Here is a 144,179-nt window from a genome sequence, read left to right as displayed (position 1 = left end):
GCTCTGAGGGAGTGGCATTTGGACATACCATTATCAGTGCCGCCCTCTCATAAAAATAAATAAAAAAAGAACGGGGGAACCCTCCCAATTTGTCTGTTGCTCCTTGCTAGGTCCCCAGTTGTGCTGCTGGTTAGGACATAAGGGAAGCGTTCATTTTAATGTAAATTTGTTTTCCCTTGGTCCTAACAGCAGCACACAAATTTCCCACCCTATTTTTGTTTGTGTACTTGCTGATGAAGCACTGGTTTAAGGGCGGGTGTCCCTTTATAGGGGGTGGGTTAATTGTTTAATTGTCTTGGTAGTAATTGTAATCAATAAAAATTCCACCTGTCCTACCAGTTTCATAGGGGGGAACTCCCCACTTGTGCTGCTGTTAGGACTAAGGGAAAACAAATTTACGTTAAAATTAACGCTTCCTCCACTGCTGCTAGTGCCTGGCTTCAGCGGTGATGTGTCTCTTGTGGACACATCACAGCTGAATCCAATCATTGGCTGCAGAGGGGATCATGCCTATGCCGGAAGTAAACAATCCACAGACTAGAAGATAGACACACAGGAGCCAGTGCACAGGACTAGAGCTGCGGATAGCAGATCAGTATGAATCTTTCCATAGCAGAGGCTGGCTGCGGACACCTGTGAAACATTATATTTGTCTTATATTTTAATTTGTTTGATCATCTGAAACATTTAAGTGCGACAAAAGTGCAGAAACAAAAGAAATCTTTAAGGTGGCAAATACTTTTTCACAGCACTGTACATGATGGTGAGAAAAAGACCAACGTTACCATTTTACTACAGTCAATTTTTATTACTGAATTATTGGCCATTTATAGAGGAGTCTAAGCTGGAGTTGGAGTGTGATAAAATGCAGGAGTCAAAACTTTAACTTACCAATTCCACAGCCCTGCTACTAAGTTTATTCAATTTCTTTAATCTAGGATTCCTCCAGAGGGGAACAAGTAACATAGTTTGTAAGGCTGAAAAAAGACATCTGTCCATCCAGTTCGGCCTGTTATCCTGCAAGTTGATCCAGAGGAAGGCAAAAAAAAAACTGTGAGGTAGAAGCCAATTTTCCTCATTGTGAGGGTCCATTCAGACGTCCATGTGTGTTTTGCGGATCCGCAAAACACGAACACCGGCAATGTGCGTTCCGCATTTTGCGGACCGCACATCGCCGGCACTAAAAAATATGCCTATTCTTATCCGCAATGGCGGACAAGAAAAGGGCATGTTCTATTTTTTTCGGGAATGGAAATGTGGACCCGGAAGTGCGGATCTGCATAGAAATGAATGGGTCTGCAATTCCGTTCCCAAAATGCGGAACAGAATTGTGGACGTGTGAATAGACCCTAAGGGGAAAAAATTCCTTCCCGACTCCAATCAGGCAATCAGATAACTCCATGGATCAACAACCCCTCTCTAGTAGCTATAGCCTGTAACATTATTACACTCCAGAAATACATCCAGGCTTCTCTTGAATTCCTTTATTGTACTCCCCATCACCACCTCCTCAGGCAGAGAGTCCCATAGTCTCACTACTCTTACCGTAAAGTATCCTCTTCTATGTTTGTGTACAAACCTTCTTTCCTCCATACGCAGAGGATTTCCCCTCGTCACAGTCCTGGGGATAAATAGATGATGGAAGAGATCTCTGTACTGACTCCTGATATACAGTCCTGATCAAAAGTTTAAGGCTGGGTTTACACGGGCGTTGTGGAAAAAGGTGCGGGTGCGTTGCAGGAACATGCGCGATTTTTCCGCGCGAGTGCAAAATATTGTAATGCATTTTGCACACGCGTGAGAAAAATCGGCATGTTTGGTACCCAAACCCGAACTTCTTCACAGAAGTTCGGGTTTGGGTTAGGTGTTCTGTAGATTGTATTATTTCCCCTTATAACATGGTTATAAGGGAAAATAATAGCATTCTTAATACAGAATGCATAGTACAATAGGGCTGGAGGGGTTAAAAAATAATTTAAAATAATTGAACTCACCTTAATCCACTTGATCGCGCAGTCGGCATCTCTTCTGTCTTCTACTTTGCTGTGCACAGGAATAGGACCTTTGATGACTGCCACTGTGCTCATCACATGGTCCAATCACATGGTTCATCACCATGGTGAGGGACCATGTGATTGGATCATGTGATGTGACGTCACCACAGGTCCTTAGCCGTCAGCTCAACATTACAGAAGAAGAAAGAGATCCGCAACTACGAGATCAAGTGGACTCGGTGAGTAAATTTTTATTTTTTTAACCCCTCCATCACTATTTTACTTTGCATTCTGTATCCAGAATGATATTATTTTCCCTTATAACCATGTTATAAGGGAAAATAATACAGATCAGCTCCCCAGCCCGAATGTCACCTAGCAACCATACATGAAAATCTAACCACATCCGCACTTGCTTGCGATTTTCACGCGGCCCCATTCACTTCTATGGGGCCTGCATTGCGTGAAAAACGCAGAATATAGAGCATGCTACGATTTTCACGCGACGCACAAGTGATGCATGAAAATCACTGCTCATGTGCACAGCCCCATAGAAATGAATGGGTCAGGATTCAGTGCGAGTGCAATGCGTTCACCTCACGCATTGCACCCGCGCGGAATACTCGCCGGTGTGAAAGGGGCCTAAGACCACTTTAAAAATCATATTTAGCATGGCTGGATATTAACAAGGTTCCAAGTAGAGCTTCAACATGCAACATGAAGAAATGGGAGTGAGACAAAACATTTTTTGAGCATTCAATTTAATGAAAACAACGAATAAACTGAAACAGGCTGGTTTTCAGCTGATCAAAAGTTTAGGACCACATGCCTTTAAAAGGCCAAATCTGTGCAAAGATGTGGATTCATTGTCATTTTCTGTCAGCTAGTCACACGTTGTGATGGCAAAGGCAAAAAACTCAACCCTTTTTAAATGTGGTTGGGTTGTTGAACTGCATAAGCAGGGTCTCTCACAGCGCGCCATCGCTGCTGAGGTGGGACGCAGTAAGACAGTCATTTGGAATTTCTTAAATGAGGGTTATGGAACAAAAAAGTAAAGTGAAAGACCCAAAAAAATTTCACCAGCACTGAGCCGGAGGATCCAATTGGCTGTCCGTCAAGACACTGGACGATCCTCGACCCAAATTAAGGCCCTTACTGGTGCTGACTGCAGCCCCATAACCATTAGACGGCATCTGAGACTGAAGGACTTCAAAAACAAAAAACGTCTTCAAAGACCTTGTCTCCTTGAACATCACAGAACTGCTCGTTTGGACTTTGCAAGAGAGCACCAAACACGGGACATTCAAAGGTGGAAGATAGTTTTATTCTCTGATGAGAAAAAATTTAACCTTAATGGTCCTGATGGTTTCCAACGTTACTGGCATGACAAGCAGATCCCACCTGAGATGTTTTCTACGCGACACAGTGGAGGGGGCACCATAATGGTCTGGGTCTTTTTCCTTCAGTGGAACAATGGAGCTTCAGGAAGTGCAGGGGCGTCAAACGGCCGCTAGCTACGTCCAGATGTTGCAGAGATCATTCCTCATGACTGAGGGCCCTCGTCTGTGTGGTAACGACTGGGTTTTTCAACAAGATAACCCTACAGTACACAATGCTCGCAGGACAAGGGACTTCTTCCAGGAGAATAACATCACTCTTTTGGCCCATCCTGTGTGTTCCCCTGATCTAAATCCAATTGAGAACCTTTGGGGAGGATGGCAAGGGAAGTTTACAAAAATGGACAACAGTTCCAGACAGTAGATGGCCTTCGTGCGGCCTGTCTTCACCATTTGGAGAAATGTTCCCACTCACCTCATGGAAATGCTTGCATCAAGCATGCCGAAACGAATTTTTGAAGTGATCAACAATACCGGTGGAGCTACTCATTACTGAGTTCATGTTTGGAAGTTGGATTTCTGTTTTGGGGGGGGTTTCGTTTTTTTTTTAGGTGTGGTCCTAAACTTTTGATCAGCTGAAAAACAGCCTGTGTCAGTTTATTTATTGTTTTCATTAAATTGAATGCTCAAAAAATGTTTTGTCTCACTCCCATTTCTTCTTGTTGCATGTTGAAGCTCTACTTGGAACCTTAATAAGATCCAGCCATGCTAAATATGATTTTTTGCCATTTTTCAAGTGGTCTTAAACTTTTGATCAGAACTGTATTTATACATAGTTATTAGATTTCCCCTCAGTCGTCTTTTTTTCTAAACTGAATAACCCTAATTTTGATAATCTTCCCAGTTATTACTTTAGTTGCCCTCCTCTGAACCCTCTCCAGCCCTGCTATGTTTTCTTGTTCACAGGAGCCCAGAAATGTACACAGTACTCCATGAGGGACATTTATCAATGCTTTGACGCCACTATTGTGGCATTAAAAAGTCGCACATTATGGCATACGGCATCTGTGCACCATAATTTGCGACTTTTTGAGCTTCTCTGCACTTTTCTGAAGTGCGGAGATGAAAAAGTGGTGTGGCTTAACACCGCTGCTGCATTTACTATAACTTTCCCCAGAAAGTTATAGCTGAAGTCTATGATTGCCTGTAGCTGATATAGACTTCAGTTTCTGGCGCACAGTAGAGCAGAGACGCACCTGATTTGTTAAGGGTACTTTCACACTTGCGTTGCGAACTGATGGATCCGGCAATCTGTATGCAAACGGATACCATTTGTACACGGATCCGGATGCGGATCCGTCTCACAAATGCATTGCAATACTGGATCCGTCTCTCCAGTTTTATCTGGAAAAACAGATCAGGTATTTATCTTTTTCACATTTTTAATGCGCAAACCGGATCCATTTTTCCGGAACACTTGGGGCCGGATCCGGCATTAATGCATTTCAATAGAAAATAATCATAATAAGTGTTCCGGAATTTTGGACTGAGAAAATACTGCAGCATGCTGCAGTATTTTCTCCGTGCAAAAACCTTACAGTGACTGAACTGAAGAAATCCTGACGCATACTGAACAGATTGCTCTCCATTCAGAATGCATTAGGATAAAACTGATCCGTTTTTTCCGGTATTTAGGGCTCTTTCACACTTGCATATTTCTTTTCCGGCATAGAGTTCCGTTTTTGGGGCTCTATGCCGGAAAAATCCTGATCAGGATTATCCCAATGCATTCTGAATGGAGAGAAATCCGTTCAGGATGCATCAGGATGTCTTCACTTCAGGACCGGAACGTTTTTTGGCCAGAGAAAATACCGCAGCATGCTGCGCTTTTTGCTCCGGCCAAAAATCCTGAACACTTGCCGCAAGGCCGGATCCGGAATTAATGCCCATTGAAAGGCATTAATCCGGATCTGGCCTTAAGCTAAACGTTGTTTTGGCACATTACCGGATCTGACGTTTAGCTTTTTCTGAATGGTTACCATGGCTGCCAGGACGCTAAAGTCCTGTTTGCCATGGTAAAGTGTAGTGGGGAGCGGGGGAGCAGTATACTTACCGTCCGTGCGGCTCCCGGGGCGCTTCAGAGTGACGTCAGGGCGCCCCACGCGCATGGATGATGTGATCGCATGGATCACTTCATCCATGAGCATGGGGCACTCTGACGTCATTGTGGAGCGCCCCGGGAGCCACGCGGACTGTAAGTATACTGCTCCCCAGCTCCCCACTACTACTATGGCAACTAGGACATTCATAGCGTCCTGGCTGCCATAGTAACACTGAACGCATTTTGAAGACTGATCAGTCTTCAAATGCTTTCAGTTCACTTGCAGTATTACGGATCCGGCGGCACTTCCGCCAACGGAAGTGCACGCCGGATCCTAACAACGCAAGTGTGAAAGAGGCCTTTGCCCCTAAGACGGAACTCAATACCGGAAAAGTTTAATGCAAGTGTGAAAGTACCCTAAGAGGCATCTGCCTCTTAATAAATTAGGCACATCTCACGCCAGTGCAAGGATATCAAGACTGGCAGATGGATCCGCCAGGCTTGATATATCTTCTCCCATGTGTGGTCTGACTCGTGGCTTGTAAAGTGGCAGAACTACAGTATCTCACAAAAGTGAGTAGTACACCTCTCGCATTTTTGTAAATATTTTTACAGCATATTCCGAGTATTGCTAGAGAAGCATTCAGTATATATATATATATATATATATATATATATTTTTTTTTTTATAAATGTTTTTATTAGAATTGTGGACAATGTCACAGAAAAATACAATTGTTTCTTTGTGGTCTCACCTCCAAAGTACGGGTAGAGGATTGGGAGAGTAGAGGAATCTTTGAGTCCCCATGTGTCTTATGGACCTGGGTCCACAGGTCTCCCGCATGTGCTACTGTTAGTAATTTGGCTTTTGTTAAGGCTACTTTTACACTTGCATTTGGTGCGGATCCGTCATGTATCTGCACAGACGGATCCATTTAGCTAATATAGCCGTCTGCATCCGTTCATAATGGATCCGTTTGTATTATCTTTAACATAGCCAAGACGGATCCGTTTGGGTTATTCTGGGTCTAGACGAACCCCAAATGTAGGCGTTTAAGATAGTGTGGGCTCTTTTGAAAAAAGCCTTTGGGACAGGAATAGGGAGAGCCTGGAAAATGTATATAAGTTTAGGGAGAGTCATCATCTGGAATGATGTGACTCTGCCCACCCAAGATATTGCCTTCATTGCAAAGTTGGAGAAATCATTAGTCATGGTAGATAGGAGGGGCTCATAATTGTGTTTATATAGAAGGGAGCATGGAGATGTGAGTTTGACTCCCAGGTAAGGTAATTCAGTAGATTGCCAGTCTAGGTCGTATAGATGAAGTATCTGCCTCCAGGGTCGGCTTTGCTGTTGATAAAGTTGAAGGCTACTGTATTCTTAATAGCTATGAGGACCCCCTGGACTTCTTGCTGAAATGGGAATGCAAGATATTAGAAAAAAGGTGGTGACGTACTCTAGCAGCATCAGTTTGCAATAAGTGAGTTTCTTGAATGCAAAGGATGTCTGCATTAGAGGATATTGTTTACTTCCATATATAGGACCTTTTCTGAAGGCAATTGAGCCCCTTAGCTTTCAATGACATAATTTTAAGCCCCATATTGTTGGAAAGAGGACCGCTTAATAGGTGCTACAGTATCTGTGGAAGCAAGCAAGTTGCCTATGGTACATGAACATTGAAACAGAATAACTAAGAGTAAACCGTAACTAAAAATCAAAAGTAAAGAAAACCTGAACGGCTCTAGACTGCTAATGGAAACATAGGGCACAAGTCCATTATTGAGGCCGAAAGTGAACGGCATAAAGGTGGTATTCTGTAGAAGAGGTTCTGCACTATAGGGAACGATGGTGTTATCCTCCCCTGATGGGGGTTTGATGCAGATCTTCCACACATAAGTCTGAGTACTTTGGTGGTAGGACAAGGTGGCAGTTCTTATATCTATGTAGCATTGGCGGTGGGCAGAAGGATCCCCAATTTATTTCACTGTCTGCCATTTGATGTGGCAGGTTGTAACAGATGCCTTTTGTCAGGGTCCCAAGAGGGCAAAGGGATTTGCCAGGATTGTAGTAGATCTTTTCCACTTTCAAAGGACTTGATGGCGTAAGTCTGGCCATTTCTTTGGACGAACAATTTTAACCTCTTAAGGACATAGGGCGTACAGGTACGCCCTTGTGCCCTGGTACTTAAGGACACAGGGCGTACATGTACGCCCTGTGTATTTCTGATCACTGCCGTGCGGCTGGCAGTGATCGGAACCCGGTGCCTGCTCAAATCATTGAGCAGGCACCTAGGCTAAATGCGCCGGGGGGTCCCGTGACCCCCCATGTCGGCGATCGCGGCAAACCGCAGGTCAATTCAGACCTGCGGTTTGCTGCGATTTCTGCAGTTTCTGATCCCCGCGGTCCCTGACCGCGGGGATCAGAAACTTTAGTATTCCTAAAATGCATCTGTATCCCCCCCCCCTGCACCCCTTAGTGATTTTTGCCGGGTGGGAGGTGCAGGGGGAGGGTTGCGGGCGGTGCGGGAGGCGGGCGGTGCGGCAGGCGGGATCGCGATCCCCCGCCCGCCTCCCATTGCGTAATCGTTGGCGTCTAGTGGGTATACCAGGGTGCCAGCACATTGCTGGCACCCTGGTATAAACGGCTGACATCGGTGATGCGATGTCAGCCGTTTAACCCTTTCCATACAGCGGTCCGTACGGACCGCTGTATGGAAAAGGTTAACAGCGCAGGGAGCTCCCTCCCTCTCCCATCGGGGGGCTGCTGTGCCTTTGCAGCCCCTCCGAATGGAGAGGGAGAGAGCTCCCAGGCAGCCCCCCAAGCCCCGTCCTTACCCTTCCCCGTCTGCGCAGTTCTGACCATAACTGAGCAGACGGGGAAGGTTCCCATGGCAACAGGACGCCTTCTCAGGCGTCCTGCTGTCCATGGTGCTGAACAGATCTGTGCTGAAAGGCATAGATCTGTTCAGACAAAGTGTAAAATACAGTACAGTACTATATATTGTACTGTACTGTATTATACAGACATCAGACCCACTGGATCTTCAAGAACCAAGTGGGTCTGGGTCAAAAAGAAAGTGAAAAAAAGTGAAAATAAAGTAAAAATCAAAAAACACATTTATCACTGATTAAAATAAAAAATGTTTGGTATCGCCGCGTCCGTAACGACCTGATCTATAAAACGGTCATGTTACTTTACCCAAACGGTGAACGCCATAAAAATAAAAAATTAAAAACTATGATGAAATTGAAATTTTGCCCACCTTACTTCCCCAAAAAGTTAATAAAAGTGATCAAAAATAGTTGTATGTACTCCAAAATTGTAACAATCAAACCGTCATCTCATCCTGCAAAAATCATACCCTACCCAAGATAATCGCCCCAAAACTGAAAAAACTATGGCTCTTAGACTATGGAAACACTAAAACATGATTTTTTTTGTTTCAAAAATGAAATCATTGTGTAAAACTTAAATAAATAAAAAAAAGTATACATATTGGGTATCGCCGTGTCCGTATCGACCGGCTCTATAAAAATATCACATGACCTAACCCCTCAGGTGACCACCGTAAAAAAAAAAAAAAAAGAAACTGTGTAAAAAAAGCAATTTTTTGTCATCTTACTTCACAAAAAGTGTAACAGCAAGCGATCAAAAAGTCATATGCACCCCAAAATAGTGCCAATAAAACCGTAATCTCATCCCGCAAAAAATGAGACCCTACTTGAGATAATTTCCCAAAAACTAAAAAAAACTATGGCTCTTAGACTATGGAGACACTAAAACTTTTTTTTGTTTTAAAAATTAATTCATTGTGTAAAACTTACATAAATAAAAAAAATTGTATACATATTAGGTATCGCCGCGTCCGTGACAACCTGCTCTATAAAATTACCACATGATCTAACCTGTCAGATGAATGTTGTAAATAACAAAAAAAAAACGGTGCCAAAAAAGCTATTTCTTGTTACCTTGCCGCACAAAAAGTGTAATATAGAGCAACCAAAAATCATATGTACCCTAAACTAGTACCAACAAAACTGCCACCTTATCCCGTAGTTTCTAAAATGGGGTCACTTTTTTGGAGTTTCTACTCTAGGGGTGCATCAGGGGGGCTTCAAATGGGACATGGTGTCAATAAAACCAGTCCAGCAAAATCTGCCTTTCAAAAACCGTATGGCATTCCTTTCCTTCTGCGCCCTGTCGTGTGCCCGTACAGCAGTTTACGACCACATATGGGGTGTTTCTGTAAACTACAGAATCAGGGCCATAAATAATGAGTTTTGTTTGGCTGTTAACCCTTGCTTTGTAACTGGAAAAAAAATATTAAAATGGAAAATCTGCCAAAAAAGTGAAATTTTGAAATTGTATCTCTATTTTCCATTAAATCTTGTGCAACACCTAAAGGGTTAACAAACTTTGTAAAATCAGTTTTGAATACCTTGAGGGGTGTAGTTTCTTAGATGGGGTCACTTTTTTGGAGTTTCTACTCTAGGGGTGCATCAGGGGGGCTTCAAATGGGACATGGTGTCAAAAAAACTGTCCAGCAAAACCTGCCTTCCAAAAACCATACGGCGCACCTTTCACTCTACGCCCCGCTGTGTGGCCGTACAGTAGTTTACGGCCACATATGGGGTGTTTCTGTAAACGGCAGTCAGGGCAATAAAGATACAGTCTTGTTTGGCTGTTAACCCTTGCTTTGTTAGTGGAAAAAATGGGTTAAAATGGAAAATTAGCCAAAAAAATGAAATTCTCAAATTTCATCCCCATTTGCCAATAACTCTTGTGCAACACCTAAAGGGTTAACGAAGTTTGTAAAATCAGTTTTGAATACCTTGAGGGGTGTAGTTTATAGAATGGGGTCATTTTTGGGTGGTTTCTATTATGTAAGCCTCGCAAAGTGACTTCAGAGCTGTAGTGGTCCCTAAAAATTGGGTTTTTGTAAATTTCATGAAAAATTTCAAGATTTGCTTCTAAACTTCTAAGCCTTGTAACATCCCCAAAAAATAAAATATCATTCCCAAAATAATTCAAACATGAAGTAGACATATGGGGAATGTAAAGGCATCACAATTTTTAGGGGTATTACTATGTATTACAGAAGTAGAGAAACTGAAACTTTGAAATTTGCAAATTTTTCCAAATTTTTGTTAAATTAGGTATTTTTTGGTGCAAAAAAAATATTTTTTTTAACTTCATTTTACCAGTGTCATGAAGTACAATATGTGACGAAAAAACAGTCTCAGAACGGCCTGGATAAGTCAAAGCGTTTTAAAGTTATCAGCACTTATAGTGACACTGGTCAGATTTGCAAAAAATGGCCTGGTCCTAAGGTTTAAAAAGGCTGTGTCCTTAAGGGGTTAAGGGGTACCCCCATTTGTATACAGTTCTGTGGTCCCGAAGGGCTACTGTGATTGGTAGTAGTGCTCTGCGTTGTTGGAGGGTCGCCACAGACAAATCAGCAAACAGCTTAACTGTATGGTATGGTGAGGGGAAAGTTCCTTGTTTTCTGGCAGCTGCCATCAGTGCATCTTTGATATGAAAGAAATGGATGCGTGCAAGAGTGTCACAAAGGACGTTGGAACCCAGATGTTGGGGCTTTGGAACTCTATGGGCTCTGTCAATTATCATGTCCTGGGGGGACAGGTGTGGGAGAAGTGCTGACATCAGACCTTTCAGGTAGATTGTAGGTCTTGCGGTGTAATATCTTCTGGTATGCCCCTGAATTTTATATTATTTCGCTGTGAGCAATCCTCCACGTCCGCCATTTTCAGCTTTATGGCTTCCAATTCGTCTGCTACATCATTGTGGGCATCAATAATGGAGTTTTGCGAGGTGGCAAATTCATCCATTTTGGTTTCAATAGGGAGTATTTTGTCCTCCGCCTCTTGTACTCTGGCAGAGATAGGGTTAATCAGACCCGCTATATATGAAGGGAGGGAGGTTTTTAAAGCTATAAGCATGTTTTTTAAAGTGTCCTCCGATAGTGGTTTGTTAGTAGTAGGGTAGTTATGAAAAGGGTTGATGACGGCAGTGTCTCGTGGAGAAGTACAGGAGGGTGCACCAACCTTTAGACGCTTCAAGGCCTCTAGACGTGGCCTTTGTTTCTGCGGACTGCCAGAGGGAGATTCCAGCAACATGTGGAGCCGAGCGCCATCTTGAATTTCAGGCCTCTCCGGGGCCGAGGATCAGACGTCCTCCGGCGTCGGTAGTAAGGTAGTTGTTGCAGCTTTAGGCGGCATCGTTGTGTCTGAGGCTGTCAGCGGTGATGAGGACCACGGAGTCTGCGGAGGGGGGACGGTGACGCCGGCTTGCTGCTTGACTCGGCGCCATCTTTAGTTCTCTCTCATTCAAAGTAATTCTCCAGGTTATTGCTATTCAGCTTGGGAAGTTGTCTCTTCGGCTTTCCCATAATCTACAGGAGGTAGTCTGGCATTCGTGGAAGTGGAAGAATCCGTGCTAGCGGGGGATTAGCCGAGTGTAGAATCGCTCAGGTGCAGGAGCTTTTCTCTCAAGCAGCCATCACTCTCGGCAGCCAAGCCACCCCCCCCCCCCCCCCATTCAGTATATTTTACAATTAATGCCAGGATATAGACAGGATAGGGACAGTGTAAAATGAGAGCCCTACTGCTCTGTGAGTACACCCCTCACATTGTTAATAATATTTTATATCTTTTCATGGGACAACACTGAAGATATGACACTTTGATACAATGTAAAGTAGTGTACAGCTTGTATATATTGACCAGTTAGCCATTTTACCTCCCCGGTGTCATGTGACTCATTAGTGTTACAAGGTCTCAGGTGTGAATGGGGAGCAGGATTGTTAAATTTGGGGTTATCACTCTCACACTCTCTCATACTGGTGACTGGAAGTTCAACATGGCACCTTATGGCAAAGCACTCTCTAAGGATCTGGAAAAAAAAATAAAGAATTGTTGCTCTACATAAAGATGGCCTAGACCAGTGATGGCTAACCTTGACACTACAGCTATGGTAAAACTACAACTCCCAAGATGCCCCCCTTTCTTGGTTGCTCTCAGAACACTATAGAAATAAATGGAGCATGCTGGGAGTCGTAGTTTCACCACAGCTGGAGTGCCAAGGTTAGCCATCACTGGCCCTAGGCTATAAGAAGATTGCCCACACCCTGAGACTGAGCTGCAGCACGGTGGCCAAGATCATACAGCGGTTTAACAAGACAGGTTCCACTCAAAACAGGCCGTGCCATGGTCGACATGACATGGTCTGAGTCCAGATGCTCAGCATAATATCCAGAGGTTGTATGAGTGCTGCCAGCGATGCTGCAGAGGTTAAAGAGGTGGGGGTCAGCCTGTGAGTGCTCACACCATACGCCGCACACTGCATCAAATTGGTTTCGACATGGCTGTCGTCCGAGAAGAAAGCATCTTCTACAGATGATGCACCAGAAAGCCTGCAAACAGTTTTCTGAAGACAAGCAGACTAAGGACATGTAATACTGGAACCATGTCCTGTGGGCTGATGAGACCTAGATAAACTTATTTGGTTCAGATGGTGTAAAGCGTGTGTGGTAGCACCCATGTGAGGAGTACAAAGCCAAGTGTGTCTTGCCTAAAGTCAAGCATGGTGGTGGGGGTGTCATGGATTGAGGCTGCTTGGGTGCTGCTGGCTGTGGGGAGCTACAGTTCATTGAGGGAACCATGAATGCTAACATGTACTGTGACATACAGAAACAGAGCATGATCCCCTACCTTTGGACACTGGGCCGCAGGGCAGTATTCCAACATGATAATGACCCCAAACGCACCTCCATGACAACCACTGTCTTGCTAAAGAAACTGAGGGTAAAGATGCTGGACTGGCCGAGCATGTCTCCAGACCTAAACCCTATTGAGCATCTGTGTGGCATCCTCAAAAGGAAGATGGAGGAGCACAAGGTCTCTAACATCCACCAGCTCCGTGATGTCGTTATGGAGGAGTAGAAGAGGATTCCAGTGGCAACCTGTGAAGCTCTAGTGAACTCTATGCCCAAGAAGAGTTAAGGCAGTGCGGCCACACAACCATCTGTTGAGTTATTTTGAGGGCACAGCAAATTTCACCGTTTTTTTTTGTTTTTTTTTTGGGAGAAGGAAGGCCAAATTGTTTATTTAAAATAGAAAAAAATGGCAAACCCCCGACTCACGGAGAGTCACCCTCCAGCACTCAGGAGAGGAAAAACCCCTGTGGAGGAAACCTCTAGGGAACCATGGCTGGAGGGCTGCCCTTCCCTTGGGCTTAGAGGGTAATGCCACTATGTGGCTGCCACATACATCGTAAGGGGGGAGGGGGTGTGCAGCAGCCGGGCGGATCTGGTTGGCTAGGTGGATGTCCCTTTTCTCCTGTTGGGTGATGGGCTTCCTGATAGAACCTCCAAATATCATCAAGGTGCGGTGGGGGGGTAGTCAAGCTCAAGGTCTTTAGGCCATCAAGTACGGCACCCGCAAATTTACACTGTTATAGAAGCTGTACACTCACTACTTTACATTGTATCAAAGTGTCATATCTTCAGTGTTATCCCATAAAAAGATATAAAATATTTGCAAAAATGTGAGATACTGTACATGCTCCTCTGGAATTCTGGGAAGAAAGGGATGCAAAAGAGCGCTTAACATGCTGTCTCTAATGCCACCTGATGTAAGGCAGCTATCCTACAAGTCAATGTTCAACCCATTACATAGCCTTTGAGACATGACTCGGATATTAAATAGGCTAGCACCTCATTTGCAGACAGCTGTTTCGGGGCAAACATGCCAAAAGACGGCCGGAATAAAACGACAACATGCTACTAAGGTGAAAGTAATCTTAGGCCTCATGCACACAACCGTTGTTGTGGTCCGCATCAGAGCCGCATTTTTTGCGGCTCGGGTGTGGATCCATTCACTTCAATGGGGCCGCAAAAGATGCGGACAGCACTCTGTGTGCTGTCCGCATCCGTTGCTCCGTTCCGTGGCCGCGCAAAAAAAAATATAGCATGTCCTATTCTTGTCCGTTTTGTGGACAAGAAAAGACATTTCTACAATGGGCCGCCCGTTCCGTTCTGCAAATTGCAGAACGGTCGTGTGCACGAGGTTTGCTGTTCACTAAAATTCCTTAGTCCTTTTCCATGTCAGTGTTACCATTTAGTATGTACGGGTGACTTGTATTATTCCTTCCCATGTACCTAACCTTACATTTGTCAGTGTTAAACATCATCTGACCAAGCCTCCAATCTATAAAGATCTCTCTATAGCAGTATACTGTCCTCTTCTGTGATAATTACTTTACACAGTTTAGTGTCATCTAAATTCATCTGATCCAGAGGCATTCCTACACACCCTCCAGCATTTCAGCATCATATGAAGGCTTGAGAGTTCAGTTCCTTCCAATCCATCCCTCAATAGGTGTAAGATATACTGTTCTTTATTTAATAGCTGACACAGAAGATGATTACTGTCACAAGGTCTAGGGGAAGCCCAGTCCCTCATGATTCATTTGTACAGCCAAAAAATATCTGAAGGGGGAAGGGATATATAACCAAGCCTAGTTCTTGCTGTTTGTCATGACTTGGAGGCTGATTCTAGTGGGGGTTTTATTGTTTGTTTTTTTTACTCCAAACCAAATCTCTGAATATACCTTCTATGGCTTTAAATATGGATTTATTGCAGTATTAATGCATTTGTCAACAAATACTGTTAATTAAATAAAAATATACTGGGCACTCTGGTTCATGGACTACCATATGTTTATTAAGATATCTTAAATCACTAAAAAATATATATATAATTTCTATAAAATGATTAATATAAAATATTAATGTAAAACAGTACACAATTCTAAAGTAAGACGATCCAATAATATAACATCATGATAATGTCTTAACTAAGATCACTAAATCCCATAAAGAATAAAAGTCTTTGGAAATCACATATAATATGGGGATAAAATAATAAAAGTGCTTAATATCTGTCCGTTCCTGTAAAAATAATCCCTGTAAACAGGAACAGTTCCGTTGAGTCTTAGGTGAGCATTGGTTGCGGCGTCCCGCTTTACTCTCTTTTATCAGCGCTGTCTTTGTTAGGTCCTAAAGAGGTCAGCTTGTTCGTAGCTGGTTGTCGGTGCCGTGTGTTGGTGCTGCTGCACATGCACAGGAAAAAGGACTTTACCTTTCGGAGTGATCGCTCTAGACACCGCTCCGCTGGGTATTAGAGCCGGTATCCTGCGAGCTCAGCGTACCTTCTTCCACGCTCCTACAGCCAGACGCTTGTCTGATCTCAGCTGTATTCCTATTTGTTAGTTAGGGTCAGCGTGTCAGGTCATGTATCTCCGGCGTAATCGTTAATAAAGTCCTTTTCCATCAGTAAGTTGGCATATCTTTGGGGGGGTCTTGAGCCAAACCAGACGCGTTTCGGGGGATAATATCGCCCCTTCCTCAGTGGTACTCCAACCCCCATAAGTTCCCCCTTTATATAGCACTTCCAGGTCCAAATTCGTGGATCAGGTGTGGGCTGTTATTTTTCCCACAAAACCCGAAATGGATTTCCTTGTTCCCCGATATGTCAGCAATGAAAACCATTATTCTTTATAGTGGACATATGTGTTTCAATCTATTAGTTAAACTGTCATTCAATTCTTGAATAGGATTTATTCGTTTCGTTCCGGACGGCAACATGCCGCATACATCCACTCTGCGGTATCCGTGCGGTTTTTTCTGAAATGTCATTATTCCTTTAGAAACGTATATTATATTTTAAGTTCGTCCGAAATGAAACGAAATCGGTTAACTTAACATCCATTCAAGTTGAGACACAGCTTATTATAATTAATTCAAGTTAAAACATAATATATCATATAAAAAACCTGCAATCCTCCATGCTATCTTCCATATCCCACTACTATCTAGTCCCTATTCATACATTGTTTTCGTAATTATTTGTGTTTTTTCACATTCTAGTTTATTTATATAAATCCTAAAATCCATTCCTTATTCTTTGTATGTATTGATATTTGTCCTTCATTCTATGTGGTGGATATATAGTCCCAAAAATTGAACACAAAAGAGAGGGGACGTGGATGAGATGGTTTGAGGGAGGCCCTCCACAAAGGGCCGAACCCCGCCAGTAATAAATAATCTGGACGGGGTTTTGCCATCTGTGGGGGGCGCCCCCCTACTTATAGGAATCCGAAAAGTTCGAATTCCGCGTTCAATCCACCGGGAACCAATGTATTTAATTCGTAAATCCTTTGAGTCTCCAACCTTGACATTTTCCCTATGTGGTTCCCCCCCCTCCATTCTTTATTTACTTTGTCAATTGCCGCAAATACCATACCAACTGGGTTTTTGTCATGTACTGTTTTGAAGTGTTTAGAGAGAACGTGTGTATCTAAACCTTTTTTAATATTCGCCACATGTTCAGAAATGCGTTTTTTCAGGGTCCTCTTCGTTCTCCCTACATATTGTTTGCCGCATGGGCACTCTATTATGTATATCACATTTTCTGAGTTACATGATAAAAAATCCCTAATCTTATGTTTGTGTTGGTTTGTTTTTGATATTATTTCTACTGTCTTGCGTGGGAATTTTGTGATCTTACAGTTCCCACATTGTCCACATCTGTGGAATCCCTCCATACTCATCCACTTCTGTAGAGAATGGATGTCTTTTGTCTTCCTTTTAATTGTTGGGGCCACTATATTTCCCAAATTCGGTGCTTTAGTAAACGTAATGCGAGGCATTGTTGGTATCAGAGGGCCTATAATTTTGTCTTTTTTTAGGAGATGCCAATGGGTACGTATTATTTTTTGGATCTTCCTATATTCGTTATTAAACGGCAATATAATTCTTATCTCCTCTTTATCTCCTTCTCTGTCCTTTATTTGATCTATAAAAATTCCTCCCTTTTCATCCTTCTCACTTTATTGAGCGATTCTTCTATTAATTCCCTGGGGTAGTTTTTTTCTAAAAAAGCCTCCTTCATCTTACTCGCTTCTTGTTCAAATTGCTCCTCAATTGTGCAGTTACGTTTTAATCTTTGGAATTGACCTTGCGGGATATTTATCAGCCAACTTGGTAAGTGGCAACTATTATATAAAATGTAACTATTTCTTGTAGTGGGTTTAATATATGTTCGGCTCTTTATTGTGTGTTCTTCCACATAAATTTGTAAATCTAAAAATTCTACATGTTCTTTACTAATATTGTGGGTAAAATTAAGGTTAAAATTGTTAAAATTGATGTCTCGTAAAAAGGTGTCCAAATTACCCCTACCGGATTTCCAAATAAAAAACACATCATCTATATATCTCTTCCAGAGCACCAGGTCCTCCCCCAGTCGGGGGGCAATGATTTGTTCTTCCCAGTTAGCCATAAATAAATTAGCATAACTGGGGGCGAACCTGGTGCCCATCGCCGTACCCTGAGTCTGTACGTAAAATTCCCCTTCAAAATTAAAATAGTTGTGTGTTAATATAAAATCTATGCTTTTGATTAAAAATTCTATCTGTTCATTTGTTAAGACGCCTTCTTGTTTTAATTGTACCTCCACTGCCTGTTTGCCTTGCTCGTGATTGATAATAGTGTATAAAGATTGGACGTCTACCGTACCCATCCACCAGTCTTCCTCAAATTTCATATTTTCTATGTTCTTTATTATCTGTGTGGAGTCCTTTATGTATGATTTTGTTTCTTTTACTCTTGGCTGTAATAATAAATCTATATATTTCGAAAGGTTACAGGTCAATGAGTCAATCCCAGACACAATAGGTCTTCCTTTTCCAAAACTTCACCATTCCGGTGCGTCACACATCTAATTACAATACTGTTAATTACCTGAGGGAACCATACCATTTTTATTAATGCTATTTGATCGGCCATATTAAAGTTCAAATTCAAAACTTCACATTTATCTCATAATTTCCCAGTAAGGGCAAAATATTTAATTCTCCAAAGTCCCTAGGATTTGATACATTTAAACCAAAGTATTTGAGATTTAAAGTTGAAGGGCATCTGTCAGCAGATTTGTACCTATGAAACTGGCTGACCTGTTGTATGTGCCCTTGGCAGCTGAAGACGTCTGTGTTGGTCTTCCATTGATTGTGCCGTCGGAAACACTTGCGGCTCACGACAGGACCTGCGCATCCGGTGAGCAGCAAGTGTTCCTCACGGCGTGATCAAATGGATGAGGTGAGTGTTTTTTTAGTTTTTGCACAGTTTTGGGGAAGGGGACATTAATATTACTGGGAGCTACTAATGGAAAAATAATACTAAGGGGCACTAATGGGGATTTCTTAATACTGGGGGCCACTAATGGGAGCCTTATTAATACTAGGGGGTGCCAATGGGGGGCATTCATTTTACTGGGGCGTGTGTTAAGCCTCGCCCCCACAGCTTAATTTGGCCGTTATTTTTCAGTATTCGGGTTAAATTGCTGTGTTGGCACTTTGCGATAAAAAAAAAAAAAGAGGGTTTCTGGTTGCAGTTTGGGCACTCTGTCTCTAAAAGGTTCGCCATCACTGGTCTACGGGTAAGTAGAGCCATACCTTTCAATACGTTTTTTGTGTTTACAAATGTATCTGCTTCATGTACAGCAAAAACGAGATGTGAACAGCACCTTAGTGTAAAAAAAAAAAAAAATGTTGATGTTGTTATATCTTTTCAAAAGTATAAAGTATGCATTTATCAGTAAATCAAGAGATATAGGAACTTTTTGGTCTTTTTGTAGTGGCCATTTTTGCAAAAGTGACAGACTGTTCAATCACCCTGAGCGAATAAAACTAAATAAACTAATCTTTTTTTTCTAATAGCTGTCCATTATTACATTTTGCTTAAAATCTCTTTAATGTTGAGCTCTTTTAACCTGTGCTGCAGAACAGCTGTCTTTTGGCTTATCGGATATTACGAGTAGTCATTATTACTGCATGCTCCACACAGATCTGCCTTGATCCCTTGTCCACTTTACAATTCCCTATAAACATAAATTGCTAGAATGCATGGTTTCAGTAGAACAGTAGGTCATTCCGGACACAGTATAGATGTTAGATTTCATACTAAGTCAGATTGTATCTATTCCGGCATATGGTAGACGTCTTATCATCGGGAACTCAGGCAAGACATGAAACCTGGAGAGATGAGATGTCTGATGTAACATGCTGATGAAGCCTTGGTCTTGTTTCACTCCCACCCAGAGTCAAGTCAACCGGTCATGTAATCTATTACAGTCCCAAATTACCTGGCACCCATGTTATTGGGGTATAGGCAAAGATCCAAGCGCTGTCACCAAATGAGCAGTGACATTTAGACATATTCTGACTCGCAAGTGTGATGCGTAAACCCTGCTGCTTACATTATGGAGTCTTAGAAAGCAATGTACCAAACATAACTGCTCTATAAAACTACATGCAGAGGATCAGGACAGTGATCGGGTAACTGTTCTGAGTAACAGGTGCCACCAGTCACCTGACGTATGGCGCTCGTTCATTGGGTGATGACATCTATAAACCAGCACCTACAATTGATTGAGGGCAGCCCATGGCCATGGGCATTGACCTGTGTAAAAAGCTTCTTACAAAAGGTGGATATAGGGCAGTAAATGAGCTCTGAAAGGGCATCTGTCAGCAGATTTGTACCTATGACACTGGCTGACCTGTTACATGTGCGCTCGGCAGCTAAAGGCGTCTGTGTTGGAACCATGTTAATAGGAGCAACGGGGACTTTGTCATTACTCCTAGAAGCTCTGCTCTCTCTGCAACTGCCGTGCCCTCTGCACTTTGACAGGGATCACGTTTACACTGCCAGGACCTGTCAAAGTGCAGAGGGCGCTGCCGTTGCAGCGAGCTGAGCCTCTATGTGTAACAGCACTACCTCCATTGCTCCTAGAGGCTCAATTGCATATATTAAAATATAATTTTTCTGAGCAATGCGGGCACATATGAACATGGGACCAACACAGACGTCTTCAGCTGCCAAGCACACATGGAACAGGTCAGCCAGCTTCATAGGTACAAATCTGCTGACAGATGCCCTTTAAAAGGGGGTTGTCTCACCTCATTAATAGTCGTTCTGTCGGACATATTCATGCACATGCGCAGTGACTCCCGGCCACCTCGTCTGTGCTCTGTCACATTCTCCCACAGCTTGCAGCTTCTAGAACATGGGTGCGTGCACGCACGGGCAGGGGGTGGGATTGCATCATGATCACTTGTGCCTTCAATCAAATGTATCAGCACCAACCTAGGAATCAAGGCCTTGAGAGGAGTGTGGCAGCCAGCAAACACCGAGGTGAGACAACCCCTTTAAGGAGTGGGCCCATCTTCATTTTTCCTCCCCGCCTTCCAAGGGACGTAACTTTTAAATTTTCTGTTCACATTGACAAATTTTTTTGCAGGACAAGTATTTTTTTTTTTTATGTCCCCATTTACACCATAACTTGTACTAGAATGGTTTTTTTTTTTTTTTTATTGAGGGGGCAAAATTGTGGAATTTATAAAAAAAAATTCCATGTATTTTTTGTTTTTGTTTATAGCATTGACTGTAAGCAAAAAGTGACATGAACACAATACCGTATATTGATATAAGGGGGAGATTTATCAAAACTTATGTAAAGGAAAACTAGCTTAGTTGCTTATTTGATAAATCTCCCCAATAGTTTCTATTACGTTTTACTACTTTTTTAAAAAAAATAAAAAAGTATTCTATTTGTAAATTCTTTTTTTCTTTACATCACCATATTCCGACACCCAACCTTTTTATATTTCCATCTACAGAGCTATGCGAGGGCTCATTTTTTGTGTGGGGTGAGTGGTAATTTTTTGTTGGGGAACACATGACTTTTTGAACACATTACATATTTTTTTTCAGGGACAACGTAAAACACTAATTGTCTCCTCCCTCCCCCCATTATAGTGTCCATCACGCATGATAAATCTATTTTAATAGTTCGGACATTTTCAGACTAATTGTTAGTCCGCTTCACAAGGCCCCAGGCTGCCATAGCAACTGTTCAGAGCCCTGCGATTTCTCTGTGGGGGCTCTGATCGGAGGACAGAGGGCGCTTCCATCTTCTAACACCTCAGATGCTGCAGTCGCTGACAGTGGCATCTGAGGGGTTAAATCACTGGGATTGGTGTAATCTCGGTTCCTGGTCACTGCTGGCAGGTATCAGCTGTATTACCTGCCGTGTACAGCATGGGCTCAGCTTGTGATATAATCCCTTAACACGTGATGTACATATATGTGATATGGGCCAAGAGGCGAAGCCTCATTCACACGTCAGTGTTCCATGTACGTGTGCTGTTCAGGCTCTCTACAGACAGCACACCTACCCATTCATTTTAATGTGTACCCACACACCAGTTATTTACCACGGTCTGTGGGTCCGTGTTTCTATGCCCTATTTTTGTCCGTGTTCACGGATCCATCACACCCATTATAGCCTATGGATCTGTGAAGAACACGGATGCCATCCTTGTTTCATGGATCATCAGGAAGAGATACTTTGAAAATTTATTTTTGAGCTGCAGTTTCCATGAAACACGAATGACACATGGATCCTTCAGACATCTTCACGGATGCATCACTGACCACCTTTTCACAGATTAAGGCCTCATGCACACGACAGTTTTTTTTCACGGTCCGCAAAAACGGGTCCGTGGGTCCGTGATCCGTGACCGTTTTTTCGTCCGTGGGTCTTCCTTGATTTTTTTTTTCATGTCCGTGGATCCTCCAAAAGTCGTTTTGGTGTCCGCCTGGCCGTGCGGAGCCAAACGGATCCGTCCTGAATTACAATGCAAGTCAATGGGGACGGATCCGTTTGATGTTGACACAATATGGTGCCATTTCAAACGGATCCGTCCCCATTGACTTTCAATGTAAAGTCTGGAGTTCTTTTATACCATCGGATTGGAGTTTTCTCCAATCCGATGGTATATTTTAACTTGAAGCGTCCCCATCACCATGGGAACGCCTCTATGTTAGAATATACTGTCGGATATGAGCTACTTCGTGAACCTCAGATCCGACAGTATATTCTAACACAGAGGCGTTCCCACGGTGATGTACAAGACTGCCCCCTGCTGCCTGGCAGCACTCGATCTCTTACAGGGGGATATGATAGCACAATTAACCCCTTCAGGTGCGGCACCTAAAGGGGTTAATTGTACTATCATATTCCCCTGTAAGAGATCAGGGCTGCCAGGCAGCAGGGGGCAGACCCCCCCCCCCTCCCCAGTTTGAATATCGTTGGTGGCACAGTGTGCGCCCACCATCGCCCCCCCTCCCTCCCTCTATTGTAATAAATCGTTGGTGGCACAGTGTGCGCCCACCATCGCCCCCCCTCCCTCCCTCTATTGTATTAAATCGTTGGTGGCACAGTGTGCCAACCACCATCGCCCCCCCCCCCCTACCTCTATAGCAGTAACATTGGTGGCAGTGTGCGGTCTCCCATTCCCCCCCCCCCCCTCTTCATTGGTGGCAGCGGAGTTCCGATCGGAGTCCCAGTTTAATCGCTGGGGCTCCGATCGGTAACCATGGCAACCAGGACGCTACTGCAGCCCTGGTTGCCATGGTTACTTAGCAATAGTACAATTGTAGAAGATTCATAGTTACCTGCTTGCTGCTGCGATGTCTGTGAACGGCCGGGAGCTCCTCCTACTGGTAAGTGAAAGGTCTGTGCGGCGCATTGCTAAAGAACTGTCACTTACCAGTAGGAGGAGCTCCCGGCCGTTCACAGACATCGCAGCAGCAAGCAGGTAAGTATGAATCTTCTACTGTTGTACTATTGCTAAGTAACCATGGCAACCAGGGCTGCAGTAGCTTCCTGGTTGCCATGGTTACCGATCGGAGCCCCAGCGATTAAACTGGGACTCCGATCGGAACTCCGCTGCCACCAATGATGGTTGGGGGGGGGGGGGGGGGGAATGGGGGGAGACCGCACACTGCCACCAATGTTACTGCTATAGAGGGAGGGGGGGCGATGGTGGTTGGCACACTGTGCCACCAACAATTTAATACAATAGAGGGAGGGAGGGGGGGGGGGGCGATGGTGAGCGCCAGGGGCGGACTGGGCCGGGGGGCAGGGGGGCAATTGCCCCCCGGGCTTCTCTGTCAGCTCATTTTCCCGGCCGGCTGGGCCGGAATTATATGTGACTGCAGCCTGCCCTGCGGAGGGAGACGGGGAGCTGGGGAGGCGTGCGGCCGGCAGCCTATCAGAGAGGCCACCGGACCGGCGCAGGCGACGTCATCGCGCCGCCTGACTGAGCCGCTGCGCGGCCGTAAAGATAAGACATCGACAGCAGCGCTGGAGGTGGGACGGGAGTATTTCAGTGAAGGTGCTGGAGGTAGGAGGTAAGTATACAGTCATGTGAAAAAATTAGGACACCCTTTGAAAGCATGTGGTTTTTTGTAACATTTTTAATAAAAGGTTATTTCATCTCCGTTTCAACAATACAGAGAGATTAAAGTAATCCGACTAAACAAAGAAAACTGAAGAAAAGTCTTTTCAAGATCTTCTGTAAATGTCATTCTACAAAAATGCCTATTCTAACTGAGGAAAAAGATAGGACACCCTTGCCCCTAATAGCGAGTGTTACCTCCTTTGGCTGAAATAACTGCAGTGAGACGGTTCTTGTAGCCATCTACCAGTCTTCGACATCGGTCTGAGGAAATTTTACCCCACTCCTCAATGCAGAACTTTTTCAGCTGTGAGATGTTTGAGGGGTTTCTTGCACGTACAGCCCTTTTCAAGTCACCCCACAGCATCTCAATGGGATTCAAATCTGGACTTTGACTTGGCCATTCCAGGACTCTCCATTTCTTCTTTTTCAGCCAATCTTTGGTTGATTTACTAGTATGTTTTGGGTCATTGTCATGTTGCATGGTCCAGTTCCGCTTCAGCTTTAATTTTCTAACTGATGGTCTCACATGTTCTTCAAGCACCTTCTGATACACAGTAGAATTCATCGTGGATTCTATGATGGTGAGCTGACCAGGTCCTGCTGCAGCAAAGCAGCCCCAAACCATGACACTTCCACCTCCATGCTTCACAGTTGGTATGAGGTTCTTTTCTTGGAATGCTGTGTTTGGTTTACGCCAAACATGTCCTCTGCTGTTGTGTCCAAATAATTCAATTTTGGACTCATCTGTCCAAAGAACATTATTCCAGAAGTCCTGGTCTTTGTCAACTTTATCTCTGGCAAATGTCAGTCTGGCCTCGATGTTTCTCTTGGAAAGCAAAGGTTTCCTCCTTGCACACCTCCCATGCAAGTTAAACTTGTACAGTCTCTTTCTGATTGTAGAGGCATGTACTTCTACATCAACAGTAGCCAGAGCCTGCTGTAGTTCTCGAGATGACACTTTAGGGTTTTTGGAGACCTCTTTTAGCATCTTGCGGTCTGCTCTTGGGGTGAACTTGCTGGGGCGACCAGTCCTGGGCATGTTGGCAGTGGTTTTGAAAGCCCTCCACTTGTAGACTATCTTCCGGACAGTGGAATGGCTGATTTCAAAATCTTTTGAGATCTTTTTAAATCCCTTCCCAGACTCATAGGCTGCTACAATCTTTTTTCTGAAGTCCTCTGACAGCTCTTTTGCTCTCACCATGGTGCTCACTCTCACTTCAACAGTCAGGAGCACACCAAACTAAATGTCTGAGGTTTAAATAGGGCAAGCCTCATTCAACATGCAGAGTAACGATCTACTAATTATGTGCACCTGGTGTGATATACCTGTGTGAGATCTGAGCCAATTTAAGAGGGAATACATGTGAGGGTGTCCTATCTTTTTCCTCAGTTAGAATAGGCATTTTTGTAGAATGACATTTACAGAAGATCTTGAAAAGACTTTTCTTCAGTTTTCTTTGTTTAGTTGGATTACTTTAATCTCTCTGTATTGTTGAAACGGAGATGAAATAACCTTTTATTAAAAATGTTACAAAAAACCACATGCTTTCAAAGGGTGTCCTAATTTTTTCACATGACTAAGTCTGACTGGCTTTTTTTCCTTCTTATTTCTGTCACTGATAGGGGGGCCTATCTGGCTACTGGCTAATTATAGGGGGGGGCCCTATCTGGATACTTGCACATTATAGGGGGGCCCTATCTGGCTACTGGCACATTATAGGGGGGCCCTCTCTGGCTACTGGAACATTATAGTAGGGGGCCTATGGGCTACTGCCACATTATAGGGGGCCCTCTCTGGCTACTGGCACATTATAGGGGGGCTATGGCTACTGGCACATTATAGGGGGGGTATGGCTACTGGCACATTATAGGGGGGGTATGGCTACTGGCACATTATAGGGGAGGGTATGGCTACTGGCACATTATAGGGGAGGGTATGGCTACTGGCACATTATAGGGGAGGGTATGGCTACTGGCACATTTAGGGGCCCATATGGCTACTGGCACATTATAGGGGGGCCCTATCTGGCTACTGGCACATTATAGGGGGGCCCTATCTGGCTACTGGCACATTATAGGGGGGCCCTATCTGGCTACTGGCACATTATCGGGGGGGCCCTATCTGGCTACTGGCACATTATCGGGGGCCCTATCTGGCTACTGGCACATTATCGGGGGGCCCTATCTGGCTATTGGCACATTATAGGGGGGCCCTATCTGGCTACTGGCACATTATAGGGGGGCTATGGCTACTGGCACATTATGGGGGGGGTATGGCTACTGGCACATTATTAGGGGGGCCTATGGCTACTGGCACATTATATGAGGGCTATAGGTACTGGCACATTATAGGGGGGCCTATTGGCTACTGGCACATTATAGGGGGGCCTATTGGCTACTGGCACATTATAGGGGGGCCTATTGGCTACTGGCACATTATAGGGGGGCCGGGCCTATTGGCTACTGGCACATTATAGGGGGGCCTATTGGCTACTGGCACATTATAGGGGGGCCTATTGGCTACTGGCACATTATAGGGGGGCCTATTGGCTACTGGCACATTATAGGGGGGCCTATTGGCTACTGGCACATTATAGGGGGGCCTATTGGCTACTGGCACATTATAGGGGGGCCTATTGGCTACTGGCACATTATAGGGGGGCCTATTGGCTACTGGCACATTATAGGGGGGCCTATTGGCTACTGGCACATTATAGGGGGGCCTATTGGCTACTGGCACATTATAGGGGGGCCTATTGGCTACTGGCACATTATAGGGGGGCCTATTGGCTACTGGCACATTATAGGGGGGCCTATTGGCTACTGGCACATTATAGGGGGGCCTATTGGCTACTGGCACATTATAGGGGGGCCTATTGGCTACTGGCACATTATAGGGGGGCCTATTGGCTACTGGCACATTATAGGGGGGCCTATTGGCTACTGGCACATTATAGGGGGGCCTATTGGCTACTGGCACATTATAGGGGGGCCTATTGGCTACTGGCACATTATAGGGGGGCCTATTGGCTACTGGCACATTATAGGGGGGCCTATTGGGTACTGGCACATTATAGGGGGGCCTATTGGCTACTGGCACATTATAGGGGGGCCTATTGGCTACTGGCACATTATAGGGGGGCCTATTGGCTACTGGCACATTATAGGGGGCACTATGGGGACATTAGCTCAACTGGGGACATTACAAGGGTGTATTTTTGGCACTGTCTATTATAAGGAGAATTATTACAACTGGGAAGGGGGCATTATGGTGGGCTTTATTACTCCCCCATGGTATGAGCCCCTAGTAGCAGCACCAGCCTCTCCCTGCTCTGCTATCCCTCTGCCCCTTCTCCAAATCCTTATTATGATATTTTTCTCATTAGGATAAAACACATCAGCTCCGCCGAGCCCCCGGACAAAGTGTGGAGGTGTCCGAGATCCCCAAGAGCCAAGCCAAGTAATTGTAAGTTTTCATATGAAATATGTTTATGTTATACACACATAGCATATACCGTGCCCCACAATATACAGTTTCTTCTGCAAAAGTCATCAGGTGTCATTGGGGGGGGGGGGGGGGGGGGGGGGGAGACACAGAGCAGCGCCCAGCGGGGAGGAGAGAATACACGGATGCAACACTATCAGCCAGAAAATGACACTTTCGGCATTATACCAAAAATGCCATTTTCGGCTGATATGTTTCGGCGGCTGATATATCGGAGCATCCTTAGTTTATTTTGTTTTCCTGTGTTGTAATTTACATGGCTGACGAAAGTGTCAAGGGGGGGGGGGGGTCAGGAGGAGGCAGGGGAAATGGGTAAGCAGGAGGGGGGCTCAGTGGGCCTCTGCGTGTTACTTGCCCCATGGGCCAAAAGTTGCCAGTCAGCCCCTGGTGAGCGCACACTGTGCCACCAACGATATTCAAACTGGGGAGGGGGGGGGTCTGCCCCCTGCTGCCTGGCAGCCCTGATCTCTTACAGGGGAATATGATAGTACAATTAACCCCTTTAGGTGCCGCACCTGAAGGGGTTAATTGTGCTATCATATCCCTCTGTAAGAGATCGGGTGCTGCCAGGCAGCAGGGGGCAGTCTTGTACAAAGTTTGCAGTGTATTCTAACTAGAAGCGTCCCCATCACCAAGGGAACGCTTCTGTGTTAGAATATACTGTCGGAAATGAGTTTTCACGAAGTGAAAACTTAGATCAGAAAAAGCTTTTATGCAGACGGATCTTCGGATCCGTCTGTATGAAAGCAACCTACGGCCATGGATCACGGACACGGATGCCAATCTTGTGTGCATCCGTGTTCTTTCACGGACCCATTGACTTGAATGGGTCCGTGAACCGTTGTCCGTCAAAAAAATAGGACAGGTCATATTTTTTTGACGGACAGGATACACGGATCACGGCTGCAAAACGGTGCATTTTCTGATTTTTCCACGGACCCATTGAAAGTCAATGGGTCTGCGAAAAAAAAACGGAAAACGGCACAACGGCCACGGATGCACACAATGGTCGTGTGCATGAGGCCTAAGGCTATATTCACACTAAAAGGTATATTATTTCCATGTCCGTTCCGTTTTTTGTGGATTGGATGAGGACCCATTCATTTCAACAGGTCCGCAAAAAATGCGGACAGCAGACCATGTGCCGGCCGTTGCGTAGCCCCGCAAAAAATATAGAGCATAGTTACAAATGGATCCGTAAAAAAAAAAAAACGATGCCACATAGATGTCATCCGAATTTTTTGCAGATCAGCATTTTGCAGACCGCAAAATTCATACGGTCATGTGAATGTATCCTAAAGCACGAACACGGATGACACACGGATCCTTCACAGATGCATGACTGACTACCTTTTCACACATTATGGCCTCATGCACACGGCCGTTGTTTTGGTCCGCATACGAGCCGCAGTTTTGGCAGCTCGGATGCGGACCCATTCACTTCAATGGGGCCACAAAAGATGCGGATAGCACTCCGTGTGCTGTCCGCATCCATTGCTCCGTTCCGTGGCCCCGCAAAAAAATATATAACATGTCCTATTAGGCAGTTACATTAAAGGCTGTCCATGCCGTTCCGCAAATTGCGAAACGCGCACGGTTGCCATCCATGTTTTGCGGATCCGTGATTTGCGAACCGCAAAAAAAAACGGAACGGTCGTGTGCATGTAGCCTAAGGCTACATTTACACTAATGCATTTTGTTTCTGTGTTGTCCGTTCAGTTTTGTTTTGCAGATTGGATGAGGACCCATTCATGCGGACAGCACACCGTGTGCCGGCCGTTCCGTAGCCCTGCAAAAAATAGAGCATGTACTATACTTGTCCGTTTTACGGACAAAGATAGGCATCGTTACAAATGGATCCGGAAAAAAACAAAACAGATGCATCACAGATGTCATCTGTATTTTTTTACGGATCCGCATTTTGCAGACCGCAAAATACATACGGTTGTGTGAATGTATCCTAAAGCGCGAACACGGATGACACACAGATCCTTCACAGACATCTTCATGGATGCATCACTGACCACCTTTTCACAGATTAAAGCACGAACGTGTGAATGAGGATTCAGTGTCTTTCACACGAACCAATGCAAAGTGAAAGGGGGACAAGCAATAATCATTCCGACTGCTCATCTCCCATTCACTTCGCATATTGTCGGCAGTACATCCAATAAGGATTTTTGGGCACTGGATTAAAGAGTCCGACAAACGAATGACCGTTTGTAGGAACGTCCATTCCCAATAATTGACCTGATCTTCAGCCAGTGAGAACTTTGTACTTGGTGGCCATACCTGATGAATTACTGTGAACATTAAAAGGGACCCCAAACCCCCCTTCACCGTTTTGTCTCTACGCTAATAGACTATAAACAAGAGATCATAATGTCATCTTCTAGACCGGTATGGGCGATTGTACTGGACACACAGGTATTCTAACCAGCTCATTGACCTTCCATAAACTAAGCAGACCGCATTGCTGAACCCACCCTCTGAACACATTACCAAAGCTCCCAGAAAGGTACAACTTGTTTCCCGGCCTAGGAACCAAACAGTAGATATAGTCATCAAAGGCCGCTACCAGGGTAGTCTGGGCAAAACAAAGATTAGCATAGTCAGAGAGTCTGTACTTAAGTGCAAGCTAGGATTTCACGTCTGCCAGGTCAAACCGTGCACAAGAGACTGTGCGCTTCACCACTGCACCAAGAGTTAAAGGAAATGTCACCATTTTTTTTTCTGGCAGTTAAAACTAGTTAGCAACATATATACTTTTTTTGTAATCAGTTTTTATTTTACTGATTGCAGAGATTTTTTTGATTCTACTTCCTGAACATGATTATGGGAGCAGCCATCTTGCCTGAGCTGTTAACAGCATTTAGAGGTATGCTTTACAGCAGCCACCATGGGCCATAGACACAATGGACAGGAGGGGACCTCTAACTTTTAAGGCCTTTTGCACAGAAACATTTTTTTTTCCTGTGTACAGTCAGTTTTTTGCATTCCGTATACAGAAACATTAATTTCAATAGGTCTGGAAGAAAAAAAAAAAAAAAAAAAAAAAAAGGTACTCCGTATGCCTTTCGTTTCCCCATTTCCACTCAAAGATGGAACATGTCCTATTATTGTCTGCATAACGGACAAGGATAGGACTGTTCCATCAGGGACTAGCTGTTCCGTTCCACAAAAAACTGAATCCACACGGACGTCATCCGTATATTTTGCGGACCGCAAAATACTGAAAAAGCCATACGGTCGTGTGCAAGAGGCCTAAGGGAGAGTTTTCTAGACATGCTCTGTGTAGATCAGGAGATGTGATATCACCAATTGTGAATGGTGGATCCTGTGTTATCTATGTAAGTATAGGTGATATCAGCTTATGATTGTAATCCTGCCTAAGTAGATAACTGCAGTAAAGTGATCTGTACAGAGCAGTAAGTGGAGCCAATTATTAAAGGGGTTACCTCACCAGCAAATGGCGTTTATCATGTAGACAAAGTTAATACAAGGCACTTACTAATGTGTTATTATCCATATTGCCTCCATTGCTGGCGGGATTCATTTTTCCATCACATTATACACTGTTCGTTTCCATGGTTACAACCACCCTGCAATCCAGCAGCGGTGGCCGTGCTTGCACATTATAGGAAAAAGGTCCAACCTACGTGCACCCTTACAGTCCTGGCCACCAGAGCGGTCAGTGCTTTTCCCTATAGTGTGCAAGCATGACCACAGCTGCTGGTTTGCAGGTTGGCCATAACCCCCAGATACAAGGAGTGTATAATGTGATGGAAAAATGAATCTAGCCAGCAAAGGAAGCAATATGGATAATCACAATACATTAGTAAGTGGCTTGTATTAACTGACTCTGCATGATAAATGCCATTTGCTGAAGCGACACAACCTCTTTAAGGCCTCTTGCACACAAACGTTTTTTTTTCCCCTCCCTTCTGTTTTTTGTGTTCCGTATACGGAACCATTCATTTCAATGGATCTGCAAAAGAAACTGAAGGTACTCCGTATGCCTTCCGTTTCCATATTTCCATTCAAAGATAGAACATGTCCTAATATTGTCTGCATAACGGAAAAGGATAGTACTGTTCTATCAGGGGCCAGCTGTTCCATTCCACAAAAAACGGAACACAGACATCATTCGTATTTTTTGCGGATCCGTTTTTTGCAGACCGCAAAAAAATGAAAAAGCCATACGGTCGTGTGCAAGGTGTATTATTTTTTTAAAGGGATTTGTCTGGTTTGAAACACATTTAAAAGGTCCCTTGATGACCTGACTGATCGTACACACTAAAAGGTGCCTTCACACACACACAACAGAATTTGTTGCCGTGTACGGCATTGACTTGGATGTGTCTGCATATGTCACAAACGACCGAAGATAGGACTTTGCCCATCTTTTTGAGGTGTGGAGTTACGGATTGAAAACGCTTCCTTGGCATGTTCAATTTCTTTTGCGGTGCAGACCATATAATGCAGATCACGGACCCATTCAGGTCTATGGGTCCGCATCTGCTAACGAAGTGCACCTGGCCGGTGCATTGCAGACCACCATTTCTGGTTTGTAGCACGGGGTACACATGCTCGTGTGTAGGAGCCGTAAGGCTGTGTTAAGTAACCAATACTGGGCATGGATCCAAAAACTGCAACTAAACCTTTCATTTTTACCACTCACCGCTTTAGTCTGCAGTTTTGGTGCTGCCAAAGTACCAACAAAAGGGCAAGGATTGTTGGTCAGAGGTGAAACTGGGAACAATACCTACTATACAGGCTTATTCTTAATGGGGTTTTCCGAGCGTTTATAACTGATGTGCAATCCTCTGGATGGGTCATCAGTATCTGACCAGTAGGGGTTGACACCCGGGACCACGGCCAATCAGCTGTGTGAGCTGGCAGCAGCGCTCGCATCAGCTCACAGCTTTTCCTAAGCCAGTGATAACATGTTCATCGGTCACGTGGTCTATACGCATCTCAGCCCCATAGAAGTGAATGGGGCTGAGCCTGATACCAAGCACAGCCGCTATACAATGTATGGCACTGTGCTTGGCAAGCTGTCCTTCTCAAACAGCTAACTGGCAGGGTTCACAGGCGTCGGACCCCACCAATCAGATACTGACTACCTATACAGAGATTATAAAATGTTGGAAAACTCTTTTAATTCAGTGCCTCCCACCAGTTAAACTAACATGAATTGATGAGAGCGCCATAGATTATAAATTGCAAGATACACAGTGTATCTTCCCATTTAGCAAGAGGGATAAGCCTTATGTTTAGGATTGGATAGGTCATCAACAATATTTCTCAGATAACCCCTTTAATCACTTAGTCCAGGGAATGATACATCCTGAAATTATACAGACTGTAAGGAGCAATACTTACCTATACAGATTCTGTATTAGACAGTTTCCCGTCCACATCTTTTTTTTTGCAGACATAGTCTATCTTTTTGCGGAACCAGACACAGATGAAGAAAGCCCACTGATGATCCGTGTGCTTTCCGCATCCAAGTCTGCTCTGCAGAAAAATAGAACAGGTCTTAGCCACAAAATGCAGACCATGCACCCATTGAAGTCAACGGGTCCGTCAAAAAGATGTTTCCAAACGAATGGTATTTGTATTTTGAGAATCTGTAAAAATACATACGGTCGTGTGCAGGAGTCCTTAATAAAAGATCCAAAACAATAATTAGCAGACAACAGAATTATTGTGGATGCCAAGTAAACCAGAGGAAGATGAGGGCACCGCAGACAGAGAGCAGCACTCCAGTCCTGTATTGTTACAGTGATGAAGCTTTCTGACTACACAGACATTAATGGGGACATCACCACCAAACAGTCCATTCATTCCAAAGTCTACAGTAATGGAGATAAGTCATACAAGCTGCTGAAGTGTCAGCTCTTCACCAAACTGCTCACCTGGAAAAAAATAAAATAAAATTGCCAGACGCTCATATCTGGTCGGTCTATTAATCCTTAGCTGAGCAATGTTACTCGCCCATTACATCACCAGCAGAGAGCACTCATGAACAATTCATTACAGAACATGATTAAAAATGCATCAGACTGAAGGCAGACTGCGAAACTCAGATACATATATTATCCTCATAATCAGATTATTTGTCCTCCCCTATGACAAATACCAGTCCTTAATAATAGCAATTGTCTTGATATACAGGTATCCTGATGGAGCGGCAGACCGAGCATGCACCCTGCAGCTCCATTCTCTATGGCTGGAAATAGCCTGCCGCCCCATCTCATCGGGAGTAGGGACCCTCTTTCTTGAGATCAGTGTGGGCCCCAGCTGTCGGACTATACATTTTCGGTTTAATGGCTATTCCAGTTGTAGGGGCTAGAAAACCCTGAGCAGTTTTCCTTGACTGTGCTCAGACTGAATTCTTGAAAACCTTAAACTTTTGAGAATGTAGTACACAAAACAATCTGTAATCTTGGGAGTATTTATACAGTTTGAACTATAAATCAATCGTTCGTACATCGTGTGATCTAGACTCTATTGCATATTTTCTCACAACAGATGAAAAATAATCCTGCTGCATGCATCATGAACACAACGGATACCTCGACAGGAACTTACAGGCCCCAAAATAAGTCAATGTGGTCCACTGGGTGCTGTGAGGGGCCACTGTGTAACGGATCTGGCACTGCTTTGGAACAGACCATGACATGAACAGAGCCTAAAGCTACACATCATTGTCAGACAGGCAATAGTTTAGCCAACAGCCATCTCCAGCTGAGCATGCACGTCCCGTGAATGAGCAGAACGCAGCAGCCACACTCCTCTGGCAGCAGCTTATCTCCTGAGAACAAAAGGGTCGGGCAGTAAGGTTGAACGAACTTGTGCTTTAAGTTCGGCGTATCGAAGAATCCCGTTATGGATTCCGCTACCACGGACCATAACGGAATTTAGAATGCATAACGGGATTCTTCGATAACCTGAACGTATAACACAAGTTCGCTCAACACTATCGGGCAGTAAAAATCCAACATGCCTGAACCTTGCTTCTCCTGACACCAGCTGGAGAGTTAGGAGGTCCCATAAGCATGAGATGGTCAATCAAACCCACGGAAATCGATGGATTCAGCTGACACAGTACTGTGCAAAAGTTTTAGGCAAAATGCTTTCAAAAATAAAAGTATGAATAGCTTAAATTTATTCTGCGGCAGGAAAACCCCAAACCTACAGCTAATGTAATTAGGAACAAGAAATCTTGGAAGTGATAATATGGCCCCCTACAGATCTCATCATCATCAAGTCTGTCTGGGATTACATGAAGAGACTTAAGGATCTGAACAAGCCTACGTCCACAGAAGATCTGTGGTCAGTTCTACAAAAACTGTGTACAAGAGTACCTAGAAGAACTGATGTAGTTTTAAAAGCACAAGGGTGGGTGGTGATTTGATTTAGATTTCTCTTCTTCATTCGCTTGCAATTTTGTTAAATTGATAAAAAAAAAATAAACTATTAAACACTTCTATTTTTTTTAAGCATTCTTAGTCTGCAACATTTTCCCCACGCTTGCACAGTACTATACATCTAATGTGTATTGTCAGCCTTAGACAAATTTATACACACATAGCTAAAAATGCTTAAGTAGAAATATAGATCTTGTCTGCACGAAAAATGCACGCTGCCATAACAAAACCAAGTATACAACAAATCACCTTGGAAACTGCTTAAAATAGCTGAAAAATCATCATTTAGATCTTTTTAACCACATCCTGAGCAGGCAGAAAAAAATAACTGGATTGCACAGGATTTGGAGAAGGCAGCCAGCCAAATATAGTAAACGACACTGAAAGGAAAGGTATGGAAAACATTCCTCAGAAATGGCTGAAGATCACACATAATATGGCTGTTGTAATCGCCCTTAACATCTCATGCCAATATGCTCTCAGGATTTGTAAAACCACGCAACATTTTCCATGTCATCTTCTTGTGCCTGCGGGCTGTTTGCATGGGAAACCCTTCATGGCTCGGTTTTGGGAAGAGGGGGAGGGGTTGTTGCTAAGCAAAGCCGTCTCTCCTAATAAATCTACCAAGATCAGCTGCAACTCCCTGCGTTCTGGAATATGCCAGCGCAGCGCATTCTCCAAGGAAAGTCCCCCTTGTCCGAGCATTAAATTACAAAGATCTGGGTGCAGGTCCCTAGAGACTGAGCGGCTGCAGCGGCCAGGGCGCCTTCGGTGTCACCTTGCCGGGCCAGTCATTTAAAGCGGAGGCTGAAGTACGCCGACTCCTCTTTACCAACAATGTATGCTTTATTGAAAGTTGACAAGTGCAACAGTTAAATACAATGACGTGTTACAACTGTTTAGAGAACATGCACAACGTAGGCATACTACCTTACAGCTCAAATATCCCATTAGGTTAGCAGAAAGTGGTCAGTATCTGGAGTGATTCAACAAAAAAAAACAAAAACAAAAAAACCTTCAGTGAACTGGGTCTGACTTTAGGGGATATTCACCAAACAGGGCAAAGTTCAAGAAAAGAATGCGCAAAACGCGGCATGAATCTGCCATGTCCTTACCCAGACTGTACCAACCTATGACTCCACGGCTTTTGCAGAACCACAAAACCCTGCGCGCTCCTGCCAATCGGTATTGGACAGTGTACGCTGTGAGACTTGTACTTCGACAGAACCATAGGTCGCCTATCTCTACCCTGAACAATTGTGCGGGTGTGCTCTTAGCTAACGCCTTTCGTGCCAGGGGAACCTGCATGTCCAGTTCCTCTAGCCACGTAAAGGGTAGCTGCTTTAAAAATAAACAAAAATGTTTTTTCAGTTCAGCCAATGAAACCACTAAATTTCTAATCTGTACAACCTAAGTAGTACTTACAAGGTTTTTTTTTTTCCTATTTTACAGAGTACTTACACTACATACACAAATATACAGTAGGCAAACTTCATTGAAATAATAATATTCCTTATTTCCAACAGCATCTTCTCATAACGGATCAGTGCATCCAATCCCATCAATAAGAGATATTGCAATTGAAGGGCTCAGCTGACCAAAGGGAGATAACCCGGGAGAACACTTCAGTATACCTTTACCCGCTAGGAATGTGTCTGTGACATAAAATTGTCCTTCTCGCTGCAGGAGAACGGAAACCTCCCGTTACTTCCAAGTCCAGCTTTCCCACCCTTACGCCCGAACAGATTTGCATTGTGCAGAATACAATAAAATAATTAAAAAGAAAAAAATAATAATGAAAACCCTATCTGTAGGTATCACAGCTCTCTTACAATGCAGTGTCCGTGCATTTACATTTGTAGTCCACAGACCATTCCCAATGCAACGCGCTTCAGAGGAGGTGGATTGAGACAGCTCTTTAATACTGAAAACTGGATGCAAGCGGATAGCTGTAGCAGAGCAGGAGGCACGGGTTCTGCCTTATAAATAAGTGGAGATCAGAGGCACATCCAAAGGTGAAGAATCTTGTGAATTCTGCAGTCACTGAAATTATTAGGACACTTCATAGCTATAAAAGAAGGCTGTGATTCTGGCCACCTCCTCGATAAATGTCAAACTCCAAGCTTTTAAAGCACTCAACGCCATGTCACCATCAGATGGTATTATATGCGGGCTCTTCTGAATAATAAGACCTGATGGTAACGGGACTCTTCCGCACTTGTCAGGATGGTGTCAATGTACTAGATATGTCAACTGGAATCGAGCCCCATCTGCAAGGTACTCTGGAGAGCTAAAGCCGCTACGCAGAGGGGCCCGAGCTCTGTGAAGCCGATTGTGCCGGTGTGGAGGTGCTTGCTGGAGGCTGTGAGGATGAAGATGATGAGGAGGAGGGTGGAGAGCCGCTCTGCAGCTGAGCCTGGAACTGGGCAAGCTGCTCGGGGCTCGCCAGTGTCTTTAGCAGGCTGTTCTCCTGTTCCAGCTGGGAGTTCTTCTCAATCAGCTCCTTGATTTGCTCTTTGAGGACTTCGACTTCTTCCCTAACGGCGTACATCAGGTGGCTCTTCACCAAGTCCTGCAACAGAAAAGAGTGGTCAGTAGTCCACCCCAGGCAATCAGGACATGACTAGGGGGTAGTGGATACAAAACACAAGTATCTGGCTTTCCTTTGTGCCCCTTTTTGGATCCATTCCTGGCTAAAAATTAAATGCATCAAAAACTGCATGTGTGATCAGAGCAGGGGTGAGCAACACAAAGGTCCATGTTAGAGGGGCTTTCCACGATTTATTTTTATATTGCCAGAGACCATGTTATAAAATACATATTTTACCAAACCCTCTGTTCCAGCACCCTCGTTGCATCAGTGATGTAATGTTTTGGCTGCACTGACAATGTGCTATATACTGCACATAACCACTGCAGCCAAACACCTGCCTCAGTGGTATAGAGCACAGGACTGCCGAGGAGACATCGGCAGGTAACGAAGGGGGTTCCGAACAACATCTTGGACAACCCCTTTAACCCCGTGTTCCTCAACTCCAGTCCTGAGGGCCACCTGCTGGTATGTTTTCAGGATTTCCTTAGTATTCAGCAGGTGATATAAATAGTGTCAGTGCATCAGGACTCATCACAGGTCTTCATTCTGTGGGATATTCTCAAATCATGACCAGTAGGCGGTCCCTGAGGACTGGAGTTGAGAAGCACTGCTTTAACAAATCATGGATTGACAGAAGATAACAACCCTAGAAAAAACACCAGCGGCACTTTTCTTGGCAGCTAGCACATTGATTACTTGGCTCTTAGGATTTATCTGGTCCTACAATACAGGATTGGCTGGCTAGAATCAAATCTCCAAAGTGTCACTGATGGCAAGGGGGTCAATATATTAGGGATCCACTGATATTGATTTTTTTAGAGCAGATACTTATAACCTGTGAACTTTCAAGCCGATAGCTTATACAGATATTCTGGGCATTTTCCTTTTTGAAAAATAAAAATTAAATTCCATTACAGCGTTCACCACAGGAGCGCAGGGCGTCATTGGTTGCTATGACGCATGCACTTCTTGCTTCCACCGCAGTACAGTAATACACTGGTACAGATCATACCAGTGTATCACTGTACTGCGGCGGCAGCAGGAAGCGCACGGCGTCATAGCAACCAATGACGCCATGCGCTCCTGCACTCAGAAGAAATCCAGGCTGGTATCACACAGGTCCGTGTTCCACGGACGTGTGCATGAGGGTTAATAGAGCACACTTTCTCTGCTGCCCTGTGCTCTGTGCACACAGCAGCAGGGAGAAGACTATGGCAGCCAGGGCTTCGGTAGCGTCCTGGCTGCCATGGTAACCGATCAGAGCCACGGGATTACACTGCTGGAGCTCTGATCAGAAGCTACTACTGCCACCAATGAGGAGCAGGGGAGGGGACCCTGTGGCCACTGCCACCAATGTTTTTAATACTGGGGAGGGCGCACTGCGTCACCAATGATAATTAACGTTTAATACAGGAGGCGGGTGTGTCAGCGCAGAATCACAAAGCCAGCCCCCTGCCTCTGACAGGGAACTGCGATCAGCGGCATCAGTTAACCCCAGTTAACAGTACCTGAGGGGTTAACTGCCGCTGATCGCAGCTTCCCGTCATATAGGCTGGGCACGCCTCCTGTATTTGTATTAGACATTAACCTTCATTGGTGGCGCAGTGCGCCCGCCCTTCCTCCTCCAGTCTCTCCTCATTGGTGGCAGTGCGGCACAGGGGGGAGGGAGAGAGCGACTCCTCTTCCCTTGTGCTGCTGAGGGAACATGAGCGCGCTGACAGCAGCGCGCTGAAAGCATTATTGCCAAGGTTAGATGTATATACACTAATAAATATATATATATATATATATATATATATATATATATATATATATATAATAATCGAAAAAATAGGACTGCACTCCGGATATTGATGAAAAAATCAAGTGGTTTTATTCACCCATATTATGGCAAATCTTGCGACGTTTCAGCTCTTGCGAGCCTTTCTCAAGCCTAGAGCTGAAACGTCGCAAGATTTGCCATAATATGGGTGAATAAAACCACTTGATTTTTTCATCAATATCCGGAGTGCAGTCCTATTTTTTCGATTATACTATCAGGGACTGCCGTCATCCCCCTTGGATTTTGCACCCACTCTTCAGGCTGGTGCTCCCGCTGGACTTTCTTTTTCTATATTATATATATATATATATATATATATATATATATATATATATATATATATATATATATATATACACACACATATACACACACACACACACTCTGGTCCTCTGTGCTGCCTCAGCCTTTCGGTCCCTGCATTGTTTACACCCGGTCATGGTCACATGCACTGCTCCAGCCAATGACTGGCTTCAGTGGCGACATGATGCTTGTGACATCACTGCTGAATCCAGCGGGGGGCCCAGATGTGGACAGCTGTTATCAGCAATTGCCGGAGCCGGAAATATCACAGTGGCCACAGCCAGATGCAGGAAGCTCCATCCACTGTGTAGTGGCTGTGCCCATTCACTTGGATGCCAGCTGAGCTGCAGTGACCTGGCACGGCTATCCGACATTGGAAGGAGCTTTCTGCTTCTGGCTCCATCCAGTGTTATTCTCGGCTGCTGCAGTGAACAGCTGATCGGCGTTCCCTTAGGGTAGGAAAAAACTATTTTTAGGAGGAGGTTTTGAAGTAGATTTTCCAGCCAAAGCCAGAAGTGGGTTGAGCAGGAAGGTGAAGTATAAATCCTTTATGATTTCCAATTCTTTTTGAATCCACTTCAGCTGAGAAAACTGCAGGAAAATCTGTGTCAAATCTTCCTCCAAAAACTCCAAGGACAGATCTTCTATATCTAGAGCGCGGACAACCCCATTAATGTGACCTAAGAGAGTCCGACATCTGACCAGCTTTGTTCATAACCTGAACTGAAAGGTTCAGACGTTCAGCCTTTGAGCTTCAGCGCAGCCGCAGGTGACCCAACTAGTGCCAGGCAATAGTTCTGGATGAGACCATGGAAACACAGTGTGGTTGGTACCATTAAAGGGAACCTGTCAGCGGCAAAAGCCATCCCAAACAGTCAGCAGTACCTTCAAGTAGCTGGCAGTGAGTTTCGAATTATGATTTTCTTACTGCATTCTGATGAGGCAGAAGTATGAAAAACGTTCCAGCCTGACTGGAAAATAGCGCAGGCGGAGGATAAAAGAACCTTTTTTTTTTATACTTCTGCCTCATCAGAATGCAGTAAGAAAATCATCATTCGAAACTCACTGCCGGCTCCTTGAAGGTACTACTGGTGGTTAGGAATGGCTTTTGCCGCTGACAACCAGGATTTTGTGTATAGAGCTGAGGACATGGGTTGCTAGATAGCCGCTAGCACATCCGCAATACCCAGTCCCCATAGCTCTGTGTGCTTTTATTGTGTAAATGTAAAAAAAAAAATTGATAGATATGCAAATTAACGCAAGACGAGTCCTGTCCCTGAGATGAGTCCAGCATGAAGAAGCCCAGCAGCACATCGCAAGATCAGTGCTCTGATGTTGGGTAGCAAGGAGGAGATTCTGAGGATGCGGGGCGGTGCTGGGCTCCTTCACGCTGGACTCATCTCAGGTTAATTTGCATATGTATCAAATAGTATTTTTTACACACAATAAAAGCACACAGAGCTATGGGGACTAGATATTGTGGATGGGCTAGCGGCCATCTAGCAACCCATATCCTCAGCTATATACCCAAAATCCAGGTGACAGGTTCCCTTTAACCACATTCTGGTAAAGGGAATTATTTTATGATCTAATGTGGCGACAAGCATTTTATAGGGGCCCCTTCATACAGGTCTGGTGATCCTGCCCAGCTTCCCTCTGGCTTGGTACAGAAACGCCGGATCTTCGGACATATGTGCAGGGGCCGTTACAAGATGCTTGAGAAGTTTCCTATTTATCAGAGCTGCTGTCATTTTTTATGGGATCGTTCATAATCATCTGCTGCATGATGGTGGGCAAAGAGTGCTGGACAGATATACAATGCATGCACTAGACTGCACATACATCAGGTGTGACAGACATATGTGCACCAGGAGCAGGTCAGGCCGGGCTACCAACTCTAGACCGGGGGCAACTGGATGTAAAGAGCATGACAGGTCAGGCTGGGCTACCATCGATGAGCTTTACAGTATGAGCCAGTGCGAAACCTATAGAAAATATGGATCACCTCACACATGGCCCTCTGTATGGGATGCATACAATCAGCTGGCTGCAGCCCTATGACTGACTCATGGATTGTTCCTAAAATATTCCTAATGTGTGAAGAGTTGTACAATACACGACTATATCATATATGTGTACAGGTATATTACAGAAGAAGCAGGGGGTGAAGCTAATGTACATGTGAACACCGTGCCCTCTGAGTGGGAGCGACATGGAGATGCGAGGACAACAATAGCCGGAGCTCGGCCGCCGCACACCGGCTGCAGCCGGTCTGAGCAAAGCAGGTTGCCGCATAGTGTTTTCCTCTCCGTCAGTGACGTCACGAAAAACCATCCCCGCCCACCGCACTGACTGCGTCCTGGCCAATCAGCGAGCGAGATATTTATAGCCGGGAGTTAAAGCTTCTCCTCCTGCCTAGTAACAGCGAGCAGGGAATCGTGAGGAGCAGCAGCGGCGGCGGCGGAGCCCCGGGCAGCGCTCCAGTAACAAAGAGGAAATGTCCGCACACACTGCACTTACCATGGCTTGCTCGATTTTGTTGTCGATAGCTACCACGCTGGCCCCGGAGGCGCTGTAACACAAACAGAAGAGAGCCGTGTTATTACACATGACACATACTGACAGAGGACAGTGAGACAGCGACCCCCGGCCGTGCAGGTGGCGGCCGCGGTATGGGGCAGGTGCGCCCGCCGTTACCTGCTGTCTAGTGCGGCCGCGGAGGTGTCTGCGCCCAGCAGAGAGGACAGGAAGGAGATGGAGAAGTGCCGCAGCTGGTAGACCCCTAGATCCATAGCGGCCGCCGCTCTACATCGCTAGCATTAGAGCGGGGAGCGGGCACGGAGCGGCGCCGTGTGATGCTGAGGATGCTGCGGGAAGAAATGTCCCAGCTCAGCTCCCCGGGCTCACTCCAGCGCCGGCCTGATTACATAATCCATGCACTGAGCGCTCATTGGCTGACGCCTGCTCGGAACCGCCCACGCCATTCCCAAGCCAGCCCTTCCCGGGCAGGAGAGCACTGAAGGATGCGTGATGGCTGCGGAGGAGATCATCTGCTGAGCCGGCCCTATACAGACTTTCTACAGCACGTCTGGCGAGAACCCGGGGCACAGAGCACCATGCACACCGTGCGGGGTCTCAGCGGCTGTCACATGCGGAGGTGAACCCGGGAAATCTCCAAAAGACGCCGGTCAGAGGCTGCAGGAGGGAAATACGCAGCGCAACAGCGGCCCCTGGCGGACAGAGGGGGCACTATACAGCATAGTATATACTAGATCTGCCCCCAATACATAGAATTCAAATACAAAACCATATATCCCGCACCCCTGCCTGCCTACAGTATACCGCATATGTATATATATAGTTCCCCCCTATAGGCCCCTTAGTTCCAGTGAAGAGTTAATGGTATAAGTGGTGCCAAGTCCGGTTGTGTGATTTTTTATCTTCATACTCGCTTTCTGACAAACCAGCAGTAAGATGCATTAAGAGGACTCCTGGGCTCACGCACATAATGGAGAGGACTCCATGCATCTTCCTGCTGGTTTGTGGGAGCACAGCGTCAGAATCCGAGTGAGTACGAAGATACAAATGACCTAATCGGAGCCGGCATCACTTACACTATACACCGCCTACTCTATAGATTCCCTTTCAGCACAAGTCATTTCGGAGTACAGCAGGACTGTGCCCCAGTGCAGAAAGCAAGGTCCATAAAGGCCTGGTTGGCGAGTTTGATGTGGAGGAACTTGGCTGGCGGCACAGAGCCCTGACCTCAACCCCATCCAACACCTTGGGGATGAACTGGACCGGAGATTGTGATCCAGGCCCTCTCCTCCAACATCAGGGTCTGACCTCACAAATGTTCTTCTGGATGAGTGGGCAAAAATCCCCCCACACAGTCCAGGATCTTGTAGAAGCCTTCCCAGAAGAGTGACGCTGGGACCGGCTCCATATTAGTACCTTGGATTTAGAATGGGATGCCAGAAAAGCTCCCGTCGGTGTAATGTGCGGGCGTCCCAGTGCTTTTATCCATACAGTGTGACACCTGCCAACAGTATATATGCAACTTCTTCCATACATATATTTTACATCTGTCTAGAACTGCTGTGCGCACGGCCAATAGAAACCCTCATTGGGGCAGAGACTGGGGAACGGATCAGTCTAGGGTACTTTCACAGCCCCTAGAGTTCCGTCTTGGGGTACTTTCACACTTGCGGCAGGACGGATCCGACAGGCTGTTCACCATGTCTGATCCGTCCTGCGGCTATTTCGCCGTGCCGCCGCTCCGTTCCCATTACTATAATGGGGGCGGAGCTGCGGTGCACGGCTAAAGTCGCTGGACTAAAAAGCCTGACATGCAGTAATTTTAGTCCGGCGGCCTTTCGCCGTGCTGCGTCGGAGCTCCGCCCCCGTCCCCATTATAGTCAATGGGGATGGAGCGGCGACACGGCGAAATAACCGCAGGACGGATCCGACATGGTGAACAGCCTGTCGGATCCGTCCTGCTGCAAGTGTGAAAGTAGCTTTAGGGGCTCTATACCAGAAAAGAACTGATCAGTTTTATCCCCATGCATTCTGAATGGAGAGCAATCCGATCAGGAGGTCTTCAGTTCAGTCTTTTTGACTGATCAGAGATAAAACCGCAGCATGCTACGGTTTATCTCTGGCCCAAAAAAAACGAAAGACTTGCCTGAATGTCGGATCCGGCATTTTTTTAAATCTAGCAGTGTATTCGTGCCGGATCCATCCTTCCGGTCTGCACATGCGCAGCCCGGTAAAAATATGAAAATAATAATATCTAATCTGATCCGTTTGTCCGTATGACAAACAGACAGACGCATCCGTTCTTGCAATGCATCTGTAAGACGGATCAGGATCCTGAAAAGTCTTAAAATGCAATCAGTTGGCATACGTTTTGCCGGATCAGACAGGCAGTTATGGCGACGGAACTGCCTGCCGGATCCCTCTGCCGCAAGTTTGAAAGTAGCCTTGGGTCCATTCACACGCCCGCAATTCATTTCTATGGACTTTAGGGTCCGCATTTCTGTTGCGTAACGCATATTGCTGGTCTCGGTGTTTTGCTGACGTGAATGGCCCCTTAGGATGCATTTACACTGCTCTGATGAGTGGACAATGGGAAGGAACTGTTTACAGGCAGGGATCCCCTCCACTGTAAGAGGATGAGCGATGGCTGCTGCTATCATGCGTCCTTGTACAAATTCGTTGTTTCTGGCCATGATCTGCTGCCCAGAAACAATGACTGAGGTGTCCGCACTAAAGATACATTCATCCGATGAACAAGAGTTTCGCTCACTCACTGGGTGATCTGCGGTGCTTTTACACGGGCACGTTATCCAGAATGAGCGTTTGTAGGAAAGCTAGTTTCTGACCATCTCTCCGTGTAAGTCAGCCATAAAGGCTGTATAAGGAACCACACACTATGGGGCCATCCACAGACTGCACATTTGGTTATTAGATACACCATTCTGTACTGGATAATTACACCAAGTGGATCTTAGATACAGATTTAACTATAAGTATACATCCTCACATGGAACAAGTGGGGTCATTTATCAAACTGGTGTAAAGTAGAACTGTCTTGGTTGCCCATAGCAACTAATCAGATGCCACCTTATATTTTTCACAGCTCCTTTGGAAAATGAAAGGTGGAATCTGATTGGCTGCTATGGGCAACTAAGCCAGTTTAAAAAGGTACACAAATTGCAGATCCGCAAAAAAATAAATAAAAAAGTTTTTTTTGCAGATCCATTGTAACAATGCCCAAAACAGACAAGAATAGGACATGTTCTATTTTCTTTGCGGGCCTACAGAACAAACATACTTATGCGGACTGCACTGAAATGAATGGTTCCGCATCCTATCCGCCAAAAAAACAGAATGGACACTGAAACAAGCAACGTTCGTGTGCATGTAGCCTAATAAATAACCGCAAATGTTTACGTTGCATATATGTTATCCAAACCCACCAATTCCATTGGGACCGGCCGATCATCTAATGTGTATGAGAGCCTCCCAACTCGTCCATGTTGTATTTCGACAAGTAGCTTCCGCCTCTTTCTACTAAAGGTGGTGAAATACCCTCATCTCTCCCAGCTCCCCCATACATCTACACTGGTCAGAGGGCAGAACAGAGAAAGCCCCTGCCAGATAACACCAGCAGTGGTTTATCTCCCTGGTAAATAAAAGGATCGGGTGAAAAAAATATTGAATTCTCTCGATGCTCCTCTCCCCCGACATCATCCGAGTCAGGAGCTGTTTGCTGGCAAACAATGAATCTGTATGGGGACAAGCGATCACAGTACTGGCCGGCATTAAAATGGCCTTAAAACTGGTCCAAACAAGACCGTGCCTTGAAGGCTGGGTTGGCGCACGCACACATTTCTGACCAATTTCAGCATTTGTAAGACAGGTCTGAGCTGCCTTTATCCACATTGATCTTTGGTTCTGATAGAACTGGTTTGGTCTCACTTATTCCCTAGGATGGAGGGGTCCTTCAGATGTTGTTTACAAGCTACAACCACAGTTAGGCCTCATGCACACGGCCGTTGTTTCGGTCCGCATCCGAGCCGCAGTTTTGGCAGCTTGGGTGCGGACCCATTCACTTCAATGGGGCCGCAAAAGATGTGGACAGCTCTCCATGTGCTGTCCGTATCCGTTGCTTCGTTCTGTGGTCCGCAAGAAAAATATAACCTGTCCTATTTTTGTCCGTTTTGCAGACAAGAATAGGCAGTTATCAATGGCTGTCCGTGCTGTTCCGCAAATTGCGTGATGCACACGGACGCTATCCGTGTTTTTGCGGACCGCAAAACACACAACGGCCTAATAATGGTGATCATCTATCCAATACCCAGGCATCCTCAGATATCACATCCAATAGGGGGACCCCTGTAGGTGGTCCTCAAAGCACCTTTAATTTGTGCATGGATTCTCTAAAGTGGAAAACCCCTTTAATAAAAAGACAGTTTTTTTTTTTTTTACAAAGGAATTTTAGATATAACCATTGTTATGTAACATCACATTCATCCCTGATTCAGACCATGACAACACTGGGGACATGCAGTACAACTCCCATCTGCCACCAGGGCAGGTACAGTGCCTTCCTTTCTCATGGACAGGAGATCCTGTTTTCTTTACATCTGACAACCACTGTGCCTGCAGCAGACTACATACCATAAACTACTCATGTCAGTAAATTACAGAGGATAGTAATATGTTTGGCATGTGACGACGCTGGATCACTTAGGACTGGAATATACTGTACATTTATTGAGAGATTTTAGGGTTCAGAATAGAAAATTGCAGCTCATTTCTCAAATGATTACTATATTTTTCATCCCATAAGACACACTTTTTCCCCCAAAGTGGGGGGAAAATGTCACTGCATTTTATGGGTTGAATACTAATGGGCGGTTCCCAGACGTGGTGAATGCCGTGCTCCTTGGCTGTGCTGTGGGTGCGCAGTGTGAGGGTACTCTGTGACCTTACGCTGTGAGCATCGGGTCACAGCACAGTTGACAGCAGGAACAAGAAGAGAGCGCTGGAGGTGAGGAACAGCGGCGTCCAAAGCAGGAGAGGTAAGTGGATTTTTTATTTTACGTGATCTGAGGCTGGGGGCTGATATGAGGCAGGTCGGGCTCATCTGAGGTCTGAATTGGGGGGGGGGGGGGGTGTCTTATTTATATTGGGGGTCATTCACATTGGGGTCCGATTGTAGCTGTGAGCTGAGGTCTAATAAAACCTAGGTGCGTCTTATAGGACGAAAAATACGGTTTAAAGGGAACCTGTCACCATGAAAATGCCATCCTGATAGAGCAGGAGGACCTGAGCAGATTGTTATATACATGGACTTGTAATTCATTCATTGAATCCCTGCTCCGCCCATAGGAGTCCAGTGGGTGGAGTGACTCAATGACTGACAGTCTTCCCTCTATGAGCATCCATATAAGACAGCTGTTAGGACCACCCACAGGACTCCTAAGCATAGAAAGAACAGAGATTTAACGTTTAAATTACACGTTTTTTTTAATCTTTTCCCCAAAAAACTAAATCTGATTCTGCTCAGCTCCTCCTGTTCTATATACAACATGCTCCCTGTAGATTGCACTGCATTTTCTTGGCGACAGGCTTCTTGAGGCAAGAGAATGGGAGAAGTAGTTACTAGGGCACAATGGCTGTTACTGTAATTGATATGTCCCTCTTTTTACATGGATGTCCCCCATGGCCTGTTTGAGAGGCCCTGATCTATAAGATGCACCCACTAACTTGACATCTAACAGACTGTTTCCATTAAATGCTATGTCAGGTAGGAGATCCCATTTGTCTACTTTCACACTCGCGTTTTGGCTTTCCGTTTGCGAGATCCGTTCAGGGCTCTCACAAGCGGTCCAAAACGGATCAGTTTGCATTCTGAATGTAAGCAGCGTTTTGGTGTCCGTCTGATGAAACTGAGCCAAACGGATCCGTCCTGACACACCATGCAAGTCAATGGGGACGGGTCAGTTTTCACTGACAATAGAAAACGGATCCGTCCTCCATTTACTTTCAATGGTGTTCAAGACGGATCCGTCTTGGCTATGTTACAGATAATACAAACGGATCCGTTCTGAACGGATGCAGACGGTTGTATTATCTGTCCATGATGGATCCACACAAAACGAGAGTAGCCTAAAGTAGAACTCCAACTAAATGATATTCTTATTCAAACAAATGGCCAACATGGAATTTTGGCTGAACACACATGTTGTTATTGATGCAGTTTTTAATACTTTTTTTTTTTAACTAGAAGTGGCTCACAAACTGCATTAAAAACTACAACAGCTGCCAGCCCCCTTGGTGATCAGCCAACGAAGTGGCCACACCTTGTTATGGCTGTGCCTGGCACTGCAGCTCAGTGGCATTCACATGAATGGAAGTGAAGAATCGGGCAAATTCTTGGAAAAGCTCTTTAAGGACAGAGAAGGTCACGCCTAGAAGATAACACACTGAAATAAGGACAAGTAATCTTAGACTGCGCGATATGGATGTGGTGCCCTGACAACGCTGCTGGAACTAATTTGGTTGCTTGTCACTGTTTTTCTGGCCGCTGCTTTGTTTAATGTGACTCAGCAGTTCAGCTGGAAGCCGGCAAGTCCCCATCATTCTTCATTCCAGCTTTGCCATTAGATTTTTCTTAAAATTTACATCAAGTTACAATGCGTCTAATGGACTGGCAGCCGTATAGTTTCAATTGCTGGGTCAGTCATTAGTTTGGTAATTGTTTCCTCTGGTTGTGCGATCTGAGGATCTGCCGGCATTTATCCAGTTTGTACGAGCAGTTTAAGGATCAATTCGCACGTCCGTAGTGTACTGCGGATCCGCAATACACCCGGCCGGCACCCCTATAGAAATGCCTATTTTTGTCCGCTATTGCGAACAAGAATAAGACATGTTCTATTTTTTTTCGGGAGACACGGACCGGAAGTACGGAGCCGCGGACCGGAAATGCGGATGCAGACAGCACAATGAGTATGAATTCAGAATGAATGGGTCCGCACCCGTTCCGCAGAATTGCGGAACAGATGCGGACCCATTCTACTGACGTGTGAATGGACCCTAAGGATATTCACGCGGCAGTGAAAAATGGCAGTTTACGATAGAATATGTTCTATTTTTACTTTTCACGGCGAGGACAGTTCTCATTGAAATCAATGGGACAGTTTTTAATGGCCGTTAGACAGGAGTGCACCCGTCTAACAGCCGTTAAAAATGGGTACAATAATGCAAAATGGGCTTTTAGGAGTTGATAAAAATTTCTCTCCTCATCCACTTGCACACACTGAGGCAGCCCCTCCTCTTCTGCTCAGGCAGGATGACATCACCACGCTCTCCCATGCAATCATGATATCATCACACTTGAGCACAGGTTGTATGGCAGGTCCTTCAGCATCAAAAGGAGTAACTGCTTCTGCTCACGTGCAAGTGGATGAGGTAACAAAACATTATTACAGCTGAGGGTGACTATGAGGGGCATTATACTGTATACTACAGGGGTTGGGATTTTATTAAAGAAAAAAAAAAGCCAATGAAAATAATCTTTTTATATTTAACATTTTTTAATTTTGGGTGATGTTATTTTTAATTTTCTATGTTGCCATCTATATTTAAACAAAAAAAAAACTAAATCCTGCAGTTTTCCCACTGGCCACTAAGCCTAATAATAGACGTCACGTCCTGGTCTGTACAGATCCCTTTACTACAGAGAACCACCACCTCCTAGACTCCAGCATGATGGGAACCTCAATGGTCCGGGCACATATGGTCCTGACTAGAGATGAGCGAACTTCTGTTTTAAGTTCGGCGTCTAAAGTTCGGGGGCGGGTTAGCGGAGAATCCCGATCTGGAACCGGATATGGATTCCGACTTCCGTTGTGGTACCTGACTGGCAGCACATGCAGGGCTCTGAGGAAGGCTCAAATGCTTATTGTTTGGTGCCTCATCTGCTTTTATATATATGACAGATAGGATAGGAACCCCAGCATCTCATTTCCAAATAGAAGAAGTCAACGGGGTAATGTGTTTCCAAGTGGTAATGATTGCACCTGTTTAGTGATGAGCGAATCGGTTCATCCCGATTTGGACGAACCAGTTCGTTCATCTACATAACACCTATTCTTTCCGATCCCTTGCTTTGTACATGCATTAAAATGTACTGCCTCAAATGAATACTCTTTCAATATGGCCGCTGTTAATGTGAGATTTCTGTAGTCTCGTGCGTGCACGCTTACTTTAAGAGCTACATTGTACAGGGCTGTTTCTACAGGCGGGCAAGGGGTGCAGACACACGGGGCGCATCACTCAGGACAGAAGAGGGGGGCGCCTTCAGCAGGGGCCAGCGCCGGGCCCTTTCTGTCCGGAGGTAGCAGGAGTGGAGATGAGCACCTCCATATTCATCTGTATCGCCGTCCTCAGGACAGCTATACAGATGACTGGTGCGGTGGAGCAGGGGAGAGGCATCTCCCTTGCCCGTTCCACTGAGGCTACAGGCACTAGGCCTGTAGCCTATCAATGGCCGGTGCAAGCGTGCGATGACATCATCGCGCCACCTGAGCCAAACAGAGCGGGACACAGGCCGGAAGAGGCCTGCAATCGCATCACTGACAGCAGCATAAGGTACGTATATGAGTTTATTGTTTTTATTATTTATAGTATACTGTGGCAAAAAGGGGGTAGGGGCCCTAAATACTGGCACAATATGGAGAACAGTGGAAGCACTATTGGGGCCCTATATACTGCCAAAATATGGGGGGGGGGGCACTATGGAGAAGAGGGGGAATCACTATGGAGAAGAGGGGAAGCAATATGGGGACCCTATATACTGGCACAATATGGGGGGCACTATGGAGAAGAGGGGAATTACTATGGGGCCCTATATACTGGCACATTATGGGGGGCCCTATACACTGGCACATTATGGGGGGCACTATGGAGAAGAGGGGAAGGAGCACTATGGGGGCATTTACTGGGGGCCCTATTTACTGGCACGCATTATGGGGGGCACTATAGAAAAGTGGGGGAGAAGAGCACTATGGGGGCATTATATAGGGGCATTTAATACTGGCACCCATTTTGGTGCCACTATGGGGAAGGGGGAGAAGTGCATTATGGGGGCATTTTATACTGGCACATTATGAGGACACTATGGGGGAGGAGCACTATATAGGAGTATTTTATACTAGCACAAATTATAGGGGCACTATGGGCACCTAAGCTCAACTGGGGGCACTAAGTGTTTTTCTAGTGGCACACAGTATGGGTCATTGGAACACATGAGGGCACTCTGGGGACAATGGCTCTACTGGGGGCACCAAGTTTTTTTTTTTTTTACTGACACACAACGGGGCACTTTTTGCACTAGCGCACATTATAAAGAGAATTATTACTATTGCTGGGATTTTGGGGAGCACTATTACTGTGGGGGCACCCTGGCACAGTATCAACTTAGCAGTTATTTTTGGGGGACATTATGGTTACACTATTAGTGTCAGGGACACTATTGTCTGGGTGCAGTTATTTTTTTAGAGCATTGTGTTCCAATAATTATTGAAGGGGGCACTATCTGTGTGTAACTAGTATTTTCAGGGGGTTTATCAGTTTATGCAGTATAGTTTTGGGGGTGCATGATGGGATGTTGAGAAGGTGGAAGGATGATGGAAAAGTAGGAAACTAAGATGTCTGTCAAATTCTGCAGAGAGAAGAGATGGCTGAAAGAAATCATCATGGCAGTCTGGTCTGAATGGAGAAGATAAAGAAAGAACATTTACATCAAAGGAGACGTCACTGGATGTAAGAGGTATTTGGCGCTGTATTAGGCTACTTTCACAACTGCGTTAGTGATTCTAGCAGGCTGTCCCAGCAGAGAACAGCCTGCCGGAATTCACAGAATGCCCGGCGCTTTTTTGATGTTCGCCCTATTAGTAAATTTCCCTAGAAACTGCCCTGTACATAGACATTTGTTCAGAACTGTATACGAGGCTTTGTCCAATGCCTCTGCCTGGGGGCATACCCAGATCGCCTGCAAGCAGCAGAATGTACTGGCACTGTGGTTATCTCAAATCTATTGCTTCAATTTCCACCACAATGTTTGGCCAGTTAGTGGCGGCCCCATAGGGGCAATATAACATACTATTTTCCAGAACTAGAAGACCACATAGTTCAAGCAAATACCATTGTAATCCTCAGAAGAATGTCAAAACCATTCTAAACATTTCTCAAAGCGACTGAAGAGACAGTGTATTCATGGTGTCCGCTGAGAGAAACGCGCAGATGTCATTACTTTCTATCAGCTCTACTGACCTTGGGACACGCTGGGCTACAATAAGACGATCACTTACAATCATTACCCACGTGAATGCATTGACTCCATCTCTTGAAAACCTTTCTGGTCAAGCAACTTGTCAATCATTTCATAGTCTGATTCACAGAAAAACATGAAAACTGCTGATAAACTGTATGACCAAAAACGTCTGGTTACAAAAGTCTAGCCCATACATATTGGATAGCTGTCAGCTACTGCACCCTCCCAGTCTCCGAGACCCCCTCAGACATGCACTCTGTAAAGTGCGAAGGTGTTTTTAATAGGGGGAAGTGAATACACTGCGGCCAGATATCCCCGAAAGCGGTTTATTTAAAGTAAACAAAAGTATCATTCTCCCCCGACAGCCCATGTTGGGGGAGAGTCGGGACACCTCACATATGCCGGGTGGCTGATTCTCATTTAAGCAGCACCTTAGATAAAATGGGGTAGGCTTAATAATCCTGTCTAATATACAGACAGAGTAAACTTAGTGTAACGATGAGTCAGATTTATTTCAGTAGCTTTTGGAAGTTGCTAAATTTTGCGCATTTTACACACTTTTGAACTCTACATCCCCTAATTTTGTTCCAACCTTGTGGCACAATTTTAGCGCCTGCTTGTTGAGCTAGACCCATTCTTTACTTTACAAGCTGGACTAAATCTTGATGCAACATTACGCGCCAAAAATGCACCAAATGTTGGCTTATTGTCCATCAAGGTCTAAGAAAACGTGTCCCAATATCTTCAAGAATAGAAACTGAAGAAATCATTTGTATTGGTGAAGAAAGCAACAAAGACTGTACAAATGGCTCAGTATTAAAAAAAGGGATGCACCGCCAGCATGGGCACAATCTTACGGCTCCTGCAGAAGATAATGGCAAACTATCGGGAGTCAAGGATCTGCACAAGATGTCTTCCTGCCCGTCCCGAGGGAACCATTCATAAAAACAAGCAGTCATCTCAGGTAATAGGAAGCAGAAACCACAGGAAAGACAAGACTACCCTTCACACAGCAGAAAATCCCGCAATTAATCCTTTACTACAACCTCGTTTTATTGTGCAAGGCGGAGAGATGAAAGACTTCCTGAGAACAATCACTCCTAGCAGCCCATAAACACACAAGTCACCATTGTATCAAACAGACCATCACTTGTTTCTAGAGATGGGTCCAGCTCATAATCTGGGCACAGTCCGTGAATATGCTGCATTGTGCTGGCATCCTCTCGGATCATAAAAAAAACATTGCAGACAACAGACAGTTCTCGGAAAAACTATACCTCTTGAGATGCTGCTCCAGCTCCAAGACAAGCACCTTCATGGTTCCTGTGCTAGAACCTCTGCTATGGAGAATGTCCCATTGCACTGAGAAGTCTGGTGGAAACCTTCTGACTAGCTGCCAAGTGCGCCCTTCATGCCGTATCATTTCACAAATCGTCCAGCACAGCCCGGGCTCATCTCCCTATTCTGTGATTTCTATGTAAAAAAGGGGGGGGGGGGGGGGTACTTTTCGGCAGCAGGATACACAGGTCTCTTGTATGTTTAGCGGAGATGTTGGTGCCTGGCTTGGCTTCTAGATCAAGAAGAGGAAAGGGCAGATGATGACAGCACAAGCCTCGCATCACGTGACGCTGTTACATAAAGCATCAAGAGAGATTAAAATCTTTACGACTGGGAGATTTTACATCTCGCCAAACACATGAGCTCGCCTCTGCCCACAGTAGGCTAATCCAGTTATGAAATCGCCGTTCTATCCCCAAGCAGCCTGGTAACTAATTGGTGCAGATTTTCCTGTTGCCTAATCCACTTTACAAGGAGTCTGTTACTACACTTCAGCACTGAATGTTAACACCCCCTCAACTCCCAGATAACAATCTAGTATTAGGAGCTGCGTTCAATGAGCAGGTGTTTCCACGACTAGAAAAACGTATAGGCCAGCCAACACAGGGTTAAAGAAATCCACTCATTCGAGTCACAACTAATTATCACTGGGGCAGAGAGCGCCTGTCTTGAGGAATTAGTCATGTTCAACACAACCTGGAAACAAGTCACGTTAAAAAAATCATACATGAAGGAAAGCACACGGGGGAAAAATAAATAAAAAATGATATACACATATACTGTATATATATATATATATATATATATATATATATATATATATATATATATATATACATACATACATACATACACACACAGAGCGCTAGACTTAGCAACTACCTAAGGCTTGGTTCACATCTCCCTTAGGAGACCAGGCAGACTGTTCCAGCACAGAGCAGTCTGCGGATCATCTACTTCACCACCAGATTCCCATTGGCTGCAATGAGGTCCGGCCGTGATCTGCCAGATTTCCGGCATAAATACTGGGTTTTGGCCTGACAAAAAAAACTATCGCATGCAACGTTATTCTTTTTGTGCTGCCAACGAGCCGCCATTTGCACTGGATCATGACCTCCGAAACGGATACATGAACGCAGCCTAAAATGTCATCAGCAGATAAGGAGTTAAATTTACCCACATTTTTGTCAGGTACGATTAGGCCGTCTGATTCTATCCGCTCCACATAAACTCATCCCAACTCGAAGAAGCCTCAATTCCCCCGGAAAGTCATGCACAACACGCCGAGGTCTCCTAGGGTCCTGAATCCAACCCTGTGACGGTGACCTGTATGGCTATGAGTAAATGTATGGCAACTACAGGTAATAAACAGCCCATTTTATAACACCCGCACTCTCGGAATTTATTTTTAACCACTTCGTTACCGGGCAGTTTTCAGTTTTTGCACCTTCATTTTTCAATCCCTGCGTTTATTGAGCCATGTTTTTTACTTTCCGTTTACATATCTGCGTGAGGGTCTGTTTTTTTGCAGGATAAGCTGTTTGTAATGGCACCATTTAATATTGCATACAATGTGGTGGGAAGCTGGAAAAAAAAATTAAAATGTGATGGAATTGGAAAAAAAAATAATGCAATTCTGACACAATTTTATGGGTTTGTTTTTGCAGTGTAAAACTGACCAGCCCCCTTTATTCTCTAGGTCCGTACGATTACAGCAATACCGCATTTACATATGGTAGTTTTTCTTGTGTTTTAGTTTTAAATAAAATAAAAAATAAAAACGTATGAAATTTTTATCTTTTCATCTCCATATTTTGATCTGAAAACCTTTTTATAGTTCCAGTACATCTGCAGAGCTGTGGGAGGGCTAAATTTTTGCATGACAGTCAGTTTTTTTTTATGCCATTTTGGGGTGTGTATGACTTTTTGATTACGGTACTTTATATTCAACTTTTTGGGGAAGCTAGCAACAAAAATGTGCAATCAGCGATTAAAATGTATTTCTTTACACTATTGCTGTATGGAATAAATGTTTATATATTTTGATAATACAGGCATTTTCTGACACGGCAATGCCTGTGTTTATTTTGTTTATTGTTTACTTTATTTTTGAATTTTGGGGAAAAGGGGGTGATTTGCATTTCTCTAGTTTTGTATGTTTTTCTTTTATACTTTTGAGTTTTTTCCTTTGTACAGGCTCTAGCCTATTACTGCTATGGAATGCCTTCCCAGATCTCAGCGAGGGGAAGACATTCCTGCCCAGGAAGCATGGGCTTCTGGGTTTTTTAACCTCTCAGGTGCCGTGGTCACATTTGACCACCGCATTTGAGAGGTTAAATGTCTGCAATCAGCATCATCTCTGATCACAGACATTAGCCCCTCTGGAACAGGCGCCATCTTTAAAGACTACCACTGACATATATAGTCATATGATGGTAGGGAAGTATTTAAATAAAATAAAAAAGGTCTAAAAAAAGAAAAAAAGGTCTTTTTGGGATGACTTCTTCTCGGTCTTTTGATCTGTAAAATGGTGGCCGCCATTGTGAGCGATTCATGCAGGGTGAACTACAAATATTTTGAATTTGGTGAAATTAGAGTCTTTTGGGAAATTGTTAAGGAATTTGACTCATCTCTAATTGGATGCCTACATTTTGCTACCAGATTTTAAGAGGGGGAATTTAAGATTTATTTCATACACATGCTACTTTTAATCCCCAATATTGTCTTGTACATTAAGATATTCTTACAGGACAGCATCATAAATCTACCAGTACAAGGTTTCCCAGTGATAAGTTCTGCACAGAACACAGAGAATGCGGTCATATTCCCTAGACTGAGATAAAATCACATAGGACCTATCCTCACTTGACCCAAAAGTTTCCCAGATACAACAATGGAAAACACCTACTTACTAAAAGGTTGTCGTACACATTCACTAACTGTCTACAGCTCTCTCTCCTGGCACCCCGTACATGTTCGGCCAAATGTATATTTAATGGGGAGAAGGGAGAAAGCTGCTGTCAGACACCACTGCAGCAGAGTCTTATCTCCCAGGAGAACAAAAGGATCGGGCAAAATAATTTGCTTTGTCCTATCCTTCTCTCCCCTGACGTCATCTGGTGGGTGAGGGGGAGTCGGAGTCAGGAGCTCCCAACACACATATGACTGTCAGCCAAACCCACCTCTTTGTGGATTCTGCTGACAATGCGCTAATGTGTATAGAGACCTTAAAGGCTATGTACACCTCCGGAGGCATTTTGTTTTTATGATTGCATTTTACTCATTTTTGGCTAAAAATAATTTTCAATTGGTCTTAATTAAAAATATTGAGCCATTCTGTCACAAAGGGTTTGTCTAGCGGTGTAAATCCTACTTTCACTTCCACTTTGTCAGTCATCTAAAAACCCTTATCTCTAACTTAGGCTACATGCACACGACCGTGACTTTTTTTGCGGTCCGCAAAAAACTGAAGCCGTCCGTGTGCCTTCCGCAATTTGCAGAACGGAACGGGCGGCCCATTGTAGACATGCCTATTCTTGTCCGCGGGGAACGGATGCGGACAGCACATTGAGTGCGGTCCGCATCTTTTGCAGCCCCATTGAAGTGAATGGGGCTCGGATGCGCACCCAAACAGCGGCCGTGTGCATGAGGCCTTACTGAGAGGTCATAAACCCTTATTTAAGCCACATTCCTATCAGTAAGATAAAAACGGAGCTATAATGAGTGTTTATAAGGGCAGAGAGCAAAGATAAGGAGCCCCTTAGGTGACCTGGCTGACAGAGCAGAGATTCTGCTAATAGAGCATCTCCGCTCTGTACAGGGAAAAGGGCTCCATGTTTTTAAAGGGGTTATCAGGTATCTAAAATATCCCCCCCAATGCCCGGGCCCGTTGCATGGATTGTAGTCTCCTGCTCCCTGGCACTCGAGTCGTTCTGGATCTCTGTACCTCCCTATCGCTCGGATCAAAACATGTAGGGGTCTGGAGGTGGTTTATTCCCCTCCTTGAGAACAACAGGGTTGGACATGTTAAAATCCAACAGCCTGACCCTTCTCTCCCCCCAACATCTGCTGTCTCTATGGAATCAGGAGGCCCCCATACACATTAGCGGGTTTGGCTGACTTCTGTGTAAAGTGTATGGCCGCCTTTAGCGCACGTCTACAGATGTGATGTGCTCAACATGAATACTTGGATCAAATCGTAATAAATAAAAAAAAGAATACACATGCAAGTGTTTCTGGGTTGAGTTCTGATGAGTATGACCCAGTTACAGCAGAAGAATTTAGTAATCTAACCTTAAGGGCTCATGCACACGACAGTATTGCTTTTTCAGTGTTTTGCGGTCTGTTTTTAACAGATCCGTTGTTCCGTTTTTTGTTTCCGTTGTGTTTCCGTTTCCTTTCCGTTTTTCCTTTCCGTTTTTCCGTATGCCATATACAGTATACAGTAATTACATAGAAAAAATTGGGCTGGGCAAAACATTTTCAATAGATGGTTCAGCAAAAACGGAACAGATACGGAAGACATACGGATGCATTTCCGTATGTGTTCCGTTTTTTTTGCGGACCCATTGACTTGAATGGAGCCAAGCACCGTGATTTGCGGACAAGAATAGGACATGTTCTATCTTTTTACGGCACGGAAATACTGAAATACTGAAACGGAATGCACACGGAGACACTTCAGTATTTTTTACTGAACCATTGAAATGAATGGTTCAGTATATGTTCCGCATACTGAACTACAAAAACGTCCAGTATACTGAACGCAAAATACTGTCGTGTGCATGAGCCCTAAGGCCCCATGCACACAGCCGTGTTTCACAGCTGTGTGCGGGCCGTGGAACCGCGGCCTGGATCCCTCCTGAGAGCAGGAGCGCACGGCGTCACTGGTTGCTATGACGCCGTGCGCTCCCTGCTGCCGGCACAGTACAGTAATACACTGGTATAGATCATACCAGTGTATCACTGTATTGCGGCGGCAGCAGGGAGCGCACGGCGTCATAGCAACCAGTGACGCCGTGCGCTCCTGCTCTCAGGAGGGATCCAGGCCGCGGTTTCACGGCCGTGTGCATATGGGGCCTAAAAGGGATTCGGTCCCTTTTTTTCCCCTATAGAGAAGCAGACATGCACGGCTAGATCGCCGCTAGCATGTCTGCAATATACTTGTCCCATATCCCAAATGATTTACATATAATATATATATATATATATCAGCCTGGTAAGGAGCCCAAGGGGCTGCACTAACAGTTCTGGAGCCCAGCACCACCTGTATCCACAAATCTCATCCTTGCTCACGAAGTCAGATCGCTGTAATCTCACGGTGCGCAAGCTGAGGCTGATGCCAGCACAGGGAAGGAACACTATGCCGGCACTGGGCACGCGTGAGCTTGCGCATCGCGAGATTACGGCGATCTGACTTCATGAGCAAGGAGGAGATTCCTGGATACAGGCGGTGCTGGGCTCCTTCACAGGGGGCGTGGTTGGGCTCCAGAACGGTTAGTGCAGCCCTATGGGCACCTTACCAGGCTGATTTACATATATATAAAATCATTTTTTACACTCAATAAAACCACATGCCACAAGCGGACATGCTAGGGGCGATCCAGCCGTGCATGTCCGCATCTCTATAGGGGAAAAAGAGGTGACAGAATCCCTTTAAAGTAATAAGACCTCAAACTTAGCCAATCAGCTAGTGATGGCCTATTCTGAGGAAATAAAACCCCTTTAAATAAGTAGCACTGACCGCATGACAATAAAACGTCAGTAAATACAACAAATGTACCCAATGTAATGTGAGGGCAGAACGTAGGCCATTGCCCAGTTGTGTGAATCCAGCCTTAGCAGATATTAAAACTAATTCAATTATTAAACCAACCGGATTAGTCAGAGCGCAGAGACCTGCGAAGTCTACGGAAAACAGCCTCCAGCTACAACCGAACACAACTCAAGTGCACAGATCTTCTGCTGTCAGATTGAAGAATTCAGCAGCAGCCCATGTCTGGTCCCCTCAGATTCTGATGTATGGTGACAGGGTGTGCTCGGAAACATCACCATACCGGTAAATCGAGACCTTCCCCATGTTGATAAGTTTCGGTAAAGGAGATACCACTTTCAGTTATGGGGATGTTGTAAAACACAGTCCAGTCATCATCACTACAAAATACATGAATTTACAAGTCTTGCTGCTGGTAATCTTTTCCTATATACAGCAATTGCTTTGGGCATCTTACGTGATTTTAAAAAGAAAAAATAATGGAAAATTCAATAAAAATACTCAAACTCTTCCTCCCCTAATCTATTTTTCCTTTACCCCATATTATCTCATATTATAATTAAAATTGAGAAATATAAAAAGAAATCTACATGCGTCTCGAGATCGGACATGCCCTCCTCGCTGTCCAGTGCCTGGCTGTAAGTCAGCTGGCTGCAGCAGGAGACTCCTCCCATCTGGAGCAGAACAAAATCATTGTTAAAGGGGGTGTCGGGCCGTTGGGACATTAGCAAGCAAAGTGTTTAAAAAAAATCATCACTCGCCTGCTCCCTCTGATCCGTTCCAGTTCCCTTCAGCAATTTTCAGTCCCCAGCCTAAAATATGATAGATGGCTGATATGCGCTGCTGCAGCCAATGATTGGCCTCAACAGTGATGTATCCTCAAGCAGCATGCAACCTTGTAGTGACGTGCCACTTGGGGACAAGTGAACACTGTGGCCAGTCATTAGCTGAAGCAGCGGGTGTGACCCCATGTCAATCTAGAATAGGGCTGAAACGATTATTCAAATAACTCGATTAAATAGAGTCAAAAAATTCATCGATGCAGTTTCCCTGCATCAAGTAATCGTTACATCACATGACCACGGAGCGGGAGTGAAATTAAGCGCCTCACTCACCGCTTCAGTGTCCTCCGGAGGCCAGAGAGGCAGGACTTTGCGTAATGCGCAGTTGCGCTCATACATCATCATCAAGCCGGCTAACGATGTGTGTCTGACGTCACGTAAGGTCCCAGTGCATGCTGGGATGAAGACGGTCTCGGACCCCATGTGTCTGCGCTGCGCCCTCCTCACTAGTGCCAGTGCCATTAGGTAATTTAAGTTAACAGCACTTGAGGCACGCCAGGGGGGAATCGGGGGCACTGAGTCACTGTAAATTGTTATTGAAATGAAAGGCAGATGGAGAGAGAGAGTGGTTAATGGAGGCTGCAGGCACCACCTTGGCATGTATAAAGTTATTGGTTTAGAGAGGGGTTAATGAAAGCACCTCCAAGGTGCTTTCATTAACCCCCTACAAACCAATAACTTTATACATGCCTAATGCCAAGGTGCTTCCATTAACCCCTTCCAAACCCAATGGGCATGTATAAAGTTATTGGTTTGAAGGGGTTAATGGAAGCACCTTGGCATTAGGCATGTATAAAGTTATTAACCCCTTCAAACCAATAACGTTATACATGCCTAATGCCAAGGTGCTTCCATTAACCCCTTCAAACCAATAACTTTATACATACCTAATGCCAAGGTGCTTCCATTAACCCCTTCAAACCAATAACTTTATACATACCTAATGCCATGGTGTTTCCATTAACCCCTTCAAACCAATAACTTTATACGTGCCTAATTACGTATGTTATTTTAAGTAGGTTTTTCTTATTAGATTACTCGATGAATCGAGAAATATAAAATCGATAGAATACTCGATTACTAAAATATTCGTTTACTGCAGCCCTAATCTAGAAATTTACAAACTGCACACAGCAAGAGCATTGAATGGAGCCAAGCTGGTGGTTATGATCTTTTCAACAGGTACAACATGCTTCTGGGGACAGTTAAAGTCCTAAAGGCTGGACAACCCCTTTAAACCTGCCTTCAGTCATTACCCTTGTCAAACTTAGCAGGACGTTAACCTGTTTTCTTGGCAAGACGTCTCAGGAACAAGCAGAAAAAGCTGCAGACTGATAGTGGAGGCCAGATAATCTGCCGTCTGCGTGACTCATTCATTTTCAGGCTTACTGGTCCTTTAAGATTGCTTGGTGTGCCAAAACCTCACAAACAACCCCCTAGACAGAACGTACTACCCATCAAGTTAATGTACGGGGAGTCGGCTTGAGTAATAAAAGGTGCCCAAACATCTTCAAAGTATCATCGGGGTGAACTGCAATAAATTCATTAAAAAGGCGCACACCTCTAGAAATTTGGAGATTTGCATACAATTTTGCACCATTTTGTGACTTTACTATTAATAAATCCAGCTAACACATATTAAAGGGGTTATCCGAGACTATAAAAAGCTCCCCCATATGCCCGGGCCCCTCACACTGAATATACTTACCTGGATCCCGACACCGCTGCTTCTCCCTGTTCTCCCCCCGACACTGGATATTTTCATCCGCGCATTTGGAGAAGCAGCAGCGGCGGTGCAGGGAGCAGGGATCCAGGTAGGTATATTCAGTGTGAAGGACCCGGCATATGGCACAGCTTTTTTTTTTTATTATAGTCTCGGATAACCTCTTTAAGGTCACACTCCTCCTGCCAAACCATGACCCTTGTTTTCAAGCATGCATGGTGTAAATAGTGGCATTTTTATTTTTTTTTTGCAATTTGCAACCTTCTGCAAATTTTTGCACAACTCTGATAAATAGAGTGAATTCAGTATTATTAAAGATGACCTGCTACGTCCTACAACACCACTGCGCCTTTACCGGACTGTAGCCTGCGCGTCACAGACTGACATCACCTCCCTGGGTCCATAGTTAAATATGAGATTCCAATTCTACCCCAATGTGATGCAAGATGAAAACGCCCAAAATAAATCCCTGCCTGGTCTCCTGCAGAAACATATTGGCGCAAATATGTCAACCAATAGGTGGTGTAAAGTTAGAAAGTCTAAAGATGAACCAGATTTATCATCCAGACTGAGCCACTTAAGACTTCCTAAAGGTGCGCCAAATCTATTAGGGTATGTTCCCACAACGCATTAAAAAAAATCTGGGGGAAAACGCAGTTTTTCTACATATATTTTTTTAACCAAAGGGTGTTTGCGTCAAAACAAAACTGCACTTTCAGCAGAAATTATGCAAAATAAAATGCTCGGACATGTACTGAGGGTTCTTTTTATGCTTTCCATTCATTTCAGTGGAAGATTTGGTGCGGATTCCGCCCCACGATAGGGCATGCTGCTCCTTTTTTACTCGTGGAAAAATAAAGCTTCTCATTGAAATAAATGTAAGGCTTTTTTGGAGCCGATTTTGAGACAGGATCTTCGACAGGATTATTAAATCTGTACTTGCCTATCTGCTCCCTGATGATGGGTCAGAGCGTGACGCAGACATCACTGACCGCCCATCTTTCCACCCCTACCTTGCCTCATTAGCATGCAACTGGTCCCAACATAGCCGTCTACAGTGTAAAACAAGGACATATTATTAGGAAGTATTGTTTGATGAGCAGAATCCAGACAACTGTTCCTGTAACACTATGAAGTGTCCTTATAAAACACTAATGTGGTCTTAGACCCCAGGTGTGACAGCTACATTCGAAGATTTACAGCACTGTATTTGCGCAGTAGTGGAAATGTCTACAGGGACAGTGTTTAGATGAGAAGCTGCAGCGCCACCTGGTGGAAAAATGATGCCTTGACATGGCAGGAACTAAACGTATGCTGACATCATTATTACTAGTCCGTGCCCAGGCTTATGCATAACATTTATGGAATGCCGATGTATGCAAAAAGAATGTCATTTTGGAATACGTCGGGGAGGTCACCAACACTATGGCCCCAGAAGGAGGGAGGGAGAAAGAAAGGAAAGGAAAGAAACAATTCGACCCTATGGGTGATGTATGTAAGCCTATACTGTGGAATATGACAGAGGTGTATGTTGGGAAATAGTGAAATACTCCTAACATTTACCTCTGATGAAAGGTTTAAAAGTCATGTGTATAGGGCACAAAACTACTGAACCTGGGCCCAGGGGTGCACCCAGCCTTACTGCTGCGTGAGGCAAAGACTGAAACAGTGCCCCAAACACCCAATGCCAATTTCTGGGCTTCCTAATACTATACTGCAAAAACAGATAAACCCCCTTCTGCTGCCCCCTCTTGCCCCCAGCTGGTGCTGCCTGAGGCAATCACCTCATTGGTGGTGCACTTAACCCTCCTATGGAGATCTGGTGGGATCACTTTATAGACTGCTCCCTGACAACACAGAAGGCAAAATTAGATGATTTTTATTTTATTTTTTTAAGGTATTCCATCACGACTCTTGGATTTAAGGAAGGGAGGAAGGGGGGGTGGGGGTCAGGTGAAGAAGTCAGGTTTCTTTTTTCCCAATCTACAGGCACCAAGTCAGTCAACATGTACAGCATTTTATGCCATAGACTTAAAGGGGTTGTCTCATTGCAGCAAATGGCATGTATCATGTAGACCAAGTTCATACAAGGCACTTCCTAATGTATCGTGATTGTCCATATAGGAAAAAATGCAGGGCTATAAATGCTTCCATCATCCCGGCCACCAGAGAAGCTGGCGGCTTTTCCTGTAGTGTACAAGCACGACCACTGTTGATGAATTGCAGGGTGGTCGTAACCCCTGGATATTAGCAGTGTATAATGCAACTAAAAAATGAATCCAGCCAGCAAAGGAAGCAATATGGACAATCACAGTACATTAGTAAGTGGCTTGTATTACCTTTCTCTACATGATAATCACTTCAGTGAGATAGCCCCTGGAAGGCTGGGATCACAGTGCGTTTCTGCACTCTGCTGAGCTTTCCGCCGGATGTATACATCAGAATACCTGAAAACAGTATGTCATTTAAACGTATACCGAGATGGATCCACTCATATCGGTGAGGAAAAGTTTAGTCCAAAGGATTAATCTTAGGACGCCGATTCACCTACTGTATGTTCGCTTGTTGTCATTACTGAACAGAATAGTATTGTGACCAGAAAGCAGGTCCTTGAGGACTTCGTGTGCCCCATTGAAGTGGACAGATCTGCTGTGGTCTCTCTCAGCTACCCACATATACCCCTCATGGAGAGCCCAGTGGGGGGCTAAAACGCAGTGTGATCCCAAGCCGTACACACATGGTTACACACAGCAAAATATCATTTAAAGCACGTAAGCAGTAACTTCTTACCTGAAGTTGTCCAAGAAATGAGCCATTTCCATCAAGCGAGAGAAAAGGGAAAAAGAAAGGAAAGAAACAATTAGCATCTTAATACATTTATCCAAGAATTCTTTAACTAGAAAAACGAACATCCTGTGCAAATACCTATAAAAGCTAGACGGACACAAACCGTAAACTTGGGTCTAAAATGCCAGCAACCTCCCAGTGTTAGGCTACTTTCACACTCGCGTTTTCTGCGGATCCGTCATGGACGGATCCGTTCAGATAATACAACCGTCTGCATCCGTTCAGAACGGATTCGTTTGTATTATCTTTAACATAGCCAAGAAGGATCAGTCTTGAACACCATTGAAAGTCAATAGAGGACGGATCAGTTTTCTATTGTGCCAGAGAAAACGGATCCGTCCCCACTGACTTACATGCGTGTCAGAACGGATCAGTTTGGCCTAGTTTCGTCAGAGTTTTGCTGTTCGCCTCGAAAGAGGAATGAAGACGGAACAGAGGCAAATTGATGCATTCTGAGCGGATCCTTTTCCATTCAGAATGCATTGGGGCAAAACGGATCCGTTCTGGACCGCTTCTGAGAGCCCTGAACGGATCTCAAACAGAAAGCCAAAACGCCAGTGTGAAAGTAGCCTTACCTGGACAAGCAGCACTATGCCAGGTGCATTCAGTAGGATCATGTACACTCCACAGATACTTTTTTTTTGCAAGTTACACTTACACAGATCAATGCTGCCACCCAGTGGTGGGATGAGATTACTGCATGTTATGAGCAAAAGCAGCTAAACACCAGCCAATAAACACACTGAATTGGGGGAAGTCTTGACAATGAGAGTTGCTTTATTTTCAGAATGCATTGCTGGTCATAATGCAGTGGTAAATGTCCATATTCACACTGGATTAGCAAACGTATAGACCCTGTCTGATGCCACAGGACAGCACCATAACAATAAGGCTAGGTCTACACGACGACATTTGTAGGCACAACTACACTGCAACATTTGTCGCACCAATGTCACGCGACAATTTTTATAATGGCAGTCTATGGTGTCGCACTGCAACATGCGACTGTGACGCAACAGTCGCAGAAAAATCCATCTCAAATGGATTTTCTGAGACTGTCGCGTCGCAGCATGTTGCAGTGCGACACCATAGACTGCCATTATAAAAATTGTCGCGTGACATTGGTGCGACAAATGTCGTCGTGTAGACCTAGCCTAATGCCCCATATGAGAATATCTCAGACAGTACCTCACACCTAAGACCAGAAAAAAAGAAAATGACATGCCAAAATCGATGCACACCGCATAATAACAAAATAAAGCTTTTATTGGACAACCATAAAATCTATTAAAAACACACAGTAGACCAAGGGGGTCTCAAACGCAATATATGCGAGACCACCCCTACACATTGCACAAATAATGTGCAGGTCTGAAATATAGGCCAATGGATCAGATAACTACACTATAGCGGAGAATAAAAACATAATAATAAATAATAATAATAATACAAAGAAAAAAATAATTTTGCAATATTAAACAAAATATAAATCAGAATAATTAGATAAATAGAATATCACACGATTCAAAAGTTGTAAAGTGTTGTCACATTTATAATTAAATATTTTTTTGCACCGGCACATTATACCTTTTCAATCATGTGATATTCTGTTTAGAAGGAATTATTCTGATTATATTTAGTTTTATAATGCTTCATTTTTTTCCCCCTGTGTATTGGATAGGGATGGTCCTTCAGTTATTATGGATTTTATTTCCTGCTGTAGTGTAGTTATCTGATCTATCGGCCTATATTTCAGACCTCCACATTATTTGTACAATGTGTGGGGGGTGGTCTCATATATTGCATTTCAGACCCCCTGTTCTATGTGTTTTATATGGTTGTCCAATAAAGCTTCATTTTGTTGTCCTTCGGTGTGCATCGGTTTTGGCATGTACTTTTCTCTGATCTTGCAATATCACATGAAGATGGCATCCGTAGTAACTGCATGGTCAGTGGCGCCCGGCCACTTTCTTATATATGGTATCTCACACCTCAATACATCATATGACAGCATACCACAATGTTTTTGGAGGATGGTCAGCTCTAACAAGTTAGGCTACTTTCACACTTGCGGCAGGACGGATCCGACCTTCCGCTATTTCGCCGTGCCGCCGCTCCGTCCCCATTGACTATAATGGGCACGGGGTGGAGCTCCGGCGTAGCATGGCGGTGCACAGCGAAAGCCGCCGGACTAAAAAGTCTGACATGCAGGACTTTTTAGTCAGGCGGCTTTCGCCGTGCACCGCCGGAGCTCCGCCCCCGTCCCCATTATAGTCAATGGGGACGGAGCAGCGGTCCGGCGAAAAATAGCGGCAGGACTGATCCGATATGGTGAACAGCCCGTCAGATCCGTCCTGCCGCAAGTGTGAAAGTAGCCTAAAGTTGTTCTATTGCTAGATAAGGGTACGCTTTGCTTGAGAAAGGTCCCAGTAAGCGGACTGAAACGTCGCATGGGTGAATAAAGATCCACTATTTTTCACCAACGGATGTGCTGCAGTGTTTTCATTTTTTTTGTATTGTACACCTTGGTCAGGTGTTTTCATCGCTGGCCCCCGATTATTTATCACTAGGAGTGCTGCCCTGGACTTCCGTTATTAGATAAGGGTACTTTCACACTAGCGTTTCCGGCACCAAGTTCGGACACAAGGGCTCTATACCGGAAAAGAACTGATCAGGCATATCCCCATGCATTCTGAATAGAGAGCAATCGGTTCAGGATGCATCAGGATTGTCTTCAGTTCAGTCTTTTTGACTGATCAGGCAAAAGATAAAACCGTAGCATGTGAAAAAAAAACTGAAGACTTGCCTGAGTGCTTGATCCGGCATTTTACCCCATAGGAATGTATCAGTGGCCAAAATACCAGAATGTGAAAAAAAGGTACAAGACGGATCAGTCTGTCCGCATGACAACCGGAGAGAAGGATCCGTTCTTGCAATGCATTTGTGAGACGGATCCGCATCTTGATCTGTCTCACAAATGCTTTCAGTCACAGCCAGATCGGCGGATCCGGCGGGCAATTCCGATGATGGAACTGCCTGCCAGATCACACTGCCACAAGTGTTAAAGTAGCCTAACACACATGTAAAAAAGTAAAAAAATAAATAAAATTCTTTACAGAAGAGGGCAGCAAATATCTATTCTTAAATTGTCAAGACTGTCGCACCAAGACACATGCACTACACAAATGCTAATTATTTACTGCAGAAACCCAAAGTAATGTCATCCGACTACAGACCATGTTGCCCAAAAGCATTTAGCATCCTAAATATACATTAACCATAGACTGCATTAAAATGGGAGCCTAAAAAATTATAGTACAGTACACTGCCAGAAAACACTGCCACAAGCAAGACGCTGGCAATAAAAGAAGAGGCATCAAAACTGTGGAAAAAAGTTCAGATTCTAGTTCACAAGTGAAGTCTCCCAGAAGGTGGCAGTATAAGCCCGTTTATCCTCTGCACTAACAGTGATGTATAGTGACATCTAGTGGCTCTCAGGAGAATGCAGCCAGATGACTATTTCAATCATTAATTATAGATTACACTGTTTCCTCAACCTCAAAATGAAAACATTAATAAAAACAAACCAGGACACACAACATTTGTAACATCCCGCCTGATAAATGGTGTCTTGTGTGGTGCACAATGGAATAGGCACCTATGTTCGCACAGTATCGACGATATGCGATTTACATCATTAATGCAGAATTATAAATTTATTTATTGGAGAGTGCCATTAATTCCATGGTGCTGTACATCTAAGAGGAAGTATACATAATATAAATCAGCACAGATACAGTGAGCAGACTGTTAGAGGGGGAGAGGACCCTGCCCGCGAGAGCTTACAGTCTACAGTGGAAGGTATAGGAGGGTAAAAGCTGCTCACATGGCTGTGTGGCGGCAGCATGCTTATTGCAGGTGGTAGGCTTTCCTGAAGAGGGGGACGTTCAGGTTACTCTCGAAGGTTTGGATGTTGGGGTGAATAAAAAGTTGCACAAAAAGATACACGAGATAGATCTAGTAGTCGATTGTGTGAAGAACAGATGAGAGGGGAACAGAGGAGAAAGACCTGTAAGGATCAGAGATTACGTGTGGGGAGGTACCTGGAAAGTAGGTCAGAGATGTAAGGTGAGGACAGATTGTGGACTGTGCATTTTAGTTGACTCGGGGTTGAGAGAGGAGCCAACACGATAGATGTTCATGAGTTGAAAGTGGCAGGTGGAGGTGAGGGTTTGGATGTGCGGCCTGAAGAACAGGGTAGAATCAAATGTTATCCCAAGGCAGTGTAGAAAAAAAAAGGAAGATGCACTCCGCTGGGGGGAGGTGCAGTGGTATAAGGGTAAAGGCCCACTTATAGTCAATATGCATGAAACCACGCACTCTCAAAGTAATATGCAAGAGTAGGTTCAATGTAATGCTCCTTTATAACCAAAATAGGTATATATCTCAGGAATGCAATGAAGAAAAAAAGTTTTTTTGAAATAAGAATAAAAAAAAGAAAAAATTAAAAAATTATAAGCAAATCTCCATATGTGATATAGATGAAGCACTTTATATTGCAATTGCTGTGGGAGACGAACCGTTAAACCTTTATCAAATCATCGCTTAAAAGTGGAGTAGTATGTATGGTCGCGGTGGCGTCCCATGTGGAGGACGTTAGACCGGGAGTAGAATCTACTCCTGGGTCTAAAGTCCTCCACCGCACCCATACATACTACTCCACTTTTAAGCGATGATTTTATTTTTTTTTTTTAACTAAAAAAACTTTTTCTTTATTTCATTCCAGAATTTTTTGTGCAACTATTTGTGACCATTTAGGATTTTTAGCCATTGACACTTTTTTGTATTTTTTTTTAAATGGGCAGGGCTCAGCTAATGGGCCTACTTGGCCCAACATATTAATGGGTGCGAATTACAGCTGACCTTTATGCCAGCCAGTAGCTGGTGTAGATTTCAGGATGTTGCATACAGACAGCCCAAGATGCCACAAATTTATTAAAGAGGTTGTCCCATTACAAAAAATTACCTCCTATACCGTGGATAGAGGATATACGCGTTTAAATCGACAGGAGTCGACCACTGCCCCCCCCCCCCCCCATATTCCCCCACTTGAATGGAGCCGAGGACAAGCATGTGTACTGCTGCTCCATGGGGCTGTTGGAGATAGCAGCCCTCTCCAGCAGTCCTATTTAGTTGAATGGAGCAGTGGACATGCATGCGCATTTGCTGCTCCATTCATACGCTGGAACACTAGCCTCCGTTGTCATGATCAGCAGGGGCCCCTGGAGTCAGGCCCCTGCCAATCACACCTATCTTATGGATAATGAGACAACCCTTTAAGAAGCATGAATTGTACCCCAACAGGCTTTTGACTAAGGGCTGATGCACATAACATCATCAGCCTGGGAAACACGGTCCATGTGTCCACCGCATCTCCTGGGCTGACTGTGGCTCCCATGACCTGAACTGACTACACCAGTTTTGATAAATCTCCCCCCACAGATAAAGGAAAACTGGCTTAGTTGCAAATAGCAACGAATCAGAATTCACCTTTCATTTTTCAAAGCTCCTTTGGAAAATGAAAGGTGGCATCTGATTGGTTGCAACCAAGTCAACTTTACACCAGTTTTGGGAAATCTCCCCCATAGCGTTTTAGGATACAGTCAGTTCATGTGTGATCACAGATCTCTTGTACTGTACTCATCATCATCATCCGTGAATCAGCCGCATAGGAAACGTCAGTCATAGGAAATGTGCCCTAAGGGGTCTAGACGTCAATTACATCAAGCCATAGACGTAAGGCCTATTGTACACAACGGTATGTATTTTTGTGGTCCGCAAAAAATACGGATGACATCCAAGTGCATTCCGTATTTTTGCAGAACGGAACACTGGCCCCTAATAGAACAGTTCTATCCTTGTCCGTGATGCGGACAATAATAGGACAGTCTATTTTTTTGCAGAACGGAAATACGGACATACGGAAATGGAATGCACACGGAGTAACTTTTTTTTTTTTTTGCGGACCCACTGAAGTTAACCGTTCCGCATACGGTCCAAAAAAAAAAGAGAATGGACACGGAAAGAAAATATGTTTGTGTGCAAGAGGCCTAACTGGACTATCTGGCATTTGATGATTATCGGAGGCTGTATAATTATTTAGTGTCCAATTATAAATCACAGCACCGGTTCTAGTAAGGAGCTTCCTGATGTCATCTCATTATACAGGGAATTTTTTCCTTACATAAATTAAATATTAAAGGCACTTATATAACGCTGACATATTCCACAGCGCTTTCCAGGCATTAGCATCACACTGTCCCCCAATGGGGCTCACAATGTAAGGTCCCTATCAGTATGTCTTTGGAGTGTGGGAGGAAACCGGAGTTCCCGGGGAGGACATACAAACTCCATGCAGATGCCGTCCTTGGTCGGACTGTGCTGCCCAAGTAGTAAATAGGGTTTCGGGATCAAGTGAAGATTATGTCCCCCTGGATTATTTATTTTTCATTTATTTCAGGGAATTTTTTAATGAAATATAAAACCAGCAATAAACCATGTACATCAATCATTAATTATCACTAAAAATATTAGCAGGGGTTTAGGGAAATAAGTTAAATAATACTGGGGAACATGATCTTTACTTGATCCGAGTTTTGTTATTAACAGCTCCAGTTCTGGCTCATGTACAATCATTTGTAATAATGGTGATATCAGGCTTTTCCTTTAAACTGATGATCTATCCTCTGGATAGATTATCAGCATCTGATCGGCAGGAGTCCGACACAGAGTGACGTCATGACTAGCATCAACTGCCCTGGGCGGGGCTAAGCTTGGTTCATTTAAATGGAGCTTAGGCGCTCCCAGGCCAGTTGATACTAGTCGTGACGTCACTGGGCCTGTGAAAAACAGTGAGAAGGCCGCGGCGCTCCCGGAGTGCCACTGCCTTCTCAAACAGCTGATCGGTGGGGGTCCCGGGTGTCGGACCCCATCGATCAGAAGCTGATGATCTATCCAGAGGATAGATCATCAGTTTAAACAAACTGCAGAACCCCTTTAAGGGACTGTCCACTCCTTTAGGGCAGTGTTTCCTAACCAGTGTGCCTCCAGCTGTTGCAAAACTACAACTCCCAGCATGCCCGGACAGCATTTGGAAGTGTTTCCCAACCAGTAACAGCTGGAGGCACACTGGTTGGGAAACACTGCTTTAGGCCATCATTAACCCCTCTGATGAGCTGGTCTGCAGGAGCTCCTGCACAGGAACACCACAGATCTGTCCATGACAGTAAATATGCATCAAGCCTTAATAAATTAAATACACAATATTAATAGTACCGAGTCGGTACAGTTCTACTGACTCCACCCAAAACCCAAATGAAGCGTTAACTCCCCTCCGTCCCTAGACTGTCCTGTAACATGGTACACAGTCACAAAACCCTACACACCCTTTTATCTAGCTTCCATGGATGCAGGATAAAACCTGTATAAAGAGATCTGGACTACGTAACGCCCATATCTGCATAACTTTGGTCTCCTGCCTTTGATCTTCTCCGAAGTCTAATCTGCGTGACAGCTCAAGATAAATGGTGCCTTTGTTTCTGGAGACTTCAAGCAAGTTGTATGCAAAAGGGACATGCTGGCCTCAGCATCCCCTTCTACAGCACAGGATGCCTCCTGAGGGTTAAACTTTTAAAGATAAAGTAAACCTCAAGTCAGTGGATTCTACTATTATTTATATATATCATGGTGTAACAAGTAACCATGGGGCCCCATAGCGAAAACTGAAATGGGGCCCCATTCCACCAGTGCTGCTTCCTCTTCAAGATTACACTGCGCGTCGTATTGCTTGCAGTGGTGGCGCAGTATAATTACAAGTGCTCGTCCCTTTCAAGTGACTGGAACAAGCACTTGTAATTACAATGCACCGCTGAGACTTCCAGGACGATGCACAGTGTAATCTTGGAAGAGGAAGCGGCGCTCGTACGAGTGATACCTCCACTGCTGATCGGTGCGGTGCCGGGTGTCGGACCCCCGCTGATCAGATATTTAAGACCTAGCCTGAGGATAAGCAATCAAAATAGGTCATGGCTGCACAACCACTGCTGCAACTGCAACGCAACAATCGCAAAAAATCAATTCGAGATGGATTTTTCTGCGGCTGTCGCTTCGCAGTCGCAGCATGGCACGAAGACTGCTATTATCAAAATTGTTGTTGTGCCCTATCTGTTGCGTGACAAATGTCGTTGTGCAGACCTAGCCTTAATGTCACAATACCCACAGTGACATCACAGAACAGGAACAATCTACTGAGAGACATTGCAACACTGAAAATATGCAGTGACGTTTAATGCGAAGATGTTGCAGTGTAGAAACAAAGTGATGTCTCAGGATTAAAAAACATAATAAATGGCGCATAGAAGGAAAAATGCAAAACAGCAAAAGTAACCATAAGGCTCCATAGTAAAATTGAAAATGGGGGGTTAGGGATCGACCGATATAAATTTTTTAGAGCAGATACCAATAATCTTTGAACTTTCAGACCGATTGACGATAATTTATACCGATATTCTGTGAATTTTTTATTTTTATTTTTATTTACTATTAGCCCCCTTAGGGACTAGAACCCTTGTCCTATTCACCCTGATAGATCTCCATCAGGGTGAATAGGACTTCACACTGTCCCTGCTGCCCTGTGCTTTGTGCACACAGCAGCAAGGGAGCCGACTATGGCAGCCAGGGCTTCAATAGCGTCCTGGCTGCCATGGTAACCGAACGGAGCCCCAGGATTACACTGCTGGGGCTCCGATCTGAACTGCCACTGAGGACTGGAGAGGGGACCCTATGGCCACTGCCACCAATAATTAATACTGGGGGGCTTAGGTGGGGAGGGGGGGGGGGGCGCACTGCGCCACCAATGTCTTCAATACTGGGGTAGTGGGAGGGGGGGCGCACTGCGCCACCAATGAAGATAAATCTCTCATTCATTCATATACAGGAGGCGGGAGACGGCTCCCGACCTCTATGAGCGGTAGCTGCAATCCGCGGCAGGGGTTAACTACCGCAGATCTCAGCTACTTGTCATAGAGGTCGGGAACCGGCTATGCGATTCTGCAGACAGCTCCCGCCTCCTGTATATGAATTAATGAGAGACTTATCTTCATTGGTGGCGCAGTGGCCATAGCCCCGCCCCTCCTCTTGTCCCCTCTCCTCTCATTGGTGGCAGCGGCAGCAGCACAAGGGGAAGGGATACACTGCTTCCTTCTCCCATGTGCTGCTGAGGGAAGGCGCTGTCAGCAGCGCGATCCGTGTTCCTCATACGTTATCGGAATATCAGCAAAATACATGCAGAGATACCGATAACATTCAAAATCCTGAATATCAGCCGATAATATCGGTAAAAACGATAATCGGTCGATCCCTAATGGGGGTCACATAAAATTTTCCATGGCACCAAGCAGGAACTGAAGACAGTTGCAGTAGAGGCCTAGCAGAGCATAACCAGGGATGAAACCCAGCGTCTGGTTCCAGACTTCAGGCTGTAATTGACTGCAAAGGATTTGCAACCAAGTATCAAAAAGTGAAAGTTTGAGTTATTATTATTATTATGTCCCATTACTTTTGGTCCCCTAACAAGTGGGAGGCACATATGCAAACTGTTGTAATTCCTACACCGTTCACCTGATTTGGATGTAAATACCTTGTTCGTTTTATTTCAAATCCATTATGGTGGTGTATAGAGCCTAAAATGTTAGAATTGTGTCGCTGTCCCAATATTTATGGACCTGACTGTATACACAACCACTAACTGCATCTTATGTCTGAATGAATAGGGCCCCTTTAGTTGTAGGGCCCCATGTCTGCTACCCTGGTGGGTATGCCAATGACACGTATGTATATAAAAGGGTATAAGAAATAGAGACATCTAGCAATCACAAAGGTAGACAGACCCCTACTCAAGAATTCTCCCCAGCCTCAAATGCCTGCTTAGTTGTGACGCTAACAGCCTGTACAGTGCATGTTGGTGAGAGACTGTCAGACATGGCACATTCCTGGACCATGATCCTAATCCAGTACACCGATGGGGACAGGGACTTTTCTTCACTACCAGCACAGGCAATAGAAAGACACTCAATAAGTAAAAGCACAATGAGGTCATCGCCACTGCTTGGTACAGAGCCCTCTACTACGGCACTGTCTGATGGCAGACTCTGCTTGCTTTCTGTCGGGACATGGGTACATTAGCATATTTGCTTACTGCGAGGGATTAGCGCGGAGTCTGGAATCTCATTTTCTAGGCCTTTGTAGTGACAGTATGAATACAGTAACCATGCCAGACAGCAAGATCCCAGCTAGGCAGACGCAGCTTTTAGCATAAAATATTCAGGGCCCATTATATTACAAAAACACGGGTTAAGACGCATCATAAAAAAAGAAACAGTAACATTTACCGTAGAAGTCATTAAAGGACACCTGTCAGCAGATTTGTACCTATGAAACTGGCTGACCTGACATGTGCGCTTGGTAGCTGAAAGTTTCTGTGTTGGTCCCATGTTCATATGTGCCCACATTGCTGAGAAAAATGACGTTTTAATATATGCTAATGAGCCTCTAGGAGCAACAGGGGCATTACCATTGCACCTAAAGCATCAGCTGTCTGCACTTTGATTGACCGGACCAGGCAGTGAAAAAGTGATCCCACCTGTCCTGTCAAAGTGCAGAGGATGCAGCAGTTGTAGAGAAACTGGTGAAGGTCACCACGTACCTTATTTATTTTACTTATATAGCGCTGACATATTCCGCTGCGCTTTCCAGACATCATTATTCTGTCCCCAGTGGGGCTCACAATCTAAGGCTCCTATCAGTATGTCTTTGGAGTGTGGGAGGAAACCGGAGAACCCAGAGGAAACCCACGCAAACACGGGGAGAACATACAAACTACATGCAACTCTAAGGCCTAGGCGTGAGTACATCTACACTGCCTGCCAGTCAAACATGAGCAATGTGCAATAGCAATGACCTCATTGCACCAAGGGGCTAGCTAGCATAATGTTATAAAAGCTTATTTCTACAAATTTGGGGCTTGAATATTCAGAGGTGTGTGGCGACAAATTCCCTTTAAAGATTACTAATACTATTATTATTATTTAGATGACTGGCAGGGGTCCAATTCCCAGAACCCCTGCCAATCAGCTGTTGGAACAGAAAGCAGCGCCATCGCAACTGCAGCGGTGAGCAGGTGTAATTACAACTAAGCCATCCGATTCACTTCAATAGTACAGCTCCCTAGCATTCAAGTGAATAAGAAGGATCCGTACTATTGAAGTGAATGTAACGGCTGAGACATAATTACACCTGCTCACCGCTGTGGTTACGATGGCGAGCAGGTAAACAATGAAGAGAAAGCAGCAGCTGCTTTCTCTTCAAACAGCTGATCACAGGGGGTGCCTGGGAGTCGGCCACCTGCCAATATGATATTGAGGACCTATTCTGAGGATAGGTCATCAATATAAACAAAACAAAAAAAAATACAAAGGGAATAACCCCCTTAAGTCTAAAGCACCCTTAATCCAAAAAATAAGTACATTTTTCTTTGTTGATAGCGGCAGGCACAAGACTGAAGTCATGAAGCCAGACTAATTTTGGGTGGTGTACAAATGTACCGACTCCAGCTTAAAAGGATTATCATCTGCTATTAATATTGTATAATAAATTTATTAACTATCATATACATTTGGAAAAGTTTAGAAATGTTTATTTATGTTCATAAATATATTTCTGTTCTATCAATCTAAGGGTTAAATAAAAAAATAAAAAAAATGTAATAAGCAGAGTGTTCTACTGGTAATATTCAGTTCTCAACTCTCCTGTCCTTATACTATAAACAGTAATAAGCAGAGTGTTCTAATGGCGATAATCAGTTCTCACACCTCTCATGTGTTCTCTCCTGTCCTTCTACTATAGACAGTAATAAGCAGAGTGTTCTAATGGTGATAGATAATCAGTTCTCACCTCTCATGTGTTCTCTCCTGTCCTTCTACTATAAACAGTAATAAGCAGAGTGTTCTAATGGTGATAGATAATCAGTTCTCACCTCTCATGTGTTCTCTCCTGTCCTTATACTAAATATCTTCCGGCTGCTCGAAGGCTCTTAGTTGTAATGCCTGAAACTGTGCTGCACATGCTCAGTAGTAAAGACCAAAGGAGGAAGTTCACTACTGGGCATGTATGCAGTCTTCTCAGGACTAGTAGCCATAACAGGAAGACAGTATTAGGCCAAACACAGAAGAACAAGTTCAGCATTGTCAGTGTAATGCAATAGATTCCAGGTCTCACGGGGACACACAGCATTATAAAGCATTGTAATGCCATGCGATTCCATCAGAGGAGCAGAGGTCAGAACGGGAACTCAATCTGCCACACGCAGCAAGTTTCTGACATTAAGGGTTTATTCACACGTCCGCAATTCTGTTCCGCATTTTGCGGAACGGAATTGCGGACCCATTCATTTCTGAGGGGGCCGCACGATGTGCTGCCCGGATCCGGAATTGCACATGGTGCTGAATGCACATTGCCGGTGTCAGTGTTTTGCGGATCCGCAAAACATACATGGACGTGTGAATGGACCCTTAAGCCAAAAACAGACGAGTGCGTTCAAAAGGATTATTAAAAGGGAATAAGTAACTCTTCACAGATGCCCGCAGGCTCCAATCCATGGCTTGTTTGCTTCCTCCTCTGCATGGGACATGATCATCTGCTTTGCTGCAGCCAACGACTGGCTTCTGGGGTAAAGAGTCTCTTGTACACAAGTCAAGTCACCACTAAAGCCAGTAGTCATTGGCTGCATCGGAGCAGATGATCATGCCCATGCCGTGGAGAAAGCAAACAAGCCATGTACTGGAAAATGGACCCAGAGCACAGGACCAGAGCGGCAGGGAGTAGGTAAGTATGATTCTTTCCACCCCATATATGTGCCATAATTTGAGATTTAGCAGAAGAAGGTGGGGCTGCCCACCCAATTTACAATAACTGGCTCAAGAAACTGGCGTAAGTTATAGGTCAAGTCTATGCCAACTGCTAGCAATGGCAAGGGATCAGCGAGTGCAAATATGGCATATTTTTTATTATTTTTAACTCTTTGTGGCCCTTCATATATCGAAAATCATATGCATCGTATGCAATAAATCTCCATCTAGTGGCAGATTCAGACATCGGAATTTCATCAAGTAACTTTCTATGCAGGGCATTTGGAGCTCTGTATCAGAAAAATCTGATCGCTGTAAAAACATAAAAAAATCTAAATAGACAAAGTCAGCCCCAATTGGATGAAAGGGGTGCACCACATTCACTTTAAGCTTTTATGATGGCACAAAACACACATCAATGGGGAAGTGATGGTTGCTGCTGCATAACAGGTCACATGCCTTTGTGGCGGGCACTCACAGATCACAAGTGCAAGCATCCGGCAGCACTACATCCCCCACCGCAGGGCGCTCACTTTTTTAAATACATTTCAGCCATGATTTGGCCTCGGTTATTAAAACATTTGTGGCGCTGGGTGTCATGTTCCAGCCAAATAACTGTATTAATCACCCAGAGACAAACCTGAGCAGATGGTTAAGAGAAACCACTCAACACGCATTCACTGCAGCAAAGTTGCTGTGAAAGTGGAAAACCCATGGGAAAAGGGCTCATGAATAATTGATGAGCCTGAAAGCATTTCTCAAAGTCCATTCATTTCTTTTAAATGTTTGGTCTATTGTGCACATATGAGTAACGCAGGATGAGCTCACTGGAGAGAAATGCAGAAGGGAGAATGCAGCGAGCAAGCCAGATCCGAACCAGGCACAGCACCAATGTGAGCCGTCCTAATGTTACAGGACCACAACTGTTTATGTGGAACATGCAGCTGATAAAGCGCCAACCCGACCCGAGCCAAGAGGAAACGCTGAGAGGATGACTAGGTGGGGTCGCGCTCAGTGGAAAATTGGTCACGGGCTTGGAGGGCTCTTTATTGTTAGAAAAGGGAGCATGGAAAGGAAAGCAGTGTGTGTTCTCTAGGGATATGCTTCAAGGGAAGGAAAAACATTATACTAGTAGAAAAGCAAATACATGCATACGGTACAATATGCATATACACAGTGCATGTGTGTAATAGATAGATAGAGATAGATATATATATATATATATATATATATATATATATAATCTATCTATCTATCTATCTCCATATCCGTGCCTATATTGCGGCCCTGTGTGAATGGCATTACGGGTGCAGACCCATTTACTTGAATGGGCCCGCAATCCGGAAGATACAGATCAGAACGGTTTTCTGTCTGTCTGCGCACTGCAAAAAAGTAGTGTATGAACGCCGTCAGATGCGGATCGCGGACCCCATTCAAGTGAATGGGTCTGAGTTTGCCGACGGTGGGCACACAGTCGTGCCCATGCATTGCGGACCGTAGCAATACTTTCTGTAAAAATAAATACAAAAATAAAATACAAAAAACACTCCCTGCACTGATCTACAGCAGAGCAGTCCCATACAATGGAGATTTATACCAATATGAATGCAAGTGGAGGTTGCAGCCTTCATTTTCCAAAGGGATTCAGAAAAATGAAAGCTGGAATCTTATTGGTTACTTTTGGTCAGATCTTTCTTTTCTTTCGCACTAATCTGAAATATCTCCCAGTCTGTCCTGCACTGTAACCCATGGGAGCAAGTCAGCAGCGTCTAGTATAGGATGGAGGCCTCATACCCATGCCAGATGTACTTGGTCTCACAGCACACAGCGGCAGTGTAGTCATGATGCCACATGATCCTCGAGTCACTTGGGGTCATTTACTTAAAGTGCAACATTTTTTTTTAAACACCCCGTGCAACAATATTTTTGTCGTACAGGCGGTATTTTTTACGTGGTCGTTGCCAATGCTGAGTGGTAGTGGTATCGCTGGGCGGCCAATTGTCACCGTCACGTTCAGGAACATTTATGGCATTTCCAGGCATAAATGTTTTTGAGAATGGTGAAGAAGAATTTCGTCCTGGCAGCGCAGGGCCCATCCGCTGCTGTTCGGAGCGGATATGAAGTGATATGGACTGATCGGTATGCAGACCAACTGCAATTCAAACTGCAAATCTGCAGAAGAATGCCGACGGTCAGCCTTGGACTTTGGCCATGGATTCCTTGTGGGATTATTCCATACAACTTAATATCCCACAGTATCCTACTCGTACTTATGTTAATAGGTCGGTTATGGTGACTGGTTCTAATTCTGTTCAGAAAGTCCATTTCAAATAAAGAATTCTTAACTAATAAAAAGAGAGCCCTACCCTCCAATTCAGAATCCCGCTCAGAACCAGGGCTCGGGTCATGCAGTGAGACGGAAGGAGGAGTCTGGGACAACCCCTTTAAATCCACTGACTGTATGCTCCCAACCAATGAAGGTGCGGCTCACACACCTCAATAGGTCAGGCTGCAGAGGTCTGTCGGTGTGCTCCTGTTTGGCTCACTTGTCCAGCTTATCATCTGCACCAACACAGATTATTTTATTACCAGTCATTCAACACGATTACTGATAGCAGGACTGCCTTCTACAGAAATCATTTCTGACCCCATATCGATCGCTGCTTCTCAATGGCTTCATTCTCACTCATTTATGACTCCAAACATGTTACGCAGATCTGGCTGGAGACCATCACTGCATACTTCCAGAGTATGATCACAAGGGTGCACGACTGGGTGGAAAGATTGGAGAGTATCACTTTTTCTTTTCCATATGCAACTGCACCCATTTTGAGTGCAAACTGTGGAACGCACACGGGTGACATCTGTGTTTTGGGGCTCCACAATTTGCGCAAAACACAGATGGTCATGTGCATGAGCCCTTATTTGTAGTCCTCCCTCTCAGCTTCTTCCACAAGAGTACCTATTGAAGTAATGGCACTGCCCCGGGATGGACGTGTTAAGTGCTCTATTCATGTGAGGACTCAATTTTTGCAGAGCAATCTGTAGTTTTAACTGATAGCATTTTGGAGTGTGTGCGAGATCACTTTTTATTCAGTTTCATTTTTTTAAGAGGTGAAGCAACAAAAAAAAAAAAAAAAAAAAATATGTGAATCGGCCATTTTAATTATTTTTCCTGTTATGGCATTGATAGCACAGGATAAATACATTAATATTTTAATAGTTTGGGCATTTTGGGATGTGAAGATGCCTATTGTGCGAGCAGTCTCCTCATACAGCTGATCAGGGAGGGTGCCGGGGGTCAGACCCCCACCGATCTGAGGATAGGTCATCAATAGGGATGAGCGAATCGACTTTGATCGCATACTTAGTTTGAATACAGTACGGCATGAGCGCTCCGTATAGTATTAGAATGTATTGGCTCCGATGAGTTATTACTTCACAAAGTCTCGCGAGACTTCGCATAACTTCATAAATCAATTTCTATTGTAAAAAAATAAATAATAAAAAAAAACATTTTCAGAACTTGGGTTTGGTTCCAAGTGTACCTACATTTCTATATATTATTACAAAAGTAACCCAAGGTTCAGTGTGCCACAACTTATACAATGGGGGAGATTTATCAAGACTGGTGTTCCCATATGCCAGTGTTGATCTCCGTTAGCTGGAGCAAGATGTGCCCAATTTATTAAGAGGCAAATGGCTCAAATTAATCACCTCTGGCCCTCCGTGCGCCAGAAACTCAAGTCTACGCCAGCTAGGAGCTCGAGCAGACTTGAGCTACAACCCACACCAGTTCCAGTAAGTCCAGCAGGCCCCTTCAGCTAAGCCCCGGCCCTTTCTCGCCACTTCAGAAAGGTGTTGAGGAGTAAAAAAAAAAGTAGAAAATTATAACGCAAATATGGCGTGAACCATAATTTGCAACCTTTTTTACGTGAATCGCTTAATAAAATGTCCCTTCATGTCTTTTGTGACCGCAAAGTACTCCTAAACAAGTAGTAACGCATGTAAAGGCCAATGTCTAAAGCATTAAACAAAACCGAGGGCAGTGCCAAGTCATGGGACTTTTATTACACTTGACTGATTAACTAAAGAAAATGTTAATAGACAATGTGGTAGGGCTAAGTGTTTATGGATCCTGGTCCGGTATAGCCGAAGGCTCCCACTTGGCAGGCAAACAAACCGTGAAGGTGACTAGTGCAGGTGCCTGACCTTGGACTTAACTGTCCAGCAAAATTGCCTTTCCTCAGTTTTACAGTCACTCAACGAACAAGAGCAGGGATGAGCACCCTCTGGCCCTCCAGCTGTTCTGAAACTACCACTCCCAGAATCCTCCTTTCACTTCTGTAGGAGTTACAAGAACAGCCAAGCAAGTTTGCCTGCTGGGAGTTGTAGTTGTACAGCAGCTGAAATGCCGAAGGTTGCTGATCTCTGGACTAGAAGGAATGAAAATGGTAGATTGCCAAGTGCCCATGCTACAGTGTAGCCAGGTAAGTGACGCGGAGAAACGGCCGGTGACACCAGAGATATGAAATGGGGGGGCTCCCAGACAAATGTAATGGCTCTTTCCTCCGGCTCATAGAACAAGGGAACTTTCCACATTGATCATGTGCGGAGCAAGCAATTTTTACATAGCCCAGCACAGCCTACATTTTAATGCAAGCAGTATATTACACAACCGTCACGTCATCTGACCAGCAGGAGCCATTACACCTGTACACGGTAACTGATAAGCCGAATCCCACTTCATTATTACCGTATCCATACGTGAATAAGTGTGGTGACACAATGCTGCCTTTATCTCATACACAGAAATATATGGGCACAAGCCCAGCCAGAAAAAACAATCACATGAGGGGCAAGAAAGTCCCAGCAAAAGTTTAGTGCATGTCTAAATATGGTCTCCTGTCATCTCCAATCCCTCCACTAGTCACTATGACAATGGATTGTGAGACTCGGTGCCAATAAGTGACAACATTTCTAGTGTTAGTCATAATACAAATCTGAAAAATAAGAGTGTTTTATTAAAGGGGTTGTTCCCATGAAAAATATTCTACAGTTTTCAAACCAGCACCTGGATCTGAACACTTTTGTCATTGCATGTAATTAAAAATGTAGTATAGCCACCAAGTTATTCAATAAAATGTATTTGCATAGCGCCACCTGCTGTTTGTTTGTGTTCTCATTTCTTTGTCCTGCTCACTGAGAAGGCCGCACATGCTCAGTTTTATCCTGCAACTGCCTCCTCCCCTTAAGCAGCCAGCTTGATATAAATCTGACAGAGCAATGAATGGGGAGATCTCTGGATCCATGAGAGGTACAGGACTGGTTCTAGCTTGGTTAGAAAGAGGGTGTTAGGTACTATATGATGTCTGATTTTCATTTTTTAGATTAGTCATGGGAGAACCTCTTTAATTCCAAAATGCAAAGCAAATCTTGTATACCCTGCCACGTCCTAAAATACCGGACCACGTTTCCCTTTCCGATGGCTGTCTTAAGAAAGCTGCTGGTTAAACAATACCAATGACGAGCTTGTAGCACTGATGTAGTGTTGCATCTCATTCCAAGTTTTCCATGCAAATCGGCGCTCCCAACTACCCAGGTGATTAGGTATGGGTTCTGGATGGGTGACAGCTTGCAGCCTTAATGCAGTTTTTCATAAATTAAGTTACTTTACCGGAATACCCCTTTAAGGGCTCATGCACAGAAACTTATTTTGTTTCCATGTCCGTACCGTTTTTTTTTTAGGCCTGTATACGGAACCATTCATTTCAATGGGTCCGCAAAAAAAAAACAGAAGTTACTCCGTGTGCATTCCGTATGTCCGTATTTCCGTTCCGCAGAAAAATAAAACATGTCCTAGTATTGTCCGCATTATGGACAAGGATAGGACTGCTCTATTAGGGGCCAGCTGTTCTGTTCCGCAAAATAAAGAATGCACACAGATGTCATCCGTATTTTTTGCGGACCGCAAAATACATACGGTCGTGTGCATGAGCCCCAAGTCAGTTTTTGCTCTGTGAGGTTGCACCAAATTTATGAAGTGGCGCACAGCAATATTATATTTGGTGCAATGTGGTGTATGCCTACGTCTGTAAAAGTACACCAGGGGGTTGCCTGGCATGGAGACTTATTAAAAAGTTACACATCCTAAACAAGTGTTCTAAACTGAAATCCTGACCTACTTTTCACTCCGCTTCTGAAAGTGGAGAGGCACACCAAATGTTACTAAATTTGACCAAAAGTTGCATGCAGGCATCACACAGAGGGCATCCGTGTGCGTTCCGCAATTTGCGGAAAGGCACGGACAGCCTTTTATATAACTGCCTAATCTTGTCTGCAAAAGCAGAAGTACATGGTAGCAGCGCTGTCCACTACAAGGTTGATGGAGCTACACCACAACAGCCGATGGGCGGGGGTGCGTGTTGTCATGGTATAATATTTGTATGATCCTCAGGCCTCATGCACACGACAGTTGTGTGCATCCGCGGCGGTTGTTCCTTTTTTTCCCGCGGACCCATTGACTTTCAATGGGTCCGTGGGAAAAAAAAAAAATACGGAAAATGCATCCGCGTCCGTGATCCGTGTTTCCAGTCCTTGAAAAAAATATGACCTATCCTATTTTTTTCATGGCCAACGGTCCGTGATCCGTGTCCGTTTTTTCCTATCATTTCAAAGGCAAACTTGACTTAGATTTTTTTTATTCATTTTTCATGTCCGTGGATCCTCAAAAAATCAAGGAAGACCCATGGAAGAAAAAACGGACACGGATCACGAAACAACGGAAACCGTTTTTGCGGACCGCAAAAAAAAAACGTCCGTGTGCATGAGGCCTTAAAGGATCTAACCATGTTGTCTGCAATGCTCCCAATCTTAAAATTTAGTCTAGGGGCAAAAGAATCAGAAGACACGACTCATGGTGGTATTTGAGTCTTCCTCTTCTGACCCGAAACAGCAGAAGACTTAATTTATTAGCAAGAACCTCAGTTTTACCTGTACAACCTAAAATACAAATGATCCAATAGGATTGGGACATTATTTTTTTTTTTACAATTATATATATATTATTTTTTTTATTTTTTTTTTATACTAATATATCCTCGTGCCATGCATCTGAACGCAATTAGGATACCCCAGCAGAGGAAAACCAAAAGATTTGGCCATCTAGCTTTTAAAGCTAATATTGCTACCTAGGTATATCCAAGATTTAATTAGGTTTAAATAATCCTACAAGAACAGCGGTGTCATTTGGTGTTTTTAGGGTAAGAGGACTGACCCAGTGCACCCCCTTCCCATAAGCATTTTTTTTTTTCTGATGCCCAATATGTGTTTCAACCAATTCTTGCAAACTTCACTCACACTACCTACCGTCAGGTTAGTTAATAATTAGCAATAAAGCCCATGATATTCGATTCAGCAAGAAAAAAAGCAAGAAAAAAAAAAAATCAAAAAAAAAAAAATCAGGGGCTTATATAATTACTCTCTGGCTTCACAGCTGTTGTGGGCACTTTACAATGTCTAGATGTGGGCAGATAATGGGCTCATAGCAGATAATAGAACATAGCATACCACTATGGAGGACTTGAGGTGACCACCATATATTACCTGGCTGCCAATTCATTGAATGAGCACAATGTAATACTGCAACTCTCCTACAGAGGCCGCTGCAGGCGAATTGCGCACATGCTCACAGCTTCCCCCAGCAATAATGGCCAACTGCTGGGCTTTCAGCTGCCGTTACAGAGTGTCTTGTCTAGACGGGACAACCTTTTTGATACACTTGATTTGTATATGAAAGTTGTTCTTTTCGGGTCTCTAAATTGGCTCCCAACAGGGTCTAACTGACTCCTAAAGCCCGTGGTGGGTGCTCATGTTTCTCTCACCCACCCAGCATCCAGGCTCTACATTTCGGGACTTGGTATCACAGATTAATGATTTGGGAATCTTGTAATAGACGTCAGACGTGCAACCCAAGCTTAATGACAAGTGGCTTGTGCGTACACTTGTCCTCAATCCCCATAGTTCAATACCAGAGCGCCTACTGCTTGTGCTCGATACAGAACATCAGACAAGCTATGTGACACTTAAAGGGGTTGTTGAGCTTGCTTGATCACTTATTAATATACTTTAATTAAAGGGTCTGAACCCGGACATATCCCCATATTTACCCAGACAGGGACCCTGATATTCATGCTCCGATGCTCTAGCCTGCAAAATAGCGAGGGCAGCACTAAAGCCCACCCATCAGTGTCGGTGACACCACTGAGAACACTGCTAGGTGGAAGCCTCCGCCTAGCAGTGTGAGAATGTAGACATGAAAGCCCTTGCCCTGCACTATACAATGCCTCCCCCAGTCAGCCCTCTTCACATACACATGGCTGGTCCCTAGCCCACACAGGGAAGACTGTGGAACGGGCGACCGGCACTTATATCAGGAGATTGGGGCACATTTGTTAATTTATGTATATTAGTACTTCTTTATAATCTGAATTTTCTTTAAGCTGAAATACCCCTTTAATGATTTCCTTTTTAGCATTATCAGTGTGGAGGTTAGCTGGATGCACACATGCAGTAAAGGCAGAAGTGAATTTCTTTGACTGAAAATATCTGCATGTGTGAATTCAGCCTGAAAGGTAAGGGGTCATCGGAAAATGACCAATTGTTTTTAGGTTACATATTTTTAAAGAGGGTTTGGTGATATTTTCAATTTCCCATGTCAATATCTAATGAATTTTCTCACTGGCCACTAAGCCTAATATTCCAAGTACCACTTCTTGGTCTCTATACTGCACTTATCTGCCATCATCACAGGCAAGATTATGTTCAGGAACCAGAATAAAAAATAAATAAATCTAAGCCCAAAAAAATTCAAACAGATTAGAAAAAAAGGATAGGTTCTACCAATATAACAGGGAGAAAAATATACATAAAAGAGGAGCAAAAATGACTCCAGTCAGGGTCTGGAGTAGTTTTTACTTCAGGCGCACAGACTGCCAGAGGCGCGCCTAATTTATATCAAAGCCGGCGCCTCGTCATAAATTAGACGCCTCCTGCAGAAGTGCAGGAGAGAGCAAAGACTGGCATAAAAATCTGGCCTTTGATAAATGACCCCCAGTGTGTATATAACAGATCGAGATGATGGAGTACTTGCAAATAGACCTATATTTGCCTCCAGCGGCTGCCCATCAAGCAGGACACCTAGTTTTATAGTCATCTACACACACACACTGAAGTATTTAAAACTTGAAAAAAAGTATGTCTTTTCGACAACGTTTTTTCTAATTCATTGTGTTTAAGCTTCCTTAACTTAGACCCAGTGCTCGATGTCAGCACCGAAGGGTAATGATAAATTCGAAACCCTACACCCCGCTAGTTATCTCTGACCCACCGGACATATAGTGAAGACCTATGATCCTGGGAGGACATGCCACCGTGTCCGCTGACCATAGACTAAAGACTCGGCCTCCATGTCCCACTGAAAACTACAGCAGCAAATGCATGTGACAAAGCTGCCACCACGCAGAAGAGACGTCGCTCATTACATGGGTAAGTATACACCAGTATATAGGAGGCGCAGAGGCCCTTTGAAGGGGAGGAATCTGTTTAGCTTTGCATTTCTTTCCATATTTAGTCTGTATATGCTGCAGCAAGGAGAGCACTACAGACCCTTCGCCGACATGTAACCGGCCCCCCACTTATCACCAGAGAATACATACACAGGAGCTGTAACCAATCCTGACATGTCTGCTTGACTAAATAATCTTATTCCTCGTGAAAAAACAAGCACTGCGCTATCCCGCCGTTATTCCTCCTGGAAAATACATGAATAGACAGACATTTTTGGAATTTCTGCATTGTGCAGTTCCTGTTATTCCTCCTGGAAATATATGAATAAATAGGCATTGCCTCCTGTCAATAGGGCGCGACTGTTCATGTCTGACATTTCCAAGAGGAATAACAGAGGACTGACAGCACAAATGGCTATTTTATAGGGAAAAGGAAAACTAAAAACATACATCAGGAGGGGTGACAGGCTTAAACCTGGTAGTAAATAAAAGCAGGCCGAGTTGATATTAAAGACATCCTCTCATCCTCTGTGCGTACGGTGCTTATTGTGGCTTCCGTTCTAGCGAACCTCAGAAGTGCTTCATCTGAATGGCCACCATGTAATACTACATTCCCCGGCAGCAGCGTGGCTGGCCACCTCCTTCAGAGGGGTCGTCTCCGAAAGAAATACATAGCCATTTAACATGTAAGTCTGTGTTCACACCAGCGCTATAGTTGCCACAAAATTAACGGAAGCACTGGAGCTACCAAGTGACAGTAGCACACAGCCCAACAGGAATCGTTTGGGAGACTTATCAAACTGGCTCAGTTGCCCATAGCAATCCGATTGGTTGCTATGGGCAACTAAGTCAGTTTTCCTTTACACCAGTGGGAAAACTTTGAACGTGTCCCCAAGGGCAGTCCCAAAAACCATCAAGCGCTATAAAGAAACTGGCTCACATGCAGACCGCCCCAGGAAAGGAAGACCAAGAGTCACCTCTGCTGCAGAGGATAAGTTCATCCGAGTCACCAGCCTCAGAAATCGCAGGTTAACAGCAGCTCAGATTAGAGACCAGGTCAATGCCACACAGAGTTCTAGCAGCAGACACATCTCTAGAACAACTGTTAAGAGAAGACTGTGTGAATCAGGCCTTCATGGTAGAATATCTGCTAGGAAACCACTGCTAAGGACAGACAACAAGCAGAAGAGACTTGTTTGGGCTAAAGAACACAAGGAATGGACATTAGACCAGTGGAAATCTGTGCTTTGGTCTGATGAGTCCAAATTTGAGATCTTTGGTTCCAACCACCGTGTCTTTGTGCGACGCAGAAAAGGTGAACGGATGGACCCTACATGCCTGGTTCCCACCGTGAAGCATGGAGGAGGAGGTGTGATGGTGTGGGGGTGCTTTGCTGGTGACACTGTTGGGGATTTATTCAAAATTGAAGACATACTGAACCAGCATGGCTACCACAGCATCTTGCAGCGGCATGCTATTCCATCCGGTTTGCGTTTAGTTAGACAATCATTTATTTTTCAACAGGACAATGACCCCAAACACACCTCCAGGCTGTGTAAGGGCTATTTGACCATGAAGGAGAGTGATGGGGTGCTGCGCCAGATGACCTGGCCTCCACAGTCACCGGACCTGAACCCAATCGAGATGATTTGGGGTGAGCTGGACCGCAGAGTGAAGGCAAAAGGGCTAACAAGTGCTAAGCATCTCTGGGAACTCCTTCAAGACTGTTGGAAGACCATTTCAGGTGACTACCTCTTGAAGCTCATCAAGAGAATGCCAAGAGTGTGCAAAGCAGTAATCAAAGCAAAAGGTGGCTACTTTGAAGAACCTAGAATATGACATATTTTCAGTTGTTTCACACTTTTGTTATGTATATAATTCCACGTGTTAATTCATAGTTTTGATGCCTTCAGTGTGAATCTACAATTTTCATAGTCATGAAAATAAAGAACACTCTTTGAATGAGAAGGTGTGTCTAAACTTTTGGTCTGTACTGTATAACGGATTCAACGGACACCATCTGTATTTTTTGCGGATCTGCATTTTGCGGCAAAATACATACAGTCCCTTGGATGTCCCCTAAGTCATTCAGCATTAATATGACTATTTTATACTGCATTTTCTTATTACTAGTCATCATGTTTTTTCCTGACAAGTGCCCAAAAATCAGGCAGCGGGTTCGCGTCACATCTAGTTTTTGGGTTTCTTCAGAGGCAAGTGTCAGGGAATATGACTTATGTGCAGGCATACAGTGGCATAAGCTAGCCATTGACTCCCACTGTAAATTAGAATAAACTATATATTTTTTTTTATTGCATCACTCCGTAGAGGAAAGACATGCAGATTATGCCTCGCTATACAGAAAAAAGAACAAAAAAAAAAAAAAAAAACACAACAACAACATCCACACGTACCAGCCCGCCATATGCCTGACCTATAGTTATCACTTTATGATGGGTGGTGGTCTGACCCATAGGGCACAACTACACTCCAACATGTGTCGCGCAACATTTTTTATAATGATAGTATATGGTGTCGCGCTGTGACTACAACATCTTGGATGGATTTTTTGCTACTGTCGTGTCATGTCGCATGTTGCAGCGCAACACCATAGACTATCATTATAATTGTTGCGCAACACATGTCGTGTAGCCCTAGCCTAAAAACGTAGGAGCCACAGCAGTGAATCAAGCGAATGGGGAAGGTCGCAGGATCCTGCACTGGGGCCAATGAACTTAATGGGGTGGCAGCGCAACTCAAGTCGCAAAGACTGCAGCATTGACAAAAAAAATAAAAAAAAAATCCAGCAGCACCTTGCCCTCCGCCAATCAAGACTTTAGACATGTCTCTGTAAAGCCCAAGGCTTTTGAAGAGGACACTACCTCTTCAAGGTATGTTCCTACCCAAAGAGTTCATAAAAGTTTGTGGCAACTAATAACATGTCAGTATAAACCATCAGGAAAATACACGAGAAATGACAGAGAAGTCCCAAGATGGGCAGACAATGGGAGAGATCTGCTGGTCACATCCTCACGGGTCTTCCTTCTGCACAGAGGAAGACGACCTGTAGGAAGCTCAACATGGTCTACATGTAAAATAATGTTCAGAAATCAGCATGTGTGTAATGCTGACGTACTGTGTAGAGGAGGACTGGGGTGCAGCAGGTTTGGTGACGCTCTGCGGTCACATCACAGCTGTCAGGCACCAAGACTTTGCTTTTAATGACCAATCCCTAGGGTTGCCGCTGAGCTTACAAGACGTGTCCGTCCTCCTCCTGTTTTGTATGATCAGGTTGCTGGGGGGGGGGGGGGGGGGGAAGGACGCACTTCACCAGCAGTTAAGTCAGGGAGCAGTGGTGAGCCGCAAACAGTATCTCTAAGGGAAAAAAAAGCACGGGAAGGAAACGCCCCTCCAGGTACGAGCACGTGTGTGACATAACCACAGCGAGCTGGTATGGTTACATGGTTAGGACTAACCCTTATGGACAAGTCTTGTAATCTATAGACATTGTAAATCCAATTTCCTATTTATTAGACCTCTTGAGCAGAACAGACAGCAGATGCTGGGCGTCTTTTGGAGAACATAATGGCTAGAGACATCTTTTGGGGGGATTTATTTTACTTAAAAAGGAATCTGTCACTACAGACTCCACCATCAAACGGTTTGTATAGACACATAGCTGTGGTTGACCTGATTAAAACGTGGTATTTATTTTGTTGATCCGAGGCTCCATTCCTGAGATACAATACCATTTCCTAATATAGGCCTTTGGTGCAATAAGGGCATCACCATTGCTCTTGTTGCACACAAGCTGGGCTCCTTTCTGTTGGCTGCCCCTCCCTCGCTGTTTTGATTGACAGGGCTAGGTAGCGGCAAAGCAGTGAGGGAAGGGCTGGCCATGGAAATGAGCATCCATCTGTGATCCTGAAGCTTTCCGCAGAGTAGCTGATTGAATACTGTCAGACTGTGCAGGGACACCCCCCCCCCCCCTCCCCAAATCCAACTCTTTGCATAGATACATAGCTGTGATCCACCTAATTAAGACTTTATTTTGTTGATCTGAGGCCCAGTTAATCAGTTATTACTCTTTTTTCTTAATATGTAAATTAAGCCTTTGGTGCTGTTGGGGCGTCACCATTACTCTAGTTCCAACCAAGCTCCACCCCTTTCTGTGGTCAGACCTTCCCTCGCTGCTTTGATTGACAGGGGTAGGCAGTGGTTGGGGGGGGGGATGAGTTGTCACTGGTGATTGATTCTCTTTAAAGGGGTTGTACCATCTGGGTCATTTCTGGCACTAGGATATGGCATAAGTGTCCGATAGATGTGGTCCCAGGACAGGGGCCCCTGAAATGAATGCAGAGAAAGTCGTGTCCTGTCTATTCACTGCTATGTAACCTCTGAAAATGGTCAAGTGCCCTAGCTCTCCACTCACTGCTATAGGACTCCTGAAAATAGCTTGGTTATTTTCAGATGTTCCATAGCAGTCAACAGAGGACAACGTGCTCTCCATTCACTTTGAAGGCCCTGTGTTAGAGAAAGCAGTGGATCCCCGAGGTGGGACAACCCATTAAATGCATGCCATTTCAGTCAGTAAAGCAATTTTGCAATAAAGTCTTACTAAAAAAAAACGTTGCACTATTTGGCTTCTGCAGCTTCTGCGTATCACAGTACATAGCAGCTAACGAATGCATCTCAGTCTGAGAGCTCATCTCACAGCTCCTTCTCCAGTCTCTCTCTGGCTGTAGGATTGTGTCTGTAAGGGTCCTTATTACAGGTCTCACCATTCAGAAATGGAAAAATAATTGGTGTTCTTTCAACCTGACAAGCAGAAAACTCAGCAGTGAATTCATTCACCAGCAATGGCCTATGATGTCATTCAAGCAGAGATGAGAATGCCAATATGTCCGACCAATGTTCTAAAAGGCCCCGTTAGCTCTTCTGACATCCATTGTAACTAATACTTGTATCCCCCGTAATGTAAAAGTGCTGGGGCTGTTACTGTTATATAGCCTAGAAACTAATGGATACGCTGACAACTTAGCATTATCAATCACTGGATGTGTCCCTACAGAATGTCACATGAATTATCAAATTATTCATACATTCCCATGACAAACTGTACTAGGCTGGGATGATGCTCCAGATTATTATTATTTTTATTTCACAGAGAATAAAAGTATTTAGTCAGAGGTCTGCTCTAACCACTCGGACAAGAAGTGCCCCGCTCATACCGGTCCAGCATTACACAGATGCCTGTATGAAGGAATAGCTGCTTGGTCACAGATTCCCTCCAAATTTGGCGTAAACGGGTCGTGCCACTAAACACATTCTACATTTTTTAAACCAGCACCTGGATCTGAACACTTTTGTATTTGCATGTATTGCATAAAAAAAATTAGTAAAGCCACTGAGATATTCAATAAAATGTATCTGTATAGCGCCACCTGCTGTTTGTTCTTTCTATATTTCGTGTCCACCTCACTGAGGTGGTCACACGCGTTCAGTTTAAATCTTCAACTGCCACCAGCCATATCTTCTGTAACAGAGAAAGCTACAGCAGAAAGGACACGCTCCCTGAGCTCCCAGTCTGAAGAGAATGAATTAACCCCACCAGAGCGTTTAGCAATGACACCATAGGTATTATATAATTAGGGTTTAGGTAGGATCCATGTTTCTTTCCCCTGTTTGTCTTTTCCCGCCCTTTTTTCTATTACAGGTAAATTTACCTCAGAAAGTGTGTTACCTGCAGTCTAGAAGATTCTAGCTGTACAAGTGAAGAGCGCACCTGATTGGTTGCTGACTGTTGCTGGGGGAGATTTCCAGCCCTCTGATTTGTTGTTGGTTTAGTGGCGGGAATCTGTTCCCCTTTATATTTACAGGTTCGGCGGAGCTGGCTCAGATGTGCCTGGAGAGCTGACCAGCGTCCCACCCACCCTTCCCTTATTTTCGCACTGTGTCACCTGTCGCTGGGCTTTATTAGAGGGGTAGTGTCGCTCAGCTCATGCCGAGTGGATCTTGGTCTTTATATGGTTAATTTATTATTGGTCTTTTGGTATTGGTTATTATGGTATTTTAAATTTAATTAATTTATTTAATTTATGGTTGTTAAATATTTTAAGTGACCCTTAATAAAGTGGCCATTTCCTCCACTATGTTGTTGGTGTCAATCATTTATTAGCGATAAGTTAGTATTAGAGTGTGTCATTTGCCCCCATGTAGCAGAACAACTGGAGAAATGAATGGGGAGATCTCTCACTCCATGTCATGTACAGGGCTGGTTCCAGCTTGGTTAGAAAGATTTTCATGTACTATATCATTTTGAATTTTCATTTTTTTTCATCAATCATGGCATAACCCCTTTAAGCCCAGAGAACAACCTGAAGCTAATTGCACTGTGAAACCTGGCTGAAACAACCTTTACATTTCCAATATATGGCCCTCTGTGCTATTTTGTCTACCTTTTTCAAGAAATATGCGATGGTGGCCCCTAACGCAGATGTGAACAAAGACATATTTCATGGGTTTCCTCCCAAAATCCACTTGGAAAAAAAGCCAGTTTCACAGGAGCATCATTATGATTTATGCTCCCATCCAAGGGCCTGCTATACTGTAATAACATAATGCCACGAGTCCAGATTCCGTAGACCTGCGGTCAGGCAGGAGCTCATCATTACAATCGGGTCAGAGGAACAGTGTTCGGTCAGGGAAACGTGCCCGGACAGAACACGCTCATCTGTAACTGTCCAAAAAGACGAATTCTCGGCAGAAAGCGACATGTGCTTTCATTACTGTGATTTAGGGCGGATGTATTTCTCTGTTTCAACAACAAACTCTTCAGTTACAAAGCAAAGTAATAACTAGATCTTCACCTGCTCCGCTCCCAACTGCCAAGGACACCCTACAATCACAGATCGTGTACTATACAAACACTACATACAGGGTCTGATTTGTGGCATTCTGGTGCCATGCGCTGGTCTGTGCCATTTTCACAATGGCTTCCCCTTAAAACATGACAGAAAAGAAAACACTTAAAAAATGTAACAAAATAAAAAAATAAACAATTATGCAATGAAATGAAAACCCCTTAAAATTCACAGGGTATGTTTAAAAATGGTGGTGTGTAAGGGAGCCCTTAAAGGGATACTACAACTCAAGGTTAAAAGGGCCATATTTGGTATTGAAGCTCAGCCCAATTCCATTCAATAGAGAGAAACTGCAATGCTAGACAAAAACCCATATCTCTGGAAGAGAGCTGCCATGTTTTCCCCTTTAATCGGGATACAAATACAGAAAAAAAAAAAAGTCTTTACCAATCTGCACAGCTGGATATCAGGGGATGATGGGAGTTTTGCAGCAGCGGGAGAGGCACAGGTTGGCGTTCAGTACAATACAGTATAAATCTGGGTGCGTATTCTCACATTCTTTATCCAACAAATAAAGAAAAGGGTCCTATTAAAGGGGTTTTCCGAGACTTTCTAACTGATGACCAACCTCTCTGGATAGGTCATTAGTATCTGATCAGTGTTGGTCCAACACCCAGGACCCCCGCTGATCAGCTGAGAAGACACTGGCGTTTGTGAGCTCCACGCGCGGCCTTCTCTCTGCTTTTCCTAGGCCAGTGACGACATGTTCATCGGTCACGTGGCCTACAAGCAGATCAGCCCCATGCAAGTGAATAAGGCCAAGAGCGATACCAAGCAGAGCCGCTATACAATGTACGGCGCTGTGCTTGGTAAACTGCAAGAAGGCCACGTAACTCACAGGAGCACCGATGCCTTCTTAAACAGCTGATCGGCGGGGATCTTGGGTGTCGGACCACCACTGATCAGATAAAGGTGACCTATCCTGAGGATACATCAGTATAAAAATCCTGGAAAACCCTTTTAACGTAGGTTAGGCCACAAGCGCAGAAGAACTATATGAACTGAAGCCAGCTCCTGGTTTTACCTCTGAACATTTTCAGGCCTTTTCGTTCTCACACACAACTAAGTAAATGATTTTGCCCTGCAGGGCCATTCTGATTGTACGTAAAACTTTAAACCCCTATGTGCGCAGCCTGGAAGATTTAATATAGAGATAAGACAAGTACTTCGCTTTGGGGCAGAAGCACTTACCGTGGTTTACCTTGAGATTAACTAAAAGTTAATATGTCACCAGCGACCTCCCTATAGACACATACGGTAGCTGTGGTTCACCTGATGAAAACACTGCTTTTCTTTTGTTGATCTGAGGCTCCGTTCCAGAGTTACAATACAGTTTCCTAATATGCGCCTTTGGTGCAATGAGCGTCACCATTGCTCTTGTTGCACCCAAGCTCTGCTCCTTTCTGAGGTCCACCCCTCCTTCACTGCTTTGATTGACAGGGCCAGGCAGTGGCAAAGCAGTGAAGGGGCGCTGGCCGTGATCCTGAAGCTTTCTGGCCTGACAGTCATGCATGGAGGACTTTTTCTCCAGATGAAGCAGCACTTAGGCCAAAAAGCAGCCAGATCACCACCAAATCCCATTAGAGTCAATGGTGCATGGCGGTGTCTGGCTATGCTGGATTTGGTGAACTCTGGCAGGCTGTTCCAGTGCCGGATCCATTAAATGCAGATGTCAATCAGCCCCAAGCAAGCCTTTACATGTGGTTTTGCACTAATCTCACCCTTTCCATTGCAAAGCGTGAAATCCATACTAAAAATCCACACAAACAATTGACATTCTGCATATTTTTAAATTCACATGCAGGTCGACTTCCTGTTGCTGGTACTGTATTATGCTGCATTTTTTTCTGCACGAAAATATGTGTGGAAATACTGATGGTAATCTGCAACGTCTGCAGGTAGTCTAAAGCATTATGTTAGAGAACTGCCTACTAAAGCTATGCAATCGGAGTCTCACCTTCTCAGAGGCTTACTGGTTCCCCACAAGTGCCGTGTATGGCAGCCAACTTTGTCAGGCTATTTTATATCTTATGTCAAAGACATCAATGTGTAAAGAACTTTACCTGTGTCCCTGTGACAACACTGCCTGGTCCTGTGGTCAGCATAGGATTGATGGGTCTCAATAGGTAAAGTGCTGTTACTTGCAATACACAATGAAAGCTGGGTTCTACCTGGATGCTACAAGTAGCAGTATCCCTATGATAACACTGACCTGTCAGTAATGATGCAGGAAGCATTGATACAGGGACAAAGGCAAAATAACTCCTCAACAACTGCCTGAAACGTCAACCTGACAATGGGATACCTGCCGGAGGCCGGGTAACTGCATGAGCCACTGGGTCTTAGCAGACCTAGATCATCTCTGTAGTGATGCTTTACAGCATTGTAAAACCTTTGTGGGCTGTATTCTCCCTGTAACTGGGGCTAATACATCAGTTTACAGAAAAAGTCAACAGTAGAAAAAAAAAATTTAAATCTTTAAATAACCCAAAGATGCAGAACGGATGTGGATCCTAAAATACGGCCGTGTGAATAGACCCCAACAAGCAGTGCAGATTTTACTGATACTTTCTATGGATTTTTGCCCTTTACAATACATAGGGCAAAATCGTCAGAAACTGCTTTCTAACAGTTTTGAAAATTGTTCTAGCCATAGAAAATGCGATTTAAAAAAAAAAAAAAAAAAAAAAAAAATTATATATATATATATATATATATATATATATATATATATATATATATATATATATAAAAATACTACTGCAGCTCCAGTACTTCCTACTAGTCTGTTTACTTGCAGTGATGACATCATGTACATTTACGTGATCACTGTGGCCAATCACTGGCCTTCGTGGTCTTGTGCTATACATCACTCCTGAGACCTGCGATTGGCTGGCTGCTGCAGTAAAATTAAACAAAGACGAGCAGAGATTTACCGTTATTTGTATTTTGGCACATTTCCTACTGTTAGAATATCTTTTTAAACTTCTGGGTAAGCCCTTTAAAGACTGTCTGAATACCAGCTGTCATATCCAATGACAAGAAGAATGGAGATCACACCTCTTCTCAATTATTAGCCTCCTCACTCAAAACCGCCCTCTTGGCTGGAGGGTAGCACTGGCAGCATATGTAAGACATGCAGCACAACTGAAATTAAACCATATGGTGTTTCCTAGTGAAATTGTGAGCACAAAGCTTTAAGGTACTGACAACAGAAGCAATAAATACCTGCACCCTACAATGGTGGATTAATATAGAGAATACTAAACAGGAGCCTCAACTAGCACGTAATAATAGGCGTACAACCATGGCTGTATTCCCTTCCTGTATATAATGTAGCTCTGCAGTGAGGACCTCGCTTCCTGTATATAATGTAGCTCTGCAGTGAGGACTTCTTCCTGTATATAATGTAGATCTGCAGTGAGGACCTCCCTTCCTGTATATAATGTAGCTCTGCAGTGAGGACCTCGCTTCCTGTATATAATGTAGCTCTTCAGTGAGGACCTCCCTTCCTGTATATAATGTAGCTCTTCAGTGAGGACCTCCCTTCCTGTATATAATGTAGCTCTTCAGTGAGGACCTCCCTTCCTGTATATAATGTAGCTCTTCAGTGAGGACCTCCCTTCCTGTATATAATGTAGCTCTTCAGTGAGGACCTCCCTTCCTGTATATAATGTAGCTCTTCAGTGAGGACCTCCCTTCCTGTATATAATGTAGCTCTGCAGTGAGGACCTCCCTTCCTGTATATAATGTAGATCTGAGGTGAGGACCTCCCTTCCTGTATATAATGTAGATCTGAGGTGAGGACCTCCCTTCCTGTATATAATGTAGATCTGAGGTGAGGACCTCCCTTCCTGTATATAATGTAGCTCTTCAGTGAGGACCTCCCTTCCTGTATATAATGTAGCTCTGCAGTGAGGACCTCCCTTCCTGTATATAATGTAGCTCTGCAGTGAGGACCTCCCTTCCTGTATATAATGTAGATCTGCAGTGAGGACCTCGCTTCCTGTATATAATGTAGCTCTTCAGTGAGGACCTCCCTTCCTGTATATAATGTAGCTCTTCAGTGAGGACCTCCCTTCCTGTATATAATGTAGATCTGCAGTGAGGACCTCCCTTCCTGTATATAATGTAGCTCTGCAGTGAGGACCTCCCTTCCTGTATATAATGTAGCTCTGCAGTGAGGACCTCCCTTCCTGTATATAATGTAGCTCTGCAGTGAGGACTTCTTCCTGTATATAATGTAGATCTGCAGTGAGGACCTCCCTTCCTGTATATAATGTAGATCTGCAGTGAGGACCTCCCTTCCTGTATATAATGTAGCTCTGCAGTGAGGACCTCCCTTCCTGTATATAATGTAGCTCTGCAGTGAGGACTTCTTCCTGTATATAATGTAGATCTGCAGTGAGGACCTCCCTTCCTGTATATAATGTAGCTCTGCAGTGAGGACCTCCCTTCCTGTAAATAATGTAGCTCTGCAGTGAGGACCTCCCTTCCTGTATATAATGTAGCTCTGCAGTGAGGACTTCTTCCTGTATATAATGTAGATCTGCAGTGAGGACCTCCCTTCCTGTATATAATGTAGCTCTGCAGTGAGGACTTCTTCCTGTATATAATGTAGCTCTGCAGTGAGGACCTCCCTTCCTGTATATAATGTAGATCTGAGGTGAGGACCTCCCTTCCTGTATATAATGTAGATCTGAGGTGAGGACCTCCCTTCCTGTATATAATGTAGCTCTGCAGTGAGGACCTCCCTTCCTGTATATAATGTAGCTCTGCAGTGAGGACCTCCCTTCCTGTATATAATGTAGCTCTGCAGTGAGGACTTCTTCCTGTATATAATGTAGCTCTGCAGTGAGGACTTCTTCCTGTATATAATGTAGATCTGCAGTGAGGACCTCCCTTCCTGTATATAATGTAGCTCTGCAGTGAGGACTTCTTCCTGTATATAATGTAGCTCTGCAGTGAGGACCTCCCTTCCTGTATATAATGTAGATCTGAGGTGAGGACCTCCCTTCCTGTATATAATGTAGATCTGAGGTGAGGACCTCCCTTCCTGTATATAATGTAGATCTGAGGTGAGGACCTCCCTTCCTGTATATAATGTAGATCTGAGGTGAGGACCTCCCTTCCTGTATATAATGTAGCTCTGCAGTGAGGACCTCCCTTCCTGTATATATTGTAGCTCTGCAGTGAGGACTTCTTCCTGTATATAATGTAGATCGGCAGCAAGGACCTCCTTTTTTGCATGTAATGTAGCTCTTCTTCATACATCATAGCTTCTACTTTATATTCTTGCTCCAGGCAGGTTCAAGCCATTAGCAGGAATGTGGGTGAAGCAGTCTTTCTGCATACAAGTAATAGCAGTCGTTATGTCCATTCCTGTGTGTGTGGTTCATCTAGATATCACCAAGCAGATGCGGCAGCCGCTATACACCCTGGGCTGTCATATCCTACAATGTGTAGGAAGCTTCTGTGACGAATGCAACCATATCTTTCGCACTCATGTCTTTGATTTTTGGATGGAAGACAGAGATACTCTGTCAACTGCAGAAGACCCCATAATTCACTTTAACTACATGTCAGATAGTGGGGGTCTGCTGTCAGGGGACAAGTTAAGAGTTAGGGGGAGTTCACATCACCGTTATTTCTACTGTTATTCTGATCCGTTAGAAAAACAGAAAAATAAAGGATCCTGTGCATCAGTTATGCACATTTGGCATCCGTTTGAGGCATTTCTATCAGAGATCTGTTATTTCAGACGGAAACAAAAGTCCTGCATTTCCGGTCTGAAATAATGGACCTCTGACAGAAATGGCTAAAAACGGATGCCACATGTGCATAACAACTGATGCACGGGATCCATTTCTTTATTTTCCTGTTCTGACAGATCAAAACTATTCAGAGGGGTTTCCAGGATAGATAATCAATATCTGATTGGAGAGGGTCCAAATCCCAGCAACCCTGCTTACCAGCTGTTTGAAGAGGCCGCGGCTTTCTTCTAGGCCAGGTGTCACATCACCTAGACACCGCTCAGTCCCATTCAAGTGAATGGACCTAGGTCACAATACCAAGCACAGCTGCTATACAAGGTACTGCACTTGGCAAGATGTGAGGAGGCCGCAGGTCACTAGAGCGCTGCTGCCTTTTACAACAGATCGGCAGGGGTACCTGGTGTTGGACCTCCACCAATCAGATATACATCACCTATTCTGAGGATAGGCCATCAATATGAGACTCCTGGAAAACCTTTTCAAACTAAGGCCTCATGCACACGACCATGCCGTTGTTTTGCGGTCTGCAAACCGCGGATACGCATAAAACGGAAGGTGCCCGTGTTGCCTTCCGCAACTTGCGGAACGGAACGGGCGCCGGCAATATAAATGCCTATTCTTGTCCGCAAATCGCGGACAAGAATAGGACATAGGTATATTTTTTTGCAGTGCCGCGGAACGGATCGACAGATGAGGACAGCACACAGAGTGCTGTCTGCATCTTTTGCGGCTCCATTGAAATGAATGGGTCTGCATCCGCGGACCCAAACACTGGCCGTGTGCATGAGGCCTAAGTATTAGGCTCCATTCAGACGGCCATAGTGCATTGCGGATCTGCAATACACCCGGCCAGCACCCCCATAGAAATGCAGTTGTGGACAAGAATAGGACATGCTCCATTTTCTTGTGGCGCTGCGGACCGGAAGATCGAGGCCGCGCTCCGGAAATGCGGATGCAGAGAGCACATAGTGTGCTCTCCGCATCTCTTCCGGCCCCATAGAGAATGAATGGTTTCACACCCGTTCCGGATAATTGCGTAACTGATGCAGACCCATTTTATGGACGTCTGGGGTTTTCCTACACTAGAATTTCAGGACATGCTACACAAATGATATCGGAGGCCTGTCAAATGGGGCTATAGCAGTTTTTTTTGTTGAGAGAGAGAACATTGATTTCTACAATCCTTAGCATGCTCTGGGTGTGGCATTTTCCCCATGAAAACAATTCACAAATTACGATTTATAATATTAATATAATAATAATAATAATAATAATAATAATAATAATAATAAATTGTAGCATGACAGCAACCCATGGCAGGGTTTTTCATAGCACATTTCTATGCAATCAGATGCCATTTTAAATTCTATAGTGAATTTTGAAATTCACAACTAAGGGGGTCATTTATTAAGACCAGCGTTTTAGACACCAGCCTTAAAGGGGTTGTCCGGGTTCAGAGCTGAACCCGGACATACCCTTATTTTCACCCAGGCAGCCCCCCTGAGCCTAGCATCGGAGCATCTCATGCTCCGATGCGCTCCAGTGCCCTGCGCTAGATCGCGCAGGGCACGGGCTCTTTTGTTTTCAATAACACACTGCCAGGCGGTAACTTCCGCCCAGCGGTGTGCTCGGTGATGTCACCGGCTCTGAGGGGCAGGCTTTAGCTCTGCCCTAGCCGTTTTACTGGCTAGGGCAGAGCCAAATCCCACCCATCAGTGCCGGTGACGTCACCGGGGTTCCTGTCAGCCCCATGGAGAGCCCCGGTACGTCACCGGAACTCTGAAAAATGCATTTGCCCTGTGCAATTTAGCGCAGGGCAAAGGAGAGCATCGGAGCATGAACTGCTCCGATGCTCATGTGAGGGGGGCTGCCTGGGTGAAAATGGAGGGCTGTCCAGGTTCAGCTCTGAACCTGGACAACCCCTTTAATAACCCCTATATCTGGCGGTGGATCCGCTGAAGTTGTGTAGAGGCACGGGCCTCTACATACATTTAGACTGGCACAGGATGTGCCAAAGTTAAGACAGCTTCCTTGCTGGCTTACATTTAGACCATTTTGCGTGTTTTTGCTCTAGGTAGGGTGTTTTCAGGCATTTTTTTGTAGGGAATCTCCACATCGGAAAACACCAGTTCTAAGCATACAGGTAGGTTCCATTCACACATCCAATTCTGTGGAACGGATGCGGACCCATTCATTCTCTATGGGGATGGAATGGATGCGGAGAGCACACTATAAAAAAAAATAAAAAATAAAAACCACCCAATTACATGTGACAGGAGCTAAAAGGTGCTCACTTAGAATAATGTTGGCTGAACCTGCAGATTTCAGTGGTACCCACCGACTATCTGAATATGGGATTCCCGATGGCTGAAGTGAGTGTGTGTGCGGGGGGATTTGAGGGGAAATGTTGGAGGAGCATCTTAAGGATAGTGCTGTGGAGTAGGAGAAATGTACCTGAGTTTAATACAAATGTTAGAAGGGTTTTCCAAGATTTTATAACTGATGACCTATCGCAGTGCTCCAGATAATAAAAAAATAAAATAAAAAAAAATAGATAGAGATATATATAATATCTCTATCTCGGAGCCAAATTGAAACTGAATCAAAATTTTGGTATCGTGAAAACGCTACGCCGATCAGATCGGCGTAGGGTTGTTTCAATACCAAAATTTAGATTCGCTTTCGACACCATAAAAAAGTATTGAGATAGTCAATACCACGCGAAAAATAAATAAAAATAAAAAACACCCAAAAAAGCCGCGTACATTCAGCATTTTATTAAACATTCGGGCAATAATAGAATAGTCCTATCCTATTTTTTGGGGAGACAAGGTGACAATTTATTTTATTTTTTTTAAATGACGAAATGATGCTTATTGTTTATATATTTTATATGTAAAATTGGGAAAGGGGGGATTTAAACTTAATATTTTAGTGTTTTTTTCTTTTTTACTTACTATTAGCCCCCTTAGGGGCTGGAACCCTTGTCCTACACCCTTGTCCTAGAGCTCTATTAGGGTGAATAGGACTTCACACTCTCCCTGCTGCCCTGGGCTTTGTGCACACAGCAGCAGGGTGCTTACTATAGCCACCTTCAGTAGCATTCTGGCTGCCATGGTAACCGATCAGAGCCCCAGGATTACACTGCTGGGGCTCCAATCGGAAGCTGCCACTGCCACCAATGACTAATACTAAGGGTTTGGTGGAGGTGGAGCACTGCGCCACAAATGTTTATTATACTGGGGCATTGGGGGGGGGGGGGGGGCGGGCACACTGCACCACCAATGAAGATAACTGACCTGTTACTACAAATACAGGAGGCGGGTGCTGGAATCAAATAGCCGGCACCTGACCTCTGTGACAGGGAGCTGCGATCAGCTGCTGTTAAACCCTCAGGTGCGGCATTTGATTCCGGCACCCGCCTCCTGTATTTGTATTAACCGGTCAGTTATCTTCATTGGTGGCGCAGTGGCCACAGCACAGGGGGGAGGGAGAGACTCCTTCTCCACTGCGCTGCTGAGAAGAACATCGGCGGTGGAGCAGAGAACTATAATCTCCGGTGCCCCGCCGCTGTATTCAACTGCAGAGCTGCAGCGGCGGGTCTAGTCACAAAAGGCGACAAGACTAAAAAGTCTTTTCGCTATTTGTAAATTCTAAGTCATTTTGGTCGCCATCTGGAGCCCTGTATCGGATAGGTCATCAGTATCCGATTGCTGGGGGGTTCAACACCCAGGACCCCCGCCGATCAGCTGTTCGAAAAGGCACAGGCACTCCTCGCAGCTTACCAAGCACAGCGCCTTACACTGTACAACAGCTATGCTTGGTATCGCACTGAGGCTCAGGGGCTGAGCTGCGTCTAGGCCATGTGATCGATGAACCAGGCCTAAAAAAAAGCAGAGAGAAGGTTGTGGTGTTGCTGCGAGGACCACCGTCTTCTCAAACAGCTGATTAGCAGGGGTCCCAGGTGTCGGAGCCCCCACCGATTAGATACCGAGGACCTATCCTGACAATAAGTCATCACTTATAAAGTCTCGGAAAACCTCTTTAATTATATATTAACACCGTATAATTTATTGAATGCCTACCTTAGGAAAGCTAAGAAGTTATATCTATATGTATGGTCATATCAACCTAAGGTCCCCAATTAAGAAAAACAGTCATAACTAGGATGATCTAATTATACAGAAGCCATTTATAAGGGAGTCTGAGCTGGAAACATGGAGTGGAAAAAAATAGATGAGTCAGAGATTAAATTTGGCTTAGGCCTTATGCACACGACCGTTGTTTTGGTCCGCATCCGAGCCGCAGTTTCTGCGGCTTTGATGCGGACCCATTCACTTTAACGGGGCCGCAAAAGATGCGGACAGCACTCCGTGTGCTGTCCGCATCCATTGCTCCATTCCGTGGTCCGCAAAAAAAAAAAATATATAACCTGTCCTATTCTTGTCCGTTTTGCGGACAAGAATAGTCAGTAATATCAATGGCTGTCCGTGCCACTCCACAAATTGCGGAATGCACACGGACACCATCCGTGTTTTGCGGATCCGCAATTTGCAGACCGCAAAACGCCCAACGGTCGTGTGCATGAGGCCTTAGAGACCCCACAACTTAGAGGAGGCTGGAAGTTTCTGCGACCGTCTAATTCATCGTAATGGAGGCTGCAGAAGTCCATGCGCTAACAGACAATACAGTCCCTTGCAGATGTATGGAACGGACAAGTTCCAGAAATTTCTACACAGGAAGATCCTCTAACAAATTTCCATAAATAATGCTGGATAAGGTGACCTAGCTGCCATAAGGCCTCCAACATGTTCTTCTGGTCGTCAGAAAACAAATTGAGCATTATTTCATTAAAATGTATTCAAACTTTTCCCCTATATGAAATGTTGACCACAAAACACAAGATCCAGGACCCTCATACGCTACATGTTCTTGGCAGATTGCCAGTGAATCTCCAATGTCAGGTCAGCAATGTCTACTGAGCTATTTAAAGCCATAGCCCTGCTGACAATTAAATTCTTCAAGCAAGAGAACAGCTTCCTGAAACTACAGTCCAGATGAATGACTGCTTTTTTGTTTGTTGGGGTGATGGGCAAGGCCTACATTCCATGGGGTGATAATTCCCATCAATATTAGAGCATTCTGTAACATCAAGATATAGATGGAAAACAATCATACCAATGTTTTCATGTATATGGTTTTATGGCAAGTCATTAAAAAAAAAAACACGAAAAGTAAAATGGGCCGAGTCACAGTATAATACAGTCAGTTACTATCTGATCGCGGGTCTAAGATGAAGGGAGTACAGAACAACAGACCGTCGATCAAATTGGAACCATTATAAAACACTGGGTCAGTTTGGGTGAGTGGAGCGGCAGTCAAATTTTTCTAAAAATGCATTAAAAAATAAATAAAGGACATGAAATACACAAGTGGGCCTAATAACAGAGCTACACAAATTTGGACTTTGGGATCCTGAGCAAGAATGCAACTTGGATAACATCATGGACTTGGAACGTACTTCTCGTGTCCATATGAGGAACCCGAGGGTACCCTAGATCTCTGCATAATTTGAAAAACAAACTGGTGAGTGAGCTTAAAAGGTGCCCACCTTTAAAGGGATTGTGCCATATACGACTATAAACTCACTCACTTTTTTTTTCCATTTACCTTTTTTGCAGTTTTCTCTTAACCCCCATGCTTGAATCTACTTCCTGCTGTCCCATGATCCCTTAGGGCAGTGAGCTGTGTCCTGACATCAGCAGATCATGTGACACTGACCACGCACCTTGTTCTTACCAAAGACCCTTACTACGTCCTACATTACAAGGCTCTAATGCAGTACGTAACCTACAGCAAATGAATATCAAAACAGATTTGCCACAGGGAGCAATGGTGGGCTAAAAAATAAAAAAATAAGGCAGTTTTGATAAATGGTGGTAATTGGGGAAAGTGATAACCTCAAAATCTGTTGGGCGATATACATTTATATTAGTGGCACCCCTTTAATAGTTGGCAGTCTAATGCCCCTAAAGGAAACCACTATTCCTAGCTACGCTAGCCGTTTTGAATGACTAGAGGAAAATCTGTGCCTCCTGCTCTGGTAGGCCTGACTCCTCCACATATTACAGACACATATGAGGAAATGTATTGCTAGCAGCATCTTCAGATGGCTATAAAAGATGATCGCCAGGGGTTTCAGAAGATGGACCCCACCGACAGCTATAAGGGTTTTCGCAGGAGTTTAATTTTGATGGCTGATCCCTGAGGATAGGTCATCAGTACATGATTGGTTGAGGTCTGACTCCCGACAACCCCACCCATCATCTGAAGAGGCCACCGCAGCCTTTTCCTAGGCCAGTGACATCACATTCTTCAGCCACATTGCCTAGATTTTATACAGTGGTCCCTCAAGTTACAATTAGGGTTGCACCGAGTATCGAAATATCGATACTTTTGTACTGGTATCGATTCGATACCAGGATTTGCCTTTTATCGATACTAAGCTGCGCTATTGCGCAGCCTAGTATCACAGAACATGAAGTGCGCTCTATGTTCCCTCAGAAGCACAGGGGAGAAGGAAGCAATCTCTCCAAAGGGGAAGAGGAGGTGAGGGACTGCGGAACCTGAGAGGTTAACTGCCGCCGATAGCAGCTCCCTGTCAGAGGTCAGGTGCCGGCTATGTGTTTCTGCCGCCGACACCCGCCGTCCTCTTCATTGGTGGTGCAGTGGTAGTTGTGATCGGAGCCCCAGGCTTACACTGCTGTGGCTCCGATCAGTTACCATGGCAGCCAGGACGCTACTGAAGTCCTGGCTGCCATGGTAATCTCCCTGCTGCTGTGAGTACTATGTACAGGGCAGCAGGGAGAGTGTGAAGTCCTATTCACCCTAAAGAGCTCTACTCTATTAGGGTGAATAGGACAAGGAATTAAAAGATCCCAGGTTCTAGCCCCTAAGGCGGAAAAAAAAACAATTAAATAAAGATAAAAAATAAAATAAAAAAAACACACACACCAAAATATTAAGTATAAATCACCCCCTTTCCCAATTTCACATATAAAATATATAAATAATTAAACATATCGCCATGTCTGAAAAATCCAAACTATTAAAATATTTTAAAAAATCTCCTATGCGGTAGTCACCTTGTCTCCCCCCCCCCCCCCCCAAAAAAAAAAAAAATAGGATAGGACTGTTTGATTATGGGCTGGACTTTTCATAAAATGCAGAATGCGCGCGGCTTTTTGGGAGTTTTATTTTTTTTTGCGTGGTATCGAAATGGTAGAGTATCGCAATACTTTTTTTACGGTATCAAAATCGAATCAAAATTTTTGTATAGCGACAACCCTAGTTACAATATTAATTTGTTTTATAACATTATAATTTTACGTTTCTTGAGACCATAATGGTTTGGAATATTTGTTCCAAAGCCCCCAAAAGCGTCTGCTGGAAAAAAAATAAATAAATAAATAAATAAATAATAGAATATTAAAGATTAAGGGTCCATTTACACGTCCGTAATTTGGGTCCGCATTTGTTTTGCAACTTGCGGACCCATAGTGTGGCCTCATGCACATGACCATTGTGTGCATCCGTGTCCGTTCTGTCATTTTTCACAGTTTAGCGGAGGTCCCATTCATTTCTATGGAGCTATGAAAAAAAACTGATAGTCCTCCGTTTTTTCTCACGTCCGTGATCCATGATTTCAGTCCGTCAAAAAAATATAACCTGTTATTCTTGTCAGTGGAAAACTGAGGAAGGACCCATTCAAGTCAATGGGTCCGTCAAAAAAAAAACGGATGCACAATTGGTATGTCATCTGTGTCTGCGTCAGTGTCCGGTTTTTTTCTACAAGACCTTGGGCAATAAAATTACACTTTTCATAACCTCTCTTTTTTTTCCTTTACACAAGGAAACACAACTGAAGCAAAATCGGACACGGACCACTAAAGCCAAATCACTGACAGTGAAAAAACACTGTCGTGTGTATGAGGCCTGTCTGTGATGTGCGATCCGCAAATTGCGGATCGCACATTGCCTGTGTCTATGTTTTGCGGACACGCAAAACACTTACGGACGTGTGAATGGACCCCAAAAAGGTGTTTTTCCAACATTTACATACTGATGGCCTATTCTCAGGACAGATTACCATTATCAGGTTGGCAGGGGTCCGACTCTCAGGAACCCCACAGATCAGCTGTAGAAAGAAGCTGTGGCGCTCTGTGAGCACTTAGGCCTCATGGCATCACGTTAATCGGTCACATGGCCTAGGTGCAGCTCAGCCCCAGTCGAATGGGCCTGGGCTGCAATACCAAGCACAGACACTATGCCATAGGTGTCTCTGTGTATGGTAAGCTGAGATGAGGCCACAGCACTCACCAGAGGGCCTCTTCAGGCAGCTAATCCACCGATCAGATATTGATGACCTATCCTGAGGATAGATCGTTTATAATGAACTCTTCGAAAACCCAGATTGGGGTTGTGTACAACATAGTTACATAAATTGGGAAATAAAGAGAATACAATTTACATAAAAGTTAAAACTAGTACTTGAAGTGTCCCCTTAGGCTCGGCCTTGATTATAGACCAATTAATTTTGTATTGGCATTCCATGCGGCTTAGCTAGCCAACATTCCTTAACTGTGCTACAGGCCTGAATAACCCACATATCTCTGCGCCTCAAAATAACGATTTCCTCATCTGTCATACACAGATCACCATGCAAAGAAAGGCAAGCCAATTATAAGCCTAACTCTACAGCAAACAAATAGTTACAATGAGCATAAAGTAGAGAGCATGCAGACAGGACACCACCGTCAAGGTAGGAAATACACCAGGTAAGCCGGTCAGCGCCGTACGTGGAGCTGGTGGACGGCTCCCTGCACACAGGGTGGATTTTTCCACTGCAAGTCATTCATCACAGCTCTCCAGCAAATACACAGCAAACTATGCATGTCTGCAGATGTCATCAGGGGCTTCATCCCTCACATTGAAAAAGTGTGAAATCTGAAAAGTAAATGGACATTCTGGGGAGGGGATACAAAAAAAAAAAATACCCTAGACCTATTTCAACCTTGTGCAGGAGCCCAGTTTGCCATGGTTTGTCCAACTGGTTCATTATCAAAAACCAGGGTGGATTAAAAAAAATAAATAAATAAAAATTATGATGTAAATAAAAAATTTAGATTTTTTTTTACATTTAAAATCATTTTTTATTTAAAATAAGATTTTTTTAAGATGCTTTTTGGAGGAAAAGATATCATCCAAAGGTTATTCCATCATGAAATAAAGATTCGTTTTTTAATTATGTAGAATTAAGGCTATATATGTTTAATTTTTTTGGTAAATAAATTCCATTAATCCATTCACAATGTCATGCTCTTCCAGAGGTTTTTGTAAGATTGTTGGGCAGTTTCTCTGCCTACAAGATATTATCACAGATGCTTGGTTTACTTTTGCAGTTCTTAAAACTAAATTTGACTCAGCAGAGATCACATGCCTCTTCTTCATAGCAAAAATGTTATAACGTGAACAGAGTCGAGAAAAAGACCTTCATCCTAACTTCTACAAATCTATGAATACAGAATCAACCTAATCAAACTAATATGAAAAGTTGTTATTCTAAAAATCTTCATCTACTTGCATATTATAGGTTATACCAGCAAGAATTAGTCTTTATGTAAAAAACTATGATTTAAATCAAATCCACCCTGTCAAAAACCAATTTAAAACAATGGTTTAGGCCGAATATACACGGCCGTGAGCGGTCCGTGGTAACGGGCTGGATTCCTGCTGAGAGCAGGAGCGCACAGCGTCATTGGTTGCTATGACGCCATGTGCTTCCTGCTGCCACCACAGTACAGTAATACACTGGGATGATCTATACTAGTGTATTACTGTACTGCAGCAGGAAGCGCACGGCGTCATAGCAACCAATGACGCCGTGCGCTCCTGCTCTCAGCCGTGTGCATTCGGCCTTATAGTGAAAATTAGAGAGGAAATAAATAAATAAATGGCTTTTATGACCGACTGAAATCGATCTCATCTGTCAAATACATTAGATATTCCTCTAGTGATAGTTACTGCAGCATGTACCGAGTATTGCTAGAGAAGCATTCAGTATATTTTACATTAATAAGGACCTAGCATGGGTCCAGACATTATAAACTAAGTATCAGGATACGAAGGGCATACTGCAGGGATCCAACTGCGCTTACTATTTTTTCTGGGCGCCGCTCCGTTCGCCTGCTGAGGCCCCCGTTGTATTCTCCTGCCTGATATGCTAATAAATAGCATCGGAGCAATGAGGAGGAGACTGCATCTCTCAGTGGGCGTCTCCTTCTCATTAGCGCTGTCCAATCACAGCAGAGAGTCACAGAAAGGGAGAAAAAAAATAAAAAATATCAATCAACTCCCCTTCTCCCTGACTTTCTCCGCTGTGATTGGACAGCTCACAGTCAGGGAGAAGGAGACGCCCACGGAGAAAGACTTAGTCTCCCCCTCATTGCTCCAATGCTAAAAGTAGCATACCAGGCGGGATAAAACAACGGGGGCCACAGCGGGCGAACGGAGCGGCGCCCAGAAAGAATAGTAAGTGCAGTTAAATCCCTGCACTATGCCCTACGTATCCTGATACTTCGTTTATAATGTTTGGATCCATGAAAGGTCCTCTTTAATGCCAGGATATAGACAAGATAGGGACAGTGTCAAATGAAAACCCTACTGCTCTGTGAGTACACCCCTCACATTCTTCTAAATATTTTATTAGATCTTTTTGGGACAACACTGAAGATCTGACACTTTGATACAATGTAAAGTAGTCAGTGTACAGCTTGTATAACGGTGTCAACAAAACCGCTGGCAACAAAAGTGAGTACACCCCTAAGTGATAATGGCCAAATTGTGTCCAATTAGCCATTTTTCCTCCCCGGTGTCATGTGGCTCATTGTTACAAGGTCTCAGGTGTGAATGGTGAGCAGGTGTGGTAAATTTGATGTTATCACTCTCACACTCTAATATACTGGTCACTGGAAGTTCAACATGGCACCTCGTGGCAGAGAACTCTGAGGATCGGAAAAAAAGAATTGTTGCTCTACATAAAGATGGCTCAACCTGCGGCTCTCCAGCTGTTTCAAAACTACAACTCCCAGAATCTTCTAGTAGCTGCAGGCTGCCAAGGCATGCTGGGAATTGAAGTTTTGCAACAGCTGGAGGGCCACAGGTTGGGCATCCCTGGCCTAGGCTAAAAGAAGATTGCCAACACCTTGAGACTGAGCTGCAGCACGGTGGCCGAGACCATACAGCGGTTTAACAAGACAGGTTCCACCCAGAACAGGCCACGCCATGGTCCACCAAAGAAGCTGAGTGCACGTGCTCAGCATCATATCCAGAGGTTGTATAAGTGCTGCCAGCATTGCTGCAGAGGTTAAAGGGGTGGGGGGGGGTCAGCCTGTCAGCACTCAGACCATACGCCGCACACTGCATCAAATTGGTCGGCATGGCTATCATCCCAGAAGGAAGCCTCTTCTACAGATGATGCACAAGAAAGCCGCTAACAGTTTGCTGAAGACAAGCAGATAAGGACCTGGATTACTGGAACCATGTCCTGTGGTCTGATGAGACCAACATAAAACGTATTTGGTTCAGATGGTGTCAAGCGTGTGTGGTAGCACCCATGTGAGGAGTACAAAGCCAAGTGTGTCCTGCCTAAAGTCAAGAGTGGTTGTGGGAGTGTGGTGGTTTGGGGCTGCATGAGTGCTGCCAGCCGTGGAGAGCTACAGTTCATTGAGGGAACCATGAATCCAAACATGAACTGTGACATACTGAAGCAGAGCATGACCCCCCCCCCCCCCCCCCTTTCAGAAACTGGGCCGCAGGGCGGTATTTTAACATGATAACAAACCCAAATACACCTACAAGCCTACTGCCTTGCTAAAGAAACTGAGTGTAAAGGTGCTGGACTGGCCGGGCATGTCTCCAGACCTAAACCCATCTGTGGGGCATCTTCAAAAGGAAGGTGAAGGAGCTACGTGATGGAGGAGTGGAAGAGGATTCCAGTGGCAACCTGTGAAGCTCTAGTATACGCCAAGCCCAAGCGTTAAGGCGGTGCTGGTAAATAATGGCGGCCACACAAAATATTGACAGTTTGGCCATTTTCACTTAGGGGTGTACTCACTTTTGTTGCCAGCGGTTTAGACATTAATGGCTCTCTGAGTTATTTTGAGGGCAAATCAAATTTACACCGTTATACAAGCTGTGGACTGAATACTTTACATTGTATCAAAGTGTCAGATGGTGGTGTCCCATGAAAAGATTTAATAAAATAGCTCCAAAAAAAATGTCAGGGGTGTACTCACTTTTGTCAGATACTGTATTTGATGCAGTGATCTGGAGGCTGGTAAATGTCTGGGTCCTGGCATGTTCAGGATGATCAGTGGGAGGGTTAAAAAGGCTCTGTGAGCGCGATCAACCCTAATAAACCAGGCACAGTGCTTAGTAGGGTTGACCCAGCTGAGTAAAACAGTACCTCATTTCTGTTCCTCCATTGCGCAGTTCTGGAGAAATATAACTTTTTAGTAATAAGTCGATTAGGTATTTGGCGCACTGAGCCCTTTGGATACCAGAGCTCAGAGGGAACTGGGGACAAAAATGCATGCTGCGACATAAAAACTACTCAAGTTACCACACAACATTTACACAAGGCATGGTGCGTCTGGCCTACACGAGTACTTGTCTTTTATTCTGCTGGTAACGCTTTGTGGTCTGCTGTGATAACCAATGACACTTCCATGAGCCATTCTAACTGTGGTGGTAATATTTTATAGGCCCATTCTCTCCCGCTCAGACACACATTTAAGTTTCTGTGCTGGGTCCTCCATAGTAGTGTCTTATCTCTTAGAAAACACATGGCAGTACTGAGAAAAGGTTTCACACGCGAGTTTCTTCGTAAACGTAAAGACAATATCAGCAGTTTGGATGCATCTCCAGTGAGCAGGTTTTCTTGGAGGTCCCATTTCTTATGAATTACAGCACAGGAAAGGAGGAGGAAAAAAAAAAAAAAAAAAAAAAAAAAAAAAAAGTACAGGAGCTAGGTTTACACATTCATCTGGTTTTCAGGAGGAAGTTTTTGCAGGCAAAGCCAGAAAAATATTTAAAAACAGAGGTGACATAATATCTGTCCTTTATACAGACTGCAGTCACATGTCCATTAAAAACAGAAATGCTCAAAATACGATCATGTGCATGAAGCCTAATACAGCGTGCACAAAAATACCCTGTGGGCATAGTTTGGGTCTCTTGATGAAAATGGAGTCCGTGGCGCTGCTGCTGTACAAGGCTATAATATATGCATAGGCCAACGGTCTCCATTTTCAAACGTTCCGTGTAAGATATGGCGCATCTTTTTTAATCTTTCCAACAGATCGTTTTGATAATCAGGGAAACACTAGCTAAAGATCAAGGCCTTGGGTTGGGTTATGAAACTGCCACTTTGCATTGGGCTACTTTCACACTGGCGATTTGGTTTCCATTTGCGAGATCCGCTCAGGGCTCTCACAAGCGGTCCAAAACGGATCCGTTTTCCCCTAATGCATTGCGAATGGAAAAGGATCCGCTCAGAATGCATCAGTTTGCCTCCGTTCCGTCTCCATTCCGTTTTGGAGGCGGACACCAAAACGCTGCCTGCAGTGTTTTGGTGTCCGTCTGATAAAACTGAGCTGGCACACAATGTATGTCAATGGGGAAGGATCCGTTTTCTATGACACAATCAGGCACAATAGAAAACGGATCCGTCCCCCATTGACTTTCACTGGTGTTCAAGATGGATCCGTTTTGGCAATGTTACAGATAATACAACCGGATCCGTTCTGAACGGATGCATGCGGTTCTATTATCTGAACGAATGTGTTTTTACAGATCCATGATAAATCCGCACCAAACAAGAGTGTGAAAGTAGCCTTAGGCCACTTTCACACTGGCGTTTCTGGGTCCGCTTGTGAGATCCGTTTCAGGGCTCTCACAAGCGGCCCAAAACAGATCAGTTAAGCCCCAATGCATTCTGAATGGATGAGGATCCGTTCAGAATGTATCAATTTGTTTGCGTTTGGTCTCCGTTGCGTTTTTTTAGATGGTCACTAAAACGCAGCTTGCAGCGTTTTGGTGACCGTCTGACTATGCGGAGCCTAACGGATCTGTCTAGACTTACAATGCAAATCAAGACGGATCCGTTTTGACTTAGACTTTTTTTTTAAATGAATAATGCAAATGGATCAGTTATTAACGGATACAAGCGTTTGCATTATTTGTGCAGATCCATCTGTGCAAATACAAGAGGGATCTGCACAAAACACGAGTGTGAAAGTAGCCTTAGATGTCCATGTGAACCTGCTAAATCAACATGCACATAAACTGAAAACAAATCCGGTAACAATGTGGCGGAGTAATTGTATCCGCCTCATACGTTTCTCTGTGGATACATTTAGATACGCTTAGAAAGCAGATGGGCTGTCGAGTCTATTCCACTGCAGGCAAACATCACTTATGTACAATATCATTTTTCAAGCTGACCCCCTACATCTCCATGATAGAAATCAACATGTGCAAAGCCTTCCAGCGCTAAAGGTGTTAACAAAAGGCCTTTGTTCTCATCCTTTGGCAACAGCATCATCAACATTCCCTGTATACAAAGCGGCAATGGAAATTCACCGGCTTATTTCTAGATCACAATTATAACGAGGAAGAGCACATACCGCAGCGTGTGCACCGCAGTACAAATGCTTCCCGAAATAAAAGTCCTGTAAAACCCATCCCAGAGAGGACACATTAAGGGCTCGTGCACACGAACATTTGTTTTCTGTGCCTGTTCTTTTTTTTTTGCGGTCCGTATGAGGAACCATTCACTTCAACAGGTCAGAAAAAAATAAATAAAAAAAATACGGAAATGACACTGTGTGCATGCCGTTTGCTTAGGTCCACAAGGCCGTTCCACAAAGAAGAAAAAAAAAAAAAAAAAAAAAAAAGAAGAGGTATTGTTACAATGGAGCCCAAAAAAAAAATTAAAAATATGCAATGCGGATCAGTGTTGTGCGGACCACAAAATGCACATGGTCGCGTGCATAAGCCAGGGGCTCCGATCCACCATCAGCAATGCGGTCAGTGTAGACTGGAAGCACAGACCTGCAGCGCCAGTCCACCCATTAAAGCCACAAACACCATGATAGATTGGAGGCCATTAAAAATCAATGGGGTCCATTGATTTTGGTGTCCGTTTGGTGTCCGTTGTGTGACTGATTTTACACCGTAAACAGAAACCATGATGGTAGCGTGAACACAGTCTTAGGCCTCATGCACACGACCGCAAATTGCGGAAGGCACACGGGCGGTTTCCGTTTTTGGCAGATCCGCGGTTTGCGGACCGCAAAAAACAGTACGGTCGTGTGCATGAGGCCTTAAAGGGGTATTCCAGTTACATTAAGTTATCCCCATACACAGGATAACTATTAGATTAGTGTTATTGTCCATGCAGCCATCATCACAATTCTGGAACTATACACAATTATTAATGCCATATTCTTTTATCAGGATCATCCACACATGGCAGACCTTGGAAAATATAAAAATAAAATCTGCTTTCCTACATTTGGAAACTAGGAGAAAAAGATGCTGAGGCTCCACAAAGCACAGGAGATAACCATGGAAGGGGGCAACATGAAAAAGAGTGGACCTTAAGAAGCCGATTAGATCCCCCAATCTAGATTTCTCTAGATGCCAATATTAAAAGGGGTTGTCTCATCATGGACAATGGGGGCATATCGCTAGGATAAGCCCTCATTGTCTTATAGGTGCGGGTCCCACCGCTGGGCCCCGCAAGTGAAGGAAGGCACACTGCTCATGCACAGCCGCTCTCTATTCATTTTCTATGGGGCCGGTGAAAATAGCCGAGCGCTGGCTCGGCCATTTCCGTCGACCCCATAAAAAATGAATGGAAGCAGGGGCCACGCATGCGTGGTAGCACCCATTCACTTTTATGGGGAGCCGGCTTGGTGGCAGCCAGACCGGAGTCCTCCAGCCACCACCTTGTGGGGCTCAGTTATCGATATAGGTGCGGGTCCCAGCGGTAGGACCCGCACCTATAAGACAATGGGGGCATATCCTAGCGATATGCCCCCATTGTCTATGACGAGACAGCCCCTTTAAGAACTTTCATAGACATCAGCAGAAGAAGCCACCGGTAACAGTTCTGACCTCATCTCCTGGTTCCTAGTAGCAGAGAACTAAATTTATGTTCTTCTTGCTATGGAGACAATCTCCATGGCCAGGTCAGAAGATAACACACTAAATATAGCAATGGAGGATCAATAAATTGTTCTCTTCCTTAAGCTGGTCACACACATTAAATCAATGGTCCAAACCTGACACTTCTGCTTCAGCTGGGTCTAGTAGCGGCTGCTTCTCCTCACAATTGAAATAAACATGCACACTTGACCAAGAGTGGATGTTTAAAAGTGGTCATACAAATCCAGACGGATGTCTTGTATATGGAGGGGTGCCGACCCTCCCACAGCAGCAGATGTTAGGAGAAGGATAGGACAAGTATGTTGGATTTCGACATGTCTGATCCCAGATGAGAGAGGCTGCACCAGAGATGTCTGGGCTTCTGTCCCCAACATAAATGTGTATTGGGGGAGTCAAGAAGAATAGTTGTCAGCTATTGTAGGTGAGCACCTTTAAAGGGATTGTCCGGCTTTTAGATGTTGATGACTTGCCCTCCAGGAAGGCCATAAATATCAGATCGGTGGGAGTCCAACACCCAGTATCCCAACTAATGAGCTGTTCTTCAGCATCCTACAGCACCAGAAACATCTCAGTGCCTGGAGCTGGAAGCAGAAGGATCAGTCCACGCCAGTGTAACGTAGCACAGCTCCCATTCAACTGAGGATAGATCATCAATGTCTAAAAAGATAGACAACCCCTCTAGGGAATGTCCACATTGAGCAAATTTGTAGTGGATTCCACAGCAAAAGGACAGAGTATAATGTAAGAGAGGGTTTCAAAATCCCATTTACACACCACAGGGAAAAGAAATGAGGATTTTAGGGGCAAATCTGTAACTGGAGATTTTGGGGGTCATTTATTAAACAGAAATACGCCTAAATTAGCCATATTTCTGGCACAGATTGCAGAGCAAAAGTTATTTGTGCAGCAATCTATGACTACTCCCCGCTCACGCCAGGTCAAAAAAAAATAATAATAAGTGGGCGTGGCGGGGGCAGGGACTGGCCGGCAGGCCCGTCCCATTTACCATTTTCTATGCCTGGTTTAGGCGTCAAAAATGGTCTAAATGTAAGATGGCTAGGAAGCTGTCTTACATTTTGAACGCCGGCGGCTCTACATAACTCCGGCGGATCCACCGCCAGTACAGGGCTTTATTAAGACCACATAAATGCACATTTCATTGCAGATTAGATGCAGATTTCTTTAAAGCAAATCGTACCTGTGTGAAAAAAAGTCTTATGGCGCGAGAAAAAAAAATATTTGACAAAAAGCATTCGGCATCTCATGTGTGGTTGACATTATATGGCTTCATAGGATGTGCCAAGTCCTACTTCTTAGAACTGAACCTACGTGAAGAGTGGGAAGGCCACCTCTTCATTCATTCCTCACCTCAATGCAGTTGCCACCTCACCAGGCAGGTTGAAGGACCCCCATTTAAGAGACGAGAAGAAATCGCCTCTATCAGACATTTATGACATGTCCTGTAGATCTGCCATTAGTATTCACGCTGGGTATACCCATTTAAAGAAAATGCTGATTCTACCTTTCACTAAGGCTACATGCACACGACCGTATGCGTTTTGCTGTCCGCAAATTGCGGATCTGCAAAAAACGGATGACATCCGTATGCAATCCATTTTATTTATTTTTTCGGATCCATTGTAACAATGCCTAAAACAGACAAAAATATTTTTTTGCGAGGCTACGAAACGGACATACTGACACGGTGCGCTGTCCGCATTTTTTTTGCGGACCCATTGAAATGAATGGGTCCGCATCCTATCCGGAAAAAAATAAAATAAAAATGTATGGATACCGAAACAAACAACGTTCGTGTGCTTGAGGCCTAAACGACAGAAGTTATTGTCCACTAAAGAACCTATGGATGTGCGGGTTGTCTACATGGGCAGCCTCTCACCTGTCAGATGGAATTTGCCCATCTATCCTGCATCACCAAGCATGGTTCATCTACAGCACACTGAGGCCACCAATGGGTTTCAACATTCTGACTTTCAATGGTCTTCACGTATAAACTGTTCAATGGAAAAGTGGTCAGTGACTAATCATTCATGTTACCCATTATCAGAGCAGTTTATGGCCAAGGTCCAGTGTTGGCTTACACAAGCCATGCTGTATCACCTTGCACTGGAGCTTGATAAAGACTCCTTTGAGTCGAAACGTTGCACGCTGGTTGAGCAATAAACACAAATTTATTTGAGAAGCTGGAGTGCTGCGGTTTTCTACAATCTCTTCACCTTGCACTGGACCACCCAGCAGGACTGTCACATCCTAATAAAAGTCCATGGAAATATCAGACAACCACCTTACGCTATGTACGGTAAGTCACTAACGTGGGCCTCAGCTCAGGTTAAAAGCCTCAAAGCGCACACACAATATACCAACACAGACTTTATGGATTGGGAACATCGTCCAGGCCCAAGCTAATTTTGTGCTTTAACATAAACTAGTCACATATTCCACTGCAATTCTGCCATGTCTGAACACGGCCTTACGCTGCAACACAGGGTTGACAGTTTTCCTAAATTGCTCATTTCACACCACTATATGTTTGGTCCAAATCCAATCCGCATGTTTTGCAGATTGGATGTGGTTCCATTCATTTCACACAGCGTACATTATTTTACTGCAGGGTGGATTTGATTTAAATCACTAGTCAGTAAGGCTTGATTTAAATCATAGTTTTCTACATAAAGACTAATTCTTGCTGGTATAACTTATAATATGGAAGTAGATGAAGATTTTCAGAACAACAACTTTTTTATATTAGTTTGATTCTGTATTTATAGGTTTGTAGAAGTTAGGATTAAGGTCTTATTCTCAACTCTGTTCATGTTATAACATTTTTGCTGTGAAGAAGAGGCATGTGACCTCTGCTGAGTCAAATTCAGTTTTGAGAACTGCAAAAGTAAACCAAGCATCTGTGATAATATCTTGTAGGCAGAGAAACTGCCCAATAATCTTACAAAAACCTCTGGAAGAGCATGACATTGTGAATGGATTAATGGAATGTATTTACCAAAAATTTAAAACATATACAGCCTTCATACATAATTCTACTTAATTAAAAAACTAATCTTTATTTCTTGATGAAATAACCTTTGGATGGTAATATATTTTCCTCAAAAAGCATTTTATATAAAAAAAAAAAAAAAGATTTTTATTTACCCTGTTTTACTGTATACCTTTGTAATCAACTACGCTATTCCATGCTGGGGAACAATAAAGGTATCAACATATATCAACCCAACTAAGGCCTAAAAGACAGTTTTGAAGGCCTCAAGCTTTTTCATGGTGCACGTGGCAAACAAAGGGTTAAACAGGTTTCCTAGAAGTTGAACATTAATAATCTACCCTCAGGATAGGTCATCCATATCTGATCGGTGGGGTCAGACTCCCAGCACCCCTGACGATCAGCTGTGTGAAGAGGCCATGAAGCTCTGACGAGCGCTGCAGCCTCCTTACAGCTTACAGTCCATCCAACGTACAGCGGCAGTGCTTGGTTTTGCAGCCCAGGTCCATCCACTTGAATGGGACCGAGCCAAGCACAGGCCATGTGACCGATGAACGTGATAGCACTGGCCTAAAAAGCAGCTGATCGTCGGGGGTGCCAAGAGTCACACCCCATCCATCAGATACTGATGACCTATTCTGAGGAAAGGTCAACAATATTCTCCTCCTCCCACCCCAGTCAAAACACACTTTAGGCTACATGCACACAACCGCAAACTGCGGATCCGCAAAAAACAGAAGCCGCCCGTAAGCCTTCCGCAATTTGCAGAACGGGCAGCCCCATTGTAGAAATGCCAATTCTTGTCCGCAAAACGGAAGAGAATAAAACAGGTTATATTTTTTTTTTTGCGGGGCCACAGAATGGAGCAACGGATGCGGACAGCACATGACGCCCTGTCCGCATCTTTTGCGGACCTAAACAACGGTCGTGTGCATGAGGCCTTACTCTGAAATTCTAGAACAGCGATGCTCAACCTGCAGCCCTCCAGCTGTTGCAAAACTACAACTCCCAGAATGCCTGAACAGCCTACAGCAGTGCATAGTGGGAGTTGTAGTTTTACAATAGGTGGAGGGCCGCAGGTTGAGCATGCCTGTTCTAGAACCAAAGGCCTTTTTTATATAATTTTTTAAAGGCCCTGACCACAAAGGGCAGATTTTCCCACTTTTCTGCTGCGGATCTCTGGTAGATTACACTCCATGTTGCAAGGGGTGAAATCCACGGTGGAAACTCAGATTATCAATTTATGCTGCGGATTTCACTCTGAGTTTCCACCGTGGATTTCACCCTTTGCAACGTAGGATCTAGAAGCAAGAAATAAAAAGCAGCATCTGGATGATGGCAGAAAATATATACTGCTAGTTTCAGTCACAATGCATGTACACATTTCACAAGGAGACGCCTGCCAATCACAGATGAGGAGAAACCACCAGCGGAGCACACCGGTGGTCACCAAGGGTTCGGGGAAGCAGGTACAGTGAAGGTGCTGGCCGGAAACTGACAGAAGACGAGCAGGATGAATGGATTACAATGGTACAAACTGCATCAAATGTATGGAGGTACATGGGGCCTAATAAATGTGTAACATATTAGAGACATTTTTACAAAGGGATATTGTGGTTGTGTGACATTATGTCAGAGCTGTGCTCATCTCTGGAAATCCCATAGAAATGAATGGAGCAGCTGCACACAAGCCAGACCTGCTGCTCTGTTCACTTCAGGGGGCTGCACTGGGTTCTTGTGATGGTGGGGGATCCCAGTAGTAAGACCCGCCAACCACCTAATAGTTACCTCCCCCATCCTGTGGCTAGGGGATAACATCACACACCTGGAATGCCCCTTTATGGGTATGTTCACACAACGGATTTTGAAAAGGCGTTGAGAGTGGAATCCGCACTGATTTTCTGTACAGTTTTGTTGTGGTTTTTGTTGCTTTTTTTATGCTTTCCATTCATTGCAATGGGAGAAGGATCACCAATTCTGTTCTGAGATAGCGCATGCTGCCTCTTTTTGGCGTGGAAGAAAAAGCAAGCCCTGCCTCCCATTGAGATGAAAGGGAGGCTTTTCAGAGGCCTTTTTTGGAGCAGATTCCACACTGAAAACGTGTATATAAAAAAAAAAAAAAAAAGCGCACCAAAAAATGCTGTGTGGATGGACCCAAAGGGAGTTTTCTGGTATTTAGCTATTAATGACCAGTCCTCAGGATAGATTATCAATATCAGCCTTCCAGAAGCAGAATGCTTCACCCGCTGTGTAGTGGCCGTGCTGGGGTACTGCAGCTCAGTGCCCAACCATGTGAACAGGCACCGAGCTGCAGTATGCCGTCACTGGAAACTACACAGTGGACACAGCCTTCCATCCAATGTACGGTTTCTAGCGGCTGCCTGAAAACGCTGGGTGTGCCGGATATCAGACCCTCAGCGATCTGATCGGCCATCAAAATGCAAGTACCAGAAAACACCTTTAAGCCACATTTTTGGTGAACATATTTTAAAATTTCTCTTAGTCCCTTTCAATACCATCAAGGTAGGCGACTTACAACTCAAATTTTGCGCACACCATGCACTGCACTATTTTTGTGCAACCTTTGACAGAATTCTGGCTACCCCGATGATTGAGAACGATATTTCTGGGGGGTGTACAACTTTATAGACTGAAGATGGTGCGCTGTCTACAGAATATCTAACTGAAAGCTCAACCACAACACAACGCTCACAGGAAGCAGCTAATAGCTGGAGGGGAGAGAAGCGGCATTAGTTTTATTTCCTGTCATACACATTAGTAGTGAACGAAAAATTAAAAATGTAATGATTTAGGCTGGATTCCCACATGCACTTTTTGCAGCAGTTTCTTTTTTTGTTTTTCTAAAATCAAAAGTGCATCTAAAAAGAAGAAATCGTATTAAGGAAAAAATAAAAAAAGGATACTGCTGTTGTATCCACTGCTGTGCGATTCCAGCCCCGTACGTAACTTTACATGAGCCTTTTTGGTGCTGCAAGAAGTAACCTGAACTTTTCACCTCAGTGCGCAGCCGCTCATATAAATATGACAGCACTCGCTTTACTGCTTCACGCAAGCAGGCCTGGGAACGGGATGACAAATCTCTTGTGCTAGCTAATAAAATAGTGAATAGCTCTGATCACATCCATTACGTAAGCCAATCCCAAGGAGGAAAACCACCGTTAATATCTCAATGAGCTCACATGTCTAATTCCACAGCACGTCACACAAAGTCAAGAAGAATCCCAATCTACCAGGCGGCTGAAGGACTACATCCAGCAAGCTGGGACTGCACTTGGGTGAGAGCACTGGAAAATCCACACAACGCGAAGGGAAATAATGACAGATTAATTCAGGATGCCTGCTATGTGTCAAGGACAATAGTCCCTACATTTTACAGTTGAAGACACAGAAATTTGACAATGGGAAGCAAAACAGTCCAAATCACTTCACTGCAATATTTCAGATAAATACAAATGTGTCAGATCTCACCTTTCATCTTCTCCATCCACCAGAGGTGCTGTCAGGGGTAAGGACTTCAAGGGAAGGAAAGATCCTGCACTCTGAAAGCCTCCACTATTCTCCAAAGAGGAACCTTCACCACCATGTGGTAGACCCGCCATTGAGTGCTCCATCAGACGTCTAGCGTCTTCAATCTGGCTTGCCACGGATTGAATGAAAGATGGTGCCAAGAACTGACTGGCACTACCAGTCATGTGAAGGGGCACATTTTGTGCAACTGGCAAACTTGCAATCACTGGAGCCTGATTTCCACTTTGGACTAAACTCCCATTTTGTGGTGCTGAAAGCTGAGCACCAGGTGGTGGGCCAAGGGTAGTAGGTGCTGGCGATATTCCAGTAGGTATACTTGTGCCCAGCTGTTGAACTGCTGGGACATTGGCAGCTGTTGGTAAAGGACTGACTGCGGGTACTTGCTGAGTGGTCATTCCCTGTACAGCAGCGGATTCAATAACTTGTGTCGGAGGTTTCGAGGGGAGCAAAGGATTCTGCTGTGCAATCATGACAGAAGGTGGATGAACAGAAGCGCCAACTTGCATCCCTTGGGTAGGTGGTGGCACTGGCTGAGTAGGAGCTGGAACATTTTGCTGGATAACAGATGGTGCAGTCTGACTGGCAGATACCTGGTGTACTGGAGTTGGCAGATTTACTTGTTGGCCAACACCTACAACTTGACCGCTGGTAGCTGGCATGGTTGTCTGAGCATGTACCACAGGTTGGGTTGAAGCTACAGAAGTTGGAGGAGCTTGTGTTAATGCTGACTGAATCTGCGCCTGCAAGACTTGTGCTTGGACAACAGGTAGCGATGTGGCGGTATTGCCCACTCCTGATGACCCAGACTGCATGGGTGCAACTCCCGTCTGAAGGATCTGCGGATGTTGTATGTATTCTGGTAAATTCCCTGGAACAGAACTTTGATTTGTTGGCATTACATGCCCAGTAGTCATCGGAGCGGACTGTGGGTGTGCATACTGTATCGTTGGTGGCTGTTGTTGAACAGTAGGCAAATTTGGTAAGGGCTGTGCCGATTGAGGATATGGCAACTGTTGGGGGATCATGGTAGAAACTGCTGGCTGCTGATGGCCTAAAGAAGAAGGGACCCCAAGTACAGCGACAGGAGCACTTATAGTAGCTGGAGCGGCCTGCCCTACTTGTTTCTGAGGCGAAAAAGTGGCATCTTGTGAATGTATCTGTAACTGTGCAAGCTGAGGCTGGGAAACACTCTGCGGTATATTTGAAGGTGGGACATTCTGGGCGAGTGGGTTGCTGAAGTCCATCTGCTGAGGTGCCAAGACTTGAAATCCTTGCATTGCAGGTGCCCCTATTTCCCCACTTCCAACACTTTCTGTGTAGTGGCTCAGAGTGCTGATGTTGCTACTTACTGAGCTCCCACTGGTGCTCTCTCGCTCAGACGTCATCTCAAGTGGGTTTTGTTTAACGCTTTCCACCGCTTTGTTGACTGCAGCTCCCTCTGAAGCAGCTGCTGCATTCTCTTTGTCATAGAACTCCATACAAGTCCATCTGCCCTTCCTGAACGGTTCTGAACTGGAGTCTAATTTTACTACTCTAAACCTAGATGTTGCTGCACCCGAAGGTGCCGCCTGGTGCTGTCCTGCAGCTGGCACAACTGCTGGTCCTATAGGTGCACTAGCAACATTGTTAGGTATACTAGATGCAGCAAGATTTCCATTGCCAGAAGAACCTAAATGTGGATTCATGTTCCCAGAGACAGCACTTACATTACTAGTACTAGTCATACTGGTGGAGGTAACATTTACACTAGTGGGCAAAGGAGCCGCCATGCTTACATTTTGAATATTAACATTGTGCGCTGTCCCACTCCCTGGAACAGGATTGACACCTGCACTAACAGGCCCGCTTGCTTTACGCATGATGGGTGGGATTGTCCCCACAGCTGGAACAGCGACAGAGGGGGCAGAAGAAGCAGGTGCTGGGACCGTAGTCTCTGTAGTTCCTTGAGGAGCCAATTTCACAGACGTTGGATTCTGAGAAGCAGTAGAGGCACTAGGTAAGCCATGATGGGCAGGCACGGGAAGTCCATGATGATGAGGAGGATGATGATGATGAAGATGGTGGTGTACATTCCCATTGATCAAGATATTCTGCTGGACATTAGCGGGCAAATGTTGATGAAGGTGCGGCTGATTGGGAGACACCGCGCCAGGTGTCTCGGCTTCTTGAAAGTTATTCAAGGTCTCTTCCGAGGAGCTTCTCTCGGGACCACCAAGATCTGTAGCTCTAGACAAGGACACATCCAGGATCTCCGAGGAGGACAGATCTTCGGTGTGGGATTCGTCCAAGTCGTCGTAGCTCTCGGTGTCCTCGGCGATGCTGTTATTGGAGCTCATGCTGGCAGAAATTTGAGCAGGGGTGACACTGGTAATCTGAAAGCCACTTTTCTTTTTAATCTGTGCCCCAGACTGTACAAGGGGTTGTGCCATCAAGTTCAAGGTTTGGGGAGGATGCTGCTGAGGTCCAGGGGAGGAGGAGGATGCAGGTGGCACCAGCACAGGAGGCTGGTAGTCCTCAGAAGCCAGGAGGTGCCCACCTGTCAGAGCAGAGGGGTGAGCACTGGTCCCACTGCCCCTTCTGGGGAGATCTGCCGGGTGCGCCATCTTCCTGGCAGCTAGGTCTGCAGATGGATCCGGCTGGTGCATGGCGATTCTCCTCCTCCAGCACTCAGCCCACCCACCTTCACTCCTCCAAACGTGCGAGATGTGTTCCCCTCAGTGAGGGGGAGCGGGGCTCTCCCGCTGCGATCGTTCACACACACGTCACCTCTCTCCGGTACAATACACGGATGTGGCACTCCCCCGGTGATCAGCACGGTCCCTTTAATGACAGATCGCTCCTCAGGGAGGGCAGCACGGCTAGTAGCCCTGGATCCGGGGCGACAAGGCAGGTGTCGCTAGGCTGCAGTCTGGAGGCCGGCTGCTGCCGGGAGGCGATGACAAGGATGCTGGCTGGAACGATGCAGCCGGTGGACGCGGCCATCACTGACAGTCATCAACAGTCCCCCTGCCCGGGGCCCGGCGGCGGCGGCCCCATCCTCTGCACCGAGAAGACACGCATAGAAAGAGCGGCCGCGGCCGTGTGCTCCCCCTCAGTGAATCCGGCTGACGAGGCCGGCGGCTCGCGGGCTCCTCTCCCTGTATCTATCCCCCGTGACTCTGCCTTTCTTTTCTCTCGCAGTGTCTCTGGGCTCCCTGTTACACGGCGCCTGTGCCTCCCACCCCCTTCTCTTAATCTGACATGTTATTGGAGGAGAGCGGCTGCTAGCCGGGGAAGCGGCTCACTGAGGGGAGGAGAATCCCAAAAAGATGGCAGCCGCACATGCGCACTGCGCTCCTAGTGGATCTGTAGCGAGACGAACGGCCTGCAGGGGGAGGGATAGAGCCGAGCGTGACGCAGCGGGCTCGCCCGAAGCTCGGCGGAAATGGCCGAACGCTGGGCGAGGATTTCGGCGGCGTTCGGGGTTCTCGGAGGGATGACGTCAGTGCGGGAGTCATGCAGACGTGTCCTGCTTGTTGAATGTCGGGGCCGGTCTCTTTAGTAATAGCCATTGTGCAACGGTCGAGACACGTGGAGGGGTAGTCGCTGGGGAGCAATGAATGACGGTGACGCGGGAGATAGGGCTGGTGCAGTGTGACTCAGAGGGTTCTCTGCCATTACTGAAGTGGTCTAAAGCAGGAGCCCCAGATACACCTCTTCAGAGCAGAGCAAAAAGCCGTCCAGTGTGAACGGTGGGCAGAGAGGGGAAGATCATTCTGACCACTGTCTAGCCTCACCTATAACAAGGACCACCTTTGCTAGCATGAGAAGCCCGTGGTTGTGTTCAGGGGTCAAGTCCTGGGAAAAAAAGTGTGGGAACTCAACCAAGATCCACTACCCCCCCCCCCCCCCCAAAAAAAAATATATATTTATTTCACAGAAAATTCAGTGCGACATAAACAAAAACTGGAATTTGCGCTATATGTCTGTTAAGACATAATTCATCTCTTTCATATTATAAGCTCCCCTTGTATATAATTTACTTACAGTTCTGAAGCCTCAGGGGTGCTGGCAGGCTTGGCCTCAGGTGTTCTGGCAGGCTTGGCCTCAGGGGTGCTGGCAGGCTTGGCCTCAGGGGTGCTGGCAGGCCTGGCCTCAGGGGTGCTGGCAGGCCTGGCCTCAGGGGTGCTGGCAGGCCTGGCCTCAGGGGTGCTGGCAGGCTTGGCCTCAGGGGTGCTGGCAGGCTTGGCCTCAGGGGTGCTGGCAGGCTTGGCCTCAGGGGTGCTGGCAGGCTTGGCCTCAGGGGTGCTGGCAGGCTTGGCCTCAGGGGTGCTGACAGGCTTGGCCTCAGGGGTGCTGGCTCGCTTGGCCGGGCAGAAGGAGTGTGGGAGACTATGAAGTCTTTTTTCTCCAATATTTTTTATTACACCTCAGGTCAGACCCCCCAATGTTAATCAGACCTCGGCTAACAGCCCCAATAATATCCCCAATGTTAATAAGACCCCAATAAGATCTCAGATCACACCTTGGCTCAGACCCTAATATGATCACCCCAATCAGATAAGAGCCCCATGCCTCATAGCAGCCCCCAGTAGTCTTATAGCAACCCCCAGTAGCCTCACAGCAACCCCCAGTAGCCTCACAGCAACCCCCAGTAGCCTCACAGCAGCCCCCAGTAGCCTCACAGCAGCCTCCAGTAGCCTCTCCATCAGCCCCCAGTGACTCTCCATCAGCCCCCAGTGCCTCTACATCAGCTTCTAGTGCCTCTCACCAACGGCCCCCCAGTGCCTCTACATCAGCTTCTAGTGCCTCTCACCAACGGCCCCCCAGTGCCTCCATCAGCCCCCAGACAGTGCCTCTCCATCACGCCCCAGTACCCTCTCCATCAGCCCCCAGTACCCTCTCCATCAGCCCCAGTGCACCCTCCCTGGTATTAAAATTATTGTTGGGCAGTGCGCCCTCCCCCCCTCATCATTGGTGGCAGCGGCAGTTCCGATCGGAGTCCCAGCAGTGCAATGCCGGGGCTCCGATTGGTTACCATGCCAGCCAGGATGCTACTGAAGTCCTGTGTGACTGCCATGGTCAGTTAGTCAGCAGCATACTTACATGCGCTGTAACTCAGCTCTGTGCGGAGCAGCTTAGTTGTCCATAGCAACCAATCAGACTCCATCTTTGGAAAATGAAAGCTGTTTGATAAATCTCCCCCTTAAAGTGGCTGAACCCAGACATACCTCCATTTTCACCCAGGCAGCCCTCCTGACTTGACCATCGGTTAAATGATCGTCATCTGAGTCGTGTCTGATTCTTTCCAGTGTGTGTCAGCTATGTTATACAGCCAGCACAGACCATGTGTGGAGCAAGCTTAGTGCATGAGCCCCATGTTATAGAGAAGGAGAAGCCGAGCAGATTAATAGATATTTTTGTGGGAAAATATTCAGTAAAACCTGTCCTTTATACATTTATATCTTTGCTTCTTTTCACCTCCTGTGAGCAGCTATTGGTACAGGGAGGAGGTGTTATCAGTGACTGACAGCTATCTATGTACACACTTTTACACACAGTGCCATCAATCACTGATAACACCTCCCTCCTGTACCCATAGTTCTTCACAGGAGGGGGAAAATGTAAAGATATAAATTACAGGTTTTACTTAATCTTTTCCCACAAAAATATATATCAACATAGGACAACATCTGCATGGAGTTTGTATGTTCTCCGGATACTCCGGTTTCCTGCCACACTCCAAAGACATACTGATAGGGAACTTGGATTGTGAGCCCCACTGGGGACAGTGTGATCCTGATGTCTGTAAAGCGCTGCAGAATATGTCAGCGCTATATAAGTGCATACAATAAACAAATCTGCTCAGCTTCTCCTGCTATGTAACATGGTGCTAACAGATTGCATTTTGTAGTGACAGGTCCTCTTTAAGGGATCATGCACACAACCGTATGTATTTTGCGATCCGCAAAAAATACGGATGACGTCCGTGTGCATTCCGTATTTTACGGAACAGCTGGCCCCTGATAGAACAGTACTATCCTTGTCCGTAATGCAGACAATAATAGGACATGTTCTAGTTTTTGCGGAACAGACATACGGAAATGGAATGCACACAGAGTAACTTCATATTTTTTTTTTGCTTCCACATATGGCTTGCAAAAAAAACTGGACGGACACGGAAATAAAATACATTTGTCTGCATGAGCCCTAACACAAGTGACATAAAAGTACATGATTTTGCTTTAAAGGAAATGTCATCAGAAAATGACCAATTTTTTAAATCATTTTTTTTTTTTACATATTTTCAAAGAGTTTTTGATGTTATTTTTAATTTTCCATGTCAAAATCTAAATATAACCAATAACCATAAAATCCTATAGTTTTCCCACTGGCCACTAATAATTGGCGTCACTTCTTTGTTTGCACAGATCACTTTACTGCGGTTACCTGCTTATCTGTCATTCTAATCCTGTCTGTAATGATATCACCTCTGTGTATAGATAAGACAGGATCCACCACTCACAATAGGCGATTGTCAAATCTTATCTATTCTTTCCTTGTACAATGACTTCTGCACAGGTCACAGAGCATGCCTAGAAAACTCTCCCATAGAAGTCATTGAGGTCTACTCCTGTCCATTGTGCCTATGGACCATGGGGCTGCCGTAAAGATTTTTCTTTAATGCTTTGTAAATGCTGTTAAGAACAGCTCAGGTAAGATGGCCGCCCTCATAATCATGTTCAGGGAACAAAAATAGAAAAAGAATACAAAAATCTGTAATCAGGAAATAAAATCATATTAGGAAGAAAGGAGATTTGTTGCTATCTGAATTTAACTGTCAGATAAAAATTTTGGTGACACATTTCCTTTAACTTCTTAAGGACACAGGGCGTACAGGTATGTCCTGATGTCAGAGTCCTTAAGGACACGCCGCGCAGCGGGCGGTGATCGGAACAGAGTGCCTGCTAAAATCATTCAGCAGGCACTCTGTGACAATGCAGAGGGGGGTCCTGTGACCCCCCTGTATCGGCGATCGTAGCAAACCGCAGGTCAATTCGGACCTGCGGTTTGCTGCGTTTTCAGGTCTCCGGTGACCCGATAATCCGGAATAGGATCCTTAGATCGTGAGATGTGGCGGTGACATCACCTCTCAGGATCGCATCCTATTGGCTGGACGGGCGGGCGGGGGTTAACTTCCCCCAGCTCTGCTCTCTTCCTCCACATTGCTTCCATGGAGAGAGGAGCATCTGTCCACCTCTGAGCCCAGCACCCCCACGTGAGCCACCATAGTGCCATCTGGCACTCAAAAGTTCGCAAGGACAGGTTAGGGAAAGGTTAGATTTGGCAGGGAGGCTGAGGGATAGTTTTAGGGATAAAAATAATTTTATTTTTGGGCTTCACCCTGATCGGGTGTCTGGGGTCCACAGCACAGCTGTGCGACCCTAGACCCCCCAGGGGTGCTGCAGCTTGCCCCCCCCCAACACACATTTTATGGGGCGCAGGCGCTTTAAAAAAAAGTTTTTTTTGTATGTGTGCGCTGACTGTGGCCGGCACACTTAGCGAACGGCCACTGTTAGCGCATCGCCCACCCCACCGCTGATCAGCTTCGGACAGCTGATCAGCGAGTTTGAATAGTTTTTGGGGTGTTTTTTTTTCCAAATTTTTGGGGCTTTAATTTTATTTTTTTATTTTTTGGGTGGGTTAGAGTAGTAAACGTTAAAACCCGTCCCAACACACACACGCACACACTCCCCTATGGCCCGCCAGATGTTCTCGGCCGAGGAAGCATACGCCCTGCTTGTCTCCGACTCCGAGATCCCCAGTGAGGACAAGGATGACCCCACTTTCCTCTTGTCATCCGCGCCCTCCGCATCATCTAGTGATGATGATGAGCCCTGGGGCTCGTACTAGTTTTCCGGCCCACCAGATAAGTCCACCTGAGCCCCCTACCGGTGAACTTGTCTGGTGTACCCCAGAGGATTTTGAGCCTATGATTCCCGACCAACCCACTCTACTGTATGGCCATGACACATTCCCGTTTTGAGGCTATTCCAAAATGCCTTCATTAGCAGATAATGCAGCATGTCCCCCCCCCCCCCCCGAGGTGATCCTGCCTGATTTATGTACAAAATCAGGCCGGTCATCGATCACTTCGGGGCCACATTTTTAGAGGCCTATGTACCTGGAAGGGAGGTCGCTGTTGATGAGTCTCTCATAAGTGAAGACTTATTTTCCGCCGTTATGTTCCCTCTAAGCGGACGAGGTATGGCCTGAAGCTGTACAAACTTTGTGAGAGTACCTCAGGGTACACTTACAAGTTTTGTGTGTACGAGGGGTGAGATTCCTGTATTGAACCCCCAGAATGTCCCCCCTCTCTGGGTGTTAGTGGGAAACTTGTGTGGTACCTTATGCACCCACTGCTAGATAAGGGTTACCACCTGTACGTGGATAACTTATATACTAGTATCCACTTGTTCCATCTGATATGGGACCATCTGCTTATGGGACCGTGAGGAAAAATCAACGCGGCCTCCCTACCCACCCCCTCCAGGAACCTATCCACAGGGGTGAGACCCGTGCCCTTACCAGTGGAAACCTGTTGCTGTTCAGATATAAGGACAAGAGGGATGTCCTTGTACTGTCCACAATTCACGGTATCGGCATCATCCCTGTGCGAGGTACCGTGGCAATGGTCCTCAAGCTCCATTGTATCGTAGACTACAATCGGTATATGGGAGGAGTTGATCTCTCTAAGTCCTCAATCCATATAACGTCATGCTCAAAACCCGGGCATGGTACAAAAAAGTTGCGGTCTACTTGGTACAGGTTGCCTTCTACAACTCTTTTGTGCTGTCCTGGAGCACTCGCAACGCAGGGAAATTCCTGCAGTTCTATGAGGCAGTCCTCAAGGCCTTGATCTTTTCTGACTGGGAAAGAGCAGGCCGGAGTACCTCGGGAACGGAAACAAGAGACGGTCCCCAAAAAATTTTACATCATGAAAAGTGTAATAGCAAGCGATCAAAAAGTCATATGCACTCCAAAATAGTGCCAATAAAACCGTCCTCTCATCCCGCAAAAAATGAGTCCCTGCCTAAGACAATCGGCTAAAAACGAAATAAAAACTGACTTCGTTTTTTTTGTTTACAAAAGGATAGTATAGTGTAAAACCTAAATACATTTTAAAAAAGTAGACATATTAGGTATTGCCAATTTGCCAATAACTCTTGTGGAACACCTAAAGGGTTAACAAAGTTTGTAAAATCAGTTTTGAATACCTTGAGGGGTGTCGTTTTTAAAATGGGGTCATTTTTGGGTGGTTTCTATTTATGTAAGCCTCACAAAGTGACCAGACCTGAACTGGTCCTTAAAAAGTGGGTTTTGGAAAATTTCTGAAAAATTTCTGAAAAATTTCAAGATGTGCTTCTAAACTTCTAAGCCTTGCACCTTCCCAAAAAATAAAATGGTAAGGCTACTTTCACACCTGCGTTTAGGTGCGGATCCGTCTGGTATCTGCACAGACGGATCCGCCCCTATAATACAAACGCTTAGATCCGTTCAGAACGGATCCGTTTGCATTACCATGAACAAAAAAAACCGGATCTTTACATTGAAAGTCACTGGGGGACGGATCCGTTTGAAAATTGAGCCATATTGTGTCAACTTTAAACGGATCCGTCCCCATTGACTTACATTGTAAGTCTGGACGGATCCGTTTGCCTCCGCACGGCTGTCCGCCTGCTGAGCGGATTGGAGGACAAACGGTGCCAGACTGATGCATTCTGAGCGGATCCACATCCACTCAGAATGCATTAGGGCTGGGCGGATCCGTTCAGGGCCGCTTGTGAGCCTTCAAACGGAACTCACAAGCGGAGCCCCGAACGCAAGTGTGAAAGTAGCCTTATCCCAAAATGATCCAAACATGGAGTAGACATATGGGGAATGTAAATTAATAACTATTTTTGGAGTTATTACTATGTATTATAGAAGTAGAGAAATTGAAACTTGGAAATTTGCAAATTTTGGGTAAATTTTGTATTTTTTTTTTATAAATAAAAATGATTTTTTTTTTGTCTCTATTTTACCAGTGTCATGAAGTACAATATGTGACAAAAAAACTATCTCAGAATGGCCTGGATAAGTAAAAGATTTGCAAAAAATGGCCTGATCCTTAAGGTTAAAATGAGCCTGGTCCTTAAGGGGTTAAAGGGAACCTGTCATCAACTTTATGCTGACATCACTGAGGGCAGCATAAAATAGTGACAGAATTGCTGATTTTAGCGGTGGGCCACTCATGAGCTAAAAGTAAGTGGTTGCTGAGAACCAGCATCCTAATCATTGCAGCCCAGGCCTTGGAAAGAGTCATATCTACCTAAGAAGAGTCATGGTTATTCATAATCTCCTGCTCCCCCTGTCCTTCTGCTGATGATTGGCAGTTCTCTCCTAGAGAGAAAGGGAGAAAACCAGGTAGAATATGTCAGTCATCAGCAGGTGGGCAGGAGAGCAGGAACTCATGAATAACCAGGACTCTTCTCAGGTGGCCGGGACTCTTTTCCAGGCCCAGTCCGCAATGATTGTGATGTTGGTTCTCGGCAGCCACTTACTCTTAACTTTTAAGTGACAGATCCCTGAAATCAACTCATCTGTCTCTAATTTATGCTTCCGTTAGTATGGGTAGCATAAAGTTGATGACAGGTTCCCTTTAAGGGCCTAAAGGGCATCTGTCAGCAGATCTGTACCTATGAAACTGGCTGACCGGTTGCATGTGAGCTTGGTAGCTAAAGGCATCTGTGTTGGTTCCATGTTCATATCTGCCCACATTGCTGAGAAAAATGAAGTTTTAATATATGCAAATGAGCCTCTAGAAGCAATGGGGCCGTTGCTATTGCATCTAGAAGATCTGATCTCTCTGTTACTGTTGTGCCCTCTGCACTTTATTGACATGGTCCAGCATGATGACATTTACACTGCCTGGCTCTGTCAATCAAAGTTGCAGAGAGAGCAGAGCCTCTAGATGCCTTCAGCTGCCAAGCGCACATGTAACAGGTTAGCCAGTTTCATAGGTACAAAGCTGCTGACAGATTTCCTTTAAAAGCAGGGCCTTAAAATAAAAAGTCATTTGATAGTTTTCACATTTAATTTGCTAACCCTACCCAAGTGTATTTAGAAGTTGTCCCCATGCTTTAGTTAACATATTAATGCACAGTTAGCAAATTAAATGCGCCAGAAAGACTTGTAATGTGCATTAAATCAGTGGAAATGATGTGTACCGTGTTTATAAAAGATGGGTGGCACTTTGGCTTCCTTTTACTTACTGTATTTTTCGCTTTATAAGACGCACCTGATGATAAGACGCACCTAAGTTTTTGAGGAGGAAAATAAGAAAAAAATATTTTGAACCAAAAGGTGTGCTCTTGGTGGGTTTTTAACTAATGGTGGTCTGTGGATGACACTGTTATGGGGGATCTGTGGATGACACTGTTATGGGGGATCTGTGGCTGACGCACTGTTATGGGGGATCTGTGGCTGACGCACTGTTATGGGGGATCTGTGGCTGACGCACTGTTATGGGGGATCTGTGGCTGACGCACTGTTATGGGGGATCTGTGGCTGACGCACTGTTATGGGGGATCTGTGGCTGACGCACTGTTATGGGGGATCTGTGGCTGACGCACTGTTATGGGGGGATCTGTGGCTGACGCACTGTTATGGGGGATCTGTGGCTGACGCACTGTTATGGGGGATCTGTGGCTGACGCTGTTATGTGGGGGATCTGTGGATGACGCTGTTATGTGGGGGATCTGTGGATGACGCTGTTATGTGGGGGATCTGTGGATGACGCACTGTTATAGGGGATCTGTGGATGACTCACTGTTATGGGGGATCTTTGGATGATGCACCGTTATTGGGGATCTGTGGCTGATGCACTGTTATGGGGGATCTGTGGCTGATGCACTGTTATGGGGGATCTGTGGATGATGCACTGTTATAGGGGATATCTGTGGATGAAGCACTGTTATGGGGGATACCTGTGGATGACGCACTGTTATGGGAGATATCTGTAGATTACGCACTGTTATGGGAGATGTGTGGATGATACACTGCTATGAGGGATGTGTGGATGACACACATATAGCATCTTATGCTGGTCCCCCTCATGGCCCTATGTGTCATATTATTACATTATTAATGTGTCCTTTCATGTCCCTGTGTATAGTGACCCCATTACACCGGGCCCTCTCACAGCAGTCTTTATATATAAAGTCTATTTAATGCTCAAGCAGTGGCTCCCTCTTTGTTAAACGACCGTAATCATCTGTAGTAGTACTCACTAGCTCACTAAAAGCAGCGGTCAGGCCGGCAGCGTAACATCACTCGCTTAGTCAGTCATGCTCCTGCTAGCTTCATTAATGAAATGGGAGGAGCATGACAAAGTGAGTGACATTACGCTGCCGGCCTGACCGCTGCTTTGAATGAGCTAGTGAGTACTACTACAGATGATTACTGTTTGAGAATTAAATAGACTTTACACATAAAGACTACTGTGAGCGGGGCCCGGTGTAATGGAGTTCAGTGACTACATCGGGCCCCGCCGCGAGTGCAACATCAGTTGCCGGCCTTCAACCCCTCCTCCCACCCCGCTTACTGTAACTGATACATCACAGTCCACGCTGTGCAGCATAGCGGCCGGCGATGTATCAGTGACAGCCATGTAAAAATGCACCATTCGCTTTATAAGACGCACTGCCATTTTCCCCCCACTTTTGGGGGGAAAAATGCGTCTTATAAAGCGAAAAATATGGTATATGGTACGGCCATGCTGTCAGGTTTCAGTCAAAATCAGGAGTGCAAATTTTATAGAAAGCCAAATAATCTATCAGCATGTTTTCTTTCGAGAAAAAGTGCCGGATCCATTGCAAGACTGACACCAGTGATGACCATTAGAGCCCACTGACTAATTATGGGGTCCGTCAGATTCTTCCACAGTGTCGTCATTTTAACAGAAAAATATAACACTGCTTGCATCGCTATTCTTCCCGCAAAGTATGATGAGGGCTCCATCTTAGATGTGAACATAGCCTAACTGGAGATACCCTGCAATAATAATTAAATCTGTTTCATTTAGTATTTTCATCTACAACATCACATCCTAGATTTTGTTTCTTGAATTTATATTTATTTTCCATTGTAATGTGTCTTAAAGGGATACTAAAAAGAAAAACAAAAAAAAAACAACCTCCATCAGACCTCAGATTAGACATTAAAAAATAAATACAGTAAATTAATCTTACCTCACTTGCTATTATACTAACAGATAACATCTTTCCCTCACAGCAGCAGTAAACTACTAATAGGTTCCCTATCTATATAGGGGTTTATCTCCCTGTGCTAATTGCTGCAGAAGGCCAATATTTAGTATTTCATTTTCAGTGGCATAGTACTATTGAAATGAAATATTTCTATTAATATTGGGTTAAAAAAAACTTTCTGACAGATGTGCGTCTTTACATTTTTGCATGTGATGTGTTCTTTATGTTTTCTCCTATTGACTACAGGTAACTGGAGCTCCTAGCATGTTAACAGTCCACACAACCAGATACTGTACACTATTTGCTGCCATCACTACCGAATTTGGGTCTGATAGGTACCCTACACACACTGTCACAAGCCGCCTGTTTGCGGCTATTTGAATGCCATTTAGTAACATAGTACATAAGGCCGAAAAAAGACATTTGTCCATCAAAGTTCGGCCTGTCATCCCTGCAAGTTGATCCAGAGGAAGGCAAAAAAAAACTGTTAGGTAGAAGCCAATTTTCCCCACTTTAGGGGAATAAAAAATTCCTTCCCGACTCCAATCAGGCAATCAGAATAACTCCCTGGATCAACGACCCCTCTCTAGTAGCTATAGCCTGTAATATTATTACGCTCCAGAAATTTTGTGCAAAGTACGTTTTTAAGCCACCCTCGTTACTTTTGAAAAAGGGTGTGGGCCCTGGCTGATTTATCATTGTTTATGCCAGATTTCATTCCAGGTGCAAAGTTATGACAAAGCATGCTCCTCATCCTTTGGTGGTGCAAGAGATATCAAGACCAGCAGATAAAATGCCGGCCTTATTGAATAACCCTCAATGTTCCATCAGAGACTTAAAAGATTTTCTTGGGATTTTTTGTGTGTCATAGAGAGCAGGGGGCTGTATGAAATAAAGAATAAAGACATAAAAATCAGAAATTGAATGAGAACTTTTATTTCTTTCTCAGATTGCATGTGAAAAAGCTGCGGATTAGGGCCCAACATCCACAGCAGAAATCTCAGTGTCACCCACAGGTTTCTGCTGTAGATCCTTGTGTACACCTCTACGGCAAATATGAGACATGTGAACATACCATAAAAGCTGCCCCAATGGATGAGATTTGATTGGTTAATATTACTGTCCAATGAATTTGTGGTACAGTAATCTATCAAAGCTGAAGGGTTCACATTAAGAGCCACACTCAAGTGGATAACATTGCTTTACATATGTAACAGGGTGCTGGATATAATATAACTAGTCACTAGTTGGACCATGCGATCTTCTATGCTGCTGCCACCGAATCACTTAATGAAAATGTATGATAAGTACAATAATGAAGGATGTCAGAAGGGCTCTCATCTAATCACTGCTGTACAGAGTACAACTGATGCTCATCTGAAGGAAGGAGAAGTGCGCCAGATCAAAATCCTCACTCAATAAATGTTTTTATGCTCAGTTTTCTTAGGCTACTTTCACATCTGCGTTTTTTGCTGGATTCGGCAGGGTTCAGCAAAAACACTTCCGTCTGGATAATACAAACGGTAGAATCCGTTATGAACGGATCCGGTTGTATTATATCTAAAATAGCCATGACGGATCCGGCACTAAAACTATTGTAAGTCAATGGTGGACAGATCAGTTATCTTTAGTGTCCAAGAAAACGGATCCAGAACCATTAACTTACATTGTGTGTCATGCTGCATCCGTCTTGCTTGCAGCAGATTTCTGTCCGACATGGGAACGCAACCAAACGGAATGAATGCATTCTGGTGCTCTCCGATCCGTTCAGTTTTGCCCCATTGACAATGTATGAGGACAAAACAGAAGCGTTTTCCTCCGGTATTGAGATCCTATGACTGATCTCAATACCAGAAAGAAGAAATGTGCATGAGGCCTAAAAGGAATCATTCATCAGCAAATGACCTATTGTTTTAATCAGGTCTTCATCGTAAACATATTATTTAACCCCTCCCTGCCCTGAGCATTGCGTTACTTCAAATGCTTTTTTAACAGGAAGCAACGTAATAGAACTGAGACATGATGGGGTAGGCTCAGAAGCTGTGCTCACACCATCACTCACCGGTGCCAACTGTGTTATACAGCTGGCAACCTGCTCTCACTGCTGGTACGAAAGAAAACCCCAATACCACCGGGTTTAATTGCATCTAAATAGCTAGACAGAGTGAGGCGTCTCCTTCTGTCCTCGAGTCAGCACCCTTTGAACGCAGTCACGCGGTGCCATGCTGTTGTCAAAGCAGCTGGGGGCCTTCTGAAGACCCCAAGGCCTGTCATGTTACTGCTTCTATTTTTTTTACTCCTCTTTGTAAGTCGGTAAAATGTCCTTTAAACTGTAATACAGAAGTATTACAGAGTGTAAGTACAAGCAAGCAAAGGATCACTATGTAAGGGGGCTAAAAACTGTTGAAAAAAGTATTGTACATGGAAAAACATACCGTTTCTCATATATATTGGAAAAAACAAATAATTAAAACATAATTGATATCATTAGTTTGAATAAAAATTACTTAAAAAATGTGTACATATTCCCCCTAATAAAACGAAAAAAATATATTAAAAATCCCTGTGGCATGTAATAAAAACCTGCAAAATTTATTTTTGAAGTTCAACAAATAAAAAAGTTACAAGTGTTTGAACCATGTGCGCTCAATCACAAAACAGTGACTGACCATTAAGGCCTTTTCAGGCCTGGTCATTAAAGGGTTAACCAATAAGTGCGTTCCCCACTAGTAGGGTCACATACACATGACTGTGCTGTGTTTTGCGATCCGCAAGACACGGACACCAGCCACGTGTGTTCTGCATTTTGCAGAACTGATGCGGACAGTACACAGAGCGCTGTCTGCATCTTTTTCCGCCCCATTAAAGTGAATGAGTCCGCATCCAAGCTGCAAAAAAATGCGGCTCAGATGCAGACTAAAACACTGGCCGTGTGCGTGAGCCCTCAGGGAAAATGCTTACTGGTTATTGCAGGACATCTACAGTATATCTGGGGGTGCAGGAGGCAGTAATAACCAGTGAGCGCCATCCTCTGCAGTGCACTGAGGGAAAGCGATTATTTGTGAATAGGAGGCAGGAACGAAATGTCGCCACTTACAGGGGTTTACCAGTAAAAATAAAAAAACAATTTGTCAAATATCTTTTTATTGACCGGTTTATATTCAATATAGTACAAAATAAAGAAAAAAACAATATCATGAGTCAGTACACTCTAGGTATAGCAAATAGGATTGCATAGAAGGGGGGGATGGGTATGTTAAGGTTGATAGGGATATAGGCATGGAGCTTTACTCATGAAACATCATGTGTTCTGCATATAAAAGGATATACACAAATGCAGATACACGTGGTATAATCAAAATAAGGCAAGTAAAAATTATTTTTAACAAGTTCCTGCAGCATAGACTCTGACACAGAAGATTCCTACTTTCCTGCTCCGTGCTGCTCTCGCTGTCTCCATCTTCAGGTCCAGAGCAACTCTCCAGAAAATGACATCACCACTGAGGCCAGTCATTGGCTGGAGAGGTACAAGTGACTCTGCCCATATCCAACCGGATGTAAACAGCGCCCGGACCAAAAGAGACAGCGGATGACAGGGCGCAGGAAAGTATGAATCTTCTGTTTCAGAGCCATGCTGCTAAAAAAATTTTTTATCAGGAAATCCATAAGTTCCTATGCACTGCATGATATTCATCACAATTACTGGGAACAAGTGTTCATGGGAACGCTCATTCCTAATATCTGGCCAGTATAATTGTGCTGCTGATCAGTCGATAAACAAGGAATCACTCGTTTGTCGGCTGATTTGCATATTTTATCAGGATAAAAGATGTACGTTAATTGTCAGCATATCTCCCCATTTAATCAGGAATGTCCTACTAATTAACCTGCTCTCACTGCTGGTATGAAAGAAAACTCAAATCCCACCTGGTTTAATTGCATCTAAACTTTTGACTCTGCATTGTTACTGTTTTGCGCCTGGTGGTGGAACAATCTTATTCTTCTTGTATACTACAAATTACAACCTGCTCTCACATTCCCTGAAGCTCAATGTTTTATTAGGTTGATTTCCAAGTGAAAGGTCACTGGTTCGAATCCAGGAGCAGCCATGAAGATTTCCCAGGAAAAGAGAAACAGCATCTTTCAGCTCATCGATGCCAGTATCTCGGCCAAACTGCATCATGTGTGTGCCATGACAGTTGGAAGAATATATATACAGTACAGACCAAAAGTTTGGACACACCTTCTCATTCAAAGAGTTTTCTTTATTTTCATGACTATGAAAATTGTAGATTCACACTAAATGGCATCAAAACTATGAATTAACACATGTGGAATTATATACATAACAAAAAAGTGTGAAACAACAGAAAATATGTCATATTCTAGGTTCTTCAAAGTAGCCACCTTTTGCTTTGATTACTGCTTTGCACACTCTTGGTATTCTCTTGATGAGCTTCAAGAGGTAGTCACCTGAAATGGTTTTCACTTCACAGGTGTGCCCTGTCAGGTTTAATAAGTGGGATTTCTTGCCTTATAAATGGGGTTGGGACCATCAGTTGCGTTGTGGAGAAGTCAGGTGGATACACGTCTGATAGTCCTACTGAATAGACTGTTAGAATTTGTATTATGGCAAGAAAAAAGCAGCTAAGTAAAGAAAAACGAGTGGCCATCATTACTTTAAGAAAAGAAGGTCAGTCAGTCGGAAAAATTGGGAAAACTTTGAAAGTGTCCCCAAGTGCAGTCACAAAAACCATCAAGCGCTACAAAGAAACTGGCTCACATGCTGACCGCCCCAGGAAAGGAAGACCAAGAGTCACCTCTGCTGCGGAGGATAAGTTCATCCGAGTCACCAGCCTCAGAAATCGCAGGTTAACAGCAGCTCAGATTAGAGACCAGGTCAATGCCATCCAGAGTTCTAGCAGCAGACACATCTCTAGAACAACTGTTAAGATGAGACTGTGTGAATCAGGTCTTCATGGTAGAATATCTGCTAGGAAACCACAGCTAAGGACAGGCAACAAACAGAAGAGACTTGTTTGGGCTAAAGAACACAAGGAATGGACATTAGACCAGTGGAAATCTGTGCTTTGGTCTGATGAGTCCAAATTTGAGATCTTTGGTTCCAACCACCTCGACGCAGAAAAGGTGAACGGATGGACTCTACATGCCTGGTTCCCACCGTGAAGCATGGAGGAGGAGGTGTGATGGTGTGGGGGTGCTTTGCTGGTGACACTGTTGGGGATTTATTCAAAATTGAAGGCATACTGAACCAGCATGGCTACCACAGCATGTTGCAGCGGCATGCTATTCCATCCGGTTTGCGTTTAGTTGGACCATCATTTATTTTTCAACAGGACAATGACCCCAAACACACCTCCAGGCTGTGTAAGGGCTATTTGACCATGAAGGAGAGTGATGGGGTGCTGCGCCAGATGACCTGGCCTCCACAGTCACCGGACCTGAACCCAAACAAGATGGTTTGGGGTGAGCTGGACCGCAGAGTGAAGACAAAAGGGCCAACAAGTGCTAAGCATCTCTGGAAACTCCTTCAAGACTGTTGGAAGACCATTTCAGGTGACTACCTCTTGAAGCTCATCAAGAGAATGCCAAGAGTGTGCAAAGCAGTAATCAAAGCAAAAGGTGGCTACCTAGAATATTACATATTTTCAGTTGTTTCACACTTTTTTGTTATGCATATAATTCCACATGTGTTAATTCATAGTTTTGATGCCTTCAGTGTGAATCTACAATTTTCATAGTCATGAAAATAAAGAAAACTCTTTGAATGAGAAGGTGTGTCCAAACTTTTGGTCTGTACTGTGTATATATATATATATATATATATATATATATATATCCTGTATATCCACCCTCCTATTGGGTCGGATTTTGTAAGGTTAGAAGCATGAAATGAGATATAAGATTGAGTATATAAAAATGTATATTGTACACCATAGAAACTTGCTGTTGCCGTTATTGTTGTTTTATAGGATATGAAGATACAGGTGAAACTCTTAATATTAGAATATCGTGCAAAAGTTCATTCATTTCAATAACAACTAGCAACTTAAAAGGAGTTGCATTAATGCAACTTAAAATTAGAATATTGTGAAAAGGTTCAATATTCTAGGCTCAAAGTGTCACACTCTAGTCAGCTAATTAATCCATACCCCCTGAGCAAAGGGTACCTGAGATTGTGACTTTGGGGTTTCATAAGCTGTAAGCCATAATCATCCAAATTATAACAAATAAAGGCTTGAAATATCTCGCTTTGCATGTAATGAGTCTATCTCAATATGTTAGTTTAACCTTTTAAGTTGCATTAGGGAAATAAATGGACTTTTCACGATATTCTAATTTTTTCGAGTTTCACCTGTATAATTATGGAACCAGAAAGAAATACATATTACATAAAGAGAGAGACAATTTTGTCAACTCAACAACAAAGATTACACTGTAAAGTTTTACAAGCCCATAAATTTTACAGTACGTAGTTATCACGCATTGGCACTTCACACACTTAGGTCTCTCCAGTCCTTTCCTCTTTTCTCTCCTGCTTGATCCAGCACTCTCCTTTCCTCCAGGTTCCAACCTTCCTGGTCTCCTCCTATTCCCTTCCTATTCCATCCAGGTTTCTTACCATATGACCAATGTTTGGGTTTTTTATCCCTTGGAACTGTCTACATCCCCTCATGCATGGATACACCTCCTCTTGGTTAGCCAAGAATCTTATGGCCTTTCCCCTCATACAGTATGTAAAAACAGAATCTTGGGCATTCAGTTATTTGGCATTTTATGGCAGTTGTCCCTTATTTGCATATCCTGTGTGCCTTTTGTTCACCCCATATTTAGCATCTGTAAGAGAAGCAGGATACACATACTTTCTTAGGGTTCATTCAGATCATTGCATGCTGTATTTCTCCTGCAGAAAGCCAGTATTTATGCCCAGCTATGCCAGATACAGTAACTCCAGTTTGTCTTTTCCTTTGCCAGAACAGACTACCGGATTTAGAAAATGTAGATGTAAACCTAACATTAAGTGAGAATCAGACTAAAATAAAATAGCATGATGTATACTGATGAAGTGCATTCCATTTAGATATACACCCTTAAACCTGTCTCAATCTTCAATTTATACAAAATACCTTATATTATATAACATTTTATTATATATATATTATATATATAATTCAACAACATATAGTTTCATTATTCCAAAAACCTGTATTTCTTAAGGGAATAGTCAGAAATGGACAGCAAAATTTCCTAGTGTTTTACTGTAGATTTTGCTTTACGTGAAATCAGCAGCATATCTGCAACAAAAAGAGTAAAAAATGTGTATAGGTTTTGTTGAACCTATTTACAGTGTCTTGAAAAAGTATTCATACCGCCAACACAAAGGAACAAGTATGTAATAAATAAAAATCTGGACAGTATAGCGTGCATTTATGTCTAGCCCCCCTGAGTCAATACTTTGTAGGACCACCTTTCGCTGCAATTACAGTTGCAAATATTTTGAGGGTATGTCTCTACCAGCTTTGCACATCTAGAGGCTGACATGTTTGACCATTCTTCTTTGCAAAATAGCTCAAGCTCAGTCAGATTGGATGAAGAGTGTTTGTGAACATCAATTTTCAAGTCTTTGACATTCCTGTGGCTGTATGTTTAGAGTAGTTGTTGTGCTGGAAGTCTTTTGCTGCCTCTAACAAGTTTTCCTCTAGGATTGCCCTGTATTTAGCTCCATCCATCTTCCCACCAACTCTGACCAGATTTCCTGTCCGTGGTGAAGAAAAGTATGTTTAGGGTGATGTGTAGTGTTACTTTTCCGCCGCACAAATTGTTTTGCATTTAGGACAACAAGTTCAACTTTGATCTCATCTGACCAGAGCACCTTCTTCTACATGTTTCCTGTGTCCCCTACATGGCTTGTGGCAAACTGCAAACAGGACTTCTTATGGCTTGCT

At 44.5% G+C, this 144,179-nt stretch overlaps 1 protein-coding gene across 3 annotated transcripts; it reads right to left on the bottom strand.

Moving 5' to 3' along the window:
• Positions 1-35,585: 35,585 nt before the first annotated feature.
• On the bottom strand, positions 35,586-126,136 carry TSC22D1 (TSC22 domain family member 1). 3 transcript variants are annotated; one of them, XM_044284080.1, is made up of 3 exons: positions 122,864-126,136; positions 41,997-42,048; positions 35,586-37,330 (listed from the first exon to the last, which is right to left on the bottom strand). In XM_044284080.1, the coding sequence occupies exons 1-3, from the start codon at positions 125,566-125,568 to the stop codon at positions 37,058-37,060; spliced, it is 3,030 nt and encodes a 1,009-aa protein (XP_044140015.1). In that variant the 5' UTR covers positions 125,569-126,136; the 3' UTR covers positions 35,586-37,057. The 3 variants fall into 3 exon arrangements, with proteins under 3 accessions (XP_044140015.1, XP_044140016.1, XP_044140017.1); XM_044284081.1 differs by lacking the exon at positions 122,864-126,136 and adding an exon at positions 53,601-53,729; XM_044284082.1 differs by lacking the exon at positions 122,864-126,136 and adding an exon at positions 42,174-42,440.
• Between the last annotated feature and the right edge of the window lie 18,043 nt (positions 126,137-144,179).

The sequence above is a fragment of the Bufo gargarizans genome, chromosome 3, assembly GCF_014858855.1.
Source record: "Bufo gargarizans isolate SCDJY-AF-19 chromosome 3, ASM1485885v1, whole genome shotgun sequence".
NCBI lineage: Eukaryota > Metazoa > Chordata > Amphibia > Anura > Bufonidae > Bufo > Bufo gargarizans.
The sequence above is the reverse complement of the archived record's forward strand: the minus strand, read 5'-3'. Positions and strand labels throughout refer to the sequence as shown.

What these genes read in the sequence shown, in the direction of transcription:
- TSC22D1 (XM_044284080.1), bottom strand. Translation starts at nt 125,568, where the DNA reads ATGCACCAGCCGGATCCATCTGCAGACCTAGCTGCCAGGAAGATGGCG. An exon ending in GTGGATGGAGAAGATGAAAG is followed by an intron (nt 42,049 to 122,863) that starts GTGAGATCTGAC and finishes TTTGTGTTACAG; the next exon opens with CGCCTCCGGGGCCAGCGTGG. An exon ending in ACAAAATCGAGCAAGCCATG is followed by an intron (nt 37,331 to 41,996) that starts GTAAGTGCAGTG and finishes TTTCTGTTGCAG; the next exon opens with GACTTGGTGAAGAGCCACCT.